The sequence below is a fragment of the Equus quagga genome, chromosome 2, assembly GCF_021613505.1.
Source record: "Equus quagga isolate Etosha38 chromosome 2, UCLA_HA_Equagga_1.0, whole genome shotgun sequence".
NCBI classification, from domain to species: domain Eukaryota; kingdom Metazoa; phylum Chordata; class Mammalia; order Perissodactyla; family Equidae; genus Equus; species Equus quagga.
Window position 1 is genome coordinate 133,101,229 of NC_060268.1, and position 144,179 is coordinate 133,245,407.

The 144,179-nt window shown below is 42.4% G+C and overlaps 2 protein-coding genes and 1 long non-coding RNA gene across 4 annotated transcripts; 1 reads left to right on the forward strand and 2 right to left on the reverse strand.

The window, feature by feature from the left end:
- Positions 1–58,401: 58,401 nt before the first annotated feature.
- On the reverse strand, positions 58,402–82,402 carry LOC124236327 (uncharacterized). Its single transcript, XR_006887692.1, has 3 exons — positions 82,045–82,402; positions 60,660–60,721; positions 58,402–58,689 (listed from the first exon to the last, which is right to left on the reverse strand). It is a non-coding gene; the product is annotated as an uncharacterized LOC124236327 (long non-coding RNA).
- A 278-nt stretch (positions 82,403–82,680) lies between these two features.
- On the forward strand, positions 82,681–89,230 carry EGR2 (early growth response 2). 2 transcript variants are annotated; one of them, XM_046652974.1, is made up of 3 exons: positions 82,681–82,806; positions 85,304–85,412; positions 86,791–89,230. In XM_046652974.1, exons 1-3 carry the CDS (start codon positions 82,708–82,710, stop codon positions 88,041–88,043), a joined length of 1,461 nt encoding a protein of 486 aa, XP_046508930.1. In that variant the 5' UTR covers positions 82,681–82,707; the 3' UTR covers positions 88,044–89,230. The 2 variants fall into 2 exon arrangements, with proteins under 2 accessions (XP_046508930.1, XP_046508931.1); XM_046652975.1 differs by lacking the exon at positions 82,681–82,806 and adding an exon at positions 84,884–85,203.
- Positions 89,231–91,783: 2,553 nt separating this feature from the next.
- Positions 91,784–96,009, reverse strand: ADO (2-aminoethanethiol dioxygenase). The gene has a single exon (XM_046652977.1). The coding sequence runs from the start codon at positions 95,870–95,872 to the stop codon at positions 95,060–95,062; it is 813 nt and encodes a 270-aa protein (XP_046508933.1). The 5' UTR covers positions 95,873–96,009; the 3' UTR covers positions 91,784–95,059.
- Between the last annotated feature and the right edge of the window lie 48,170 nt (positions 96,010–144,179).

Consider the following 144,179-nt stretch of genomic DNA (forward strand, 5'->3'; position numbering starts at 1 on the left):
AACGATAGTCCTGATGGATCAGTTGTCTTCTTTTAAGCAGGCCTGGCCCATGCATTAGAGAAGTTCCTGACCTTTTTTATTCCCTATCACTTATCAGGACAGTCAAAACCTATTGCGGTCTGTCCTCAAAGTACCTTCCATCTCCATCCGTCTCCAATAGTCCCTTCTCTCCTCCCGCAAACACACAGTGTTCCAGCCCCATTGTACTCTGATTATAGTCCTGGGCCACTCAGTTTTACATTTCTGTGGCTTTGCAGAATTGAGCTGCGAGACACTTGGCCTCTCAGTTGGCAAAACTCAGACTAGAAGTGAGGGTGTGGGAAGGATGAAGTGTGAGAGGAGGCTGGGAGCTGTGTCGAGGGAGAGATTAGGCCGTTGATATGTTGGGCTGGTGAGCATGGGGGCTGTGAGTGAAGGGGTTGGGAGGATGGCTGTCGTGATGCCTGTTACTGTGGTTATGGCCTTTGTTTGACACTTTAGCTGGTGCAGTGGAAAGAGTACTGGATTAGGAGACTGGTGCCTGGGCTCCAGTCTTGCCTAGATCTTGGGGAAGTCACAATATGTTTCGAACCTCATTTTTCTCTTTGGTCACATAAGCAGATAAGATTACAAGTTCTCTGAGGGCTTCAGAGTAGAACTGCACCTGTAGTTCTTCAACTTGATTTCACGCATATCAAATATATATGTATGTGTGTGTGCATCTGTGTGTGGAGGGACACAGGGTAGTAGGAGAGGGAAGAGTGATTTTTTTTTTTGAGGAAGATTAGCCCTGAGCTAACTGCTGCCAGTCTTCTTCTTTTTGCTGAGGAAGACTGGCCCTGAGCTAACATCCGTGCCTATCTTCCTCTACTTTGTATGTGGGACACCTACCACAGCATGGCATGCCAAGTGGTGCCATGTCTGCACCCGGGATCTGAACCGGCGAACCCTGGGCTGCCAAAAAGCAGAACGTGCGAACTTAACCACTGTGCCACCAGGCCAACCCTGGAAGAATGATTTTTAAAATTGGACCAGCCCTTGGGAACTACTGGTTTCTTCCAACTATGCATAAACAAGTCATAAAGTAGAGTTCTATGTTCATATTTCTGTTTCTATATAAGTTATATTATACCCAACCCAAAACACAATGTATTCTCCCATTGCAAATAGTTCTGGATCAAGCAATTCTATACCCTTTCCAAACCTTGAAGGCTTTTCTCTGCTGCTTCCTTTCTGGGACCCCAATTTTACCAGAGGGGCAGTGCCACAATGTGCCAAACCCCCCAAGAGGCCTAAGTAGCTGCCCTCTGGGGAATGCCCAAGGCCCTTGTCATCCCGGACCTGGTTACAGAGCCCCATGAGCTTCCCCAAGGTGAGCCAGCACCGGCTTCCAGGTCACTTCATTAAATCTTGATTTTACTCATTGCTCATTTCTGGAGAGGGAGTTGATTTCCTGGGCTTTCACAGCTTTCAGGCACACACAGATTGAGTCTTCAGTTTTGTTCCTAAGATGCGAGACTATTTCACAACACCAGTGACCCAGCGCAGGCTGATTTCTACACCAAAGAGATGTGCTGCATGCTTGCCAGCGCCAGGTCCTTACAGCCAGTTGGGTAAGAATACCTTTTAGTGAGTCCTACGAACAATCACTCGGGGGTTTCAATGGGCGTTTTACAGAAACTCTCGCAGCCAATGTTTACATGTTTTCAGGTATTTAAAATCTACTCTTTCCAAATGGAGCAGATCTTTCCAGTTATTCTTTCCAATTGTGCCATTTATTTCTTTTAACCATTTTTAAAGCTATGTCTTAGGTAGTAGATCTGAACCAGGCAGAAAAGATCTGTCAAAAATAACTTGTCTTTTCATACTATTCAGAATTATGAAGGCAACTACCAGCAGGAACTAAAACCACACATGTTTTTAAATGGTTGTTTCCAGAGAAAAGAACTGGGGATGTGTTTGGGAAAGAGTGAAAGAGAAGAGTGAAATACTGCTTTTTGCTGTAATACTCTGTCTTTTGAAATTCCTTTCTTCCATCTGAAAGTATTATTTTGATAATGATTAGAAAACAAATCAAACTAAAAAAAACAAACCAAAGAAAACTTACTGTCCAGTAAACGGTGAGACAGGGTTTAAGCTACTGAGGTTTCCAACTGTGGAGTCCCAGAAACCAAGTCATCCTTCTTTGGGCTCTGCCAGGGTCATTTCCGGAGCCAGAAAGGAATGACTCAGAAATGGTGCTGGTTTCGGCAGGACATCTTACCTTCAGGCCCAGAAATCTAAATCCCATCTAAGAATGTTGTTCACTTAGCTTTGTTTTTGCAGGCGGGGAGAGGAGAGTTGAGGGAATTGCACGTCTGATCCATGAAGAGGGCTTTGCCTTCTACATTTGTGCCAGTTTCCCTCTGTCGGTTGCCTTATATAGAGGTGACAGCTCAGAAGCCGTGCTCCATGGGACCCTTGGTGCCTCACCTTTAAACACAGATTTCTGATCCTTGTGAACAAGTCTGGAATGAAATTTGCTTCAGAAGAAGAGCAAAATTGTTGGTCGATACAAAGTTTTGGGTTATATGTGGATGGCAATTTATTCATATCACCTCCAACCCTTTATTATCATATGGAGTTTTGAGGTCTGGGTGCCTTTTCTTACTGCCCAATAAGGAGTGCGAAGAAGAAGCCTCCTTGACTGGCAGCAGCTAACAGAAAGCGTTTTGGTCTTGGGTTCTTAATTGTTAGGGACTAGTATGCCAAGGTCGACTTTTTATTAGCATGTCCCTTTTCCTTTAGGACAAAGTTTTAAGACAGTCTAGCCAAAAGTCTTCCCATTGCTGGTTCAAAAGATGACTTGTGTTTGAGTTTGGCCAATGAACATGACAATGTCAACGATAAGAGCCATTTCCAAGGGAAAGAGCTGTTCTTTGAGAGGCAGTGTCTGAGGGTGTCAAGGCTGAGAGGCAGCTTCTTCTCCGGGACTATTTGGATTTTTTGTTCCTGAGCCAAAAAAACATTCTTTAGCATTAGCTGACAAAATGGGTTTCAGAACAGGAGTTTCTAAAGCTGCAGTGAAAACTTTAATTATGCAGGTCCTGTCAAAACCCATCTGCTTAATTCGACTGTTTCTGGGTAGGTACTTTCTATTTTTCCAGCAGTATTACTTGATGACTCTCTGATAGGAATATGAAATTAGCTTTCTTCATAGGCAAGCTTTATTCTTTATTCTTCTCAGCATTAGAAATATTTGTGTTAGGTTGAGGTGTCTTCCTAGAGTTTATTTGCTTTATAGCTGATTTGATGGAGAGACCCAAGTGACTTTTAGAGCTGAGAGGTAGAAGGTGTCATTTAAGGAAATGCTGCTGGAGGTTTCAATGTGATAATGACTTCGTGAACGACTAGTGCCCGTGACTTACAAGGAAAGCTTTTCTATAATTTTTAAGGGGAGAGGGATCAAAAGTTGTTTTGGTTTGTACAAGATCCAGATACCTGACATGTTTGTGAGCACATCCGTCATTTTAACTATTTCAATGTGCCTCACCTGAACAGCTGGGAACTCTTATATTAGGCAATATTTACATTTATGATGAGCATTCATGGACTCGTTTTTGGGGAGGGTTTGGGGGAAGGGTTTGGTGGTTGCTAAATACATAAATATTGACTGTGCCAGCATCTAGGATTTTTCAGCTTAAATATCAGACAGTGAGCCTTATGCAAGCAACTGACTTAGTGAAACTGTTTGTTATTTTAGGGTGCTTGCCTGGATAATAAGCTATAGGACAAAGACAGAATTTTCAAAATCAGTGATGTCCCGTGTATTTTAAACAGAGATTAAAAAAAACTTATGCTGATGATTCTCAGTGTTGGCAAAACCTCAGTGAAAATATATATAAGAAAGTGGACTTGTTAGATGTAAAGTGATAACCTTACATCCACACGGGGTCTGCAGCCAAAAGGGTTTCGAAAACAAGCTCCTCTTTACCATTTCAAATAAAGAACTCCACTAATTTCACTAAGTCGTGGAACCAATAAAGTTTCACGGCAAGTTTGAGAAGACAGTTCTCTGGGACCTTGAAATTGGAGAGGAAAATAGAAATACTTTGTAGGACTACTTCTGGATAATGAAACTCCTATGACAGAGTCATCACTCCAAGTGAAAAGCTGACTTTCTTGAGTTTGGCATAGCATGGTTTCTAGTTAATTAAGAGCACCCTTTGCTTTTCCATTTTTCCAGTTTTTCAAACCCTGACTCGTGTCACTCTGAGGGGTAAATCTGTGCAGGGAGAGCTTGTTGACAAGCCTCGCCCTACACTTGTCCCTTGTCCCTGCAGTGTGGAGGCTGCACCTGTTGTTGTACTTGCCTGGTTTGGAGCCTTGCAGTATGCATGGCTGCCTCTTGTTACAAAGCGCGGGTTCCTTCCTCATCAGACAGGGTTTGGGGCTTCTCCGGCCCCACTAGACATGTCTCGGAGGCTATGCTAGTTCTCCACCCACCTCCTCACTTAAATTTTCAGGTTCTCAAAGAGAACAGGAAATAACCTGATCATTTTCTTTTAGGAACAATTCTGATTTTACTATGAGATATAGGCAACTGAGTTATCCTTTCTGTGCCTGAATTCTGCTTACCTGTTGTTCTGATCTCAAGGGCACACAGACTTTTTTGAGTTGTTTCTGGATCTTGAGTGTGCGTGTTAATTTATGGTGCTTTACTAAAAATTCATACTCTTGGGTTTCATTCACAGATTCTATGATAGGGTCCAAGTATCTTTATGTTAAACAGGTGATTTTGATGCTTACGGTATGAGGACCAAGTCTGAGAAATGTTAATACTTTAGAACTTTAGTGTGGCAAGAACTGATGAGTCTAAACTTTCTTATTTTACAGATGAAGAAATTGAGCTTAAACAAGATGATAAGCTCACAGCTAATCAGTGGCAGATCTGGAACTAGAAACCGGGTCTCCTAACTTTCAGTTTATGAGGCTCTAAGTCATAAGGTGAGATATAACAACACAGAAGTAAAACAGCTCCAGGTCTGTGGGATTGAGCACTGTGACTGCCTCCAGCCTGTGAATTTGAGGATGTTACTGAAACGCAGCAGTATGAGGTATACAGATGCCTTCTTGAATTATCTGGAAGGGTCTTTCTAGAGGTTGTCAAGTCTAAACTTGCATTTGGTTCTTAAAATTTCCAATATCGTATCTCTGCCAAGTGGACATTCATCTGGTTGAAGACTTCTTTAATTGAAGCCTTCTCGTGATGGAGATACTCTCAAGAATGCTGAGCCTCCCTTCCCCATCCATTTTCTAACAGCTCTGATCTCATTGCAATTAGTTCTATATTGAACTGGAAATTTCTCTCCCTACCTGTAGCTTCTACCACTGATGCTGGCCCTGCTTTAAAGAGAGATTCAGAACAAGTCTAATTTGCCTTCCACACGACAGCGATCATGGCTTTACCTAAGCCTTCTTTTGCCTGGGTTAAACAACCCAAGATCTTTTGGCCATTCTTTGTAGAACTTGGCTTTCAAGACTTTTCTCATTCTGATTTTGTTCCCCTAAATGCAGTCTGTTTGGTCATCTTTTGTATTAAAATATAGCACCTGGAATAGTCACAGTACTCAGTGTGGTTTGACCAGTTCAGAATTCATTACTTCTAGACACTTTGCTCCTAAGCATGAAAACTAAAAACACATGATTTTTCTGGGTGGCCCAATCACATTCAACCCATAGTCAATTAAAAATCCTGAATTTTTTCACATGTGCTGCTAAAATCATGCATCTCTCACCTAGTTTGTATTGGTGATTTTTTTTTTACACTCATGTATTTTACTTTACATTTATCCCAGTTGAAATTAATCTTGTTGGACTCACCCCACTGTCCCAGATTACTGGTACCTTTTTTGGATGCTGATTTTGTCACTAATCCAAGATTATTTGGTTTTATTCAATCATTCATTTCACAAATATTTGTTTAAAACCTATGATATGCCAGTTATGATACTGGATGTTATGACCAAGATAGACATATCCTTTCCTTCTGGAGTTTATAGTCTAATGAGGAATATAAACTAGTCACCAAAAATGTGTGCCTTAAATGTCATGATAATTGCAGTATGGTGTGTTGTGGGCACACATGGCAGGGAACAGGGTAGTCCAGGGGTAAACATCTAGTCCGATCTCGGTGAGCAATGGTCAGAAAAAGCCTCCTTTGGAAGTGACCTCTAAGCTGAGAGATTCCAAAGATGTGGCTTTAGAGAAAGAAGCGTATTCCAGGCTGGGGAATCACATGAGCCAAGGACCAGAGACAGAAGAAAGCCTGGCCTGGGGAGGGGCCCTGGGTGTGTGTGGATGGGACTGGCAGGGACAGGTACCAGGAGAAGGACAGTGGGAACACCTGCAGGATTTTAGGCTGTCTGGGTTGTTGACAAAAATGTTGATCAGCGATGTCTGAAACTGACACCAATCCATTAATCAGCAGTCTTTGGGGAGGACAGTTTGCTACCACTCCAATCACCACATTTCTCTATCTTGCCCACTGGAATATCCTGAGAGATTTGACCAAATACCTGGTTGAAAATCAGATACACCATGTCCCCTGATTGAGCAGACTAATAACTTTATTATAAAGAAATTGTGATTGGTCTTCATCTAGCCTGACCTGGTCTTTGTAAACCTGTGTTGGCCACCCATGACTGATGTCTGATTTCTTGCCCACATGACTTCCCCTGACATGGTCCCTGCTCTCCACCCTGGGGAGGGAGCCAGTGAAAAGCCTCTGGAAGATCAGCATCCTAAAATGTAATGGTGGGTAATTATGAAATGTGAGATGGAAAAGATTTTCTCTTGCTTCTAAGATGTCAGCTGGGTTAGAAGGAGCCCTCATGAGGCACTGTCTGGCTGTTATAGAAGAGTGGGTATGAGCCAGGTCTGGGAGTCAGATTACCTGGGCGCAAACCCTACCTTTCTTAGTTACCATCTATGTGACTTTGGACAAAGACTTGACTTTCCTCAACTGTAGAAGGGAGACAAAATGCCCACCTCACAGGGCAATATGTACAGCTGTCCCTCCATACCAGCAGGGAAAGGTTCCAGGAACTCTCCGCCCATCCCTCCCCCTATACCAAAATCCCCAGATGCTCAAGTCCCTTATAAAAAATGGTGTAGTATTTGCATATAACCTACACACATCCTTTTGTATACCTTAAATCATCTCTAGATTACTTAGAATACCTAATACAATGTAAATGCTATGAAAATAGTTGTACTGTATTGTTTATGGAATAATGACAAGAAAAAAGGTCTTGTAAATGTTCAGTACAGACACAACCATTGTAGGCCTTTCAATCCGTGGTTGGTTGAATCCACAGATGCCAAACTCTCAGATAATGGAGGGCCCACTGTATTTAAAGTAAATGAACTCACGCATGCCTGGCGTCTGTTACATAGAAAGCACTTGGTAAGTTTTACTGATTATTTTTCTAGAACAAATTCTTGTTTTTGGAGGCTTAGAGCCAGCTAGCCAGGCCTATATAAAGAAATGCTTGTCATGTGCGCATTGGCTGTGGAGGGTATAGGGCTCCATGTCTGCACAATCACCCCCAACCCCCACCCTCAAGTCTGCAGTGAAGGCCGTGGGTGGACCTCTGACAGGAGGTATTCTTTCTCAATGTCCTACGTGACATCCCGGTCAAAAGGACAGAGTGAGTCTTTGTGATTTTGCAACATTTCATTGTTACTTAGCACTTTGGATTAGCAACTGTCCAGAGCTGATGCGGCAGCTGTTTAGAAAGGGAGGTTATTTTGTTGGCTTGTGTAAGACACCAATGGACTAACATTTGCACTTCATTTGTAAATTACAAAAGTGGAATGAGCCTTTGAACCCTCCAAATTTGGAAATTTTCCCTACCATTCCAGCCATTCACACCATATAAAGTCTAAAATTCCGACTGGTAATCCAGGGTAACTGAAGATACTCATCGGGTTTTCCTCCATGTTTGGATCAACGCAGGTGTAACCAGATCAAGGCTGAGGCCAAGATTTGCCCTTTCAGCCATTTTAGGGGCTTTCTGAAGGTTTCAAGAGACCAGCCATGGATTCATGTTCATTTGTAGCTTTCCTCTGTTTGCAAGCAAGTGTACTCCCAGAAGATGGAGTGGTCAAGATATTGCCCGCCTCTCTCCCCATCCTCCTGTCTGAAACCAGGTGAGCCTGTTTCAGGAAGAGATGCAGAGATGGTGCATTGTTAATGAGAATGGCATGCCCTCTGCAGCCTCCTCAGGCGTGGAGTTGGGCCATGACTTGGGAACACCTGCTCTTACGTGCAGTATGTTTCAACCCATTGAAAGATCTTAGTGCAAAATCAAGCATGGAATGATGTTCTGTGGTTTTCAAAGAGGTTCCTAGAGGGTTTGAGTTAGATAGGCCAAGAATAAACCCATTCACCTGTGACGGATATAACCAGACTCCAATGTCTGGTCATGGAAAACTGGACATGTTTTACAGAACTCAGAAGGGCTGGGCTCCTCATTTAGAACATTTATAACATTATAGCTTGGCCCCAAATCCAACCGAGCTCACAACTGTGAAGAGGGTAAGTGTGTTTTGGTCTGTGTGTTTATGCAATCGAGTGAAATCAAGTTAGTTCTCTAGAAAAACTGCAGTTTAATTTGTTTCATCTGTAGATAATTTCCCCTGTAAATGCCAACTTGTAACTTCATAAAAAAAGCTCCATCAATTATCTCCAAACCTAACTTTTCTCGGTTCCTTTGGATAAATAAACTTTCCCTATGAATCAATTAAAGGAATCTCCATTTTTTTAAATATCAAAGAATTGGATTAAAATGGATTGTGCAGGAAATGCTGTCATTAAAAGGGCCAAGAAAAGAAGACATGCTTAATTATTGAGTGGAATATTCATAATTTTTCATATCTATCAGCTCAGTGTGTCCCTAACATGTTTTTAAGATGTACAAAAGGAACACATATTATAGCTCTTTTTTTCTTAAGCAAAACAAAACTAAGGCCAACATAACCCTTGTTTTTGAATACTTCATTTCTCTTCAGTTGAACAAAATAATGCCATTTCTTTTTCAATCTTCTCTTTCAGGTCTACCTTCCACCCAGCCGTTGTTTAAAGAGCTTCATTTAAAGGTAAACCCTGCAAGGCCTTGGGAAGGGTTTTGCTACCAAGCTATTGTATTTAATCACAAATGATTACTAGTTCTTGCCTTCTCTGCAGTTAATCCTGGATTTCTGGTTTTTCAATCAGGATAAAGAAAGTTGAAATGTCTCTAGGAGCTCTCAGAGAACTGCAGGCTTACCATATTTTCCTTGGAAGACTCTCTCTTAGGATCTTTCTGAGTGTTGCTTTTAGGTACACCCCTTGTTGACCTAAGTGAAAACTAGACGTAGGGATGTTGGAGTAGGAAGTTAATAGACGTTGTCAAAACCTATTACTCCTAATAAACATTTATCACACCCCTATTCTGAGTTAGAATATCTGGTGCCTTGAATTTGGCCAGTAGTAGAAAAGGGACTTGTCACAGGGGTTTGGGACATTCTGGTTTTTCTAAGAATATGGAGGCGAGAATGAGAGCTGGACCCTCTCTTTGAAATACCCATGCCCTTCGCTACCACCATCTCTCCCTTCCACCTTCCCTTCCCTCTTCTCTCTCTAGCAGTTTCTCCTCTCCCTCCGCCCTCTTTTTCTCTGTCACTGTCTCTCACTTTCTCCTCCTCAATATCATCTTGACTATTTTCTCCCAGATCAAAGGTAGAATTGGGCCATTTGATTAATTGCCGTGCAGCAGAACCCTTTGCCTCCTTGACACACAAGCCAAGGAGACAAAGGGCGCTCTTTAGAAGGCTTGAGCTGTGTGGGTGCAGGGTGGGGAATTCACAAGCCTGAGAGCATGGAGCCCTCCCAGCAGGGATGTGAAGGTTCCTAGACCCTACAGAAGAATAAAGTTGCTACTGCTGCACATTATGTTGGGCCATATTTGCATTTGAGGGGAGAGCACACAACTCCAGCATTAAGCCACATGGACTATGTGAAAGCTTGGTTTAACGTTTTAAAAATCTTTAAATTTCTGTGTGCGGAAATCAGTACCATTTGGAAATGAAAGTTAAGCAACAATGACTGACAGTTTAACCTTCTCTCTCCTGTACTGTGAAAACTCTCCAGAACCGCACTGTCCAATACGGCACCACTAGCTCTATGTGGCTATTTTTATTTAAATTAATTCAAATGAAATAATATTAGTATTCAATTCCTCAGTCACACTAGCCACATTTCAGGTGTTCAATAGCTGTGTGAAACTAGCAGTTACTCCATCGGACAGCGCGGATAGAAAACATTTCCGTCATTGCAGACATTTCTCCTGGACAGCACAGCTCCTGACCCTTTATTCTCTTAAGCCAGGTAACTCAGAGGAGGCCATGGAGTGCTTGACAAGAGAAAGCAGAGACATTCCAGAACTGTCTGAAAAGAAAGAAAACTTTTAACAGAATGCCAAGTTAAAGTAAACAGATTTGGAATTCAGTTGATCCAACTGAGATACTGTTTGGGAAGGTGTTTGAGAAGTTGAAAAGAACTGTACAATAATAAGTGGAATTATGACAGTTATTGTGATAATTTCAAAGAGAAGAAGAATGCTCAACTGAGGGTGAAAACCTAGCCGATGGCCTTGCCCATTCTCTCCTCATCAGCATTGCAATTCAGGGACCAGGCAGCCTCCAAACCCTTATCTCCAGTTAGAACTTTTCAGGTGCAGAGCGCTGCCTTCTTTGTAAGGGTAACGGTTGCTTTGAGTGGGTAGGAAGTGCTTAAACTCCCAGAGGGAGAAGATCATCTTCCCTAAATCCTAATAGGGGTCCAGGGTCACTTGATACCTTCAGATAGTGACATTGATAATTTAAAGCATAAATCTTCTTTAGACTAATTAATAATCTTCCTCTGTAATTGAGCATAGATCCCACCAGTTCTCATTCTCAAATTAACTCACAGTTCAAGCCTGATATGGACGTTTGCCACTGTTCAAGGAACGATCATACAGAAAAGACCCTTGGGCTGCTCTGCCCCAGTGGCATGATTGCAAAGACACAGACTAAGATAATTGATTCAAATCCCCTGGCTTGCACAAGGCAGGCTTTTCCCAGGCCAGGTGGTGTGCCATCGAGATCCAGTGTCCCTCAAAGTAAGAACACTGGGTTCTTCAGAGAAGGTAACTCTGGCTGCTGTACTGTGACATCCTAAATTCACTTTCAATCCTGCCCTTCCTCTCCTCCCCCAGTCACTGTCATTTACTTATTAACCCCTTTGGCTCTGACTTCTTGAGGTTACGAAACCAAATGGGTAAGAGGATTGGGGAATAATCCACCAAGCCCTCATCAAGTCCTAAGCTCAGGGTTTCCCAAGCACCAGTGACCTTAGGTATTTGTGTCAGTGTGCTGGGTCTCTCTCACCTAGTCCTCAGTGAAACGTGTGGGAGGGCGGTCAGGGCATCAGATGTTCTGGTAAAATGTTAGTTTCTGAGGTAAATGTTGAGGAGGTCTCACTGCCTGGTCTGACGTTGAATGGTGTATGCGATTAACCTGGGAGAAGCAAAGTGAGGCTTAATCAGCACATGCATGAGCCTGATTCTTCATTGGTAGCTATTAAAACTTGGCATTCACACTTTTATTACTAATCAACAAATATTTGTTGGGTGCCTCCGCTTCATCAGATGCTGAGGTATCATGAAGGAACTTATAATCTATTTGTCATGATTTGGACAGATCGATAATATGTTATGATTCACAAACTTTGGAAGTCTCAAGTATTTTGTGTTGAATATTTTAAAGGTTTGTTTCTATTATGAAATGTGAAAAGTTGAGTTTGAAGAAGGATTGTGGAATGGGAAAGATCTCTCCTTGTCTGGGCCTGGGAGGAACTTTGGTAAATATAGGTCGTTTGAAGGATGAGTCTATGATGAGCAAAGTCTGAAAATGAAAAGGTGGCTTTTAATTACCTGGCTGTTTCTGCATTGATTAGTTGTCCGCTGAAATAGGAAGGTCATGCCAGAGCTTTCTCTCACATTCCTGGGATCTGAATTTACATGTCTGGTGTCTGCTTTCAGAGTACCGTCGAAACTTGCTTGTCATTTGTTTTATCTCTTCATCGCCAACAACCTGTATGGTTTAGGGAAGAAGAGAGACGCAGAACCTCTTTAGAGAGGCAGAGGACCTCCGAAGTCACCTATCTTCAATTCTTTATCTTACAAGTGAGAAGTCTGAGCTCCAGAGAGGTGAAGCACCTCCCACAAGATGCACAGCTTCTTGGGTCAGAGGCTAGACCACTAGGATCCTGCTTTCCTGCCTCTGTTAAGTGGGCTCTCCACCACCTTGATTTGTCCTGTGTTTTAAAACCATCCCACTGCTGATCTGTTGAGAAGTGACTGGTAAGGAAATTTTAAGGCAAACCTTTGGATACTTTTTCAGGCAAAATCAAAGAATAATTTCCAGAATCTGGGACAAAAACAATTCTAAATAGAGACTTCAAACTCCTGAGGAGTCTCCAAGATTCATAAAATGAGATTTTCTAGCTTAACCTCCTCAAAGAAAGGCCACTCTATCAGGTGCACTTCTGGATAACATACGATCTAAAGGCAGTGTAGCACAGCAGTTAAAACACAGATTCTGGCACCAAACTCCTTAGGTTCATAATCCTGGCTTTGCCACATACAAGTTATGCGACCTTTGGACAAACCACTTCTTTGCTCCGTGCCTCAGTTTACCCATCTGTAAATTGGGGATAATGATAATAGTATCTTCCTCAGCTGAATCAATAGATTGTAAAGCACTTAGAGTGTGCTAGTCACACTATTTAAGCATTAGCAATTTTTATTGTCTACTTGGCTCAATGCAATGAACTCTCTCCCCTATTTATTTCCTACATAAGAATGTCTTACAAGAAACAAAGCAGGAAAAGCATAAGACCTCAAGGAAGCGAAGCGATTTGAAAATGCTGATTTCTTCCTCCCCATGATAGCCTTGAATACATCACCAGACTAGTACTCTGCCATGGCCAAACCTTTGAGTATTGAAGTTGCAAGAGACTTGAGGGATCACCTGACTCATCCTTCTGGTTTAGGAAAGTACCTGAGACCCAGAGAAGGGCCTACAATCTTGACTGTCAGGGCCAAGTGCCTGCTGTCCACCAGCAGCCCGGCCATACCATTCTCATCACTCAACACCTTAAAACAAGACATCACCTGGACAAGGGGGAGATGGCTGGGACATTGAGTGGATCCTGAAAGGAGTATGAATGACTTATTTCAGTTGTTGGAAAGCCTTTCAGCTGAAGAGTGTTCAGATGCAAAGGGAAAAATGGCCCGTGTCTTTTCTGAGTCATGTTGTGCTTCCCCTGAGCCCCATTTCTGAGCCTGCCTACTGGTTCACAGGAGTTCACTTGTGTCTGTGCTAGTGGTAGTGGCAGAGACAGAACTTCTGACTCAGGTCCTCACAAAACGTAAACAAAGTTTCTCCTTAGTTGAATGGGGTTCCCTCATTTCTCTTCAAGTTTGCCAGCCACAATTTGCAAAGAGAATTTGATGCCCGTAGCTTCATCAAGCATCCAGCTGACATCCCAACAGAGCCAAATTCTCATCCAAGTTCCCAGTGGGTCATGACCTCAGTTTTCAACATGGATGAGCTGGGAAGATGATGAGATGACACATTTTAGTGATTAACTTCATTTAGGTTTGTATTATCTTTTTTTATTGTGAAATAAATAATACATTCAAAAGATTATATGCCATATATGTGTAATTAAAAAACAAATAATAGGGGCCAGCTCCATCGCCAAGTGGTTAAGTTCATGTGGTCTGCTTTGTTGGCCCAACATTTCACTGGTTAGGGTCCCGGGCGCGGACCTAGCACTGCTCATCAAGCCATGCTGAGGTGGCGTCCCACATAGCACAACTAGAAGGACCTACAACTAGAATATACAACTGTGTACTGGGGGGCTTTGGAAAGAAGAAGAAGAAGAAGAAAAAAAAACGATTGGCAATACATGTTAGTTCAGGGCCAATCTTTAAAAAACAAAAGAATATCCATGTACCTACCATCCAACTTTTAAATTAAAATGTATAAATATGTCCTTACATGGGCCAGACCAAAATCTCCTTGAGATTGCGTGTATTTAGTATATAATATATATGTGTGTGTATGTGTATATATAATTTTTTTAGTGCTTGGCAAATATCCTATAGTTATGTGTTGCTTAACGATGGGGATATGTCCTGGGAAATGTGTTGTTACGTGATTTTGTTGTTGTGCAAACATCATAGAGTGTACTTACACAAACCTAGATGCTATAGTATACTACACACCTAGGCTACCCACCTAGTACCACTGATCTTATGGGACTATGGTTGTACATATGGTTCATCATTGACTGAAACATTTTTATGCGGTACATGACTATATGTATATATATGTAAATATACACACACACGTATGTATTTATTTATTTATATAAAGCAAATTGCTTAAAGAGATTAAGCAATTTGATCAGGGTTGCACATTATGAGGCAGATTTGGATTTGAAACCAGGCCTGTCTTAAAGCCTGAGTGCTTCATCACTCTGCCCTGTTGCCTAATCTTTTATGCCCCTTTGCTCTCCTCTGCGACCTTCAGTAGAGTGTTGAGTGCATGACTGGCGTCCAGTAAGAATCAAAGGTAGGGTTGGCTCATTGAGAATTAGGACACCGGTGAAATGAGGGCGACAGGCTGTGGTGTGCCACAGCCAGCTTCTACTGGAGAACAAAGTGTGCCCATGTTTCCCCAATTCCATGTTCAGTGACATCACATTGGGTGTTTGAAATTGGCTGTAGTGGGAGTATTTTCACCATGAAAATGCTACAGATCATGACTCCCCCTTCCCTTCCCCGAGAGTGAATTTGCTGGGATACCAGGCTGGCACTCCTGATCTGAAAAGAGACAGGCAGCTTGGGGCTCTGGGCCAGAGAGCAGGCTGCGAGGTGAGGTGAAAGCAGAATGTTCAGGTGGGGGGACTTGAGAGAGCACAAGCAGTGCAGTATTTCTCAAAGTGAGGCCCTGGCGAGCTCATTAAAAACACTGAGTCCCAGTCTCCATGCCCTTTTAGTTGATCTGTGGTGGGACCCAGATATCTGCATTTGTAAGTAACCCAGGTGATTTTTTTTTTTTTTTTTTGAGGAAGGTTAGCCCTGAGCTAACTACTGCCAATCCTCCTCTTTTTGCTGAGGAAGACTGGCCCTGAGCTAACATCCATGCCCATCTTCCTCTACTTTATACGTGGGACGCCTATCACAGCATGGCTTTTGCCAAGCCGTGCCGTGTCTGCACCCGGGATCCGAACCAGCGAACCCCGGGCCTCCCAGGAGCGGAATGTGCCAACTTAACCGCTGCGCCACTGGGCCAGCCCCCCAGGTGATTTTGATGCACACTAAAATTTGAGAACTAGTCCAGTGCTTCTCAAACGTTAATGAGCATACAAATCACCTCAGGGAATCTTGTTAAAATGCAGATTCTGTTTCGGTAGCTACCGTCTGGGGCCTGAGATTTTGCATTCCTGACAGGCTTCCTGGTGATGCCAAGGCCGCTGGTCCATGAGCCACACTTCTGGTGGGAAGGACAGAGTCCAACCCTCTCATTTTACACATCAGGAACCTAAGGCCCGGGATGGTTAAGTGACTGACACAGTTAATCATTTGACAACCATTTCCTGAATACGGTGAAGGAGCTATAAAAGAGTTAAAAACCATTCCTCTTCAATGTATTAATGAAAATAGGACTATTTGTTCAATATCTTTATGTAAGAGATACTGAATTACAAATATTAATAACGCATGGAGTATGCCTTCAAATTTCTTATAATCTGGTGGAGGAAGTAAGGTATTTTTGTACCTGAAGTAAATGGAGGACAGGAGGAAGTAAGTGTGGTGATAAAAGGACATGGTGACAACGCCGTGTCTCCTGGCATTGATCTCCCTCTGTTGTGATATCTTGGACAAATGATTTAAACTTTCCGGAACTCCAGCTTTTCCTGCATAAAGCTAAGAGGTTCAAAGTCAGAGATCCCAAAGAGCTCGTCTAGAGCTAGGGTTCTAGGAAATATAAGACGGTTTTCGTTCTTTCTTAATCCAAAGCTAAAGACAGGTTGCCGTGGACCAGATTTTGCCGATAAACTTTCTTTTTAGTTTTTAAGAAAAAAAGTTATATTTTACTGGCTTAATTATTTTCAAATAAATTTTTTATTTTGGGGATGACTTTAGTTTTACAGAAAAGTTGCAAAGCTGGAACAGAGAGTTCTTATATAGGCCTCATCCCCTTTCCCTCATCTTACATTATCACCACAGTACATTTGTCTAAAGTAAGCTACAAGAGGCTTGAGGGCACCTGACCTGTCCTGCTGTGTCTCTAAAAATCTCAAACCAACTTTGAAAAATTGGGATATTTTACATAAAAATGAGGATTTCTGCTTTCTCTTGAAAGCTAGAAGACCTGGCAATCCTGGGTTTGCAATGACACCCAGAACAAACTGGCTAGAGCTGAGTGAGTTACCTACTTTTACTGGGGCCTGAATTTTCCAGTCCACCCCAGCTCCCATCTCTCATGCAATGCGTATGCACCTGAGCTCATGCAACTCCCCCATATTCCATTGCCCATCTGGCTCCTGCTCCAGGCAGTGGGGTTTGTCTTTGCAGTATATGCTAACCTAAACGTGCAGTAACACTGGGGAGGGGAGCTGGAGGGGCTGGAGCTCGGGGGGAAGCCTTCCTGGAGAGATGCTACTTGCCTTGTGCTGTGAAGCAGCTGTTCCCAAAGTGTGGGACCACCAGCATCAGCATCACCTGGGAACTTGTTAGAAATGCAAATTCTTGGCACCATCCCAGACCTACTGAATCAGAAGCTCTGGAGGCGGGGCCTGCAATCTGTGATTCAACCAACCTTGAAGGTGATTCCAGTGCGTGGTGAGACTGGAGAACCACTGCCCAGGCAGGCGGGATTGAGATGGGGAGAGCCTGGCAGGCCAGGCAGGGCTGCTTGCACTCTGGTGGTGCAGAGCTGGGGGAGGCACGGACTTCATGGGTTCACAAATCAGTGGGCTCTGGGGTCAGAGCTAGCGGTCAGTGTGAGTTTTCAGGCCTATGGGCCTTTGGCTATGTGAACACAGGCTTTGCTTCCAACTGTTTTCTGCTGCTCTCTATCAGATTCTGAGTAAAGACAGCCTGGCTGAGTCGAGGCTCAGGATGCCATTTTTGTCCTCTCCCCTGCCTCCTTCATCAGCCACGCCCGATCTTTGATTTCTGCATCATCAAAATCTCCCCAGCATAAGAAAAGAACCATTGTGGCCACTTTTGATTGGCAGGTGATTAATCGTTGGATTCGCTCCTTTGTCTGTGTGGCAAAGTTCCCTGGGTCTGACTTAGAGTGAGAAGGTTATGTAAAGTTGAGAAAACGTCAACGGATTTAAAGTGAATATCATATACACTGTCCATCTTCTTTTACTCTGTCTATTTTTAAGGACCTAACTCAAGTTTTGCCTCCTCCCAAGTCCTTCCGGTCAGGAAGCTCTCTCCTCTGTCTGTGGAGTCATTCTTCAACGTTCGCACAGGGCCTGTGCTCCTGCCACCCTGGTCCCGGGGATTCTTTCTGTAACCTCTCCCTCCTCTGGCTCCCGTCCACTCACTGTCTGACTCTTACTCATCGTTCAGGTCTTATTGTGCTTCACCATTTCTAGAGCCCTTGCTCACTCCCAGGGAATGGGATAGTTTGTTACCATCACTGGAATTGCCCAACTACTCTGGACAGGTCTTGTGTCTTATTCATCTCTGCCCAGTACCCGGCACAGTTCCTCGTCCACAGGAGGTGCTCAACGCTTGCTGAAAGAACAAGCTGCCTGCAAACATACAGTGCACAGCATGGCCTCGTGCTTAAGCAGCCTGGCTCTGCAGTCAGTCAGCCCGGGTTTGAATCCTGGCTCCACCAAATTGGCTGTGTGCCCTTGGACAAACCGCTTAACATCTCCGGGCTTCTTGTGAAGGGTACACTGTCAGCTCTGATCTCAAGGTATTTTGTGATGACTATATGAGCTAACATACTTAAAACAGTGCATGGCTCCTGCTAGTACTCAATGTGGGTTAGCAGTAAATAGGCCCCTGATGATGATTTGTCGAACTGGATTGATGACAATTTCCAACTTAAATTTTACCTGAAGAAATTCCCTCCTTAAGGGGAGAGATTTGTGAGACCGACCAAATAAAGGGTTGGAGGTGTGCCTACCTGCTCAACAAGACGGCCTTTGCTATCTTTTTTCTTCTTTTTCCAGGGTAGGAACAAGTTGGGACTGATCAGTCTCATCAGACGGATTTGGGGTAGATGCATTCTGAGAGACAAACCCAGAGTTCAGAAGCATTTCTGCTGTTTAGACTGACTCCCTGAGCATTTCTTCCTAGTAGCTTACAGAGGGCATTCAATCCACTCACTTGCTATAGCCAGATGTACGTGACTGCCAGCCTATTCGTAACTGGGGAAAAGATTCTGAATGTGATCCAATTCCTGTGCATTTTACCTATTTTATCTTGAGTTGGCTGCCTTCTGTGACAGGGTTGTAATTAATATTGTTGTAGACCAGGAGGCTCATTAAATCGGTCTCATTATGACTGTTCAGGTTCTGGGGCTCGGCTCAAAAGAATTTCCCTATTATCAGCGCCTGACATATATTCCTGATCAAGCAGGTCAATTCTCTTCTGTCAACGACTATCTCCCAAATGGAGATGGTATTTATTCCGAGTGGTACTATTAGTGTGAAAAATGTTGCCCCTGCCAACAGTCGTATAGGCTTCTGTCACAGGTGGGGCTTCCTCTGCACAGACATGCAGAGGATAGGAATTTATAAGGTGATATGCTTTCAGTGGCCGGAATGACCACTGGGTTCTTTCTTAAGTCTTCGGCTCAGTGCGAAATGTTGAAAAGGAAAAGAAACATCATAATTATAAACTTGAGGAATCTTCATTTCAGAAGAGGCTTTAGTAGCTCATTTAAATTTCTATTCAACATGAGTTCCCACTTGGCGCTCACGATTCCTGATTCTCTCTCTGCTTGGTTGCTTCCTCTGACAGAGTACTCACCATCTCAAGTGTGGCCAATTTCATTTTCAAACAGATCTAGGAAAATCCTTTGTAATATTTGTTTGAAATGTCTCTCTCTTACTTCTCCATTGACCTTAGTTCTGCCACCAAGAGCTGCAGAGAAACAAGTTTGGTCACTGTTCCTGGAGGAAGCTTTCTGAGTGTTTGAGGTCGCTCTCCCCTTCCCTTCTAATCTTCTCTTCTTGAAATTGAATCTCATCACTTTCTTTTATAGTTAGCCAGGTCCTTCGTCCTTCTGTTCACTGATTCAAGGTGAGCTACCTTTTAAACTCTCCAAAGATGTGGCATCCAGAAGGGAACGAACCTTCCAGGTGTGGTTAGTCCACCCAAGGGCCAGGGAGGCAACTGCCCCAACAGAGACAGAGTTTCTGGAATTTTCCTTGGAGGACTGTGTCACATGGGACCCTCTCAGAAATGAAAGTGTGTGTTCTCTTCCTCAGGACCTTTTGCTGCAGGTACCTGCACCTTACTTCAACCACCCCTGCTCCGGCATTATCTTTGGGAGAGATTACTGCACCAGGCTTAAGCTCAGGGACTTTGAAGTCAGGCTGCCTGGATGCAAAGCCCAGCTCTGCTGCTTGTTAGCCTGTGTGATGCTGGGCAACCTGCTCAACCTCTCTGAGCCTTGGTAGGGATAGTAATAGGGCCTACCTCATAGCCTGTTGTGAGAATATGATGATTCTCATATTGGGAATATGAGAATAATGAGATTATGATGCAAGGGTAGCTGAGCTCCTGAGAATGCTCAATAGAGTAGCAATGATATTAACAAGAACCAAACACCGATCATTGACGCCTCCCTGCTTCCTTTAACCTGGGCTTTCAGTCTCTTACTTTAGGCTTTTTAGCGGTAATCCTAATGCTGAAAAGCTGATGGCGTAGGCAATTTGGAGTAATTCCAAGTGAATTTATCCTTTGGTTGAGTTCTTTTCATGTGTCTAGTCCACTACAAACACTCATTGAGAGCCTTTTCCACCTAGAATACTTTTCATTTAAGATCTTATTTCATGAGAAAGAGAGTGAGAGTCCGTGAACTCCATGTTCTCTCAAATGTTTTAGCAGAATGACCTCTCTCTCCCTCTCTTTCCTCAAGCTGGTCTTCTTCCTTCAAATGAAATCTTACTCAGAACCCCAGGATGTAAGACAGATAATAGATGAGTGGGTCCCTCTGGCAGTTTTAATCTTCTGTCCTTGGCAGAAGCAGCCTCATTGTTTGGAAACTCCTGGAGGCTATCTGTAGAATCCTGGAATTCTGAGCTCCACGTTTGAAAATGTCTGCATGAACCAGTTCCACATCCAATTTCTGAAATCTGGCCTAGTCCTTCCACCTGCCTGCCTCTCTTCCTGTAGGCTGATCTCCCGCCTGACTTAGGTTAGAGTCCTCCCATCCCACCAACATCCTCACCAGCCCCTCAGCTCCTGTGAGGATCTTCCCAGCTCAGTCCTCCCAAACGATTTTTTATTTTATCCTTTTCTGACCTCAGACATCTCTGAGGGTTGACAGTCACTCCCTACCTCCATTCTAAGGAAGGACCCAGGGTTTAGGGATGGAGTTATGGAGGGGAAGTGGGGGTCAGAGGGGTGGCAAGAGGAGAGTGAAAGTTCCTCTAAGGGAGGGAGCAGGGGAGAATGGAGAAGGCGGCAGATGTGCCTCAGAGCTAAAGAGTTAGTCATTCAAGCAACAGACTTTTTGTAGTATTTATTCTCTTTGACCATTCTGCAATATTCATTTATTCATTCAACAAGTGTTCACTGAGTGCCTGTGACAGAACATCACACACTCTTCTGTGCCCTGGGGCTCCAGGAAGGAAGACATCACAGCCCCAGCCCCCAAGGAGCTCACAACCCAGTGAAGGAAACTGATAAGTAAACTTGCTGATCCCCAGATGCCTCTGGAGTCCCTGAGCACTTGTTAATTTGCCTCAAGGGTTACACCAAAGCATCCTTCATCTTCCTAACCTGATTTCCTCTCAGAGCTTGGTTTGTGTGATACTGTGTTCTTTAATTTCCCCGGGCCTGAGAAGTATGAGGAAAAAAAACCTCACAAACACTCATAACGCAAATTTTTATGTTGTACACCTGTAGCCAGATGAATATTCACCAAACTCCACCTTCATCACAGCACTTCCTTCCCAAAAGACTTCCAAGGAAATCCTAACTGCTTAGCTCCTTCTCACGGCCCCCTAACACCCAGCGGGCCCTTCTCTTCTAAACTTGCAGACATTAGTGCAGATGCGGATCGTTGGACCATAAATCCATTCCGCCTTGCAACGTTGCTTATATTGTTGTCACGGTTATCGATGAACGCATTACTCAGCTTCTCATGTATTTAGGCTGTGCCTTCCCAATTACTTAAAAAAAATGAGAGCAATTATAGAAAAAGCAAAAGCCCCCTTTGATCTAGGCCCTTCCCTGTTTCTTCCCTTCTCCCAGAGAGAAAGTGCGTACTTTCTGTACCATCTAAAAAGCAGGCTTCTACATGCGGATATATTATGTATTCATAGAATATGTAGAGTAGTGTTTTCATTATGCGTGTGTTTGCATAAATGATATTGTACGATACGCATCATTCTACAATCTGACTTTTTCACTCAATATATTTTTGAGATCTATTAATGGTGACACATATAATCCCTAGTTAGTTCCATTAAATTACTCTACTGTATTCTAGGAAGCCAGCGTGCTACATCTTATTTGGCCCTTCTCCTCATGATGGATATTTAGGTTGTTTCTAATTTTTTCTTGTTATAAACAATGCTTCAGCGAATATCCCATACATATGCCAAACTACTTTTAAACCCTGTGGGAGGCAGGAATGGTGAATTCTATTTTATGAATCCTCTGTTCCCCTTTGCACAAGGCCCTGCCTATGGTAGATAATCAATATATTTATTAATACATACTTTGTGTGGCACAGGTACGTGTAAACTAATACCTGAAGTCATGTTTTGAAGCGATGCTCTGTAATGGAAGCACAAATTCAGAGCTGACAGCTGTCTGGGTACCAGGGTTCAATCCACTTGATGCCCCAAGATTGTCTGCTCTCTCTTTTGAGACTGAAGCAATAAGGTCTTTCCCCTGGATACAGAGGTGATGTCCACAGAGAACTTAGGGAGAAATAAACAGATCTGATCTTGAGAGGGACCACTTGCCAGTGGGCGTATTTGCTCACTTCCCTGTCCTTCCCCCTTCTCCCTCACCACCTGTTTTGTTTTTTCTCAGGAGGTCTCTGGACGTGGCGTTTTGGAGCACTGAATGCCTTAACAAACCATTGCAGCCCAAATCCCTCAAGCTAACCATGGCAGAGGTCTCGGAGCAGGGTGGGTGTGATCTCGGAGCAGGCGGTGGTCCAAAGGCCTTGCTTACGCTGTGTGCTGATCAACAGCTCATCAGGCAGAGAGCAAGCCAGGAAGCCTGGGAGCTGTTCAAGGTTTTCTTTCCTTGCCTTTCCTGATCCTTCAATTCAGCAGGTGTTTGCGGAGCAGAGGTGAATCAGCGATCAGTCTCTCCCCTCGAGGAGCTTGTGTCTACTAGGAAAGGTCAGGCAGGAGAATGAGAACTCCCAAAAAGGAGGTACCAAGAAGAGCACATAAGGTTGCAGAGAGGAGACCAGGATTCCTGAATTGAGAAAGCCTCATTTGAAAGCTAATCTTCTTTTTGAGCCTCGCAGAAGGAATCCACCAAGTGGCATTGGGAGTAGGAAGAGGTGGTGATGAGAGGAGGCCCACATGAGTTTTCTGAGGAACCTGGGGTGGTAAAGGGATGTATGTGGGCCACCAGCTAATAGTCTTGTGTTCGTCCAGAAGGATAGGAGACAAGTCTGGAAGGCAAGCTGAGGGAGAAGTGGGTAGCAGGGGTTGTTTGTCCCATCCCTGAATCCCTGCCACATTGTGGACACAAAAAAATGGTTGCTACATAAAGGCAGATGTATTCTACTCTATTTTTTTACTCTCTTATTGAGGCCTAACATATATAAATTGCATAAATCTTAAGTATAAGGCTCCATGAATTTTTATATATGTAATGAACACACAGATCAAAATATAGAGCATTTCCAACATTTCAGAAGGCTCCCTCATGCTCCCTCATTGACAATACTGAACACCCTCTCCAAACACACAAGTACCCACTATTTTTGACTTCTGCATCTAGATTACTCTTGTCTGTTCTCAAACCTTGTGTAAATGGACTCACACAGAGTGTTCTTTAGGGCATTTCTTCAGCAGCGCTGTATAGAAAGGTTTAAGTGAGGAAAAGGTAGATTATTGCAAGAGCCTGGATGAGACATGAAATGAGGGCTTTGAGCCAGGGTGGTGGCCATGAGAATGGGAAGGAGGCAACAGATGCTAGACATTGTCGGGACAACTAGTTCCTCAGGAACAAGTGGAATGAAGCTGGCTGTTTGTGGGTGTGTACCACCTTCCAGAGCTCCAGCTTGCCCCAGGGCAGTGTCCGACGATTAGGATGACAGCCGGGGGGGGGGGGGGGGGGGGGGGGGGGGGGGGGGGCCAGGGGCTCCCAGACAGCAGCTTCTCACTGTGTTCCTCAGGAACACGCCCCGGGAACCAACCTTCATTCATCAGTCATTCCAACAATGCTGAGGATGAGGATGCCCCAACCCTTCTGTGGCTGTTGAGGTGGCCAGCCAGAGGTTTCTGGCACAAAGCTGCTGCCGTAGGCTCCAGGTGATGGAGGAGTCAGATGGGGGTAAAAGTACAGTCCAGATTGAATCAGGAGCACTGGAGTCTGCCAAGTGCATACTACCAAAGTGGACATGGGAGGTCTGGCAGTTTGCCTCCCCCACAGGGGAAAGTTCCAGAAGACAGTTGGTAGAGAAATTCCTAGGGAGTGGGGACAAATACTTCCCAATTCCAGGTTTTTCATTTGGGTGAGCTCAGGGTCAGGTAGAAACTGGGGGAAAAGGGAGATGGTCTTGAAGGAAAAGAGAAGAAAACAGGCCAAGTGCTGTCTGAGGAGGAGGTGGGGCAGTGGGTGAGAAATGTACAAGGAAGGGAAAGCTGATGTTAGAGGCAGCTGTCTAGCCCCTCACCCTGTATTACTCATTGGGTTCTGATTATATAGATGAACACCTCCAAGACTTTGGGGGTACTAGTGACTCCCTCTACCCCTATCCCTTTAGGAATAGCCACCTGGAGACCCAGGTGCAATCATCAAGTTACTCCCCGCCCTGGTATTCTCCCATCTTGGAAACAATTCTACTAGTTCCTTGCTACTTCATGCCTCATTGTGACTTTGCCAAGTCTTGAATCTTTAATTTGCTGCATAAACCAGCGTCCTATGATGGAACAGGTGTGAGAAGAGAGATTCCAAAACCAAATAAACAATGAAGAAAACATCCTTCCCTCATTTATAGGCTGCCAACATGTGCGGGAGGTGGGGCGGCGGTTGGGATGGGAACCTGGTGATGGAGGCAGCCTGTGAATGAGAGTCCAACAGCCTCACCCCTTCTGGAACACACCTCCAAGCTGGGGAAAGAGATGTAAACAAATGATTATCAAACAGGGTGACAGGATAAGGACAGTGATGCAGGTGCTGTGGAAGCCCAGGAGAGGGAGGGATTAATTTTGCCTATGCAGTTGCAGAAGGAGGAGACATCGGGTTGGGTCTTGTAGGATGAGTAAAAGTCCACCAAAAAAGGCATTCTAGGCAAAAGAAGCCATGTGAGCAAAAAGGGCAGGAGAGTGTGAGGAATGATAAGTTTAGAGTGGCGGGTGGGGGAAGAGGAGTGGGGCATGTAGGAGATGAGACTTAAAGAGAGCTGGAACCTTGCTCTGGGGGGACCATTTTAAAGTTGTCTGTAGGGGGTGACATGAGCCACTGTGTGCTTAGAAGAGGCAGCGCTCCAGGCAGTGCGGGTGGGAGATTGTGGGAGGTTAATTGGGCTTGTTCTGGGCAAAAGTGTGAAACGGTTTGGGTTCCTTCCATCACTCTCTGGACTCCTTCACCCTTCCTGTGTTCCCTTCTCCAGGTGTCTTTATGCCTTTCCTCCTCCCCCTCATAGCAACCCCCAAATCACTGTGCCTGTTTATACCTAGGTGATGGTAAGTGCCAGATTTAAGGATGGCAAGTTGTCAAGACTTGCCAGCCACGTACCAGGCATCGCGCTAAACTGGTTGTTTTCTCACCACATTTAAGCCTCGCAAGACCTCTATGATTTTAGGAACTCTAACACACACTTGACAGATAGAAACCGTGGCTCAGAAAGGTTAAGCAACTTGCTCCAATTTACACAGTTAGGCAGGGGGAGCTGTGACTCAGAACCAAATTGTTTGGATTCTGGAGTCCATAGTCTTTACCCCGATACTGAGCCACTAATCTCTGAATGTCTTGCCCTGCCGCATCACATATTTGCAGTGACAAAGTCCTCAATACCACAAGCAGGCACTCAGAGGGAGGCCGCAGGGAGGGGAAGGAGGGTGGATATTCTTGGCGAGGAGACCCTCACTTCCTGGGACCGGGTTGGCTCAGGGCTTCTCCTCCAGGAGGCTCAGAAGGGGCAGAGCTGAGGGCCTACATGTGTGTGTTTAGGAGCCCACAAAAATGTTTTGATTTTTTTTTTTTAAATCAGAAGGAAAAAAGTACTTTCAGGACCAAAAAAATAAAAGTTTTTAATTCATAATGACATATTCATCTTTATACCAGTGCAATCGTAAAATATAATTTTAGTTTGTGTGTGTGTGTATAGAGGAAGGGGCCCACAAAAGTCCCAGTGTGGCCCTGGCCTGGCATTTTCCACCTTTCCTTTGGCCCTGTGCCATGTTCTTTTAGCCACTGAGTTCTCTCTGCCTCGTGTGTGTACCATCTTCCGTTTCCATCTGCAATATCTGAAATCAGGTCACTCTGGGACCATCGCAGCAGCCTCCCATCCAGTGGCCCTGCCTTCAATTTCTCTCTCTTTTCCCAACCCCCTCCCCACTTGCAGAGCTCTTTGATTTGTTTTTATTTATTTCATATTTTTACAATATTGCATTTATTCTCGTGGTGGTATGTGTGTCATGTGTTTAGCCAGAGGATTTGGAATCACCTGTGTCCCTTAGAGGTAAGGCAAACCCACTTTTTAAAAATGAAAATAGTAAAATTGGTAAAATATTCATAACATGAGGCTTATCATTTTAACCATTTTTAAGTGTACAATTCAGTGGCATTAAGTACATTCACAGTGTTGTGGAACCATCACCACTATCTATTTCCAAAATGTTTCGTCACTGGAAACAGAAACTCTGATCATTAAGAAATAATTCCGCATTATCTCCACCCCCTGCCCCTGGTAACTTCTTTTTGTCCCCCCAGCTTTACTGAGATATAATTGACATATAAGTAAGTTTAAGGTGTAGAGTGTAATGATTTGATATATGCATATATTGCAAAATAATAAGTTTAGTTAACATCTATCACCCTACATACTTATCATTTTTTGGTGTGGTGAGAACTTTTAAGTTCTACTGTCTTAGAAATTCTCAAATATACAATACAGTAAACTATGGTCACCATGCTGTACATTATATCTCTAGGACTTATTTGTCTTATAACTGGAGGTTTGTACATGTTGACCACCTTTATTCATTTCCTCCACTTCCCCTCTTCCCCCGCTTGCCGCCTCTGACAACCACCAATCTGCTCTTTGTTTCTATGAATTCCATTTTTTAAGATTCCACATATAATTGGGATCATCCAGTGTTTGCCTTTCTCTGGTATCTTCTATTCTATTTTCCATCTCTATGAATTTGCCTGTTCTAGATACCTCATATAAATGGAATCAAATAACATTCGGTTTTTGTATCTGGATTATTTCACTTGGCATAATGTTTTCAAGTTTTCTCCATGTTGCAGCGTGTGTCAGAACTTCACTCCTTTTTATGGTTGAAAAATATTCCATTGTATGGATATACCACATTCTGTTTAACCATTCATCCATTCGTGGACATTTGAGGTATTTCCACCTTTTGGCTATTGTGACGAGTACTGTTGTGAACACTGGTGTACCAGTATCTGTTTGAGTCCCTGTTTTCAATTTTTTGGGTCTACGCTTAGAAGTGGAATTGCTAGGTTATATGGTAATTTTATGTTTGATTTTTTGAGAAATTGCCAAACAGCAAACCTCTTTTTCCATGTATGATGGAAGAAGCTGCCCTCAAGTCTACTTTCCAAAGCCTGACTCTGGGGATTAAATGACTATAAACATTTGTCAAAACTCACCGACTTGTGCATTTTAAAATGGTGAATTTACTTTAAGTAAATTATAACTCAATTACCTAGACTTTAAAAACATAACCTCCTTGTCTAGGGGGCTGGATCCCTGAGTGGAAGCTTGAGATGGATACAGCAAAGGAGAAATTGTGGAAAGGAAGAGAGTTTCTGAAGGGAGGGGAGAAGATATTAATGACCAACATTGCAGTCTCACTGAGGTAAACCTAGGTATGTATTATAAATGTTAGTATTGACGAGCAAAGTTTATGCAACTGCAACCATCATTCTGCTTTTTGTTTGTTTTTTTGTTTTTGATTCAGCAACATGCATTTATTATGCATCTGCTGTGGGACATTTTACAGCTTCTTCTCAAGTTATAGGCAGAAAATGAAAGTGTTAATTAGAAAAGAGTCACTTAAAAATACATAAAAGCTTGATACACTAATAAATGGAAAGATATCCCATGTTCATATATCGGAAGACTAAATATTGTTAAGATGTCAATACTACCCAAAGCTATTTATAGATTCAATCCAATCCCTATCAAAATCTCAATGATGGTTTTTGAAGAAATAGAAAAATCTTTCCTAAAATTCCTATAGAATTTCAAGGAATTTTGAATAGCCAAAACAATCTTGAAAAAGAAGGACAAAGTTGGAGGTCTCACACCTCCTGGTTTCAAAACTTACTACAAAGCTATAATAATTAAAATAGTGTGGTACTGGCAGAGAGACAGACAGTGAATAGAATAGAGAGCCCAGAAATAAGCTCTCACATACACATTCAAATGATTTTCGGTAAGGATGCTGAGACCATTCAATAGGGAAAGGAGAGTCTTTTCAACAAATGGTGTTGGGAAGACTAGATATGTAAAATGAAGTTGGACCCTTATCTTACACCTTATAAAACATTAACTCAAAATGGATCAAAGACCTAAACTTAAGAGAGAAAACTCTTAGAAGAAAACATGTAAGAAAAGCTTTGTGACATTGGATTTGTCAATGACTTCTTAGATATGATCCAAAACCAAAGACAACGAAAGAAAAATTAGATAGGTTGAATTTCATCAAAATTTAGTACTTTTGTGCATCAATGCACAATATCAACAGAGTGAAAGGCAACCCACAAAATGGGAGAAAATATTTACAAATCATATATCAGATAGGGCATTAACATCCAGAATATATAAATAACTCTTGTACATCAACAACATTAAAACAGACAGCCCAATTCAAAAATAAGCAAAGCACTCAAGCTGACATTTCTCCAAAGAATATATATGAATGGCCAATAAGCACATGAAATGATGCTCAGTATCACTAATCATTAGGGAAATGCAAATCAAATTGATAAGATACTACTTCACACCTGTTAGGATGACTATTACTAGAAAAAAAAAACAGAACAGAAAATAGCAAGTGTAGGTAATGATGCAGAGACATTGGAACTCTTGTGCACTGCTGGTGGGAATGTAAAGTGGTATAACCTCTGTGGAAAAACAGTATGAAGATTCCTCAAAAAATTAAACAGAATTACCATATGATCCAGCAAATGCACTTCCAGATATGTACCCAACAGAGTTGAAATCAGGGAGATATTTGTACACCCATGTTCATCGCATTATTCACAATAGCCAAGAGGTGTAAGCAACCCAAGTGTCCATTGACTCTTGGGTTATAAATGGATAAACAAAATGTGGTATATTTACAATGGAATATTATTCAGCCTTAGAAAGGAAGGAAATTCTGACACATGCTACAAAATGAATAAACCTTGAAAACTTTATGCTAAGTGAAATAAGCTAGTCACAAAAGGGCAAATACTGTATGATTCCACTTATATGAGGTAGTTGGAGTGATGAAAATCATAGAGACAGTAAGTAGAATGGTTGTTGTCAGGGGCTGGGGAGAGGGTGGAATGGAGATTTAGTGTTTAGTGAGTACAGAGTTTTAGCTGGGGAAGATGAGAAAGTTCTGGAGATGGCTGGTGGTGATGGTTGTACAACAGTGTGCATGTTCTTAATGCCACTGAACTGCATGCTGAAAAATGGTTAAAATGGTAAATTTCAGGTTATATGTATTTTGCCACACACACACACACGCAGCCTAGTAATAATACTCTTTCACTTCTGTTTGCTTCAGAGATTTTGTAAGCTTTCAGTTCAAACTCTGAAATCTGGCTTCCACCTTTCCTCCCGGGACTGTGTTAACTCCTACTGCCCTCTCCCACCCAAAGCTCTGGCCACGTTATTTAATTACTGCTCTGTTCTCCTTTACTCTTTGGTATTTTCTAAAGTTGTTCCCTCTACCTGGTAGGATCTTCCTTCCTCCCCGTCTCCACCTTTAAAATCCCATCCATTCTTCAAGAGTCAATGTTACCTCCTTCAGGGTTGTGACCTCAGTTCCTCCAATTCTGTACTTTTCACCATTGTTTTGTTGGGATTCTGCCACTTTTTTGTCTCCCTTGATAAATTTTAAACACTTTGAATGATAGATAATTTTAAAACCATCCACAGAGTTTAGCCTGTAGCAGATAATGAGTAAAAATTTATTGAATGAATAAAGCTTTCTTCACAATAGAGGTCCTCAATAAGAAAATGGAGAAATCTTCGGTCTATTTTGATCTTTAATCAAAAACCTCAAAAGAAATTGAAAGCCTTAGATAAAATTTTTCAAATTTATTCTGTCAATATTTTATATGTTGTGGCCATCGTGGGTGAGCAAAATGACATTCAGAATAAATGGAATTTGTCTGCAGGTGCATTTCTTAATTTTTTTTTGTTCTGTTTTTTCTTGAACTAAGATGGAAGTGTCATGTGATGCAATGTGTCATGAGCAGTTCCTCTGAAAACTGTATTTTGTTTATTCACAGCTACTTTAGACGTATTAGGTAAACACCCCTGAAAACCAATGCCAAGTGTGAGCAGATGGGAAGCATGTCATTTCCTTACTGCTTAGTTTTTAAAGCGATGCCCTTGCTCACATAAATGATCAGTTTAATAAATTCAACTAAAGGCAATAAAGGTGCGATCTGGGGGAGGAGGGCCATTATGTAAGATATAAACTGCATATTCAGAGAACCTGCCTCACAGTGAAACAGACCTTAAATCATCTCATGTGAAATAGGAAGACCTCTTTAGTAAGAACATTTTCTAGAAATAATACTAGACAAAAAAATGCTTTTCAGAGGGAGTTATGAAGTGGCTGTTAACTCCTAGAAAGTGGTGACTTAGTGGGAGAGGTAGGGAGGCAGACCTGATCAGGAACGATGCCTAGGATGTGGGGTCCAGGTTACCACCCTGATATTACTTCACCTGGGGTCCCTTATTAAGTCAGTCTTCCAGGGAGTGTCGTTTTAGGATGAACTTGAGTGGAAACAGCACTGTGGAAGAAAGGACGTTAGAATTAGTGGGAGCCAAAATATGATCTTTAAAAAAATCATTGAAAGGCAACATACACACAGAAAAGTGCACAAATCACGTGTTATAAAATGAACACACCTGTGTGACCAGCACTCAGCTCAAGAAAGACAACCTTGCCACCACCCCGGAAGCCCCCTCCCAATCTCTACCTCTCCCTCCTCACCAGGGGTAACCTCTCTCCTCACTTCTAACAGGATACATTCGTTTGCCTGTTTTTGAACTTTATATAAATGGAATCATACAGTATGTAAAAAAAAAGATGTTCAAATATAAAATTATCAAGTTCAATTTGAATAAGAAGAAACATTTAAAAACATGTCCATCCCCTAGTCTGTTTTAAGGGAGGGTAAAGAGGAGAAGCACAGAGAGATGACTGCTTACATCTCCATGGGTTTGCCAGTGATGCTATTGTTGGGATCTGTTAGTAAGTGCTGGTAATTATGCCACACAAGCCACCAAACCTATTAATTTTTTGAGTTGGTGGATGAATCATTCACTCCATCCTTTCAGTCTGACAAGGCAGGATGCAGAAGCCCCATTTGGTCTTAGCATGTGGATGGTAAAACCTGGCAGATTTCTAAGCTCCAAAATAGTTTCACTAACAAAATGGGCTGTAAGAAGCTAATTCGATTTGATGGGTCCAATTAGAGCCTTCTTCCAAGGTCGACGTGGGTACGGAAGTAAAAGGCCCCCCAAGAAGGATGCAGGGCCAATACCTGACAAAATAGGGGTCTGTTAGCAAAAGTGGGGAAGGATGGCAACTGGGGAGAAGGCAACGTGTCTGCCATGATGTCATTGTCATGATTGCCATTGCATAATCACAGTGACAACAGACAGCCTAGCTCTCGGGGGCTGAAGTGTTAAAAACCCACAAAAGGATGTTCTCTGTTTATTTTCATGGGTGGAGAAGAACATCTCCCCCCAATTTCAGGGCTGGATATATTAGTTTCTTAGGGCTGCTGTAACAAAGTACCACAAACTGGGCGGGTTCAAACCACAGAATTTGGTCTTACAGTTTTCTGGAGGCTAGAAGTTTGAAATTAAGGTGTCATCAGGGCCATGCTCCCTCTGAAATCCGTCGAGGGGGAATCCTTCCTCTCCTTCTAGCTTCTGGTGGTGACTGTCAATCCTTGACATTCCTTGGCTCCTTGGCTTGCAGCTGTAGCACTTCAGTGCCTCACGTGGCATTCTCCACTCACGTGTCTGCTCAGTGTCTCTTCTCCTCTTCTTCTAAAGACGGCAGTCATAATGAATTAGGGATCTGCCTTACTCCAGTATGACCTTAACTTGACCAGTTACATCTGCAATGAGGTCACATTCTGAGATACTGGGGGTTAGGACTTGAACGGGGGTCATAGGAGGTGTTTTCTCTTCATGGGCTTTCGGGGCTGCAGAGCCAGACCTGGAAACTGGCCTTGGATAAATATTTGCTATTAATCTCTAGGCTATGAAACACTGCTTCAAAGTTTACAAGAGGCATAATTAGGAGCAACGAGGGAGCAGTAAAATTCTGGAGCTTTGGGGCCATCTCAGAGCTGAGTGTGGGTTGAGTTTTGCCATTACTAGTGATGGAGCTTTCAGTTTCCACTCTGTAAAATCAGAAGAATAATGATTGCAAATGAGTATTAAAGAGGCACTTTCTGTAAAGCGCTGAGCTCCATGCTTGGCCCGCAATAGGCTCTCAACACTGAGAGCAGACTGACACCTCAGTTTTCTCAAAGGGCTAAAAGGCAGGAGGCATCTCTTCATGCAAGATGATGCTGGTGTTTTCAAATAGATGGGACTTTGTTTCTTATCAGGTTTTTTTCCCCAAAGTCTCTCTTCAGCCCATGATTTTTTGGGGTGCTTAATTTCTTCCCTCCTACAAAGGGAATACTCTTACATTCTCTTTTGCCATGTTTTTCCAACTTCAAACTTATCTCCAACACATGAATTAGAGACTCTATTAGCTTGATACTACTGTGGTTTTTGCAAGTCCTGTGGAACTGAAGTCAGTCTGATAGGTAGTAAGTCAGGTCCCCAAGATGGAGTTAAGCAAAAACAAAGATTACCACAGAAAATTTTAGCACATGTTTGGAAAAAAGGCCAGAGCAGAACCTTCAATCTTAAGTGGGCATTGAATCCCTGTTATAATTTAGAAATCTAATTATAATAGCTGCCATTATTGAGCAGTTACTATGTACCAAATGTAATTCTAAAGATTGTGCATATTTTAGTTCATTTATTTTTCACAACAACTCCATGAGTTAAGTACCATTATTAGCCTCATTTTACTTATGGGGAAACTGAAGCACAGAGAGGTTATAGAACATGTCCATGGTCACACAGCTAGTAGAACTGTAATTCTAACCAAGGCAGTCTGACTTCAGGGCCCATGTGAGTGACCACTATGCTATTCTAGCATCTAAACAGGAAAGCTCGTGGTGAGTCTGTTAGGATCTGGGTACGGGAAAACCACCCACTGGGACTGTGCTATGCTCACCTGTCTGCAGCATGATTCTCCAAGGTTAGTTAGCCTCCTCCAGACTGAAGCTCACATGCCATCCATGTTCAACCTCATGGTGTCCGGCTCACGTTCCTTCTCTCTCCCAGAGCATCCTAGCCATGTGGTTGCAGCTTATGTGCTAAATTGTCCCTGTGAGAAAGTGTGCTGACTTTACACGGGCTGGGAGGTAAATGAGCAGGGCCAATAACGAGCATGAGTAAAGTCAGCCTTGGTAATTACAAATGAACTAGAGCTCAGCATAGCTGATGGAATCGTCTGATTGTCCACGATTAATGCCAATGAATGAGTGTACAAATACATTACAGACAGACATCTGTAAGTGTTTACTTAGTGCCAGCTATCGTGCTGGGTAGGGGGCAACGAGACATAGTCCCTGAAATCTGGGAGCTAGCAGTTCAGTGCGGGGGATGGCTAGAGAAGTAAGTAAGCAAAGAAGCACAAGATAATGACAGCCTTAGAGGAAGTTTGGGTAAAATATAATGGAAGTGCAGAGACTGGAGATCATCTTTGCCCGAGGAAGGCAGGAACACGGGGTCAACCGTTCAGCTGTGTCTGGCTGAGTGGAGAAGTGTCTACCAGGCAGGAGAACAGGCCTAGCAGGTGGAGGAGAGAGTGATGTGTTTCTCAGATGGTATTCCTAAACCTCGTCTCAGAATCATGCAGGACGCTTATTGAAGAAGCAGATTCCTAGAGCAGGCTCCAGACTTTCAAATCTGCATCCTTGGGGTTGTGGTCCGAGAATCACTATTTTAAAGGAGGCTAGAATTTGTGAACTGCGGCGTCATGCTGCATGAAATCAAGGGTTCTGAAGGTGCCTGTCCTGTGCAGGTTTGGGATGGGGGAAGTAGAATGTTTGGAGCAGAAAGTGCAGAGAGAAAATGGCAAGAAATGACACTGTAAGGGTAGATTGAGGGCAGATTTTGAAAATCTCTAAATAAAGATGTTGGACGTTATGTTACAAGCAGTAGCAACCCAGTGAAGATCCTGAAGCAAGGGTGTGACATGATCAAATCCTTGATTTGGAATGAGTGAGAGAGGAAAAGCCAGGAAGAGAGTCAGCATACTCTCAGGGTCGCCTGCTGATAGGATGGCCAACCGAAGGAGGCACAGTGGAATGTTTCCTTACAAAGATAACATAACCATATTGAAGAAAACAGAAAAGAGACAAAATTTCCCCATGGTTTACCAGCATATTAGGTGTCTTGCACTTAGTCAATGATTGATAAATATTTGCAGGATGAATAGCTATTTAGTCACTGCCTCCATGTGCCAGCCCTGTGCTGAATGTTTTACACAAATTATCTTACTTAATCCTCACGACAACATGGTGAAATAGCTGTTACATTTTACAAATGAGAAAACCTAAGTCTTACAGAAGTTAAGCAACTCACCCAAGGTCACGAAGCTAATAAGCAGCAGAGTTGGGCTGTGTAAAGGCAGGCAATCTCTGATGCCAGAGTTCACGTACTTACCCATTATGCTCACTGCCCTGCCAGGGACAAGGGCATTTCCCAGCAGTCTCTTCTTACAGCACATATTTTTACATATTTATCATCATTATTTATAAAATTTTATATCCTATTATACCCAAAGCATTCTGCTGTGTTATAAAATGTTTTCATAAATCTAATTTCAATGGATCTTTCACTGAATGGTTATAGATTACCAATTTACTCACCATCTTCATTGTTGGTATTTTGGTCCTTTCTCACTTTTCACTTGTGTATATAATATAGTAACAAATATTTGTATGCATAGAATATTTTCCATGTGGAGAGTTATTTCCACAGACTAGGTTTCTAGAACCAGAATTACTATTGGATCGATTATGTCTTGGAGCCCACACACCAGTTCACATGGTCGCTATGCATCATACAGCCACATGCAAAATGTGGAAGTATCAATTTCAGCCCACTCTCACTTGCATTAAGCATTACTTTTTTCTTTAAATCCCTCCTATTCCACAACTAGAAGGACCCACAACTAAGAATATACAACTATGTACCGGGGGGGCTTTGGGGAGAAAAATGAAAAATAAAATCTTAAAAAAAAATCCCTCTTATTGAAAGGTTTAAAATGATATATTAGGTGTAATTTTAATCTGCATTCATTTAAATGCCAGTAGGGTTGCCTATTTTCCCATATCCTTGTTGATTAATTACATTTCCTCTTTTGTAAATTCTCTGCTTGTACACTTCACCTATTTATCTTCTGGAGATTTCTTAAGAGTCATTTCCTAAGTAGACTGTCCAGGTTTGGGGAAGACCTTGGAGAGAGGGGATGAGTGAGAGGAAAGTCAGGATTTGAGAAAATCTTCATCACTGATTGTTCAAATGGCCTAATACCTTCTCCAGATCAGAATCAACCTAACTGTAAAATCTGGGAAGATGATAAAATAACCTGTATTTCCTCAGATACAAATTGTGCTCCACAAATTAAACAATTGATACGTGGAAAAATTTAAACACAGTGTGTTAACTTTCTTCTAAAGGACAGCATTGGTGGGTGTGTGCAGGGTTCCTACTGAAAGACCTAAAGGATAGAACTGGTACGCTCAATTATTCCACAATTTAAGGGAATGAAGCCTAGTCATTTCTTCCCCAAACTGAGCTGCCTTCCACAGGTGTGCTGATTTAGGTGGTTCCTGCATGAAGACTGTTTAATAGTTCTCTGCCTATTTTCATATGGGTTAGAAAAATATAACCTGCTCATCAATCTGTGTGATATCACAGATATGATCGCGAAGAATGACACAAAGTTAAAAAAAAACACAGAAACACATGGATCAATTGAAAGGATCAAATAATTGTACAGGTGGTGGTACTTGGCTAGAACCAAAAGCACAAAGTTGGCAGGCTAGTAGTCCAAGTTTCAGAAACACAGCTTTACGTTACCATCATCGAGACACATATCTTGAGTGCCCACTATGTGCCAGACGCTGTGCTCAGTACCAAGGCTGCAGAGATAAAGGGATGTGCTTCCTCCTCTCAGAGTTCACAGTCAAGGCAAGAGAAGACATGTAAACTGGTAAATGTGAGAAGCCTGTATGATGGCGAGGCAGGGTATGCACTGAACAGTGAGAAATAGTAAGAGACGATAGTAATGAGTTAGAATGAAACCCAACAGCAGAGGCTACACATTGGCATATTACAGATATCTTTCTGCTTATTTCCTTTCACAATGTTCTTGCCTGGTAAGATGAAACTAAATCCTTCCTCCCTCTCTCCCTTCCTTCCTTTCTTCTTTCTCTTCTTCCATTTTCTTCTTCTTACCCTTATTCTTTCACACCACTCTTCTAATTCCAGATTTATTTTATATGCCACCAAATTGCCTGCCCCAAAACCAGGCACCCAGGATATCCAGGTGTGTGCCATAGGACATCAGGGAGATAAATTACGTGTATGCACCTGGTACAACAGCCACAACTGGTAAATCAAGTCTCTGTTCTCACTCTGATGATTTCCTTTTTAAAATTCATCTTGGAGGAAGTTGTGTAACATTTATTTTCCACCCTGGGCTTCTAACTCTCTCAGCTTTGAATAACAACTGGCCACCTTGAGGACTGTGAGTCCTGCTGACTGTGAGGGATAGGGAAAGGGCAAATATTTCTGGGCGATGGTTCACCAATTATAATCGATAACATGACCTTGGAAGGATTATGGTGAACCTTAGAGGACCCATGAAATGTATTGTTATCAAAATCCCCAAATAGGTGTGGGCACCTGCTATGAGCAAGCTGTCATTTAAAATGCTGTGGGAATGAAATAGAGGCACAAAAGTCTCTACCCTCAAGGACTACACAAAGAGACTGGCTAGAGAAATAATAATGATATATACAACAATAATAACCCTAATCAAGGGAAAGTGTGATAAATGCACAGGAGATATACAGAAGAAAGGTTATTTGTGACATAGTAGATCTGGGAAAAAGAGAGGTTTGAGCTTTCCCAATCTTTGCTCTGACTGACAGACTGACTGACTGACTGAATCAACAAATGGGGCCCTGAGGGATTTGGATAAGATTTCAACAGACACAGAGAGGAAATGAGGGCATATGGTTAGAAAGGGGTAGAAGAGTGGAAAGCACACATTTTGTTTGGGAGACAAGCATGCTCGGGTACGTGAGTAGACAAGGCTATGGTGGGGAGTTTATTTAGGGAGCTGGTGGGTGGAAAGCCTGGATGGTAGATTAAAGGACCCATCTCAAGGGTAATGGGGAGCCATTGGCATTTTGTAAGAATAGTGAGAGTGACATTACATTTGTTCTTTTGGAATATTATTGGGGCAGCTGTTAAGAGCCTGGGTTGGACGAGGAAGAAACTAGAGATAGGAAACCAGTTGGGCAGCTATTGCCATAGCCAGTTAAGAGCTAATGAGGGCCAGATAATGAGGGCCAGATTAGGGCTGTGGTGATGAGAATGAGAGAGAGACAAGGAAGCAAGTGGTATTTTGGAAATAAAGTTGCCATAGCCTGCCAACTAGCTGGATATAGAGAGTCGGGGAAAGAATTGGAAGATGGCCTTAATGTGGAGGCTGGAGGAGAGTACAAGTACAATTAACTGAGGCAGAATTGCTGGTTTATGCGGGATGTTTGGGAGTCTCCATCCATGCATGGGTTTAAGCAAAACAGAGCCCGTTTTTGATGGAACTATTTGTCATTGGCTGTGGCTGGAGGAACAGGAGTGCTAATGGCTAACAGCAGACATGGTTGCAATTTTTCAGTGATGAGAAGAAACTCATAGACGGTAGAAAGGATGACTTGGAAAACTGCTGAAAATACCACTAAATATCATTCTTGTGACTTCAGAAATGAGTATCTTCAAACACTCATGCCTGTGATTGCCAACTCTGTGCCCAGAGCCCTCTGATTTCAGTTTCTCCTCCTGGAGCTGTTCACCAAGGCCGAAGTCAAAACTTACAGTCCTAATGCTCCTTGTCTCAGGGCCCTGGTCTCTGTTAGGTGGCAACTGGCTAGGTAATTCGTTCATTCAGGCAACAATTAGTCATTGAATGTCTACCATGGCCAAGCTCTTTTCTAGACATTTTACTGCTAAGATTATGGCAGCAAACAAAAGAGACAAAATCCTTGCCCTCATAGACCAGCATTCTAGAGAGGGAGCAGATCAAGAGTGAAATAAACAAGAAAAGATATGTTAGACAGTGGTAAGCACTATGGAGAAAAATAAAGCAAGGAAGGAGGCTAGGACTTGTGGGGAAACCGCTGTTTTCAATAATGTGGTTTGGATGGCCTCAGTGACAAAATGATGTTTGAGTTAATACTTGTAGGAGAGAAGAGGGTGAGCCATGTGTATAACTAGGGAAGAGCATTCCAGTTGGAGGGAACAGCAAATGCAAAAACCCTGAGTTGGATGCTTGCCTGGAGTGTTTGAACAGTAGAAAGGAGACCAGTGAGGATGGAGCAGAATGAAGGAGAGGGAGGGTGTGCAACAGGGGTATGTGGAAAGTGATGGATGGCCATGTTTGAGTGGATGGCCCATCCTGGGTGACTACATCTTAGCTAGGATCTAATGGAGATGATGCCTGAGTTCTATACAGTGGCCCTAAAAATGAGAATTTTAGTCATTGGGAAGGAGATGTGCTGGGCTGTCTCAGATATGGGTGGGGTTTGCTCTGCAAAGAATCAAGTGAACATCTGGGAACAGGAAGGAAGAAAGAGGTTTTTGGTCAGAAAATGCCAAAGCTCTTGTTCCATTTGGTAGAGGCAACACCAGTGATGGAGTCCCCCCACCCCCACCCCTACCTCGCCCTTGTACTATTGTGGCTGGCAGGAGCCCTGAGTCTTCCTAGCAGTCTTTGCAAAGCTGATACAGATGAGTATTACTCAAAATAGATAGATTATAAATAAATAAATAAACCTTACTCTAAAAAGGTCTCTATGCTTTTTGCTTTGGAAGTTGCAGTTAGTTTACAGTTCGCTTTTTTTAAATATACCAAACGGTGAGGTGGGGCCAGGAAGAAGAAACCACACAGGCTGAAGTCCCTCAAATTCTATACTTAAATTCCATCTCCATGGCAGCATGACAGACTCTGACCATGTGGAACTGTCACAAGTTTTAAAGAATAGCTTTAGAGATATAATTCTTCACTTATCTAAAAGCTGCATTTGCTTAATGAAGAGGTTTATTATATCTCCCCCACAGCTACTGACCATCAAATTGGGGAGGGGGTGTTTTCCTTTATTTCTCTGAATCGGGCAACTCACTGCTTTCCTTCTGGCTGGAAGCCTAAACCCTTGCAAGGGCAGAGACAAACACAGGAAGGGGGAGGGGGTAGACTGGGACAGAAGGCCTTGCCCATGGTGGAGTCATATGAACTTGTAGATCAAAAGAGCAGTCCTGGCTTTAAAAGACTGTGGCACTATTCATGAACCCGGTGACTGCCCAAGAAGGAACACAACTGCTTGTTGTCACCGAAGATAAAAAGCTGCAGCTGGCTGCCCAACCCCCACCCTCAATCCAACTTAGATCCCCCTATACGGAAGGTGGTGGCTTTGACTCCACTTCGTCTGATTAATTGCTGGTAAGTGACAGACCCATAAAAAAGGAGCAACAAAAGGAAATTGGCAAAGAGGGACACTATAGTTTCCTTTTAGAGAATGCTGTCAGACCTGTCATTCTCTTAATTTTACACCACTTGCTTGGTGATGAGGTCCTTGCCCTTTACCTTAATGCAAATGAATTTAAACAGATAATGTTAATCCTTGAACAGACTCTAGAGTCTACTGCAGCAATTCCCAAAGTGTGTTTGTTCACTGGAATCCTAATAATAATATAATGTCAACAGATACTATATGTGGGGGAAAAAAGGAGAAGCTCCTTAATCAAGAGAATGTTGGGAAATGCCTCATTTAAACAATATTGAGCAGGTTTTCTTTACTGCAAGACTCCCCAGAACTTTTAACATTCCTAAATGGCACATAGGAGATATCGCACCCACTTCCCATACTTAGATCACCCAATTAATTTTCATGGGAAGCTGGGGAGTTTGCAAGACTCACCCCTTGTCAGAACTAGAACCAGAAGCCAAATGACTTGGCCTCCCAAGCTCTTTTCATTTGCCTGGAGAAACACAGAGCATAAAGACTAAAACAGAGGTATTCATGAATCATTATGGCAAAAGAAAAAGTAAATGTCAGATCCAAAATGTTGGGAGGTCAGTCTTGAATCGGTCTGTAAGTGAAAGATGCCAAAGGCAGGGTGTGAGGAACAGACCAGAAGCCAAGGATCAGGGGCCAGTAAGGCTGCAGAAGACAGGGGTTGTTCGTTCATTTATTCCACAAATCGTTCCAGAATGTCTATAATGTGCTAGGTGCTATTCCAGGCATTGGGAATACAGAGGTGAACAAAGGCATATCTAATAAAGGCTGCTCCTGGGGTATGCTCACATGGCGCTCTACCTTAAAGGTGCTGCTGATGCATCTCCTGCCCCCTTAGGTAGCCCTTCCCTTCACACTGGATAAGGTGTAGTTTCTGCAGGGTGCAAGTGAATGCTTGCTCGCAGGTCCAACTTTTGAACTTCAACCTGTCCCAATTACCAGGTGCAAGAGACAAGTAAGTCGATGATTTGAATCTGCTTTTTGATGCTTTGATTACTACTGTGGAGGCAGAACAGGAAAGGGTTGGTTGGTCCTCCTGGGCTTGGCTAAAGTGGATCCAGCTGGGCATGGAGCATGTATTTCCATGTTACCCAGAGCAAGCAGCAGAGAGCCCTAGGATGAGGAGGGCAGGCATGGAGAAGAATCTTTGCTACTTTCTCCTACATTTCATTAAATCTGGGAGGCAAGGAAATGACATGACCCCCTACTCCAGTAGCTTATAGGGACCTTCAGTGATGAAAACTCTCTCAAAGTACAAATCAGAATTTATAAGGTCAGGGAGTTAAGAGCTTGAGGAATCCTTGGGACAAAGAATCCCCTAAGGAGGATAAGGTACTCCAAGTCTAAGCATAGTGGGTCCATCTTGATGAAGTTCAGGTTCAAGAGACCTCCTGACAACACTTTCAGACCATAAATTTGGCTTGGTGGTCAGGAGCTCCTTTCCCAAAAAAGGGCATTTCAGTGAAATAGCTGGAATTTTTTTATAAGAGGTATAATGAGGAAGAAAAATGTGGCCTTGGGGTTTTCTTGGCACAAATAGGCATGAGTGGCCATATTGGAATATTTCTGTCTTCCATCAATGGATGGTGAGAGATGGGGCTTGGTGTAGGGTTATATTGTAGACTCTCCCAGGCTTCTGTGGTCACTGGGAACACAAATATAGCCCGCCACTCCAAGGGTTGCAAACTCATCTGTCTACAGAGGCCAGAGAGATAATGTAAATACAATAAGTGACCTAAGTGTAATACAATAGAGAGAGGTGGGGACTCTGTCAAGCTAGGGAGCAAATGCCCTGTCCAAAGTGGGCAGCTGCCACTCATATCCAGCTGATTGTTAGCAATGTGAGTGCAAGTTTGCTTCTGATTTTTCAAGAAAAGCTGGAAATCAAGATTTTGCGTGTGTGAAATTTTCTAGTTTTTCATTGTTGGCAACCAAATTCAAATGTAAAGCAGCAGTGAGACAGCATTGTACCACCAAACTGAGCATATGTGAGGGCTGGAGGCACCTCATGGGTCAGCACTTTGTAACCCTGCTGCTAACTCCACTGTGAATTCCTCGAGCGAAGGAAATGTGTCTTCTCCATCTCTGCTGGATAAAAGCCAAGTGGCAGGGATCAGGCTGGAACGCAGACTGTAAAGGCAATAGGCAGAGAGGCCCACGACAGAGCTGAGCGTGGTCCCTGGAGCAAAGTGAGAGAGGCACCAGAGTCTCCACCGTGGAACAGGAGCTGGTGAGGCTGACTTGCTGTGGGGGGCCAAGGCTGGCAGTCCAAGGTTCCTAGGCCAGGTTGTCTGGTATCAGAGGTGTATTTAAGGGGCCAGGCATACACCTAACTGCCAAGACTTAAAGATGCATGACACTGGCGCTCAAGGCTGAAGTCGAAGCAGTTTCTGTCTTCAGATTCTGGAGTCTCTTTTCCCAAAACTGCTCAGGCTCTTTCCTGCACTCCCTATCTGGAGTGTCCTCCTATTCTAAATCAAAACTCGGAACCAGGGACTTTTTCCCTAGAATTTATTTACAGGAAAAGTATTACAAAGTATAAACAATACATTACATTGCACTATACATACCTATGAATCTTTATTCTTTATATAAAAGAGCAAAATTAAATAAAGAGAAATACAAAATTTGGTAAAAATATCTATGATAAAATCCATAGAACTGTACAACACAAGGAGTGAAACCAAAAGTATAAATGTTAGTTAAAACAATGCATTAATATTGACTCATCAATTATAAGAAACTTACCGCCATAATGCAAAGTGTTAATAACAGGGACAACTATGAACAGGGGAGAAAGGGGATTTATGGAGACTCTCTCTATACTATCTGTTCGATTATCTGTAAACCTAAGCTGTTCTGAAAAATAAAGTCTATCCAGGCTGGCCTGGTGGCCGAGTGGTTAAGTTCTTGCGCTCCGTTTTGGCAGCCCAGGGTTTCACCAGTTTGGATCCTGGATGAGGACATGGCACCGCTCTTCAGGCCATGCCGAGGTGGCATCCCACATAGCACAACCAGAAGGACATACAACTAGAATGTACAACAATGTACTGGGGGGCTTTGGGGAGAAGAAAAAAAAAAAGAAGAAGATTGGCAAAAAAATGTTAGCTCAGGTGCCAATCTTAAAAAAAAATAAAGTCTATTCATTTTACAAAAATAAAAGAAACTTGACTGCTGTGTTGAAAGAAAAGCACAGAGAACATCTTTTTCAATGAATCACAATTCGGGAAGTTAAAACATATATATATTTGAATTTAATAAAAATTTTCTTTCTTAGTTTTATCATTTATCTAGTAATGATGCTGATAGCAAATTATTTTTCTTGCATCTTTTGAAGGACTCAGCTTGTTCAATAATTGCGTATTTTACCTAATTTTCTCAAATACGTTTAACGAAGTCTCTGAGTACTTAATTTGAATTACTAAGAGAGAGTTTGTAGGTTCAGTGCTCACTGAAGATGTTTCATGACCTCCAAAATTGTTGTTTGCTGAAATTTGCTGCTTCATCATGGTGTAGACAGGAGAGAGGATGAATTTGCGCTTTAAAATAAGGCTGGAATACTAATACACTTGGGGCACAAATATCTTTCAGCATATTCAGTTGTTTCTCATTTGTAGATACTTTCTTCTTGCCCAGTAGGCTAGTCAGTCCTCATTAAACTATAGTTTAAGGACACGATGTTCATTAAAAAGATCATTGTATGATAAGGAAGGAACAGCACTTTGAAAGAGATCTATGGCTCCTCTGGTTGATTTTAGTCTAATTTCCCACCAGCTGAATCCAGTGCTAATGATAGACCCCGTTCAGACTTAGCTCTCCCAAAGTCCCGTGATTTAAACAGTTTATGTATCACTCATCTGTTAGCGGCAGATCAGATCTAAACCAGAGTGAAAACCACTGCTAGTGATATTCTTTCATGATTCTCTTAGTTTGAAGTGAAAGTGAAAACTTAGAATTACTTATGACTTTTGAATACTGCTAGAAAAGCACACAGTTTTCAGTGATATTTTGCGCCTCCTTTTAGAAAGAGCTTCATGTAAAATAAACAGTTTACTTAGAACCAATGTTTTGAATTAGAATTTTTAATTTTTTAATTTTTCTTAGACTCATGAACTATTTGTAACATTTTTAGCCATGATTTAAGAAAAGGCATACATCTCAGATATCTTGGATTTAATATATTTCTGTTTGCACTGCACTTTGACTAAATGATTAAATTATTGTGTGACTATTCATATCATATGAATAGAAAAATATTTTTACAAGAACAACTTTCCTTAAAAACTGGAAAATCATCAGATGTGTTATTCATAGTGTCGAGATGAGTGTACTATTACAATCAATCCTCATCAATGTTTTGATGAAGTTAGTCATCAGTCTTTAGAAAAAAGTCTTTGAACTGGTAGAGTTTTCCATCTCTGAAGTTAGTATTAATGTTAACAGCTGACATGATAATCATTTTATCAACCAGTGTACTGCACTCGGAGCAGAGAAAGTATAATCATTTAATTGGTCACTTGTCGCACCTGGCAGGACATCAAGTTCAAGAACTTTTACATTATCTCCAGGAATTTCACTAAAATAACCTACTAATATAGGAACAACTTTTTGATTTTTGTGGTTAGCTGAAGCTGTCATGTTGCTGAGACACAAAGGTTTTACCCAGTTCTTGTTGTTAACCCTCTTGAGGTACCGGAGCAATTTTTGGGTTTTTTACCTTATACCTTCAATTTGTGCTGATGGAAATTTAAGTTCATATACCATGGAAATTAGCTCAGATGCACATGCAGTCTAAAGATCTGAAGCCATAATTGTGTTCTGTGTCATTGTATGGAATTACCACTTCTTTTCTGAGCATCTTTTCTGAGCTATTTCATCATTGAATCATGGAAGCTCCAGATCTGACAGATAGTGGCCATTTCCTTAGAGAGATAGTGCAGAAAGATAGCAGATGTGGCCTCAACATTTATCCCACTACCACATAAGAAGCAAAATTCTACATGTGGATTGACACTTTATTTTATACAAGAGTATTCCTTTTGCAAATCTCATTCGATGTTTTGTTTCCTTCCTGGCCCCTACTTCTGCAATCATTTTGATACTAAAATAAAGCAGTTTAAATTAACTTAAGGATACCTCAAATATCCGAACTACAAGCAACAGCAGAAATAACCTCTTAATTATCATTCTATATCATAGGAATCTGTTTGCCTGGTAAGCACTCCAGTGAATAGCTACGTAGCTTCAGATTTACATAACATGGACCAACACCCATTTCAATGTTCACAAGAGCCGGTTCCTCCCTCTCTGTTTTTCTTTCCCTTAGAGGTGTCTAACCCCTTGCTTCCCTGGCCCCATCCTTCACCGCCAGGTGCCCATGGACCCAACAACAAATCCTTATGAGATATTTCACACAAACATTTACAAGTTACAAGTTATTGTAATAAAGTCTTCAGTATAGGGTGCTTCATCTTTTGCAGTTCTTGGTCTTATATTTCTTAATCCTTTAAAATGAACATCACTGATTTAATTCTTTCAGTCACTATCTTCTGAGATCTGGGAAGTTTTGGAAAATTTTTATATTTATGCAAAAAAATGGAACAAAGTATTTGAAATAAACATTTCATGTCAAAAGTCAGCCTCCTCCCAAGATGTGTATCCTGGCTCAAGTGGTCCCCACCCCCCTCCTCCTTACCCCTATCATTCTATCTCATTATCCTGTGTTGGGTTCTTCATTGCACTTATCATTATATACATGTATCTTACGTATCTCTGTATTTTGTGTGAGTTTTTGATCATGAATCTTCCTCCTTTTGAAGCAAGGCTTATTTTTGCTCACAGCTGTTCCCTGGTGCCTAGAACAGTGCCAGCACATGCTCAGTATATGTTTGTTGAAAGAGAAATAAACCTGAAAAGCTGTGATGGTCAGTCCACATCTCTGAAACTAGGCACCCATGAAGGACCTTTGGTTGGGAGATGTCAAGATTTCTTAGGATCCCTCTTAGAGTTCTACTATCTCTGGGTGCTAACACTTTTTGGAAAAGGTTGTCTCCTGACTGCCATATCAAAACAGAATGCTTTGACAGGTAAATTATATCTCTTTACAAGTGGTTAACAGAAGCCCCACAGAGGTCAGATAAGGTAACTGGTGTCATTTAGGGACTAAGGGCCAAGCAGAGGCCTCACCGCACAAGAGAACTGAATAATTTTTCAGGACGCACATTAGTGTGCTGCATAAACAGGGATGCATAAGGTAACATTTTTTAAAACTAAGAAATAATGAATAGTAATAACTTGTTTTCCCCAGAAATTTATTAAGCATAAGAAATTTATTAACATGAATTGAATTCTGTTACAAAGGCATGGATTTCTAGTTCCACACATTGTTTCAAGAAGTATTTTATAGCAGCTGCTATATCCTGGTCTATTAAGAATATCTGCCTCTAGAAATCTAAAATAGCAATATGTGGTTATTGTTTTATCTAGAATCATGGCATCACTGAGTGTTATTCAGAGAGGTTGCACAGAGACTCTCTAATAATCAACCCACTCATTTTTACTAATAAAGATTCTGAGGATCAGAGAGTAAGGAGACTTGTCTAAAGGGACTGAACTCAAATCTTGTGCTGGATAATCTTTATTCACCTCTCAAGAGTTATAGTCTCTCTTTTCCCACCCTGCTCTGTGAACTACATGGATCAAGCCCTCTTGCCTTCTGGCTTCCCCTTGTGTTCATTGGGTGGGAGACAAGGGTGAGAGATTAGAGGATGAGAGGAGGGCAAGGCTGGGTATTTATTTCCTCAACAGCCTTCCTACTAGGCTACATTGACCGAGGTTGCATTCTTTCACCCAAAGCCACACCTCCAGTTGGCTGCCTTCTCTCCAATTCTAGTAACCATTTCTTTCCCTTGCCCCTTCAGGCCTAGGGATAATAAAGCTTCCAGTTGTTGCCTGCCTCAGGGTGCTTCATCAAACTTTGCTTGAACTTCCCTTAAACCTGCCCATGCCTTTGCCACATAGTCCCTTTTTCCTTAATAGTCTATGAGTATTATGTCATGGGTTTCTTACCTGGACTCTGGCTGTACACATTTCCAGGTCTTCTGACTCCTGTCTAGTGCCCTTTCTACTCCCAAATTCATAAGCTGATTTGGAAATACATATGACTCTACATGCTCAGATTATATGGAAATATTTTTATACTTTGATGAAGAAGTACTAGAAACAGAATCTAAAAGTATGAGTAATGAGGACCACAGAAAGGGGAAAGGCTGACTCTACAGAGGTTCTGCAGGAAATCTTGCAAAGGTGAAATTTGACTGAGGCAAAAAGTGGAATTACCTAGATAAGTAGGAGGGCGATGCAGTTCCTGTGTGGTTAGGAGAACTGGGGTTGCAGCTTTCGGAACTGCAACAGCTGAAGTTAACCGACTCGGGCGTAATTTATGAGATATGTATTTTTCATTCAGCACGCCTCCTAGACCTAAGCTAAATACTTTATCTGTGCTCAGCTAAAGCAGCAGCACGTCTTTCCAATACTACATGGAAAAACTGGCTGTGTTGGACTTATTGAGAGGGAGTCAACTGGCCTCTGGTGGGGTGTCTAATTGAGATATTTTCAAGGGTAAAGTCAACCAAGGCAGAGTTTTCCCCTTCTATACTGACTCCTCTGAAATACTATCTTTACATGTTGGTATTTCATCTTCATTCACTCCCATTTGCTCCTTTTTCCCGTGAAAATGAAGTAGGAGTAAAGCTATGAGAATGTAGAAGGAAGTTTCCTGAATAGAGATGTTCCTTAGAAATAAAAATAACTTTGTTCTAGTTTTGACTCTGTTACTAACTTTGCGCGACCTCCTTCAAGTCTCTGGGACTCAGGTTCCTTAGAGTAAAATGAAAACACTAGTTAGAGTGATTTTGGAGGCCACTTCCGCGTCTCAGATTCCATGATCCTGTTAAGAACTGGACTAAACTACAGCATCTTCCATCTTGAGTCCTCTGCCTATTTGACAAAGTCATTCATGCACTCAAGTCCCCTTCACTCTGGATCTTGGAATCTGTTTCACAGAGAAAGACATACCTCCAGCCCTCCTGGATCTCTACAACTGACGTCAGATCCAGAGACCACACCTTCCTGGAGCTCATCCTCTTTCTGCCACTGTCTCTCTGAGGATGTGTCATATAGGAAATGGAAGGCAGGGGGTGGAACGTTCCACTATTTAATTGTACTGTGGGGTGGGCCAAAAGAATCATTCTGAGTTTGGCTTGGTTATCCAGATCATGTTTCCATTGTACTTGACTCCAGCTGTCAACATGTATGCAAAAAATCTGTCCAGCCCTTTTCCTTTTTGGTCTGCCTGAGGTCAAATCATCATTTTGGCTAACTTCTCCTCATTAACCAGTTGTTTTCATGCCATATGGACTGAATCTAAGGAAAACTCAATTTCAATTGTCGCTTTCTGTAAAGGCCACTTAAGTCAAATGCCTTTAATTTCTTTTCTGCCTGGCAAACTCTGCCTCTAACTTTAAAGCATAGCTCAAATAGCACCTCCCCTGGGAAGCATTTGTTGATGACACTCCTTCCTCAGGTAGAATCAATTCATGTTCTCTTCCTCCTCTATGCTTCTCAGGTGCTGCACACCCCTCTCTTTCCTGGCCTTTATTGCCTTGTAATGGAGTCATTTGTCTTTGCTAGAGGAGAAGTTCCTGGAGGTCAAAAACCCAGTTCTCGCATGTCTCTGCCTAGAATAGTAACTGCTTAGTGAGGACTCTTTAAGAAAGGAGGAAAGGAGGAGGGGACAGAAGAAAGGAAGGAGAGAGGGAAGAATTTTCTGCTTGCCAAATGCTTGCAATGCTCTCTCTTTACACATACTCTAACAGAGAATGACCTACTGCATAGAAAATGTTTGACCTTCTTTGACAATGAAGTCAGAAGAAACCAACTACGGCACAGTACTGCTGAATGGTTTGTTTTCTCTTGCTCCCCCGTACCTGACTCCTCTATGGCTTGTCTTTGGGTGTCTAAAGTTGTTCATCAGGAGAGGCAGAGATTCTGAGGGAAATGCTTAAGCAGATACCTATGAGAGGTGGTTTTCTGTTCCAAGAGAACCAGTTTCTACACTTTGCCAGAGAAGAAGGGCGTAAAAGAATCGCTGTATTCAGAATTGCTTCTTCTCTGGGATGGAGGAGTTGTCTGAAATCTAAGCCTAGGCACAATCAATAACCCTTGCCTTTGGGAAAACAATTTGGTCTGAGTATTAGATGCTGTGGGATTAACCAGGGAGTAGGGTAGCCAGGGAAGTTAGGAGATTATCTCTGCTGGAAATCTGTGCCCAACTAACCTGGTGGTTAACAAGTGTCTCAGCTTAAGTATTGAAAAGTTATTGGCCCATGTAATCTTCAAGATCCTCAAAAACTTCCAAAAGTTCTGCTTCTCATCTTCTTGGTGGATGAGAGAGTTTCCACAGACCCTCTCCCGTAAGAAGGTGAAAAACGTTGTCAACTCCATGACTTTATGATACTAAACAACTTATTTACTGAACTTTTTCACTAGTTGACTGAACTGGTGTGTGGTTTTGGCATTGATAGACATTGGGGTCACTGCCAATAATGTGAGTGCATTTGCGCTGTCAATCCACTAGGGGACGTTTACCATGAGGTGTTTTGATAGAACCTTAACATCTTAGCAAGGAATCTAGACCTAGAAGTCTGTTATCTCATCTAGATTTCTATACAGCATAAGAATAAAGCCATGAGAAATGTTACCGCGCTTTTGATCACTGATGGGAAAACTTGAATTTAGTCATTTTAACCTAGGTTTGGAAAATATAAACATCCAGTTTATGCAAAACAAAATCTGTTCAATCAAAAATATATTCAGGGGCCGGCCCGGTGGCGCAGCGGTTAAGTGCGCACGTTCCGCTTCTCAGCTGCCTGGGGTGCGCCGGTTCGGATCCCGGGTGCGGACATGGCACCGCTTGGCATGCCATGCTGTGGTAGGCGTCCCACATATAAAGTAGAGGAAGATGGACACGGATGTTAGCTCAGGGCCAGGCTTCCTCAGTAAAACGAGGGGGACTGGCAGTAGTTAGCTCAGGGCTAATCTTCCTTGAAAAAAAAAAAAAAAAATATATATATATATATATATATATATTTATTAAGCATCTACTATGTGCCAGGCACTGTTTTAGGTACTTGAGGTACATCAGTGAAACAAAGATCTCTGCCTTCATGGAGCATCATCCTATGTGGGAAGACGACAGGCAGTAAACAACAAACATGGTAAATAAGCAAATAATCCAATATGTTAGAAGATGACAACTGCTGTGGACAAAAGGAGAAGTAAATCATAGGGAAGGAGAATTGGGTATTGAAGGGGCAAGGAGTAGGAAGGTTGCAGTAGGTGCTCAGAATGGATCTCACCGAGATAGTGATATCTAAGCAAAGACTGCAAAGAAATGAGTTTAGTCAAGCTGGCATCTGGTAGAAGAGCATTCCAGGAAGAGGGAACAGCTAGTGCAAAGATCCTAAGGTGGGAATGTGCCAGTGTCGTTTGAAGAATAACAAGGAAGCCTGTGTGTTTGGAGCAGAGTGAGCTGGGGGAAAGAAGTAGGAAGTAAGAGGAAGAAGATCATGGTGAGGGGCAAAAAAGGTGCTGGAAGGCTTTCCTCTGATGACCTGGGGAGCCATTGCAGGGTTTTGCACAACAATGTGACATAATTTTGTGTATATTTTGAAAGGATGTATTTGATCTCAGTGTTGAGAATAGACAATGTTGTAGACAAACCTAGGCTGCATGGTAAATTTGATCAGGTGAAACCTGATAGTAGGACACTTCTCCAAGAAGATTCACAAGATACCACATTCAAAAACAGCATTTGGATTCTACCTCTAGAATGTCACTGTGGGTGTGCTGCCGTGAGCTTGATTGAAACGGCCATTGGCCATTGTATCCACATTTGTAACAGACAAGACCCTTCCCCAGACTCTCTTAGAGTTGTTATTCTCCTTCATCCACTACATTAAAAGAAAAAAGTTACCTTCTTATGCAAAATCCTAAGCTAGTCGCAGAGTATGAGAGTCAAGGATACAGAGGTGGACGAGATGTGGTCTCTGTCCTCTCCTTTAGTTCCCAAAGAGAAAATTTAGATCCTTGATCTCTAGATGCCATATCTCTTATATATGTCAGGTGTTGGCTTCTTTTCTTGAGATAATCAATGATTTTTTGTTGGGGATACTTTCTTGGAGTAGAGTTCAATTTGTCCTGGTCACTGTGTGATGAGTAAATGAGCTCTAAATTGTCATTTCTATAAAGTGCTGGATTCTCAGCCTATCATCCTCCAAGAAGGATGTGTAGATTTGGGGAAGAGGATAGAAAATGGTGGTATCTGAATAGAAAATTTAAGGTTCTTAAGCTATTATCTCTAGACCTAAAGAGCAAAGTCAAATCTAAGAGTGATGAGTAGTACTCAGCATTCAATAGACATAGCTGGGGACCTGGAGAGGTAAGAATTTTTTGGGGATTGGTATAACTCACTTTAACAAGAAAGCAGACGGTGTATTAGTTTGCTAGGGCTGCCATAACAAAATACCACAGACTGGATTATTTAAACAATAGAAATATATTTTCTCACAGTTCTGGAGGCTAGAAGTGCAAGATCAAGATTGATTGGCAGATTTGATTTCTATGGTCACCTTCTCTCTGTGTCCTCACATGGTCTTTCTCTATGCATGTGAATCCTGATGTCTCTCTGTGTGTCCAAATTTCCTCTTCTCATAAGGACATGAGACAGACTGGATTAGGGCCTACTCTAATGGCTGCTTTTTAACTGAATCACCTCTGTCTCCAAATACAGTCACATTCTGAGGGACTGAGGTTGAAGACTTCAACATATGAATTTCAGGGGAGGTAGAATTCAGCCCATAACAGGTGGGATAGTCTGATTGTTCTAGTCTAAAGACTGCTATCTTGGGAGTATTTAGGTATTTCCATAAGGGAAACTTACATGCTTTGGAGCTCAATATCTGTGCAAAACTATGAGACCTGCTGTAGGCAGGACTCAGGTCTGAGTTAGGTTTCCAAGAGAAGGAATGGCATTGTGTGCCCTTTCATTCAAGCCCCTTGGGTACAGACTATGGCTATAGGACTCACTTACCTGAGGGATTGAGCCAACCTCGGCTTTAGTCTGGTTCTCTAATTAACTGATTCAACAGACCAAGCCAAGTAGGAAAACTGTGATTGAAGGACAAATGGTTCTTTGGCCAATATATGGTATATTCTGAAAGGGCATCAATGGGTAAGCATTTAGTTTTTATTTTCTCATCATGACTCTGAAGTGATTTCAGAAACCAGGCAAGAAAAGAAGACATTCATGATTAGATGCTCTGTAGTTGCTAGCGTGTAGAAATTTTGATTTAGAGTTTGATAATGGTCTGACAGACAAGGGTTGCAGGAGGAGGGTGGGTTTGTTTCTAGACTTCCTTTTTTCTATTAAGCTGGCTGGATATCTCATGAATACTGGGAAAACACTCTGTTCTCTGACCCCAACGTACCCTGTAAGTGGCAAATATGTCTTAAGTCATGGAATCCTCAGTTTGGAGTTACTTTAGGAGTCATCACAGAAACTTGAAAGGAACAAAGGTGCATGTTATTATATTAAACAGAGATGACAAGTAAGTTATCTGGAGAATTCTGGTGGTCCAGATAGTTCTCTATTGACAGACTTTATCTTGATAGATCTGCCAGAGTCCAAGGTTTGGTCTTCAGACCTTAAGGTATCGAGATAGCTAATTCATCATCATACTGAAAGAAAGATAATTTGTTTTAGAGGAAGTATTATCAAGAACTAAATTAATAAGATGTATAAATCTAGTGAAAAATATAACTATCAAGAGGACTGGACACTCCTGTCTTTTGAAAAACCCATTTGGTTTCTATAATCTCCATGGGAAACTATGTTATAATCGGAAGGTTGCTTGGTGAGTCAGAGATCTAAACAAAAGGAGCTACTTGTATGATTCAAATGTTTAAATGCAGAGATGAAAGATAGATTTCATTTCACGAGTAACTCTTATTGATTGTTAAGGGTTGTGTGAAGTGTTGAGAAGTATGAGTCTACATTTAGACTTGGTGGGAAAGCAACAGTTGATTAGCAATGTCTGCCATGGGCATAGGATCAGGAGGAAGTGACATGTGTGCTAGATTTGAGCCATTCCCTAGTGTAAAACCATCAGACAAAGATGGTCTCGTGAATTCATAGACACACACACACACACATACATACGTCATTAGGACTAGAGTCTCAGGCACCCTGGGCAGCACTTGGCTAGCAACCACCAACATCCTTTTTCTGTGCTGTGCTATGTGATGGATCTTTCTTCTGACCAGCCCATCCTTTCTGTGGCTATGTTCAGTCAGGTCAGAGTTAAGTGCTGCAGGTCTGAGAGTGAGATGGTGACTTTGAGATTACCGCATAATTCTGCTCTCAGCCATTTTAGGCTGACTTATCTTTTCACTCCCAGAGGACAATCTCATTTACCAGATTTGGACAACTCTCTATAGCCTCTGTATAAGGAAAACAATAGTCTACTTTAGTGATTTTCACACTTTAGGAGAACTCTTTTTTCAAACTAAATCTTACCTGGAACCCCAATAGATTAAACAAACAAAAGCAAGAGGCAGGTTTCTCTGGAAGTCTCCACCTTCATTGTTTGGCAGACACCATTCTTCTGTGTGTAGAAACCCAGAAATACATTTGAAGTGAGCACTGGGGATGCTTGGAATATTATTTGAAAACCTCTTATCTAGTTCAATTCCTTCAGTCCAGATGTGAGAAAATCCAGGCATTGGAAAGTAAAATGTCCACAGGGGACAAGCTGAGGACTCCATAGAGAAATATGTCTGCTTTGTCTCTCCTCCATTTCATAAGTGAAACCTGACAGCATAGATTAGAAAAATAATAAAAGGCCATCTCATCTGTGTTCCTTACATATTACACATTATCCAGGTATCTGGTTGCAAAACCTGACTCCTACTCCTCTCTCATTGTTACAAGGTCTGAAGCAGAACACACTGAGCTGCTTCCTCAGATGCCATCGGCATTTCAGCGAGTGTTCTCTTTCCAGGTGACTTCCACCCTCCCTCTTAATTACTCCTCTCCTCACTCCCCAAAAAGATTCAACAGGGGAAACACTTTAATTAGCAGCAAAGCATCCCTCCTTCACTTGATATGACTGCTTCAATCTCCAATTAAGGAAAAAATAAGGGAAAATAAAATTGCATTCCTTTAAAAAGAAATAGACAGACTATCCAGATTGCAGTGTCAGAGAATGGAGCCTGGAGGAATGTGACCCAGTTAACCAAGTAGGGGGAACACCTCAGTCCTTCTCCTCTGGTCCTGCTCCATGCCCTCCTCCCCAACCTGTGGAGGACACCAAACCTGTGTGAGAAAGCAGATCTTCTTCCTCCTTTATCAGAGAGAGAGAGAGAGAAGGAATGTATGGAAGGAAAGAGAAGAGATGAGGAGAAAAGAAGAGATGAGAACAGAAGAGGAACTGAGGTGGAGAGAACAGAAAGAGAGATGGAGATGAGAGACAGAGAAAAGGTGAGGAAGAGCCAGAAAGAGGGACAAGGAGAGAAGGAGACAGAGGGAAGGAGGAGGAGGAGGAGGAGGAGAGCGGGGCTTTGCTTTTAAAGTGTATGAAGTAAAAACCAAATCAAGCAGTCCTAGGCTGAGCTGCCACATGGAGGCACATGGGGTGGAAAGACTGGATGCCATGTGGGGAAATCTGGTCCCAGTCTGACCTCCACCACCAACTCTGTGTCACTTTGAGCCAGTCTCTTTTACTTTCTGGGCCTCGGTTTCCTCAACGTGCTGTGAAAAGGGAATGTAAGAGGTCCTGAGTGTCTTCCCACCCACCCTCGCCAACCCCAACTCTTGCCCTGGGGCAGTCTTGAATCTATGCTGAGGAGACATCAGGAGGAGAACAGAGCCTTTTGTGGCCCACTGGGGACCGACAACTTGAAAGGCGATGGGGGCAGAAGAATTGAAGCATTTTTTTGTGGAGGAAAGCGTGGGCTGCAGGCAGGGAGCCAGAAACTACTGACATCACCATAATACTTGGAACGGGCCTCAGAGAGGTGGATGGGAGTCTCAGGGAGTGGGCAGAGTTACCTGGTGAAGAGATGGAGGGCCTGAGTCTGGCTCAGGAGCAACAGGGACACTTAAAAGAGGCTGATGGGCCCTTGAAGGATCAGGGGATAGGCAGCCACGAATCTAAAGACAGGAGGAAAGTGTGTAGAATTTGGGAAATCATTTGTCTCCTCAGTTCCTTGATTTGGGTCTTGGAACAGAAGATGGGAGGGGAAGATGAGCATGGTCATCTCTGGGCAAAAATCCATTTGCCGTTATTGCTGGACCTTGGGTTGGAAACACTTGATGCAGCAGATGTTGACATTCACCTTCTCCTTTTGGCCCCCAGAGCCTGTCCAACAGGGACTGGAACTAGAGGCCACCTCTGTGATAGAGTTATAGGGGTACCAGGAGTTACTCCTTTGCCCTCAGATGTGCCCTCCACTAAAATGCCACAGTGCTGGTAATCTCCACTATTATTAGGCCCCTTTTTTGGATTGAGCATTAACCTCTTCCCACAGACCTTTCATACAAAAAAAAAAAAAAATCTCATTCCTTCCCAGGGATGTGCAAGTACTGACACTTTAGTGCAAGGTTATCAACGCCATGGCATGTGCTCCACCACTCCCTACCATCGTTAGAATGTTAGGAGAGAATTGTTCAGGGTACTACAGATTGAGGTGCTGGAATAAATGGAAAGCAGACCAAGAGCTCATTCCTTTGCCCTGAGGAAGCTGGTTTCTGTCCATGCTGATGGGACACCCAGAGATGCCTTACTCTTCAGGATAGCCTTTGCGAGATCCTTAAAAGTCCACACCCTTCTTCTGCTACCTCTTTAGTGATGGGAACCTCATTACCTCATGAGACAGCTCATTTCATTGTTGAATGACCTAAGTGGTTAGAAAGTGGTCAGCTCACACTGGGTTGAAATCTGTCTGCTTGACAAGTCCACCCATTAGTGCTGGTTCACAGAGCATGTCTGCTTCCTCTTCCCCCGTGGCAGCCTTTCAAGTTGTTTAAGATGGCTATCAGGGGCCTCCTAAGTGTCTACTACTTTAGGCTAAATATCTCAGTTTTTCGACTCTGCCTCATGTGACATGGCATTAGAGCTTTTATTGTCCTTAGACAACCACAGGTTGTCTGTGACTGTCTTACGACCAGTGCCCCGAATTGAAAAATATGTAGTCTGACTTCTACAAGTCTATGGGACAGACGTTTGTTGAATTGAATTGGTTATTTATTCCTGTGATTTGGAAATTATCCTTCTATTTATGTAACTGAAGAGCTGTCTTTTTCTTAACATGCTGCTTCATCTTGCCTTGTGTTAAGCTTGTAGTCAGCTAAGACTTTCAGATTGCTTTTGCATAGGCTACTACCCACCCTGTATTCAGCTGATAGGAATTTGTAAAACTGGTTACCACTGTTGCTAAACAGGAATGTCTGTTGACTGTCTATTTGTGTGTGGCCCTGTGCTGGGCACTGGAGCAGAGAGATAAGGCCTTTAGAGAATTATAATTTGAAACTTATTCATTCAACACATACTTATTGTCAGTACTGGCTTTGTAGTAGACAATTCGTCAGTATCAAAACTTTATATGTTCTGAATGTTTGTCCAACATTCTACCTGTATTTTATAGATCAGATCACTCATATAATGAACATAAAGATATATGCACAAGGATGTTAATTGCAGCATTAATTTTAATTATGAGAAAATAAGCGAACTAAGTTTCCAAGGGGAATGGTTGAATATAGTGTAGTACCTCCATAAACAGAATATTATGAAGCCATTAAAACTGAGTTAGATCTATATGTAATAACTGAGGGAAGAGCTTCAAGATATCTTGTAAACTGAGAAACTCAAGCCTAGCACGGTAAGAATACTATCATTTGTTTTGTATTTTAACAAACTGAATTATATTCAAAAAGTATTTGTATGTATATATATTTAAATATAAATATGATTTGAAAGATACACAGTCAACTATTAATGGAAGTTTCCTGTTAGAAGAGTTAGAAAAGAAGACGATGGGAGCAGAGAATGGGTCTTGATTTTTCCTCTACATATTTTGGTGGTGTTTGGACTTTTACAAGCATGTATTTACTTATTACTTGTGTGATTTTTAAAAGTTTTTTAGAAGACAGAGGAAATAAACCCCAAGCAAATATTAGGAAAGACAAAGAATTCAAAGATGGAGGAGGTACTGTCTCCTTCCTTCAAAACCAAACCAGACCAAACAGGAGGGATGATGCAACATACAGACAATGATGGTATGACGCCATGTAAGGTGTCAGGGAATCCAAATGGAGGAGAAATTCCCTCTGACTGGAGAGAGGAGAGAAGGTCAAGAGGTGGACGCCAGTGGATGGCAGAGTTTTGACAGGGGATGGCATGAGGGAGTTTTTATAGGAGGGTGGGAAAGGCTGCACCTTCTCTGGGCAGGACATTCAGTCTAATTTGTTCTAAGTGTAGGGTTTGTGTGAAGCACAGTCAGCTAAAAGTCCAGAAGGGTAAGTTGAGCTAAAGCTCAAGTAGACTTTGATGCGCTTCCTTTGGCAGCCTGTGGGCAACACCTCTAGGCAGAACCTTAGGTAGATTAATTCAACTGTCATGGGACCAGAAGGTTGAGGGACAATGAGATTGGAGGCAGAGAGACCATTTAGGAAGCTCTTGCTCTATATTAGCATTTTTCTAGATCTTATCCAAAGTTAATAGTGCTTCCCCCACCTACCTCCATAAATATATTCAGCAGCTAAATAATCCTGGAAAACTTGCACGTTAAATCTCTTTTTGGAGATTTGCAATACTCGTAGAGTAATACAGGCTCTGAGAAGTCCTGCAATAGAAATTTGATTAATTTTTATTAACCCGGCCTTTCTCAAATTTATTTGAACCTGGAACATTTAGTCTGCAGCCTGTATTTTTCACAGTGGCCTTCTGAACAAAGCAAGCTCTTTGGAAATCTTCAACAGCAGAATGATAAAAATCTGAATGGGGGTTACAGCAGAACAGTGGAAAGGAAGAATGATGCAGCCACAATGGAGAAGGAAGGATGGATACAACCATACTGGAGGAGGAAGAATTGGGAGGACTTGGCATGTTGTTTGGATGTGGAGTCAAGAGAGAGATGTGTCAAAGACTGTCTGAGTTTTCCTTACTTCTGCTATATTCCTTCATACCCAAAATCATAAGCATCAGATCTAGCCCTCTGAATGGCTGGTCACACACACTGAGGCCATCCCTGTTTCAGTGGGCCCAGCATGAATTGTTGGCCTTGAAAAAATATCTCAGTTCCTTTTGTTACCGAGGTGACCTACAAGTGGGTCCTTTTGCCCGGAGCCACCTGCTCCAGTAGAAGGAGATCAGCTTCGGAAAAGCAAAGCAGAAACGTCATTTATTGATCAATGAATGGAGGAGGCAGAGTTCACGCTCTAAATCACCTTATCGTGAAGGGGAAAGGGAGGTGAGCAGGGTTCCTATGGGATGTGAAGGGGGAAGGATCTCCATGTCATCGCTTGGTGGGGAGGGGTCTGGGCGGGGGCAGTTGGGGCATGCGCAGATCTTCCCTTCTTGCACACAGCACCCTCTGTGCAGGGCACCCCATTGCCATGTTGGACCTTTCTGGTTCTGTGGTTTGGCAATCTGGCAATGCTCTGTCTTCCTTCCTGTAAGGAAGCACAACTTGAAAAAAACCAATTAAACATGGAAAATGTTTTAGGGACTTCTCTGGGTGACATCTTCAGGCCCCCAGTGCTCATAAAATATCTAATTTAAAATGGGATGTGAAAAGACAGAGTGAAAAGACAACCCATAGAACGGGAGAAAATATTTGCAAATAATACAGCTCATAAGGGGTTAATATCCAGAATATATAAAGAACTCCTACAATTCAACACAAAAAACCAAACAAATGGGTAAATAACTTGAATAGACATTTCTCCAAAGAAGATATACAAATGATCAATAAGTACATGAAAAGATGCTCAACATCACTGACCATCATGGAAATGCAAATCAAAACCACAAGGAGATACCACCTCACAGTCATTATGATGGCTATTATCAAAAAATCAAAAATAAAAAGTGTTGGCGAGTATGTGGAAAGGCTGCAACCCTTGTGCACTGTTGATGGGAATGGCAAATGGTACAGCCACCATGGAAAATGGTATGGCAGTTCCTCAAAAGATTAAACAGAGAAATATCACATGATCCAGCAATTCTCCTTATGGATATAGACCAAAAGAACTGAAAGCAGGGACTTTAAGAGATATTTGCACATCAATATTCATAGCAGTATTATTCACAATAGCCAAGAGCTGGAAGCTCTCTTATAAATGGGTAAACAAAATGTAGTATATATATATATATATATATATATATATATATATATATGCAACAGAATATTATTCAGCCTTAAAAAGGAAGGAAGTTCTGACACAGTTTACAACATGGATAAATCTTGAAGGCATTATGATACGTGAAATAAGCCAGTCATAAAGGATGAATACTCTATGAGGTACAACTTATATGAGGTACCTAGAATAGTCTAATTTATAAAGATAGAAAGTAGAATGGTGGTTGCCAGAGCTGGGGGGAGGGGAATGGGGAGTTATTGTTTAATGGGTACAGAGCTTCAGTTTTGCAAGAAGAAAAGAGTCTGGAGACGGCTGGTGGTAATGGTTGTACAACAACGTGAATATATGTAATGCCACTAAACTGTACACTTAAGAGTGATTAAGATGGTAAATTTTATATTACGTGTGTTTTACTGCAATTAAAAAACCCAGCAGGATATAGCATTTTGGTTCCTGTAGTCAGAAAGATACTAAATCTCTTTAGCTGGTAATTTTATCTTTTCTACAAGTTACTGTCATTGTACAAATGGTCTGGAGTTTAGAAACCTACATATACAAAACATTATCGACAATAGAAAATTTGGAAAATACAAAAGAACAAAAAGAAAATAGCATCACCCAACTTCTTCTATCTGGAGATAACTAATAAAGTTATCTGGAGGTAGCATTTTGGTGGATTGCCTCGAAGTCTTTTTTTCTGGGGTATTCCTACATGACTCCTCGGCTTCCTCTTCCTCTCTTTCTCTCTTGCTCTCACTCGGCATGACAATCAATGCACAAGATAGCTACTTTTGGTAGGTCCTAGTCCAGTCTGTGGCCAAGGTAGCTGGTTATGTCAACCATTGAACAGGGAACAACTAGAGATTGCTTCTCTCATGAGGTGGATGTCTGGAGTGCTCAGTGATCCTCTAAACTGTGCCCTGCCAGTCTAGTATATCAACACCAGGACATTGAGAAGGGATTTGTCATACCAGGAATTAATTAGACTACTGGTTCTCAGGCCACCTTGAACTTCCCTTGTCTTAGTGCTCGTTAAACCTTATTATAATGAGTGGTTTGATGTCTATTTTCCACTAGAATGTAATGTAGGAACATTTTCTGCCTGTTCACTGTTGTAGCCCACAGCTAAAAGTATCCTGATCACATGAGGTGCTCAATAAGTATTGGTGGAATGAATGAATTAATGGATGTTCATAATTGCCTTCATTTTACAGGAGAATAGAGGAGAAGTTGCATAGAGTATTATTTAAGAGGATTACTTCTGGACTCAGACTACTCACATTTGAATCCAAGGTTGGATAATGTTGAGCAAATTATTTAACTTCTGAAAGTTTTTTCTCATCTGTAAAACAGGGATGAAAATAGTATCTATTTTGTAAAGTTAGTGTGATAATTAATTGAGATAATCCATATAAATCATTTAGAATGAGCCTGGAACATAGTAATCACTCAATAAACGTCACTTATCATCATATTTAGCTTTTTGTTTGCTGGTTTCATGAACATTTCCTATGTCATTAAATTTTTCTGAAAAAACATGTTTTTAGTGGGTATATACTATTCCATGTTGGAAATCTACCATAACTGACGGACATTTACCTTTAGATTCCCTCCATTTTAAATAATTCTTGGATGAGCATTCTTGTAATAGAGTAGTTAGGAGCCCAGGCTCTGGTACCAGACTGCCTGGGCTCATATGCTGGACACCCTCTTACAAGCTGTGTGACGTTGAACACTTAATATGTATCTCTCTGTCTCAGTTTCCTATAGCAATTCATAGGTTGATTGGGAGAATCACGTACCCCTTGAGCCCACACCCCGTTCCCTCTCTGGAAACGGGGCCCTGGGCCTGCCTTACCAACGACCAAAGGCGGTCTGCCAAGGACCCTCCACCCCAGGAGCACGCCACCCCCCACCCAGCCCTGCCCTGGCTGGGCTTCCGGCCCCTGTCCACTCTCTCCTCTCTGAGCTGTGACCCACCTGGGCCCCTCCCACCCTCTCTCACCCACATCACCGTCCTCAGGGCTCTCAGAACCCTGCAGCCTCAGGCTCCAGCTGCCCGTGTCCCCTGGAGAGAGAGGGGCTGACGGCTGCCCGGGCCACGGTGGTGGATGTCCACAGCCCTCTTGCTCACCTGTGTGGGGGCCCACAGCCCCAGTCTTGGGGGCTTCCTCCCCTCCGGTTCCCTGTCCTTCAGGGCACTGGGAGAAGGGACAGGAGTGGGGAGAGGCCAGCAGCGCATCCCCCCATGCAGACTGGGGGAGGGGGCTGTGGATCCCGCAGGGGCCCTCTGTGGCCTGGAGACTGCCCTCCTCCTGGGCTCAACCCTGAGGGCGGAGACGCTTCCTCTCTCTCTTCCTCCCCAAGTCAGGCGGGAGGCGAGGCTGCCACGGAAATGGTACTGTATAGCAGGCTCTTCCCCAGCCCTGAGCAAGCAGTCTGCCGCCCAGAACCCCCAGACCCCGGAGGGAGGGGCGTCTCACGGGCTGGCCCCAGCACAGGTCCAGTAGCTTCCTCCCCCTCCATCCTCAGAACGGAGAGCCAGCCAAGGGGAGGGGGGTCAGTGCCCACCCCCGTATGTTTCTCTCTGTAAATAATCTGCACTGATTAAATTGTGCGGCCGGCGGAAAGAAAAAAAAAAAAAACGGGGCTGGCTGGTGGCCGAGTGGTTAGGTTTGCGTGCTCTGCTGCGGGTGGCCCCGTGTTTCGTTGGTTGAATCCTGGGCACAAACATGGCACTGCTCATCAAGCCACGCTGAGGCGGCGTCCCACATGCCACAATTGGAAGGACCCACAACGGAGAATATACAACTGTGTACTGGGGGGCTTTGGGGAGAAAAAGGGGGAAAAAATAGAATGTAGAATGCTTATAACGAACGATGTCTAGCAAAATTTAAGCGCATAATAAATGTTTGCTATTATATTATTGCTCTTCTTTATTTGCTAATTCTTTAGGCAACTGAAGGCTTTGTTGAATTTGTGATGGAAAACAAGTGTCTTTTTACTTTTGTTCACTAGGATGAACATTTATTATGGTCTGGATAGGAACCCCTCACCTATATATGGTTTGGTGTTGGAAAAACTGGGCATCATCAGTTATTAGAACTCGTACTAATTGTGACCCTTCAGTAGTTAACTACATTCAATTTAAATATCTTAAAAATGCTTTTATATCTTTCATTGTTCGTAATTTAAAAAGAGTAGCTAAATGTTAACTTCTAAATATGATCTTTCATTACTATTTATGGTCTTATTTCTTATACAACAATTACCTTGTGTTCCTAAACAAAGATTATTTGACATACAAATTCATGTTTAATTTAAAAAGAACATCATCCTAAATCTATATTTGTAACTTGAATATTAGTAATGATGCTAGTATATTTATATGATTTATAAATAAATAACATATTTATTTGGTGGTATGAACTGACAAATATTTAAGTAATAAAAGTGCTTAATTAAAAAAAGATTGAAGAGCACTGCTCTATAGGTTAAAGCTCACAGTCTTCCGGATGGAGTGAGAGACCTGGCCAGTCTTGCCTCAGGTCACCTTTGACTTGCATCTCCAAGCCCTCCACCCTTCACTCTCAGCCCGCCAGCCACACCAAACAACCTGTAATTTCTTCCAGGTTGAAAGATGCTGGGATGTCCTCCACTATAGACCTCACACATGACTTTCCAGTGTTCTGAATTGTACTTCCTTGTCTCCTTTACCTGCTGAACTTCAAGTTACAATTTGTGTATCATTGCTTCTGGAAGTCTCCTTGGGCTTCCCCTGGGGAAAGCTGTACCTATTCCACTTTATTCCACATTCACAGCAGTTACCAGATTCTGTTGCACGTTTTGTCTGTCTGTTTTCCCCATCAGCTTGGGATCTTTACTCCCATCTTTTCTTTGTTATACCTTCTTTGTTCTTTTTCTCACCAGAGTCTGGTAAGGTACCTGCTCATTCTGGGATCTCAGTAAATGTTTGCTATATATTTTTTCTCTCACGTTAAAGTTGGTAAGATTATCACTCCTAGGAGGTTTGAGATGTGAATAAGTCAGCTTGAACTCTGCCCAAATGTTTTTCACAAATTCACTCTTCCCCCCAGCATTGAGAGAAGGGTCAAAAATGCAAAGGGCAAAGTGACCAGGAAGGTAACACAAATGAATGAAGCAGACTAGGTATACAATAGGACATGGTGAGCTCTGTGGCAAAATGGAAAACACTTAAACATGTCTTATTGAAGAAGGCAGCTGCCTCTCAACTCGTCCACTGTTGCTGTGTCAGACTGTGACCTTTTCTTGTGGATCTGTTGACAGTTTAGGACAAGCTGGACATCTGAATTTCTATATTAATGTTTTGAATGTTAACAAAAATATTAACAATTGCAAGATTTCAATACCGTATTTCAATACTGTGCAAGATAAGTCATCCATATCTGGAGATTGCATAGGACGCTCGGCTACCATAGCCAGCCCTTAGTAAACAAGGCTTCCCGTGGAAATATCAGGTTGAATTTTAGGTTTTTGCAGACTGAGCCTTTCCCAATTTCTGTTCCATGTAATACTGGTTCAGAGAGACAGTATTAGATGAGCCTTGAAAAAAGGGTCCAACAGTTGAAAAAATTTGGACCATGTTACATTCAGTAGAGTTAAGCAAGCTTTTCTCCTCCTGCTTCTTCTACAGTCATTCAACCTAACATTCACTTGGAATTAGGTGGGATCCAGGTGGGCAGCAGACTCAGGGATCAGCATTTCTTTTCGGACTGTTTAAGCAGATGCCCCTTCAGTCCAAGGTGAATGGATACCTTTCCCTCTCCTCCTCCATCTACATGTATGCTCTAACATCATAAGTGTGGCAGAGACAGACCTGGATTCATGTCTGGACTCAGCCATTTACTACCTGTGTGACGATCCATAAACCAATAACTTATCTGAGCTTTGCTTGTCTCATCTGCAAAATGGGAATGATAAGTCTCATCTCATGGAGCTGTTGTAAGAATTGAGAGCACAAAGGGCAACAAGTGAGAATTCAATAGATGTTAGTTCTTCCTTTTCCCTCAGGGTTAAACATGACAGGATAATCACAGCAATAATACTAACAGGTAGCACCTACATAATGCTAAGGGCCAAGATCTGTGAGAAGTTACCTCATGTTGCATGAGTTACCATTTTAATCTTTACTACATACAACCCGAAGAAGTAGACACCATTGTTAACTGCATTTTACAGATGAGGAAACAGAGGCATGGAGAACAATTTTCTAAGTGGCAGAGGGAGGACTCTGGCTCCATTTTTGAGGGCTGGCTGTGGGTTACGGGGCTAGGTGCTGGCAACAACACAACATACGTGACGCAGGCCCTCGTCCTTAAGGAGCTTATGGTCTAGTGGGAAAAAAAAGGAAAGTAGACAAGGATGGTTGACACAGTGCCCCTGCCATAAGAGCACACAGGAAGGCTCCTCATTCTTCTGGAGGTGGTGGTTAAGGAAGGTGGCCACACTTGTCTGGAATGGCATCGTGTGTTTCAGAAGTAAGCAAAAAAGAAGGCTTATCAACAACAGATAGCTTTATCTGTTTCTTATAAACAGAAGAACAATGTTGTCATTTATTTAATAGCACCTTGATGGTCTTCATCATAGGACTAATACTTCTTGTGTTAGGAAGGCACTTTTAACTTTCTAGCCTTCCATTACTGTCATGAGAGTCTCATATCAGCTTCACAAGGTAGAAAAGGAAGAAATTATTCTTATTCTACGAAGTATGCAATAAGATGCAAAATGGCATGCTTAGGGTAACTCACTTGTTCTTTGAGCCTTTAAGCCATATTATGTCCTTGACTGAGGGTCTTGGGTTAGAGCAGGGGGATGACCACTAACTGTAAAGAACCTTCCAACTCTGAGCTTACAATGAAACATAATAAAAAGACTGAGCTGATTAGCAGTTGCCATGGATTGACAGCTGTGTGCTCCAGGCACATCACAAAAGCCATTTCTTCTCATTCTTATAATAGCTGGAAAGATTGACCTAATCCTCATTTTACAGATGTAAACAGTGTAGTATGTGCTGGGGTCAGGATTCAGGTTCCCATGGCTCAAGGGTCCCTTAGTGTGGGACGCTCCCACAGTGCTACGCAACATGACTAGTTGGGAACATTCCTCCATGGAGTGAGAAAAGTATTTCCTTTAAAACTATCTTTCCATCCATTTGGTTGCATCAAAGAAACGGTCTTTGTGCCTGTTGCCTTTGCCAGTCTTTCTTTATAACAAAGAGCAGGCTTCAAGCTCAAAGCCTTCAATAGGCAGCAGATCTAGTTTCAATGTGAGAATTTGTTTTGTTTCCAATTAATAAATATATTTTCCTTTTCTCAATCATACATAAGAATATAGAGAATAATATAATACCCATGTACCCATCACATAGCTTTATCAAATGCTAACATTACTGCACTTGAATTAAACTTTAATACAGATTCTGTTTTTAGGTGGACTCTTATAAGCAGTATTTAGCTAGATTTTGTATTTTTTCCCATCTTATCATCTCTAACAACCAATAAGTAATTTAATCTATTTGCAGATATTGCAGACATTGCAGATATTGACTCATATGGACTTATTCCTATCATCGTACTTTGGGTGTGCTGTTAATCATACTTTTTATTCTCTTTTTGTCTCAATTATTGACTTCTATTGGATTCATTACTTTTTTCTGTAATACGTTTTTCCCCTTTGCCAAGCTGAAAGCTATGAATCATGTGAATTTTAAGCATAACATACATAAAGTGAACAAATCTTAAGTTTACAGCTCGGTTAATTTTTACCAAGTGAACACACCCATGTAGCCACTACCAAGATCAAGGACATTATCAACACCTCAGGACTGTCTCTCACACCCCCTTCTAGTCATTGCCCCAACACCAAAAATCGCCACTACTCTGATCTCAAACTCACCATATATGAGTTTGGGCTGTTTGGGGAAATTTATATAAATGCAATCATGTATGCACTTGTACGTGTCTGTCTTTTCTCACTCAACATTAGGTCTGTGAGATCTAGCTATATTATTGCAAATGGTTTTTGATTGCCGGGTAGTTGTCTATTGTTTGCGTCTACTATAATTTATTTACCTAGTCGTCTTTTGATGGACATTTGGATTGTTTCCAGTTTTTTGGCTCTTATGAAAAATGCTGCTATGTACATTCTAGTACTGGTCTTTTGGTGTATATATGTACTTATCTCTATCAGTTTAATACCTAGGAGTTTAACTGCCTAGTCTTATGGTAGGTAAATCTTCAGCTTTAGAAGATACTGCCAGTTTTCCAAAGTGCTTGTAACCAAACTCCCACCAGGAGTAAATCAGAGTTCTAGCTGCTGCGCATCTTCGCCGATACTTGCTGTTTTCAGTTTAAAAAGTTGTAGATATTTTGGTGGATGTGTAGTGGTGTCTAGTGGTTTCACTTAGCATTTCCCTAATGAATATTGATATTGGAATTTTTTTATGTTTATTGACCGTAAACTTCATTCTTTTGTGAAGTATCTGCTCAAGAATTTGACCATTTTTAAATCAGGTTGCCTGTACTTAAATATTGATTTGTAGGAGGTTTTTAAAAATGTATTTTGGATCCCAAGTCTTTTGTTGGATATATGTGTGACAAATATCTTCTCACACTTTGTGGCTTGCCTTTTCATTCTATGAAAGTATCTTTGGGAAACACAAGTTTTTCATTTTAATGAAGTCTAAATAGTCAGTGTTTTCCTTTGTGGTTTGTGTTTTTATGGGCTATATAAGAATTCTGTGCCCAACCCAAGATCATAAAAAAATTGTTTTAGTTCTACGATCCATTTTGAGTTGATTTTTGTATATGGTGTGAAGTAAGGTCTAGTTTCCTTGTTGACATGTGGATAGCTAATTGATCTAGCACCACTGATTGAAGACCATCATTTTCCCATCATTTGCAGTGACATCTTTGTCATAATTCAGGCGACCATATACATATGAGTCTATTTTTAATCCTTTTCTGTTCCATTGGTCTGTTTGCATATCCTTCCACCAATACCACTGTTTTATCTTTTTTGTTTCTTTTTAACATAGCGCAGTTTTATAATGTCTTGATCTTCAAGTGTAGGTCCTCCCACTAAATTTTCTACAAAATTGTCTTTCTTGAAATGCATCTTTTAATTAAGATATGTAAATAGTAAATATTATGTTGAAAGTGGCTTAATTTTGTCCTTTCTCTGTTGATGGTTTACCTGGGTATAAAGTTCTAAGTTGACTGTTATTTTGTTTTCCATCGGCACTTTTAAGATTTATTTCCATAGCTGTGTGGCTTCTATTACTGCTGATTAAAATAAGTTTATCTGCAACTCAGTTACTGTTGTAGGTGATCTTTTTACTATGGCTGCTTTTAGAATGGCCTCATTATCCTTGATGTTCTACAGTTTTATCCCAGTGAATCTTTATTTATCCTTGCACTTGGTCACTTGCACTTTTTTAAGAGAATAAACTTTTAAATTTAAAACAGTTTTATATTTATAGAATTATTGAGAAGATAGTACAGAGAGTTCCCATATACCCCATACTCAGTTTCCCCTCTTATCTGTATCTTATATTATTATGGTGCATTTGTCTCTGATTAATGAACCAGTATTGATACATTATTATTAACTAAAGTCCATACTTTATTCAGATTTTCTCAAATTTCTCCTCATGGCCTTTTTCTCTGTTCTATGATACCACATTGCATTTAGTCATATGTCTCCTTAGGTTCTTTGTGGTTTGGACGGTTTCTCAGGCTCCTCTCACTTTTGATGACCTTGACAGTTTTGAAGATTTTATTGTTGTTAATGCCATCCAGTCAATTCCAATTCCTAGTGACCCTGTGTACAGCATATTTGAATACTGGTGGCATAGCTTTCAGCATCTGCAACATGCAGCCACCACAGTATGACAACTGGCAGATGGGTAGTGTGGTTCCCTGACCAGGAAACAAACCTGGGCTGTGATGGTGAGAGTGCCAAATCTTAACCACTAGACCACCAGGGCTGGTGCCTTGAAGATTACTGGTCAGGTATTTTGTAGAATGTATCTCAAAAGGGATTTGTCTGATGTTTTATTCATAATTAGCCTGAACTAATGTGTTTTTTGGAAGAAGATCACACAGGTACAGTGCCATTCTGATCACGTCATATCAAGGATACATACTATCAATGTGACATCACTGTTGACATTAACCCTGATCACCTGACTTGAGGTAGTGTTTCTCAGGTTTCTCCACTGTAAAGTTACTGGTTTTCCCCCTCCTTTTCTGTACTGTTCTCTTTGGAAGGAAGTTACTGTGTGCAGCCCACGTATAAGTAATGAGAATTTATGCTCCACCTCCTCAAGGGCAATATATCTACATAAATTATTTGGAATTTTTCTGCATGGGCGATTTGTCTATTCTCCCCCATCTGTTTTTGTATTCAATAATTTATTTATATCAATATGGACTTATGGGTATTTTTATACTTTGGATTATAAACCAATACTTTATTTTGCTGTTGAAGCTGTTTCAGCTTTGGTCCTTGGGAGCTCTTTCAGTTGACTTCTGTGTCCCTTTGACATACTACCATCAATGTATCTTTTTTTGTTTTTTGATTATTTTCTTACTTTCTGGAACTACAAGATACTCCAGGATCATCTCCTATATTTCCTGCTCCAGTCCTAAAATCAATCATTCCTCTAAGGAGTCCTGGTTCCTTTTATTGGAGAATGGTATTAGAAATCAAGCTCTGGGTGCTAGGCGTGCTCGGCAATACACCCTTGATCTTGGGTTGTCTTGCTAAAATTTGCAACTATTCTCTCTTCATAAAATGCTTTTCCATCATGCCCTCCATTCTTTTCTACTGGAACTTCTGAAAAGTTTATTGAAGAGTCTCAATCTACCTTTCACGTCTCTTAAGTGAGCTTTTTGTTTGCTTTTGTTTTATTTCCTCCTTTTCTACCTCATCTTCATCTCTTTTGTCTGTGCTGTGTTCTGACAGATTCCCCAGTAATATGTTCCCATTTAATAATATTTTCTCTTACTGTCTCCAGCCTTGATTTTAATTTTATTAAGTCGTTTTATTACTTCCACTAGCATATTTTTCATTACCAAGATTTGTAATCATTTGTTTTTTTTCTCTCTTCCTATTGTTATTTCATTCACAAATCAGATCCACTAGTGAGCCAGTGGCTTGGTTAAAGTCCCAGTCCCGAGGCTGTGTCTATCTTGATACATTTCTTTAAGCCATAACCTTAGACAGTTGGTCAGCAATGGTTTTTTTAATATGCATGATATAAAATGGTAGTGAAGAGCTTGTTTCATTCAGCCCTTGGTCTTAGGCAGTGAGCCGGTTCCCATTCTCCATATTTAAGTCTTTTTAACCCCAGGAACTGAACTTCAGCAGCCACTTCATTCTGTTGGCTGGAAACCCCTATCCATTTATTCTTATGGTTTCTTTTTTTTATGCCAAACTATACATTTCCATTTTGCAGGAGCAATATTGTTTTCTTTTAAAAATATATTTATTTAAATAAATAATTTAAAGAAAAATACAGAGTAAATAATAGTGCAGAATAAAGTTAAAATGACTGAAGTTTGAGGGACCTAGCACTGAGCCACACTGAGATTCCATGATTCAAATGTTATTGGCAGGACAGAGATAAGAAGCTCGATCTCCTAATGGTCCAGGCCCTTATACTGGGCATTTTCTGCAACGTAACCTGTAGAGACTTTCCTGTGCAGCTAACAAATGTCTGTCACTGTTTGGCAATAGGACAAAGGTTTGGGACATCTTGTGTCAAATGATGGTGAGACAGTAAATATGGAAGCTACTGGTTTGAGGGACATGAAAATTAGAGACCTTCTCAGAGGCCTGCTTGCAAGGACCAGGGCAGTTCACAATCACTAGCCAAGGACAGACATCCCACATGGTAAGGGGGTCACAGTACTGATGCTTGGTGTTAGGATGGGGAATCCTGGATCCCCTTCCTGGCACAATGTCTGAGTCTGAGGTTTGGGGATAAATGACTTGACTACTCCAGAGGTGACTCATTATAATTTGGAAATTCTCAGCTGCAGCCTGCACTTTAAGAAAAATTATTATTATCATCTGTGACTAATAACTAGCCAACTCAAAGTGAAAAATAACTCAGTGGAGATGAAGAGAAAGTTCTTCTTCTTTTTTCAATCTTCATATTGAGCTGCAAAGTACAATAAGGCAAAAGCAGAGAAATGTAGATAACAAATCTTAAAATATTAACTGGGTAATTATGTCAATTAACATTTAATTTTATCTATGCCCATCACATTTTCTCTATAATAGAATCATAGGTAACAGTTATTGCTGTAGACTTCTGAAAGTTAATTAAAATCACTGAGACAGAACCAAAAAAAGTCCACTCTTTTTTTTTTTTAATTCATTGGAGCTTAAATAATCAATTTTCCATTCTGAAAATTTACTCCAAATGGAAACTTTGACAGCCAGGCCAGAGACTGGTTTCTTTCTTTCCTGTCAACTGCCTTATCATGAGACTGTCTTTGCTAAACTTGCCTGGCTCTCATTGAAGCAGAGTCTACATAAAAGGCAGTGTTAGGGTGGGGCTGAGTCCCTGTGTTCCTGATTTCTGGTTCCTCAGCCTAATGCAAAGGGTCACCTGCCATGAAATGGGCTTCTCCCTGGCTCTCCAAAATCAGCGGCTGCAGCTCAAGTGAGTTCTCAGTTCCCATTCCATCCAAGAGCCCTGTGGAGGCGCATGCTGAGGCGGCAAACTAAAATGCGTGGGTTGATTGTTCCTCATAGTTCCTTTCTAGCAGGGGCTGTGCATCCCAGGGGAGGGGTCTGCATGGTGTGTGCAGACCAAAGCTAATCAGCTGGTTGGGGAAACAACTGTAGAGGGTCCAGGGACCAGAGCTTGGGGTGGGTGGGGAAACTCTATTAGAGCCCTGCGCACAAGGCTGAATCTTTATTTCTATCCATCTATCATACAAAACCAAGCCTTCACAATTCACGGCCCACCTTCTCCACTCACAGAGCCACATAACCTACTTTTGGTGAGGTATCTGTGAAGTGATTCTCAGAGCATCCTGATGGAGAAAGAAAGTTCAGCCGCTGTTAAACGCAGCCTCCTTCATCTTTGAGTAGGCTGTACAAATGCCTATTTCTTCTTTCTTGATTGGGTTCAATAATCTTTGCCCAGAAAACTGAAGATGATAAGTATATACAGAACTTATGTTTTTATACAGAACTTGGCAACTACAGTAGCCAAACTTCTTATCTTCAAGTCTTCAAGTCCCCAAGATCCATTCATTCTACCAATTGGCTGCTACAGCACATGTTTCCTTTGTCTTTGAGTATCAATCTATCAATGTTTATTGGTCATTTCCCACAGCCATGCCACTGTAGTAGGTGTACCGTAGAGAGGTGTACTGAGTTATGAAGGACATGGCTCCACCTAAATCTGAAAACTGAGCGACCTTCATGTGCTCTGCCTTATCTGGTCCCCACTACCACACCTGTGACTGTTCTCCCCCTTCTTGGGACCACATAGCAACATTTCTGAATGTGTCTGACAACACCTACCATGTCCTTCATGCATTCTATTTATGCACTTGCCTTATCTCTTTTCTGGACTACTGGTTCTAAGAGACAAGGATTCTAATTCATCTTCCATTCCCTGTAAACTCTGGCCTAGCATGACTAGGCCTCAAAAATACTTAACGGATTGTTTTCCCAGCATTGGCCTCCCAATTCTAACAGATGACATGTATATAACTGTCAGTTATAATTTACACCTGACATTCCGATACTTTTGGAAGATGACAATAAAAAAATTGACTTCTTTCTTTGTACATCCATTTTCTCTTTACATCACTTATTGATTTGTGTGTGCTTTTTAAAAATAACCAGGCCCCAATTAAGTCAACCTATTCTTGACCAACTTACTCTTGATTTTCTAAAAATTATATAAACTGTGGTTTCATTTCTATAGCCCAAATTAAAATACATCATTGAAATTAAAGTAAGCCTACAGGAGTGCCATTAGCATATTCAAAGCCAAATGTTGATAATCATGGTATTTACTTACTGAAATTTAGCTGTATTCACTTAAAAACAACATGCAGCCTTAACTGCCTTAGACCAAAGAATACAAGTTACTTTAAGTTTCTGTACTCTAATTACGTAGAAAAATGATTTCTTATCCTCTTATTAACCATCTCCTTTCCATTATATTCTATATCATTTTCAGCATCCATTTGAAAGAATGAATGGAATCCTGGAGTCTTACCTAAAGATTGAAAAAGGATAAATCACCTTTATTTATAAATGTAAGAAGAGTTCCCAGCAGTTGCAGACTCAGTTAAGTCTACTTTCTAAGCACAACTCATCTATATGGCTGCAAATTGATTTGCTCTGTCTGTTTGCAAATGCCTTGATAGGCACAAGGTAACAGGATTCAATCAAAAAGATGTCACGGAGGACAATTCCTATCAGAACACCTGACCCCTTCCTAGGAAAAAGCGTAGCCGATTTTTTCTTTGTAGAAGGAGGGAGGCCTCTTCTATGGGCCTAAGCTTTTTTGCTTTATCAAGACTTGAGATGCTGCCTTACCTAGAAAATCACAGTCCAGTTTGGGGTGATGTTGAGGCTGCAGCCCTTGGGCTCCCCACAGGTCCTCAGGGCCAGTTAATAATAGACTGCCAAAGCTGTAAGGAGCCTTAGATGCCACACAGGCTAATATCCCTATTTTACAAATGACGCAGCTGAAACCTAGGGATGAAAAAGGATCGTACTAAGGTAGTGGATCTCAAACCTGGCTGATCATTGCTCATTCTTTCCATTCATTTGGCAAATACTTACTGTACATGTCTTTATGCTAGCACTGTTCTTGGTGCTAGGCATACAGTTATGGTCAAGACAGCTATGGTCCTTACCCTCCTGTATGCCCAGCACCAAGAGCAGTGTGCAGTAATGGACAGGGTGACTGAGGAAGAGTGGGGAGTCTGGGAAGGGAAGGTTTGTGCTGAGATCTGAATGAGAAAATGTCTGCTCAGCCTGCTGTAACAGAATACCGTAACTACAGAAATGTGTTTCTCACAGTTCTGGAGGCTGGGAAGTCCATAATCCAAGTGCCAGCAGACTCAGGGTCTGGTGAGAACCCACTTTCTGGTTCACAGATAGCTGTCTTGTCACTTTGTCTTCACAGGGCAGAAGAGGCAAGGGAACTTTCTAGGATCTCTTTAAGGGGCACTCATCTCATTCATGAGGGATCTACTCTCATGACCTAAGCACCTCCCAAATGCCCCACCTTCAAATACCATCACATTGGGCATCAGGATTCAACATATAAGTTTTGGGGGGGGGGGGCACAAACATTTTGTCTTCAGCAGAAGGACAAGACATGGGATGATCAAAGGGTCAGGGCAGGAAGCATTCTAGACAAAGGGAATAAGTGAGCACGCAGGATCTAAGAGGGGAAGGAGCTTGAGATGTTTATGAGGTGGCAGAGCATGGTGAGCATAGTGAGCATGGGGAAAGAGGAAGGAGCTGTGGTTGGGGAGTTGGACAAGGCAGGTCATGTAAAGACTTACAGGTTGTAGTAAGGAGCATGGATTTTTAGAGAGTTGTAATAGGCAGTCAGCTCATCATCAAATTTGGCTTTTTAAAAGGGCATTTTCTTTGTTGTTGTTATTGTTTTAAAATAGATCATTGGGCCTAGAATTCTGATGAGTCAGATCTGAAGATGGACCAGCACAGTTACAGGCCAGTTCTTGGGCCTGCCAGTCAGGTCTTCCCATTGTATTCATGACCCTCCTGCAACCCTTTGGGCAAGAATAAAAGTCAGGGCAGTGTTACCCATTAGATAAACAAGCTAAAATTGGTCAAATTTTAGCCACACACACAAAAGATTTCACTTAAAAATACTATTGTCATCAGCTGTGAGCAGACCGTGGCATAGGTTAGCTAAGTTTGGGGAAAATAAAAACCCATCAAGGCCTTCTGTTGATGAAGCTTATGAATTCGTCTCCTCCTCCTGGTCAGGCTGGTCACCCCAGTAGGGTAGACCCAATCACACTCAAGCCACCTCACACAGATAAGCATCTCTTCTGATTGCACCACAGGCTGATAACCCAGAGAGTGGTAATCAGTGAGTCACCCTCACAGAAATGGGACAAATGAAGACTACAGGAGATGGACCTAGGGCTGGGGGCTCAAAATTAGCTTTGATAACCTAGACGGCTAGGATCCAGCTGGTTGGTTGTTTTTGAACTTTATGCTATCAGTCTTTACCCACTGGGGTAAAAGGACATGGTGATAACAGAACAGGGTCAGCACACACCTGGGGAAGAAAACACACGACCTAAATGTGAACTGGCCACTAGCCATCAGTGTATCGTAGGGATTTCACAAGCATTCACATGCCTGGGCCCTCCCAACCAGTAGTTGAGGTTTGCCTTAGACAGACAGAGCTCTCAATATCAGCACCGGGAGAGCTGGCTGGTCAGCCTCCTTCCAGCTCTGTGAACTTAGGTAAATCACTCGGCCTCTCTGGGTCTCACTTAGCTTCTGTGGACAGTGGGAAGGTGAATGTGGCCATGCCAACATCACAGGGTTATATTTCAAGTCCCAAAGGAAATAATGCATGTGAAAGGGATTTGGAAAGAGTAGAGTGCCATGTAAAATGTCTTATTAGGCTCTACAAGCACTGGGAAGCGTGGGGAATGAAGAAGTTCATCAAAGAGTTGACATGGATGGTGAGGATCAAAAGGCAAAAATTCTGAGGACAGACTATAGGAACTGAGGTTTTTCCACGTTAAACAGAAAAGGTTGAGGGCTACATTCCAGCCTGTGACTGGCTCTTACTCAGAATATCATGACTAACTTCTTTCATGTCTCCTGAGGAGAAAACAAAATAAAATGCATAATAAAAAGAGGGTATTTTCTATCTCTGAAGAATGTCTTGCAAGAGTATTAAACACCAGAATGTGTTACTAAAGCAAGTTTGGTATTCTTTCTCTAATGGCCGTAGGAGAGATTTATATCTGAGTGTGGGTGGCTTAAATGTGATTCTGGCTGAAGACAAGGGAAGATACTACAGACTGCGTTTTCCCTTTTTTGGTTCTTAGAATTAAATTCTCAAGAATTTCCAGGCTGTAAGCTACATGAAGACAGGGAGTTTGGTTCACTGATGCATCCCAAGCACCTAGCACAGTACCTGGTGTATAGTAGGTACTTAATAAATAGTCGCTGAATGGATTGACAGAACACCATGAGCTTGTGCCGACATCTGGAAGAGAGATAGGCCAATCTCTATATATTTGCTTGCTCACTGGTTCACCTACCTAAGCAGCCCCGGACCCAGCAGGTTGTGGGCTGGCTCCGCAAGTCTCAGTGGTGGCTTTCAGACCCTAGGGAATTTATATGGAGTGGAGGGAGTCAAGTCCACTCCGGTTCAACTGAAACCACCCAATATATATATATGTATACCTATTAGGCTTCCAGATATCATTTTCCACTTTTGGGGTAACATTCCACTCAGGCTGCCATTATATGAGAGAACTTTGTGATGAAAAGCCTGAAACACAGGGAAAGCAAGGAAAAGTCTCCTGTTAAGACACCGTCCATCCCTAGGATTTCTGAGTAACAGACGAAGGGACTACAATGGTCATTTTGGTCATGTCTCTGGTGTCTCTTGTTTCATAAAATCCAGAGAGAAGAAAGGATCTCAATTGTTCTAGTTTTCCTCTTTTTGAAGTTTCCAAGGGCTGATGCCTAAATTATCATATTTTTAAAAAGCAAACTTTCTAATTCTAAAAGGCTAGAAGTTGCCAGGTCGCTGGGGAGGCTCTGATTGTGTGCTTTCAAGGCCATTGATTGACATTGTTCTGTTACCTAGAGGTGATTGCATTGTAACCACAAGATTCTCTCAGGCACAACAGCCCTTGAGCAGAAACACACATTCTAGTTAATTATTAGGATCCAAGAAGGAGTGTGACCATGAGTCTAGGCTTGTTATCAGCAGCAGGAGAAGCAGACCTGCCAAGAACTCATTCCAAAGACCCCCAAGCCTCTGGGGGACACCTTCCCCAACCCCAGATCCAGAGGGAAAGGACTACACAGATTTGGACCACCCTCCAATGTGAGAGGAGGGGGGAAAGAGACCATTTTGAAGGGGCTTAGGATTGGTCATGAAGCCAACAGCTTAGAAGTACAGTTCAGTTGTTGATGCCTTGTCCCTGTCCTGGCATCATAAATGCCACCTCCTGTCCTATCCTGATCTACATTCACCTTTGTCACTGAAGGTCCAGCAACCCGAGCAATGGCTCTGGGAGACAAGAGATTTGCAGTGCGTGTCCTGCTTTTCAGAACGTGTTCTTAATCCTCTGCCTTTGAGTCACCGCAATACTCTGGCAAAGGGCAGTTGAGACAGGCGTGCCCAGCCCCATTGTAACGATGAAGAAACTGAGGCTCCGAGAGGTTAAGTGGCTTGTCTAGTTACACAGGCTAGGATAGGTACTGGGAGCACAAGCGATGGAGTCAGACCGCTTGGGTTTTGGCACTTCCACTTAATTAGCTCTGTGGCTTGGACTTTGGTGACTCAGTTTTTCTCATCTGTAAAGTGCAAAGAGTAATGATAGCTACTTCAGGGGGTGGTTGGTAGAATAAGAGATAAGGCAACATAGTCACAGAGTGCTTAGTATTCTTAAATGCTCAATAAATATTAGCCATTAGTATTCTTAAAGACAGTATAATTATAGGGAGACACCATTGAGCCTGATTCCTAACCTAGTGCTTTTTCCCAGGACCCAGGACCATGCTCTGGCATTCTCCCTCTATCCAATCCTTTCCCTCTGCCCCCGGCCCCCGCCCCTGCCATCTTTCTCACTCCAAATAGTGAAAACTTAAACTCTGTTTCTAAACATTGTGGCCTTTGGGGCTGCTATTTAAAATTCTGCGCAGGCATGAGGGGACGTGAAGTTTCTCCATCTTTGTGGCGTACAGTTAAGAAGCATCATCAGATAGGGGGAAAGAACAGCCTGTCTCTCAAGGCTGCCACCAAAGGCTTGAGTGATGTGAGTATATGAAGCACAGCTGGGTCCTCCCAGCATCAACCACCAACCCAAGATAATACCATCAGTCAGTGGCAGAGGTGGAATTGGCAAGGGGGTCTTGGGGCTCCTTGCCCTGAGTCCTTTCCACTTCCCAGCTGCTCATACCAGCCTGTATCCGTGACCAGTAGTATCTGGCAGGGAAGAGTCAGGGTGGTCTGAACAGGACTTTTGGGTAGACGTCTCCATATTGGTCCTCATTGCTGGCTGCCACCACATCAGTGGTACTTGTCATGCTGAGAGTAGAGAGTGGCTGCCCTGAACTTCATGACTTAAACCTCCAAAAAAGGGCATACCTGAGGACAAATCCTTCAGAGAATGTTTTCTGGGGTCTTTGCCCTTGCTCTGAAATCCAACATCTCCAGGAGAAATCATTAGAAATAACAAGCTGTGGGCTGGATAGAATTAGTTAATTAGGATTTCTCTGACAAGATAATATGAAAATCTCAGATGGGCCAGGCCTCATTCCCTCTCACTGCCAGGAAGACATATATTGGGTTCCTATCCAGAACTCTGTTTGCTGGAATACAGACAGGGAGCACACTTTGAGGTCCCTGCCTTCAGGGAATTTATGATGGAGTTGAAAAAGTAACAGCATAGAGAATACGTCAGACAACAGCACAAGGCAAGCCGCCTACAAGGGTTACACGAAGGCTAAGAATGTGTCTGATGGAGCATGGTCTCCAGATTTTACAGGTCACTCACTAACTCACTCTTCCTAAATTTTAAATTTCTATTCCACATTTCCAAGCCTCTTTGGAAAAACAACAGTATTATCATTAGGCATCTTGATGTTTCCAGAAAAAAAGGTGTTATGTCAATTAGATTATTATTAATGTGGAACTTGGCTTTCGAAGTTTAGATGACATTTTCCATAAGGGTATAGCGTGTTATAAATTACATGCATATTACCACTGCTTTCTGGGTTACCTTTTCTCTTTACAACCTAAACCTGAACTTCCTCAGTAATACCATCATCATTATTCTTGGAAGCTGAAACTCAGAATTCAGGAATAAATATCATGAATACTTCATATATCAATTTTTGAAGTATAGCTACTCTTGTATCTCCTGTATGCTGCTCTGCATCACATGATGCACTTGAAAGACACGAGCTTTGGCAAATGAGAGAACAGAGGTCATATTCTGGCTCTGCAATTTCCTAACTGGGTGAATTTGGATAAGCTCTGTATCTTCTCTGAGCCTTAGTTCCCTCCTCTGTAAAATAGGAACACAGGAATCAACAGCCCTATTTTTCAAGGTGGTTGTAGGGAACAAAGCCATAAACATAGAAAAAGTGTCTGTCTGCAAAGTAGGTGTTCAATAATAGTAATAATTTAATGGCCAACAATTAGTGAATACTTACTATGTATCAAACAGTATATTATATATGTTACATATATCACTATATTCAATCCTCAATACATCCTATGAGATTTGTATAATCATTTTGCCCATTTTATAGACGAGGAAACCAAGGCACAGAGAAGTTATATAACTTAATAACACACAGCCAGGTAGTGTCAAGAGTTAGGATTTGAACCCAGGACCTAATATTTGAATTCAGGCCATACGGGTCTCCAGAGCTCATAACCTTAACCACAAGAAATGGTGATCATTCTTATCAAGATCATTCAGTTGAAATATGAAATGTTTGACTTTTTTTTCTTTTTTGGTTTAAATGCTGCAAAACAACTGCTCTGACAACTGGATGCACTTACGTGCTCCATCCTTTTCTCAATATAAAAACAAAGCTGCTTTATTCTTGAGGAAGTCTAACGTTATGTGGGAAAAGGAAAATTGCTTCCCATAACCTGGTAATGTAAGCAGACTAGTGATATGTGTATTAAATAAAAATCCAGAAATTCCCTAATTATAGCGAACTTCATTTTTCATACAATTAAATGTATAAGCTGAAAGATTTAAAATTTAGAGGCATAAAAAAGTGTGATTTGGAATGAAGATTTTGCTTGGAGCCTTTATGACCAGACTGACATACTATCGGTTATTAACCTGGACTCCAGGTTGATAGGTACCTTGCCTTAAACAATCATGAGAAATGATGCATTGATTTACCTTTTATTTTTTTACCAGCAATGGAGGAGTGATCTGTAGGTTTGACATGATGTGTTTCTACTAGAAAGGCTGCACTTCTCCACTCTATTCATTTTAAATGGGACAAAATTTACATTGTCTGTCGTTTCCTTCCTCATTGAGAAACAGACACCTAAGGAATGTCATTTCATTAAGACCATCACAGAAACACAATGCTGATGTCCATAAGCATTTTTGTATATGTTCTCTCTTCTTGCTGAAATCTTGTTGGCATGTTCTCATTCGTTTGCAGAAGCTTAGTGGTAAAAAAGAAAATCTCAAATGTAAAAATTATAATGCCATTGTCATTAGACCGAAAAGATAATGGCAGAGAAAAAGTAGAGTTGAAGAGGTTAAAATCTCTTGGGAGGTGTTGGGTGGAGAGGGGCCTTCCAAGGAAGCTGTCTGTGTTGGCTACCCTCAGCCCCAGGGCACTAAGCATGGAAAGCAGCCTGGAGGTTTCCATCCACACCAGACTTTTTCTATTCCACAAATGCACTTTGCTTCCTCCCTCCTCGGGGTCTTTCCACACCTGCTCTTTCTCCCTGGAATGCTCTCTCCACTGACCTTCCCCCAAGCCTTGCACATCCTTCAGATCTCCACTTACAGAGTTTCTCTTAGGAGCTTCCTCAACCTCCCAGACTCCACTGAGTCCTCTGTCCATTTCCTTCATTGGGCTTAAACATTGTCATTTTTTGCAACTGTACATTTGTGTGATTGACTGGAAGCTCCATGGGGGCAAGAACCAGGCCTGGTTTTAGATACCATCATATGTCCAAGGTTTGGTATAGTGATTGACACACAGGAGATACTCAAGAAATATCTGTTGACTTAATGATAGTTCACCTTAAAGGGAACCTGAGCAACCTCTGCTTAGGCCAGTGCTGCTGCTGCTACAAAATATCACAGGGGTCTTATCTCCTCCTGCCCAGATTATTTGTGGCAATGAAATATGACTTTGGGTACACATTGGACTGGTGTGAAGTAATGCTTCTCTCAGACTTCACAACAATTTAACCGGCATAGATTAAATCGGGGCTTGGTTCACAGCCTCTGAGATTACCAGATACATAGTGAGATGCTGAATGCAGGGAACCATTTATCAGTTTTCTCAGCACAGAGGGGCACTGTTAAGAAAGGCTCGGCTGGATGGCAGAGTTGGCAATTAGCCTGATTTTCACTGAGATGCACATGTCCTATGCCATTCGAGTTCAGGATCCACACCCTGGTGTGTGTGGCCACAGTTAAGGGCAACTCTGACTCTCCTTTGTTTCTCACTCCTGTAGCACTATTAGAAGGGAAGTGAGCGAAAATGACATTACAATACGAATACCCTATAATGATGTTCAAACATGTTTCTTAATAAATCAAAATGCAAATGTTAACAAATTATTTGTGACATGCCTCATGGCTGATTTCGATTCTCAGTCTACATTGTGGGAAAGAAAAGCTGAAAACCACTCAGAGAGGGGACTCTGAGGGCCAGCCAGCACCCTCGGGCTACCTCCCCTGCTCCTGGCGCCCATCCAAGCCCCCACCGGCAGGGGCAAGCCTACTAAAGGGCTCCTCTGCTTCCTTCCTCTTTTACTTTCTGGGTCTGGAATCAGGACAAAGCAAATCAGAATCTGGCATCAATTTGCTACTCTTTTAATAACCCTGATACATCTTTGAGCACCCCATTTACTTGGGCATTTTGACAACTCTATTTTAAAGAAAGGCATTTATTTGTTCAGTTTTTGATCAGAATAAGTTCAAGTGCCTAAAAGTAGAAACCGTGGTACATCTCTGTATTCAACTGCCACATTTCCCCTTCCTCCCCCACTCCCCTCCCCAGCAGGGCATCTTATTCTGTAAACACCTTTGGAGTTTTTTGTCTCTACCTTTTTCTTGTCTCACTTATTCTTCCTTCCAGGAAGGACACTGCGGGGTTGGCTTTTCTTATTACATGGTTTATTCGAATGCTGGCTTTGTGCAAATAGGGTCACTCCATCCATAATACTGGTCTAGAAAGCCCAAGAACTCAAATTCTCCCTTCCCTCTGGGGTGGGGGTGAGTCCATGACAGGCCCTTTTCCCTCGCCCCATGAAAGCCCTGACCTCAGCTTTCCTCTCCCCAGAAATGCCAAAGAAAAGAGATGAAGTTGATGAAGATGACCTGTTTCTTCCCTAGTGGGCTGAGCCAGGCTCCCAAACCTCAAAGAGCTCTTCCCTTTCCGGAACTGGGTTTTCCTCAGCGAATGGTGTAGCGACCAGAGCACTGTACTTGGAGACAGAAGACCCAGTTGCAAGTTTGGACACCATCACTTATCAGCTGCGTGACTTTAGGCAAGTCATTTTAGCTTTCTGAACTTATCTATCCACAAAGTGGCTGGCTTGAAATGAGTGTGCCTAGACTCTGTTCCATTATCACTCTTAAACGTAAAAAAAGAAGAGGGTTACAGGAAGTTTCTACTGACCTGTTTCCAGCGGAGGTTCAGGGAAGGCCTCTCAGGACTGGCCCCAGGCATCCTCTTGGGAGCCCGCACAGCCTCCCTGCCGCTGTTGGTTGCCCCTGCCCCTAACCCGCCCCCGACGCAGGGCGGGCTCGGCGTGGCGCAGCTCTTAACGGAGGTGTGAGTTGTTGGAAAGATCCGAATAATTTTGGAGGGTCAGTCATTCCCATTTACTCTAACGTGCCTTTCAGACGGGCCGGGCAAGCCCGCCTCTCCTCGCTAGGACCCCTCCCCATCTGAGCCCCACTCAGCCTCCTCCTTCAGGAAGGGTAGCAGCCGAAGACCGCGCGGCTCCCCCTCGCCCGGGCCGCCCCAGCCTGTGTCCTGCCCTCTGCGCCCTGCTCGCGGGGCACTCGGGCATCCAGGAGCTCCCCCTCGGGGCGGCGCGCGGTGGCCGCCCGCTGGGTTGGCAGCAGCGCCCGCCGCGGGGCGGCCCTGGCGGCTTGTCGGTCCGCCCGCCCGCCCACGTGCGTGGAGAGGAGCGAAGCGCTAGCAGTGGCCGCGCCCGCACTCGCCGCCGGTGGGTGCCTCACCTCGGAGGCTGGAGGGGGCCGTAACCCGAGCCCCGCGGCCACGACCCACATTTGCATAATTCGGCCCCCCCTTCTTTCGGACTCAGGGCTGGAGATGCGAGTCGGGCTCCCCTTCGAGGCGTCGTCTTGCCGGTGGTCAGCGCGGGGGCCGCGGGACCGGCCGGAGCGCAGGCGGAACGGGCTGGCGCACGTGGTAAGAACTCAGCTTTCTTTTCTTTCTTTTTTTAGAAACGGGACTTTGCACGTTTTTCCCTAGTGTGGGGTACCTACAAGGGTGCTAACCTTGCTGGGATTTCCTTCCTTTTCCCTCTTATCTCCAATGGGAAAAGAGGGCGCAGTGCAAGCGAGAAACTTTCCCAAATTTTTTCTGGGCGTTTGAAGTCAGGAAGATGGCCGGCCGGCGGAGAGCTGATTTTGCGGCGGGCAGGGGGAAAACCGGCGCTCGGTTGGAGGAGCAGAGGCCGCTCCCTGCCGCCCCGGGGCCCTGACCGCCGCGCGCGGGGCCGGGCGGGAGCGGGCTCGCGGCGGCGGCAGGTGAGCGGCGGGAGAGCCTCCTGCAGCGCCGCGCTGCTTCCACGGAGTGGCGCCGTGGCTCTCGCCCGCCCGGGCCCCCACGAAGCTGGGGACGTCCCGGGCCGGGGGTGGGGAAGCGCCGGGCCGGGCCCTAGAGGCTGCCTCCACGCTCTGTCCTAGGCCTTAGCGGCTTTGAGGAGGGAAAGGGCCAGGCAGGCGGCGGCGCGCCAGGCTTGGGCACCCGGGACTGGCGTCCCGCGAGGCCCCGGCCAGGCCCGGGAGCGCGCCTGGTGCCGGCCGGGGGCGTGGGAGGGATGAGTGGTGCCTGCAGCGAGCCCGAACCCGCCGCTCTCTGGACCTCTGAAAGTTTTGAAAAATTGCTTTAGGAACTCAACAGAAAGGTCTCCCTGGGGGTCAGTTTTTCAGTCGCCAAAGGAAACGCATGTGGGTGATGGCAGCTCAAAACTGGCGTTGGCGACATTGTTTGCTATCACTCGGGACCTCGCTTGGCTCACCAAGGTGTCTCTTGGCCAGGGAAAGGAAGACTATTCCTCCTAATATGTGGTGTTCTAGAGTAGGGCTCGAGGGCGGGCAGGGCGCAGTCCCGGAGGGTGGGCTCGCGGGGGCGGCTGGTAGGGACATGAAGGTGAGGATGGGTGGCTTTGCAGAGTACCCTGTCCAAGAAGCCGGCCGGGCACCCTCGTGGTGAGGCGGGCGCACAGGCGGGCTGTCAACAGGAGTGTATAGCGTAAGGTGTGCGAGTGGGCGTGTGAAGAAGGCAGCGGGGGCGGGAGTGTGTGGAGCGGAAGTGGAGCGTGTGTGAGTGTAAGAGTGTGTATGTGTGTGGCGGGCCAGGGTGAGTGTCCAAGCCTCCATCTGGACGCCCCCACACAGCCGACCGCCCAGACGCGCCGGGAAGGGCGCCCGCTCCGCGCGGCAGCTGAAGGGGGGCGGGGAGCGCGCGGGCAGAGGAAGGGGGGTGTCTCCGCCGGAGGATTTCTCTCGAAGCTCCCTGCAGTTATTCTGCTCCTCCTAGGGTCTCCCCGCCCCCCCACCCCAAGATGCCCAAAATACTTAAACAAACAAACAACCCCAAACCTGTTCCGTTTTCGCTCCTGTATAAATAGAACAGACTTTCCAAAAAAGCAATACCGCATTCACTCTTATCACCAGCCACTTCTTTCCACCAAGTAATTCAGAAAAAAGCAGTCAGCTTCCGTGAATGCATGCAGCTTTTTTTTTTTTCTTCGCTGCCTCCTTTTGCTTGCGGTTTTGAGCTGCCAAGAAAGTGAGTAGGGGTTTGACTGTAGTGTCTCGGCTCCGCTCGGTTTCTTTCCGAAGTTTAATTTTCCGGAATGGCTCCCAAACAAGGGCTGGGGAGGCGGAGCCGCCGGCACCGGATCTTCGCCTTTTTTGGAAAGTCCCAGAGAACCGGAATTCCTCCCCGCCCCGGGAGGCCGCGCCGCAGCCCCAACCCGCTCGCTCTACCCAGTGGCCTGAGCTGGACCCGCGGCGCGCCCCTTCCCCGCTGGGCTCGGCGCCCCGGACCCAGGCTGAGGCTCGGGTCGCACGCCCCAGACCCCTGCGGATTGTCGCGGGCTGCGTGTCGGGAGTCGCGAGCCCGGCGCAGCCCGCGCCGCGGAGCCCGCGCCGCCGAGCCCGTATGCAAATAGGCCATGTGACGGCAAAAGCCGCCTGGCCCAGCCCTGTTCCTCAGTCCATATATGGGCAGCGACGTCACGGGCATTGAGGACCTGCCCATAAATACTTAGAGCAACACTTTCCGTCTAACCCAGAGAGCAGCAATTGATTAATAGCTCGGCGAGGGGACACACTGACTGTTATAATAACACTACACCAGCAACTCCTGGCTTCCCAGCCGGAACACAGGAGAGAGTCAGTGGCAAATAACCATTTTTCTTCTTTCTTAAAAAACCAGCAACTTGTTTGCTAGTTTTATTTCTCTTGGATTTTTTTTCTTTTTTTTGGTGGTTGCTTTCAAGTGTGGAGGGCAAAAGGAGATACCAACCTAGGCTCAGTCAAATCCTTCTTCAAAACGGCTTCTCTGATACTCCAGGTAGCGAGGGAGTTGGGTCTCCAGGTTGTGCGAGGAGCAAATGATGACCGCCAAGGCCGTAGACAAAATCCCAGTAACTCTCAGTGGTTTTGTGCACCAGCTGTCTGACAACATCTACCCGGTGGAGGACCTTGCCGCCACATCGGTGACCATCTTCCCCAATGCCGAACTGGGAGGCCCCTTTGACCAGATGAACGGAGTGGCCGGAGGTAAGCCGCGTGTCCCCTTCGCGGATCGGGACCTACGCAACTCGGAGGTGGTGGGTGGGGTGCCGTGCGTATGCAGGACTTGGAGGAGAAGCTTGGGGCTCGAGGTGGACGGTGTTGACCGAATTGGCTTTGAAGACTGGAAAGGGTGCAGGAGGAGCCCGCGGGAGCAGGGATCCGGGCGCTGGAGTTGGGAGCGCGGGCAGATGCACCAGGTCGCCAGCGAACAGGCATGCGTGCGCCGCGGCGCGCCCAGCCCCCGGCGGGCGCTGGGATGAGAGTGGAAGAGGTGCCCCACCAGGCTTCGGGGCTTGTGCGGGCCCTTCGGCCGGCGGCATCCCGGCCTCCCCTCTCCCGGGGTAGGGACAAAGTGACGGGAAAGTTCGGGGCCCTGGAGGAGAGCTGCGCGTCTGGAGAGCCGAGTGGCAGTGAAGCGCCAGAGGAAAGCGTCCGCCGCTCCTTCTCGGGCGGAGCAGAACAGGGGAAATCTCGGAGCGCGCTCCCCGTGCGGCCTGAAGGAGCGCCCCACCTGCGCGCCGCCCGCGAAGTTGAGGGGGTTGGCGAGGGTGGAGGCGGAGGAGGGCGGGCAACGGCGGGAAGCAGCTCCCTGGCTGCCTAGGGAGGCCCGCGGGAGCGTCGGCGCAGCCGGTTTCCTTGGCAATGCGGTGGAAAGTGGTCTCCCGCGGTCCCCGCGCCTTCCTCGAAGCCTTGCCACTGGCCTTCGGCTGGGACGGGGACGCGCGGGTATCGGGCAAGACTGAGAAGGTTGGGAGGGCGAGGAAACCTAGAGACTCCTTCCACCACAGCGCCCGACTCCCTCCAGCAGCCGTCAGCTGAAGAGCAGCGGGAGAGAGGAGGAGGGAAGGTCCCTGGGATGGGGAGCAGCCAGGAAATCACTGACTCCCTTCTCGGGCTCCCTTCTCGGGCTCCCCTCTCGGGCTGGCAGCTTCGTGGCACTGGCTGGGATCAGTCTTCTTGGTATTTCTGTCCTGGATCCCCGGCCGTGGGACCTTCAGGCAAAGGAGAGGGAGACAAGTTCCAGGCAAATGGGAAATTTTTAATATTGTTGTTGCTATTATTGGGTGTTTTTACTGGGGACTAGAGCCACAGATGGCTGCATGTGGGGGTTGGGAGTAGCTCATCCTGCTTTCCTGGAGGTAGTTTGAGTCCCAGACTGTTACTGGCTACCACAGTGGCATCTTGGGCTAGCCTTCTCTTACTGTCTCTGGGTGGCAATTTCCCCACCTGTTGGACTCTGCCCCAGCTCTACAGTGCTAGGATCCTGGGCTTTGGGAATGGACCCATGTGAGAGAGGGTGAAAAAAGGCATTCTTGGCTGCATTCTCATTGCTCCACCTCCATTCTTCCTTTTCCCTCCCTAGATGGCATGATCAACGTTGACATGACCGGAGAGAAGAGGTCCTTGGATCTCCCATATCCCAGCAGCTTTGCTCCTGTCTCTGCAACCCGAAACCAGACCTTCACTTACATGGGCAAGTTCTCCATTGACCCCCAGTACCCTGGTGCCAGCTGCTACCCAGAAGGCATAATCAATATTGTGAGTGCCGGCATCTTGCAAGGGGTCACCTCCCCAGCTTCGACCACAGCCTCATCCAGCGTCACTTCTGCCTCCCCCAACCCATTGGCCACAGGACCCCTGGGTGTGTGCACCATGTCCCAGACCCAGCCTGACCTGGACCACCTCTACTCTCCGCCACCACCACCTCCTCCTTATTCTGGCTGTGTGGGAGACCTCTACCAGGACCCCTCGGCGTTCCTGTCACCAGCCACCACCTCCACTTCCTCCTCTCTGGCCTACCCACCACCTCCTTCCTACCCGTCCCCCAAGCCAGCCACGGACCCAGGTCTCTTCCCCATGATCCCGGACTATCCTGGATTTTTCCCATCACAGTGCCAGAGAGACCTACACGGTACAGCTGGCCCAGACCGCAAGCCCTTTCCCTGCCCTCTGGACTCCCTGCGAGTCCCCCCTCCACTCACTCCACTCTCCACCATACGCAACTTTACCCTGGGGGGCCCCAGTGCTGGGGCCACAGGGCCAGGGGCCAGTGGAGGCAGTGAGGGACCCCGGCTGCCTGGCAGCAGCTCAGCAGCAGCCGCTGCTGCAGCCTATAACCCACACCACCTGCCGCTGCGGCCCATCCTGAGGCCTCGCAAGTACCCCAACAGGCCTAGCAAGACCCCAGTGCATGAGAGGCCCTACCCATGCCCAGCAGAGGGCTGTGACCGGCGCTTCTCCCGCTCCGACGAGCTCACACGGCACATCCGAATCCACACAGGGCACAAGCCCTTTCAGTGTCGGATTTGCATGCGCAACTTCAGCCGCAGTGACCACCTCACTACCCACATCCGCACCCACACTGGCGAGAAGCCCTTTGCTTGTGACTTCTGCGGCCGCAAGTTTGCCCGGAGTGATGAAAGGAAGCGCCACACCAAGATCCATCTGAGACAGAAGGAGCGCAAAGGCAGTGCCCCCTCCTCATCGGTGCCAGCCGCCTCCACAGCCTCCTGCACGGGAGGCACCCAGCCTGGGGGTCCCCTGTGCAGCAGCAACAGCGGCACTCTTGGTGGAGGGTCCCTCGCCCCTTGCTCCTCTCGGACCCGGACACCTTGAGATGAGACTCAGGCTGACACACCAGCTCCTTGAGGCCCTGGAGGCCCTTCGTCTGCTCAAGCTGCACGACAAACACTACCACCCTTTCCTGCCCCCCTTTCCACTTAGAAGCAGGTCCTTCCTAAAACTTCTTAGCCCACTTTAGTCTCTCTTAGGTGAGTTGACTATCACCCCAAGTAATGGGGAGGCTTGGAAGGGGGTTGGGTGGGGGCCCCTGGCCTAGAGGGCTGAGGCCTGACCCTGCTTTAGAGGGTTGTTTGACTAAGTTTTGCTCCCCCCCCCCCCCCCCCCCCCCCCATTTTGACTGGTTACAGGTTCTTGACTCTAGATGTCAGAATTGACCTGAGACTTTTTCTACAGTAGGTTGGGAGATGCTGATCCCTTCAGGTGGGGACGGCAAAAAGACAGAAGCAAAACTGATGTGCACTTTATGGCTTGGGCCTGATTTGGGGGACGCTGTACAGTGAGTGAAGCATGGCCTTTATGCTGCATTCTGTGGCCCTAGAACAGTGAATCAAAGCTTATCTAGTCGTCTCAACCCTTTAAGCAATATGTATTATAATCTCAGAGAATGTAAGTGCAATGTGATGGGAGGGCCATAGCAATATCTGCTCCTTTTTGAGTTGTCTGAGAAACGTAAAGACTATTTTTTCAGTGTATATCTACTCAGATTTTGTGTATTTTTGATGTGCACTGTTAAACAAGTTCTGAACCTTTGGGAAAAAAAGCATTTATGATCTCTTGAAATAAGTCAGAGGTTAACTTATTTAAAGGGGGATGTACATATAGTCTGAAACTAGGATGCATGCAATTGTGTTGGAAATGTCCTTGGTGCCTTGTGTGATGTAGACAATGTTACAGGGTCTGCATGTAAATGGGTTGCCTTACTATGGAAAAAAAAATCACTCCCTGGGTTTATTATGGCTGTATATTTCTGCCTATTAATATTTGGAATTTTTTTTAGAAAGTATATTTTTGTATGCTCTGTTTTGTGACTTAAAAGTGTTACCTTTGTAGTCGACTTGCAGATAAGAATGTAAATAATGTTACTGGAGCTGACTTGTTTGGTTATTAGCTCTTAATAGTTGTGGAAATATAAATGATTTATTCTAATGCGAAACCACTAACTGAAGTTCAGATAATGGATCGTTTATGACTATAGTGTAAATAAATACTTTTCAACAATACTTTTGCTGCAAAAATCATTTATGAAAGGTTTACTGGGTGGGAAATCAGCAGTCTTCCAGGGGGTTTCAGTGCTTTGACCAAGCCAGCATCTCCAGATTTTCTTTGCTAGCCTCTCAACAGCCCTCTCACCCCAAAGCAATCTCCATTCATAATCAAATGCTAGTGTTCTGGGGATTTCCCCATGCATTAGTGTAAAAGTGGGGAGGCGTTGTTTTGACTCATTGTTCCGTCCTCTCTAACAGCCTATAGCTTCTCTCTGCTCCTGAGTGGGCTCCGGAAAATAAATACTTACAAACAAGTGCCCACTCGGAGACTACACATTTGCGGCGGCTGCTTTCAGAACCCTGACCAGGGCCAGGATCTCAGACGAGATGTGGCTTTGTGGAAAGTGTGGTGGCGTGGTCAAGCTGGAGATGACTTTCAGGTTCCAGGATTAGTCTCATGACCACAGAAAACTTTTTGAAAAGTGCTATCATCTCTTTAGATCAAAAATTCACTCAGACACTGCTGATGACAGCATTAATGGGTTGCCAAAGGAATTACCCCGGGACTCATTTCTCTCCAGCCTTCTCTGCCCATTACCCGTATTCGGAAGGATCATTAATCTGCCATAGGTTTGGTGGGTCTAGAGACTGTCAAAATACCCACCTCATTAGGTAAGATCTATGTACGAAAGTCTCAAAGACAATCCAAATTAAATAGGCAAATATGGACCCCCAAGGTACTGGATGATGGTTTGCAAAAATACACCGTAGGGTTCATTTTACTGCAAGCCTTTTGTAGTGATTTTAAAATCTAAATTGACCAAAAAATAGCAATCTACCTATCACACAAAGCAAATGGATTGTGTCTTTGTGAAGTTATCTTTACTCTGAAATTTGGGGCCTAAATATCATTTAAGTTCACCCACTCCTTCTGGATCCTTACACAAGTGTAACATGTTGGAGCACCCACCGTTTAGCTACAGCATCTGAAAACCCTGTCGTCTGTTTGTGCTTTGCCACTGTTAGACTCCCTCAGACGTGGCTGATAACTGATGGCCTGTATTTTAGAACAGCAGAGAGCGACAGCTACTCCTGGAAACTACTTTTTGCCCTTAGCAGCATTAGAATTTGAGGTCTAATTTGTGGAGGTAACTAACCTTTTTTTCTTCCCTGTCCATATTTCAAAGATGCAGAATACCTCTTAACTATGAAATAGAAGTTTCTAAACTTCAGTGTCAGGTTGTTCTGGTGACAAGTGTTATTCCATTAGATTAACATTTCCTAGCTTGTCAGCATATTATCATCTTTGTTGGCCAATTTTGTTAAACAATATGTATAAAACAATATGTATAAATATGTATAAAACAATGCCACATTTTGATAATTGTTTTTAATATTTCCCTCTTACCAAAATTTCACCATATTAAAATACAGTACATCTGTTTAAGATATGTAATTGTCTTGCCAAATTTTCATTTCAGAGCACCTTCAATCAAGATAATGTAAACAATTGTTTACGAAGCAAGAGACTAAAAGTCTTTTTTTAAAATCATTTTTAAAAGAATAAGATTAAATATATTTTGATGATAGTCAAATTGGTTGATCACTTTTGCCTTGATGTGGAGTTGGTGAAGTGGCGTAACATACGTAAGGAACACACCTCGGAGCCAACTTGTGGCTTTTACTCCTTGATTTCAAAACGTTAAGTCAATCTTTAATGAGATTTTACTCTCGGCTTGAAACATTCAGGGTACTTCTCACAGGTCTCATTTTTTTTTTACTTTGCTTAAGAAATAAAGCATATAAAGGTAAGTCTACATCTTATATTCAATATGCTTCACTGAATATGATTGATGTATTTCAGTTGTTACTGGGAATTCTTATTAAAAATAAACTTCTAGAAAGTATTTTCTTAAAGATCATAATGCATTTGCAATGGTTCAGTGCACATTAAAAATAGGTCTCTTAAACCTAAATAAGGTTTTCAATTACTCATAAACCAGGCTATTTAATTTCAATATCCTAACTGCTAATGAAATTAAGGCAAGTTGTTTGGCATATATTAAAAATGGCTGCAGTAATGTTTTAACAGTGTGATTTTGTGTGTGTATGTGTGAGTTGGGGGGAAGAATGGTCAGCATCATCCCAAGTGCCTAAAATGTTGCCAGTCCAAACTAATTAAACAAGCTTTACAGAAAAAGGAAAGACAATATTTAAGTCCAAAGATTCTTTCCTTCATGGATGAAAGTTTTGTTTTCTTGCACTAGCTTCTTTTTCTTAGGGTAAATATAACAGCTTTCTTCTGTTGTAGCAGAATAGTATGATTAGACAAAGTTTCAGATGTGTTTTCAATCAGACTGTTTCAAAGCTCACTCTCAAGGAAATAAATTATTAATTTTAAGTTTATATTATTACTTGGACTTTAGAATCCGCAGGCAGCCACCAGGTTTTAGTACAACATAATCTTACAGTATAGACCATGAACCTTTAACAGTAATCAAAATGTAGACATGACAGCAAGTAATATTTTCCTTCTCCATTCTGCAATAACCAAATAAGATTTACATCTAAACAATTTCAAACATGCCTTTATTTTTCATAAGTACACTGATTTTTAGATCAGAAATATAAATATTCCTGGATCTGAGGATTCAGTATCTATATAGGGCTTAACAAAAGATTTCCTTCACAATAGATGCCTCATTGCATCGAAGTGATCAGTGGGCAGCTTCTGTTTGCAACCTCAAATTCTGAATTCAGACCAGGAGAGTTATGGGATTGGCAGTGCCCTCAGATTAGTGAACAGTAACGGGCAGAGCCCTGAATTAAAGATATATTGCTTCTTCGTTGAGCAGTAGAGCTAGAGCACAAGATTCAGTCATTTGGAATAGATGAGTGATGACAGAGTCCTCATGAGATGCCAAGACTGAGGCACCTGTAAGAGGACAATGCAAAAGGAGAAATGAAAGGTGTGGATTTTGGGAGAAGGGCTATTAGTGTTAAAAGGTCAGAGAACCTGCTCCTGTTGACAAACACATAATACTTTAAAAATAAGCCCACCATTTTCATTAATAAACAGCAGTTGGTGTAAACTCAATCCACGCAAATCAGGCTTAGTAAAAAACCAATTCTCAAAAAGATGTAAGTAGATAGGTACACAATACTCTCCACAGATCTAACTATAACTCCATAGATATAACCAGAGAATTAAAAAGCTTTGGAAGTGTTTAGACAGACAACTTCGCACCCATGAGAGGCAATTATTGCATTTGTTATTCAACAGAAAAGTTAAGTGATTACTATCATTGTGCTCATTAGTCTTTGTAGAAGACAACTTTTTCTCACAGTTGTTAATAAAATATGGTCTATATTGCAGGAGTATACGGAAACACAACAGCAGCATATGAAGTCAATCATGACTAATGGTTTATGCAGAGGTGCAAGGGTTTTCTGCACCACATTTTGTCTTTGTAGTAAGAATGTGGCTCATTAAAACAAGTTACATTTTTGTTTTCACCATTAATTTACTCAGAATTTATTAGTGAACCAAAAGTTTCACTGTTTTTATTGAACTAGAGAGAGATCATATTGCTATTTTGGCCTCCAACTATTTCAGTTAATCTTCCGAGAAGCACCTTAGTTTTTTTCATTCAACCTGCTTGTTCTTGAGAACTTTAAAACTTTTCTTAATGAAGTTTGGAAAAACAATTCCTCCTTTATTACTGTCCGCTTGCCAGAATGAGTTTTTGTAGGTTAGTTTAACATACTCCAAGTTATATTCTAACATAAACATCATTATGAACAATCTTTATAAGTAAATCAACTTTTTGCTACAATATAATTCAAAACAGGTGGGTATGTGATGGATAACCATAGACGTTCACTGCTGTGCTATGGAAAAAATCCATTTCGAGACATTTTCTAAGAAAATCATCATGTGTATCTCTAGAATTTATTTTCAAAGCAAACGACCTGAAGAACTCCTTCAAACGGCCCCAAAGTATACTAAACACCACCAGAACGTGAAGCCACCATAAAACAATTTTAGTAACCCTGGAGGAAATAGTTGGCATTATGCCTGCTTTAGGTTTTACAACATAGTGGCATGTCACATTGAATAAGCATCTTTTTGGTAAAAAAAAAAAACCAATGCATCAAGAATTTGCCTATTCATTCTGTTTTAAGAACTGGGAACAAATATTCCTTCGCTCTGGGCCTCTGTAACTCAGTTTGCAGAAAGAGGGAAAGGCACATACTGTGTCCCTACAGGGTCAACACTTTCCACCAATAGCAAATGTCCCTTTATTACAGATATTAGAACTCGATTGCCACATGGGCAAGTCAATCAAGAGGGCTTAGACAACAGCTGGGCAAATTTTACTGTGTTTATTTCTACAGTTTGTTTTTATTAAAAGTATGTGAAAAAGAGTCCTATAAAGAGTAAAAAGGGGGGCAACAATAGTGCTCCATGGCCTGATGCAAAGGGTGTCAATACATTTGTAAACAAGGTAAACTTGCTCAGCCTATTAAAAGGACAAAAACAAAACTAGCCACAGACAGCACAACTGTTTATTTCAAGAGGGGCAGAGTGGGAAGTGTTTTGCCTCGAGTTTTGGTGCCCTAAAATGGCCAGCTGTATAGCTAATTCTCAATTCTCCAGCCTTGATCATCTGTGCCTCCTCTCTCTTCCTGTAGAAAACCTCCCTGTATGAAGCAAGCACTGGCTATCTCCTGTGTGACGGAGAGGGTTCTGAGAACACTGCCACCAACACAGCTGGAACCATCAGCCCTCTGGAACATTACAGCTCCTGAGAAAATCTGAAACAGTCATCAACATTTTTCTCTACTTTAGCAGGAAAATACTGGAAGTAAATAGGGGCATGGAATTCAACAGCTGGCTAGGAGTGTTTTACATTCAGTTGTTTGGAAGTGTATGGATTCAGCTCCTCTGAATCTTCTGGTTAGAAAACAGAGAATTGCCCTATCATCTCTTAAAGTGCACTAAAACATAAAAGTCACTTGAGGATAATACATAGTTTTTGCATTAAAGATGAATCTGCAACAAGAAACCTGCTCAACTCACAAATCTGGAGACTCATAGGGAAGATAAGCTCTAAGTGACCATCTGTCACTGTAATATGCAGGTACTGAATTTCTTAGTAGATGCTGCCCCAGTAAACCAGATGTGGCTACTGGGCAAGGAGAGGAAAGAAAATAAATCTTGTCCTCTACATGCATAGTTATCTTTTGGGGGTAATCCCCCAATTCTGGAAAAATGATTTAATTTCCACAACAAATTAATTAAGCAAGACAGCTCACTCTAAATAGTAACTCATCTTTTTAAACCTAGCTTTTACCAACGACTTGAACTAAAAGCAATTCAAACCACCGGGTCATGCACTCAATAAGTTAAAACTATAACAATAAGGAGGAAAAGGTCATAAAGACCTAAGTGGAAAACAAACGCTATTTACCCAATGTGGGGACCATTTAGTGTGTTTCTTATAAGATGGAGAACAGAGGAAAGAACATTTTCATTATGGCTTTAGGATGGAAGCGCTTCAGATAGTCCCCTGCCCCCCTCCCCCCCAAATCAAAATCCTGGTGGCAGTGATAGAGCCAGGAAACAACCTAGCCTCCCCCGCCCCCATGACCATGCCGGGTGGCTGCAGTCCAGTCGCCCGCGCTTCCCAAGGCTCCCGAGGAAGTGGCTACAGCCCTGGCAGTAGATCCAACGCCCAGGCCTGGGGGTAGAGAGAGAGCCCTTGCGGTGGGTCGCAGGCAGCCAAGATCAGATCTGAGTAGGGCACGCATTTGGCCCACGACGCCCGGGCGCCGACGACTTCAAGGGAAGACCTTGGGACCTGGATAGGGCTCCCCCTCGCACCAGAAGTCATCGGCCTGCGGGGTCTCCAGGAGCCACACCTCTCGGGGCAGATCACAGGCCGTGCCGGAGGCCTCCTTGGCCCGGACGGGCTCCAGCACCCGGTAATAGTGGCAGTCCCGGCCATCGTCGGGGTCGTAGGGCGGGGCCAGGATGTCCAGGAAGGCAGCAGGCCCGTCCACGGCGTCGATCTGGTGCAGGTTGTCCAGGTGCGGCGTGAGGACGCAGGGGCCGCTGGCCTCGGTGTACTCGGCCCGCGAGCGCAGCACGCCCGGCCGCACGGCGTCTCGTTCCCGGGCCTGCAGCGGCGGCTCGAACTGCTGTTCCGGCGGCGGCGCCCGCGGCCGCTGCCCGCCGGCTGCCTCCAGCTTGTCCATGCAGCTGATGCGCACGGTGCCGTAGAGCACCTTGAGCATGCCGTGCATGCCCGGGTGATCGTGCAGCGGGATCGACGTGCCGCTCTTGAGCAGGAACACGCCGAGACTGAAGCCGGCCGTCTCGTAGATGTGCATGTAGGTGACCGGCGGCAGGTTGGGCGGGAGCGGCTGCAGCGTGGCCTTGCGCGGGGCGATGTTCAGGTCCTCGGCGCGGACCTGGGTAAGCAGGCTCTTCAGTTTGGTCAGGTTCTCCAGGAAGCCCTGCGGCATCGGCGCCTCGGGGCCTGGCGCCGCGCCGCGGTCGGAAGCGCCGCGCCCGCCTCCGCTGCCCCGGAAGGTGAGGCACGCCTGGCGGGCGATCCGTTGTATCAGGGAGGCCATGTTGTCTCGGGGCATGTTCGGCTGTTCCAACGAGTGCCGAGACCGGGCCCCTCCGCCTCCTGCTTTCCTCCGCCCCTTACGGTCCCCGGCGGCCGCCACGGCTACTGGCAGCCCCGAGCGAGGCGGGAGGCCCCGCAACTACCGGCTCCTCCGGCGCGCAGCACCGCTGCCGCCCACCTCAGCAGCCACGCGCCCGCCTCGCGCCCCCTCTGAGCGCGCACGCGCACGGCCCACACCCGCACACACGCTCCGGGAGCAGGTACCGGCCGCGCGGACGGTGGCGGGCTTTGCCTTACGCCCGACGCTCCATTCATGCGGCCAGCACCTACGACGGTGGCCCGGCGCTCCGGGCGCCTTGCAGAGCATGCTGGGATTTGTAGTTCAGTATGCCGCATGAGCTCTGAGAGCGTTCCCTTCCGCTGGAAAACGGAAGGATTAGATTTGTTGGTCATAAAGCCACCTTCTTTACGGTTCTAGGATGTTTGCTTCTTTGAGAAAAAAGGTGAATTGGAGCACAAGAAAAGTCGATGGTTAACTACAACTCCCGCCACCCCCAGCAGGCCGGGTGACGCACTTCCGGCAGCTGGCCTGTTGGGTGGTGGAGGCTCTTGGCCGTCGCCAGGCATGGGTCAGAGGGTTGTTAACCTTCCGGCGCCGCTCGGGCCTGGTCAGCCATCCAGGGTCACTTTCCTCTGGCCTTACCCCGGGGAAGGAAGCTGTTAACCTAACTTTAGGTTCTCGTAGCCGCCAAGGCAGCACTGTCTGCCACCGGGATCACGGGAGGGCGCTTTCGTAATTTTCTAAGCTGATTAGGAGATGAGAAGGTCCAGGCAGTCCCTGGTGATCACTACGGTTACTCTGCACAGCCGTCCCCAGCTGTTGTTTGCATCAGGGTCTGATGACGCTGCTCTTCTGGTTACAGAGCACGATAGTTTTTCGCTGAGACTCGAGAGGCCATTTGCTGTGGTCACGAATTCTGTATACTAACGGTTATCAAACCTTGGTTTGCCTAAGAAGCACCTGGTTACATGGAAAGGGAGCTTTTAAAAAATATATATTCCTGGTCGTCATCCAGAAATTGATTCACTAGATGATTCTGAAGCAGTCTATGAGAAACAATGGTGTGGGAGAATCTGGCAAGCTCTTGACCTTGACCTAACCCTGTGGTTAAAGTCCTTTTGGACTTCCGAAGCTAAACATGGGTTTCTTGTTCATTTTGTAATTGGAGTGGTTCAGTAAATCCAGTTAAAGAAGACGTGGTTTTTTTAGTGAGCTATTTAACCTTTCTAATGAGCACTCGGTCGGTATATGCCAGGCACTGCGTTCAGTGCATTACCTAATGAGTATTATACTATTTAATTCTCATAGCAACTCTTAACAGGTAGGCACTATTGTTATTCCCAGTTTGTAGATGAGGGAATAAGTTGCACGAGGATAGTAAATAATAGAGCAGAAATTAGTACACTTTTACCAAAAACAGCAGCTTGAGTTGGCGTTTAAAGCAGTAAATGTGGAGTCAGGATATTGTTTTTCCAGCCTCTTATGCTACTTACAAGTTGGATGTCCGTAGGCAGACCCAACCCTTTTAGGTCCTCAGTTCACTGGCACAATGCTGGGCTAGGGTGATAGTCCTTCTGAATGCTACTCACTCATCAGAAGCCCCTGGGGAGCTTTATAAAAATAAAGATTTGGGGCGCCGGCCTGGTAGCATGGTGGTCAAGTTCCCGCCCTGGGCTTCAGTGGCCGGGGTTCACAAGTTCGGATCCTGGACACCAACCTATGACCTGCTTGTCAAGCCATGCTCTGGCGCGTCCCACATACAAAATGGAGGGAGGTTGCTACAGATGTTAGCTCAGGGCCAATCTTCTTCACCAATAAAAGAAAATAAAAATAAAGATTTGGGGGTCATACCCCACAGATTCTGATTCAAAAGAACTGTTGTAAAACCCACACTTTTTATTTTTAAGATGTTCTCAAAGTGATTCTTAATTATCAGATCGGTTTGAGAACCACTGTTAAATCCGTAAATAATAAACCAATTCTTAATATTTGGTGATTTTGATTGAGAGGGTGATTATTTGTTTTAGAAAAGGACTCTTAAGATTTATTCGTTTTCAGAGGTTGCCATGCCATTGTTAAGGTATTTAAATGTACTGTCAAAGTTCACCATGTAGTGAAAACCCATGCAATCTTTTTCTAAAGTGAGGAATATTTAAAGAGAAAAATCACCTTCCTTCATTTACAAATCTGGCTTTTTATTTATTGGTTTTACTTCTATTAAGCTATAATTAGTGGGAGATATAGGCTCCATAGAACACAGACTTTAGTAAGACACAGATGTGTTTTATTTCCAAATCTGTCACTTCTTAATAGTTGTCTGTACTTAACTGAAGCTCATTAATAAAATGGGATAATAAGATACATGTGTAAAACACTGATGATAGCATATAGAACATAATAGCTGTCTCATAGTAGTAGCTGTTATCATAGTTTTAAAATAGTTAAAAGCTGGAGCCGCCCGGTGGCGCAGTGGTTAAGTTCGCACGTTCTGCTTCAGTGGCCCGGGGTTTGCTGATCCGGATCCCGGGTGCGGACATGGCACCGCTTGGCACACCATGCTGTGGTAGGCGTCCCACATATAAAGTGGAGGAAGATGGGCACGGATGTTAGCTCAGGGCCAGTCTTCCTCAGCAAAAAGAGGAGGATTGGCAGCAGATGTTAGCTTAGGGCTAATCTTCCTCAAAAAAAAAAAGTTAAAAGCTGTAAAGACCAGTGAATTTAAATAATAATTGGCAAATATTGAAATGGAATTCGACTTGTGTTGAGAATCATCTCCAAGGTAGAAATAAAGAAAATATTATTTTTATTGGTTAAACCATCTACCTGGTAATACCACCCCTTAGGTCCTTGCTATTCGTTGTTGGCCAAAGAGTTCAAGTTTCCAAAGACTGCCTGTATCAGAATCACCTGGGCGTGTTTATTCAAAGTGCAGATCAAATTGAAACCTGCTGCATCTGAATTCTTTTGCACATAGAAGTTTATAGGAACTGCTAATGTCCACAGAGCACGTAGTACTCTTTTAGGCCACAGTCTACCTCCATAATTGCTTTTGATGCTGCCCTTCAGAGCTGCTCTAATGGATGAGATCAATCCTGAGGGCTTTCGCCCTTAAGAGGCGCCTTTCTTGGCCTTCTGCTCGATTGCCAGTAGCTTAGGCTGAGTGGGTTTCTGTTACCATTAACCTTTTTCGTTTTATGCTCCTTGTACTGTTTTCCTCTGTGTTGCAGTAAGCAGCATGAAGACCAAAAAATTCAGAAAAGGAAACACACAAAAGAGAAGTAGTAGTGAGCAAGTGCTGGAAACACAAGGCAGAAAAAAAAGATTTGGGAAAGTTTGGGATACATAGAATCTATCATTCCGTAAATAGTGAGTATCCAGTGGGTACCAGGTATTGTTCTAGGCTTTGGGGATTCGGCAAGTAATGTCCACGTTCCCAAGGACTTTATTTGCAAGTATGTGTGTGTATTTTTGGAGTGGAGGTTGTTACACAGTACAAATAAATGAGCAACATAATTTCAGACAGATAAGTTTATGAAGACAATACAGGATGATAGCATGGTGTGATATTTGTGTGTGTGTGTGTGATGTGTTGCTTTAAATTGAGTTGGCATGGGTAACCAGAAGATGACATATGAGCTGCTCCTGAATATTAAGGAATCAGCCATGGAAAAATCTGGGACCAGAGCATTCCAAGACCAGGAAATAGCCCTAAGGCTGATAAACAGGGTATTGGATACCATGACATTGACCAGGCGGGAAGAAGCTTGGTATTATTAGGGACAAGAACGAAGACCTGTGGGGTTAGACTATATAGTGACCTTCAGAGGGCGTGGAGGGAGATGAAGTTGGGGAGGGAGGCTAGGGCCATATTATATAGGCCGTATAGGCCATGATTAGGGGGTCGTAGGGAGTCATGCGCCATGGTGGGGAGTTGGATTTTGTTATAAGTGCAGTGAGAAGCTTTTGGAGAGCTTTGGGCAGGAGCAGGACTTCATCTGTTTTACATTTTTCAGAGATTGGTGGTTGGGGGAGTGTAATAGCAGAGAAACCCTGATTGGAGGCGGGGATCCAGAGGAAAGGCAAGAGTGTAAAGATTAGGAAACTCTTTTGTAGGTGGAGCTGACAGGGTTAGCTGATGAGCTCTTGCTTTGGCAATCTATTTCTTAAGGTATCTTCTCTCCACATTTTCTTTTTCACGAGTTGACAGCTTTGTGGTGATAGGTAAGACTGATAAAGCTGAAATCTCACCTCCTGCCCATGTCTAACTATTAAATTTAGGGATGAGGGAAGCACACAGAAGCGTGAGTAAAGCTGAGATTTTTTTTTAACAGTTTCTTAATTAACCAGGAACTAAGAAGAACTAGAAAAGCCCCCAGCCTATCTATCTATCTGTCTGTCTGTCTGTCTGTCTATCTATCTGTCTATCTGACTATCTGTCTGTCTTTCTATCTATCTACCTACCTACCTATCTTCACTCCAGCTGCTCCTTGGCATGACCTCTTCTTTCTTTGGGAACTAGGCTTGTGTTTTATCTTTCTTCCTTCTTCCCCTGGCCCTCCTCTTTATGAAGACTTACTTTCCTTAATTCACAAAATAGATTACCTCCTGGCTTTTCTCAAATCTGTCTTCAGAATTCATTTTGCCAATCTCCTCTGATCACCCTGGCACCCAGTCAAAAGGGCACAAAAGTCCTGACATCTTCAAATGCTCAGAGTTCCTAGCCTGCAGTTGTCTGGGTTTTTTCTTAAACAAGCAAGAAGGTTTCTTTTTTCTCGTAGCTCTTGCCACCTTACTCCTATATCTGCCTTCGTGTTAATATAGGACATGGTAAATAAATTGATAAAAAGATTTTCCTACTTTTAGACTAACTTACTTATACTTGATTGTATTTGAAATATTTGGGGTTTATATTGTGGCTTTCCTTTCAGTTTTTAAAAAATGTTAGCATATATTTCTTATCCATTATCATGAATGAATGTCAAGTTGTAAGAGAAAAATAAATAGATGCAAAGGCAGAAGAGCTGGTTGTAGGCACGGCTGTGCCACTAACTAGCTGTATGTTACTGAGCAAATCACTTGATTTCACTAGATCCAGTTTCTTCATGTTTCAGGGAGATGATCTCTCAGATTTCTTCCAGCGTCTCATTAGCCCAACATGGATGATGGAGATAATTATAAGGACAGTTTGGATAAAACCGAACATATGTATTTTCTTTCATCTCGTTTATCTAAGATTATTATACCATAACTCTCTTAGCTCTGACTATCTCCACTAAGATCTTATACACTAACTGCCCCACTCTACTCTGGTTTAACTCTGGGTGATTATCTGAAATCAGATCACTTTGATGTAGGGCTGTTGAGTTAAAGGAATTTTCAGCTAAGCTCAGGAATTTTCAGCGTTCAGGTTGGATTCTAGGTGTACACATTGCACCAATAAATTGCAGAGGCTGTGTTGTGTGATATAAGTTGTAGACATTGTTTTCTAACTGCGTGATTCTGTAGACCGGTGCATGTAGGGTTGAGATGGAGAAGGGCTTAAATTGATTCTTTTTTTCTCTTCCTTGCCAGTATCTTATTTCAGGCAATGGGAGGCAAGGGAGAAAGAAATGAAAAATTAGGAGCATGCAGAGGGAGGTTGAGGGGAGAAAAAAAGGTGTGGGTCTCACAGGTCAGTAATGAAAAGAAGCTTTTGCTGTGCTCAGTCTGAAGCACTGCCAAAGGCCAGGTATTAGCATTTTTAGAGGTGATTTCAGATTATAACACCCCCTATCAATTTGATATTAGAGAGGTTTTCCTCTTCTCCTTTAAGAAGTGCAATTATTATGAGACCTAAAATAGTTCTGAACTGTAAATTAAATCCAAACACCCTTTATCTTTCTTAATTAACTTTTTCCCCCTATTTCATGCTTCTTGTTTTTCTTTCCCTTTTTTTTTTCCCCTCTAAGGAGACATCAGCTATCTCCACCTCCTCCGCTTTCCCATCTGTCTTTTTCCTCTTGGCTGAGAGATTTTTACTTTATATTTATTTTAATTAATGGATTTGAATCACAAGTGTTGAAACAGTTGATGTTCATCTTCAAGAGGCAGTGAAAGGGAAAATCATCTTCTTTTACTTGGCAGAAAAGAACTGTATGTTCATTGCTGGTGCCTGCCTGAAAAATGACTGCGAAAGGGGCAGGAGAAGGTTCCAGAGTTCTGTGTCTTTGCAGGGAACGACACCATATCCCAGTATCAAGGGAAGTAAAGATGGGAAAAACTCTTCAGAATGAAATTGTAACTTTCTTGGGAAATGCCTTTCTGAAGGGTTGCTTAGTAAATATTGTTTGATGGTTTGTGGTCCACTGATTTAGGATAAGATTCCCAGGAACAAAACAGTAGGATGTAATTTAATTGCTTGAACACTCTGATTAATAAAATCTACCGTAAGTTTTTCATCTTTTCCCTTTTAGTTAGACAAGGCAAATGATATCTTGTTTTTTATCCTGCTTCCTTGAGTGTTCACCATGGAACACGTCCTGGGGCATTTGACTGACTTGAAATAAATAGGGACAATAACACATGTGTTTCCTTGGACAAGTGAAATGCTACTGATCAAAGCTTTCTTTTGAAAACAAACAAACCAAAGGCTTGTCCAACTAGATGCTCTCTTATGGCACTTTAGAGAAAGCTTGAGAAATGATGGTACAATTTGAAAGTGGAACAACAGGAAATCAAGGAAGAAAGAACTATCCACTGAGGGGATACTAGTTTTACTCCTGGTTCTAGCAACCCGCAGTATGACTTTGGGTAAGTCATTTTACTTCTTCGAACCTCAGTTCCCTTATTTATAAAGTGAATAATTTAGTGGGTGAAATAGGTGAAGGGGATTAAGAGGTACAAATTTCCAGTTATAAATAAGTCACGAGGATGCCGTGTAAAGCATAGGTAATATAGTCAATAATATTGTAATAACTCTCTATGGTAACAGAGGTTAACTAGACTTGCTGTGGTGGGCATTTTGTAATGTATAGAAATATTGAATCACCATGTTGTACACCTGAAACGAACATAATACTATATGTCAATTCTACTTCAATAAACAAACAAACAAAAAGTGAAAAGTTTAGGGGCTGGCCCGGTGGCATAGTGGTTAAGTTCATGCACTCCACTGTAGCTTCCTGGGGTTCACGGGTTTGATCTTGAATTTGGACCCGCACATCACTCATCAAGCCATGCTTTGGTGGCATCCCACGTACAAAACTGGAGGAAGATTGGCACTGATGTTAGTTCAGGGGCAGTCTTCCTCAAGCAAAAAGAAGAAGATTGGCAACAGATGATAGCTTAGGGCCAGTCTTCTTCACCAAAAAAAAGTGAAGAATTTAGTTTAGATGATTTACCACTTTCCTTCCAGCTTTTTTAAAGTAACTATGAATTTTAGAAATTGTAATTATAAGAAAAAAAGTAATATAATTCCATACAGTGAAACACTGCAGAGCATCACAAAAGATACTTTTAAAATGTATTTTTAACAACATGTGAAGAGAACACTCAGTAACACGCATACAATGATATTTGACTTCTCTTTTGTGTTTGTGTTGTCTCTACTTAAAGCAGATTATGTTGACATTTCTTGAATATAAATCATTGAGTACACTGAGTAAAATGAGCAAAAGCTCTTGTTTAAAATAAAGTGTACCATTATTATTAAGTTTCCACAGTACTTTTTAAGGAAAAACTTTTTTTTTCATTCTAAGCATAAATTGCCATGCAACAAGAGTGCCATGTATTGCTATTGAGAAAGGCAAAACATGCCTTGAGTTAACTATACATTTCACCAGGACCTGCTGAGGTAATTGACAACCAACATCACAGCTCCAGAAATTCCTTAAAGCAGCAGAGCTTTAGTTTAATTAGATAATTAGCCCTGGTCAGCCTATAATGAATGCACAAGCAATTAGCAATGAATTTGGGCTGCTAAAACCTATTTTTCCTCTGTTCTGTTCCTTTGCTTTCATTAACAACTCCAACTACTAACAATCAACTTTATTATCATCAAACTCTTTGCAATCAATAAAGCAGTGAGACCTGACGTTGGTTGTACAACATTAAGTGATTATGTTAAGTAATGCCATTCATTTGCCTAGCCATCCCGCTGCTATATTATGTCAAACAAATAGGGTTTTTAAAAGCAGTGCACACTGTTTGATTTTGATGACTGCCCTATTTGTCAAACCTAAGCAACTAGCAAGAGATGTACCTCAATTTGGAGTTCTTTCTCAGTGGCTTTAGCAGACTTGAATAAAAGGAAATAGTTCCATAAATCCACCAAAAGCAAGACCCTCAAAAAAGAGCCTTTTTTGTGGCTTAAAGAGTCTTATGTTTGGAAGGGCTTGAGATAAATTTCAGTAAGTGACAGCCTTCACTTGTCCGTCTTTCCCTGTTTGGGGACAGTTTTCGGTCTCATGGATGACAGAAGGAATCATTATGGTTTTTCCTCATATCCCTTCATCGCAGTCTTTCCCATCCATCTGCCATTTCTTGGGGGAAATGGCAGAAAAGAAAAGGAAGAAGAGAGGAAGTGATAAAGGGGGGAGAGCGAGCTTTCAGATGTGGAAGAGCACAAGGTACCAAAGATGTGGAGGTCATGTTCCTAAGACTTACTGTTACTAGGTATTCATGTCAAGAAGACATTTGTGTTGCTCTGGTTCTGGGCGTGTAAACTGAAATAGTTCATTATATTTCAATCAGAAATGGGTTTTAAAAAATGGATATTTTTAAGTTTCTATAGGCAGGTTATACATCTACAAAGAGATATCATTTGCCATATCAGCAACCAGTCTGAATCCATTAGAATTTATGGAGTCCTTGATATATAGTGTTCTTATAAAAATGTTGTTCTATTTATTAATAATCCAATAAGATTTGAGGAATTAAACCCAATGTTAGAAAATTAGCCGGTTAATAGCAGTGTTGGAATTAACTGAAGAAATGTATTGCTTGCCACTCAAGCAGAATTAAAATGTATAAACAGAATTTTTCTTCTGATTGGAATATGAACATTGACTTATAATTTCTTATCTTGAGACTTCCCATCTGGCTGGTCTTGGAAATATTGTTTTTCCTTTTTTCCCCAGCAATAACTAGCAATTAGAGTTTCAGAAATGCCAATTTTAATCAAAACTCTCATTTCCAAAATAGAAAAACTTGCATGAACTATATAAAGCCTCTTCGTTTTATTCAATTGACTGTTTTGAAAAAGTAACTTAAATAATTCAGAGCCAGAATTAAGATATTCCAGAAATGTTAAGAAAATGGTGCAAATCCTTCCAAATTATGGTCATTTTTACTTTTACTATGGGCACAGTAATTTCACTGGCATTAATGTTTATATTATCTAAATATCAACTTTATAGCAGTTAGCTCACATAAAGCAGGGTTTCTCAACTTTGGCATTACTGACATTTTGGATTGGCTAATTCCTTTTGTGGGGGCTGTCCTGTGCATTTCAGCATGTTTAGCAACATCCCTCGCCTCTACTCACAAGATGATAGTAACACCAACTGCCCTTCCCACCCCACATTGTGATAACCATCATTATTTTCAGATGTTGACAGAAGTTCCCAGGCTGAGGACAAAAGCACCCCCGGTTGATAATAATATAGAATAAGACCGTGACAATTTCTTTCTTTAAAAGCATTTCAATTAAAAAAAATGAAACGTGTTGAATTTGGATGTCTAGACCATCTTTACTAAGTGAAGTCTTAACAGAGAGAAAATAAATGAATCAGAGCCTTGCTGACCTCCAGTTTAGAGTGTTTTTTGGGGACAATGGAAGAATATGCCTGCTCCCGAATTCCACTTGACTTTCCCAAATGCCCTGGTATAGTGCTGGAAGTTTGTACTCTTAGAAATTTGTTCCTTTGGGTAAAATGCAAATATTCCTCAGAAGAGCATCCCTTTACACTAAAACTGAAACTTTAGTTTTCAGCTAAAACTAGCATGGTATTAACATATACCTGCCTTTTTACTTATGACAAGGTCCTTCAGGAAGAAGACCCAGAAGAAAATTACCTTGGGAACTGAGAGTTGGTGGGTGAATGGGAAGCAAGCACTATATGTGGGAAAAGGAATGATGAAAGGATCTAAAAAGATCCTTTAGACCACATTTTTAATGGGTCAGCTTGAGTTGCTCTTGGCATGTTTCAGTGTTTGGTTTTTTCTACTGCTCCCTGTATCTTTAAATCCTATCCTTTTTTTTTAAAGCAGTAAAGTCTCTGGTAGATTGTGTAGTAGTTGTTTTTTAATGTACTTTCTTTGCCACTCTGTGATGGGTATCCCAAATTAATTTTGAAAAGTTACAGGTAAATGAAATGGAAAAGTCTAGAGAAGTGTTGACTAGATTACTTGACATGTAAACCTATCGTCCATGCTCATGGGGGAGGTCTGAGCAGTGTCAAGCCTGCTGTTCCTCCATTGTTGTCTACTATGTTGCTGACTGGCAGTTTCAGGCCTACAAGATGCCTGCCTGGGCTTTCCAGCACCACTCAGTGGGTACCATAAGGGATGGCCCTGCTTGTGAAATTCACAACCTCTCTTAAGTAGATGTTCAGGGTGATAATCACTTAAAAAAAAACAAACCTTCTAATGATTAAAATAATGCTCCATTAAAAGGAACTTTCTAGACCTGGGAGAGACATGGAGATCTGATAGCTAGCATGCTGAAGCTGGTTCCAGGATATTTTCATAAATGCCTTAGTAGCTCCCTATACTGAGCTTCCATGTAGCTATAGGATTTCAGTTATTCATGCTGGACTTTTGTCTGGTTGGCTTTTCATATGGAATTACTGTATCACGGCACTTGGACTGCGACCCAACCTCTATGCATAGGGTCTGTTTATTTTCCTTTTTCCCATCTAATGTCACTTGCCTCTTCATTTCCTGATTTCTTCCTAAAGTGAGGGAGCCAAAATGCGTCACACATCACAGCTGGATTTAGACAACAGGCATCTTCTTTGCAGGGACCTGCACACAGCCTGATTTATTTATGTGAACATTTCACCACTTACTGGGTAAAGTTATGGATTCCTTGACTAGTTACTGATTTTATACCTTCTAGTGGTTAATCCAGCCTGTTTTCAAAAGTCCAACTGTATATCAAAGTAAAATAAAATATTCTTGTTTGTTTAACCAGTTCTTACTTTCAGGCTGTATAGTTTAACAGTCCGCATTGACCTCACATTTTTTTCTTTTTAGGTTCCTTGCCTCAAACTGGACTTAAGTGGTTCCTCTTTTTTAGATCTGACTTACACCTGTTATATAAGCTGGTGTCTTAATATTATGCCTGACTGACAGATTTCATACTTGTCCCTTTCAACATAATTTTTCCAATCTAGCATTATGTTTTTACCTTTCTTCTCTCAGCTCCGATTTTTCCACAAGCTTTCACATAAAGATAATCTTTTATTGTTGATAACAGTAACAATAGTACACTGATACTGATGGTCATATGAGTGTTTTTTCATAATTTGCTTTAGCCTTTTTTCTCCATAAAATACAGAGATCTATGAACATGATCCCAGTCCTGTTTTCAAATATTGTTTCCTTGTTTCCCTTAAGATTTTTTTGTTTTTTACAATACCGGATGTATACTATAGCTTTTCCAATTCTAATAGATATGCATGATTTCACAGAATGGTAATTATAGACAAGGTAAAACACTGCATAGAAGTTTAAATTGTTCCACAGGAATAGTAACTAGGAAAAACCTTAATGATTCTAAATTCACGTTATCTTTACTTAAATTACCTTTTATTCTTTGTTGGTAGCTACCCTGGCCCCTATTTATTCAGACAGACATTTGTAAACTACTGCCAACAAAAAAAGGTGAATAGAAGGCCAGGGACTGAATATGAAAACTGCTGACCCAAACTGGGTAAAGCCATCTGACTGTGTCCAGGACAGTCAGAATCATGCCATACGGTTCTTCTTAGATTAGACTTCCCTAAACATATGCAGTGTATGTTACAGAAATTACCTGGTATTGTCAACAGAACAATCATGAGATACCATAGACTGAAACGAGTGGTCTCCTACTGTCTTGAAACTCCAGAGATTTTGCAGCATTTCCTAAATTATATTACTGATAGAAAGTACTTAGTAAATTGTTGACCAAGGAAACTTCCTACAAACATTTACAGGACAACACTAGATGGAAATATATTTGTTTTAAAAGTTTGCAAAAGTGAGCCTGCACAGTGTAATTCTTTGAAAAACTCCTGTTTCAGGCTACTTCTCTTACTGGGGTTGATGAATATGGTCACCAAACCTGTAAGAGGCAAAGGAGCAGAAGCCCGGGAGGTCAGGCAGAGCGGGGGAAGCCCAGATGGTGCCTCCAGGTCATTTCTTCGCCACTGGGGGCCAGGATTGGAGGGGGAATTCATGTATTGGGTTATACATCTTTTGAAGACCAAGACCACATCTAATTAATGTATTTTTACCAGAACCTAGGATGATACCATGAATATCTTAACACGTTAGTGACTGTGGGGCTTGTTTCTTTTGCACTCCTCCAAGCAAGGCACATTATGGAATACACTCCTAGAAGAGATGGTAATTGGGGAGTGTTCAGGGGAAGTGAGGACAGCACTGCAGAGGAGGAAAGAAAATCTGGTGCAGAGATGCTGCTTTAATGTGTAATTTGCCCAAGTGATGGAAGAATGGATTCTGAATTGCTTTCCTCTTTTCTCATTCTGTTAAAAAAAGGAGATAGGGAGATAAACAGTCTTATTTTAGATTTCTGAGCATCAGGTATGAAGCATTAAAATGAAGTGTCAAAGAAATAAGCCAATCTGAGAATTTGTGATTAGTGATGGCACCGTCACTTCCCCTCCTCTCCATTCCCTGGTAAGGAATGCACCTTCAGGAAGGACCTCTGACCCTGGCTGCAGATACTAAGAGGAGAGCATTCTTGCCCCGTGTGTGTTAGTGCTTAGGGGATCAGCTTTACCTGAAGCCCGGAAAGGGTCCTAGGAGGAGACTGCCTCTGCCTCGCATATTGTACTGGTTCTTTGGGTCCCACAGGGAAGCCAGGCGCTCTCCTGGGCCCCTCTACTGATTAGGTCAGGTGACCTGGGAAGACTCCTCTGGAAGGGCCAGGAGTGGACACTGGGAGGATTGAGCACAGCCATGACAACTTTGATTTCCAGAGAGACTTTGCAACGAGGGGAATTATCTAATTAGTCCTTATTCTACCTTTAAAAGAGAGATGAAGTGCCAAAAAGTATCACCATGGAAATGAGCACATTAATCACCGTGGAGACCTTGAAACTCTCAGGTTTCAGATGTCACACTTCATCAGAGCCGGGTGTGGTTTGGGAAGATGTCACCCCGGGACTGCATTTGGAACAAGAAAGCAGTTTAGGGGAAGCTTTGCCTAACCATTCTCTTTTGGTGTCTAGCAAGTGAACTTGATTGTGCTGTAACTGGTCTGTTTCCTCCATTCCACCTTTTCTCTACCTCAGTGTCCTCCTTATACACACACACACCCACACACCCAGAAATGCTCCCTTTATGTCACTCTTGGCTCAACATTTGGCACATTTCTAGAAACCCTCTCCTTGTTTTGGTTTTGGCACCATCAGTCTCCTGATCTTGAGTCTTTGCTCCTCCTGGATCCCTCAGTGCTTCCTCTCCTCTGCTCAGCTCTGAAATGCCATTCGGTCCGGAGCTTCTTCCTTGCCCTCTCCTGGGTAATGTCACTTGTTCTTTATGTCTTCCTCCTTTATCTAATGTGTGTAATCCTTTTTCTTCTCCCGATCATATTTCAGTGTTCCCCAAACTCCAGTTCTTACACAAGGACCCCCTAGTTTTCAGGAATGAATCCACTGAGAATATAACTTGCTAAGTCATTCCTCCAACTTTTCTTAAATAACCATTTTGTGAAAGTATTGTACTCAACCCTGTGGGGAAACAGTAGGGGACATACATCCCTCTGGTGGAGAGATTATAATCCATCTCGAGACAAGACATGCAGGGGCTAGAATGAGAACAGAGGCAGGTAGTGGGAATTTGTATAGCACCTGTTACATATTAATAAAGAAAATTAGGGGCTCACAAAATACGTTGAAGTCAACCCTAGGCAAGATGTGCTAAGAAAGCTTTTCTAAAGCTTGACGCAAGTCTTCATGAAAGAATTGGGAGCAATATGATGGAAAGGAGAGAGCAGAGGACTCCAGGTGGAAAGATTCAGTGCAAAGGCTCAGCCCTGTTCTCCCACTGGTGCATTTATGGAAGAGTCACGTGTTTTTCTGTTTGGCCAAGTGTGCACTGTGTAGCCCATAGAGGCATAGAGTCTGGCTTACTTAGTGGAATTCTCTTCAACCTTCTGGTAATCCTACCCAAACTTTCCCACAAGAGCCTCTCCTCTTTTATGGCCTCTCCCCTCGATACAGTCAGCCGTGTGTGTGTTCTCTCCCACGCAGACATTTGTTCTCCTGCTGGGGGAAGCCCACAGCTATGCTCTGTAGCTGGAAGCCTGGGACAGGCAGCAAACCTCTATTTGACACGTTTCATTTTTAAATGTACAAAATGGACTTTAGGTAATGGTGCAGTTTTCTTGCTCTAAAGCTAAACCAAAGAGAATTTTTTGCCTAAACGAACGGGATTAGTGAAAATGAATTTTCTATTTAGTCATAATCCCACTGTATGACTTAGTCTATCATAAAGAATGTAGGAAGCCTGGTGGATGCAACTATTTTTGTCTTGGCCCTTTGGCATCCAGCTTCTAATTATTTAATTCACAAAGTACGCTTCGTACTGCAATGTTTATTTTGTCTGCGAAGAAAAGTCTTTTTGGTATTTCTTACTGGTTGTGGAATTTTCACATTTTAGCAGGTGACCATTTTAGCATGTTAAAATCGAGTTGGTATAGCCAGAACTACTGTTGTTGGGGATAATAGATTTATATAGCACCAGTCTTCTGGTGCTTCTGGATAGAGAATTTGGGACTCTGCTTAGATTTCTTGCGGGGGAGGCGGGGCGGGGGTGGCGGTGGCAGGGGGGCCAAGGGATAAAAGAGAAATCATTTACACAATGAAGGTGAGAAAGTTGCTCAGAGTACAAAGTGAAGTGCCTGATAGACTTTTAAAAGTTACTGATTTTACTCTTACCAAGTTGCTTTTGAAATACCGAGGCAGTCTTTGTGTACAGCAGCTCCTTGGGGTCAGAAGAAAGATGAAGTAATGATATATTGGTCAGAAACAGTGAGTAAGAGAGAATTTTACTTCATGATTGTGATTCCTAGTCTGGCAGTTCATATTCTCTAATAATAGCTTGTACTTAGAAATTTTGTTCTTTGAATTGCTTAGATAATCTCAATGACAGCAGGCTTCTTGTTCACTGTATGCTTCATTTGCCTGGTATTATTGGGGAATGAAATTCTCCTCACAAGAAAATTTGTTAGAAAATCCATTAAAAACAAGAAAATCTATTAGTTCTGAGTTACCAGCAACTCAGAACTTTCCACCATTGATTTGCTCATTCATTCAACAAATGTCTGTTGAACACCCACTCCATGTGTTAGGTACTCTTCTGTGGGTGAACGATATAATAGTGACAAGATGGCCAAGATTCCTTCTTGCATGGAACTTACATTGTAGAATGGAAGGATAGGCAATAGAAAGAAAACAAAGGAACAAGATAATTTCAAAATGCCCCGAGTACTAGGATAAAGATGGCATAGTGAATGTAACTGGACGACTGCTTTAGTCTGAAAACGGAGAGAAATCCTCTTCGTGAATGTAGTACTTGAGCCGGACCTAAAGGACAAGGAGCCAGCCACGTTAAGATCTGGGTAAAACATTCCCGGCAGAGGTTCTGAGGCAGGAATAAGCTTAGTAACTTGAATAAACTAGTTTTGTGGTATATTTTTTTAGTGTATCTAAAGATAGTTTTTTATTAATAATTCATACCTCCTATCCTTTAGACCCTCTGTGTTTTCCACGTGTTATTCTTTTTTCTGTTGACCGTCTCAGTGGATCACCGTCAGAGAACTCTCCATCCCTTCTCGTTGGTATAGCCTAGGAAGAACCAAAGGAGTCCCAGATAGAAAAATTTGTTATCAGTAGACTCAGTTTACACACACGTTGCAAATAGGGATGGAGCAGCAAAAAGGAAGCTGTGGACTCTTAGAGTGTTAACCTGTGTGGACCCCACTCTTTTCTCCGTGACTGGATTGTAAAGTGCAGCATCTAGATGTGGATCCAGATGCTAAGAGTTATCATCTTCCACCTCCTGTCTCCTCCATGTCCTTGTGCCAATTCCCTTAACCAAGAACTCTCCTTGTTTGTTTTTAGACAAAGTGACTTACTTCTGGTTCTTCATCCCAGCTGGTTAATAGTTAAGATGAGTAGACCCATGCAAGCTGTTTGTGTTTCATTACACCATGCACTTGGACTATAAGTAGACATTGCCTCGACTAGACACAGATTCTCTCCCTGAGTTTGCTTCTCTTCTGGTCTGTTAAAGGGGGCTATTACTATCAAAATTTTTTAAAAGAACCTGGATGACATGATTCGTGTCACATTTTAAAATCGATATAAAGTGAGCGAATTTATTGCAAAATACACTGACATTTTGCAGTGAAATGTTAATGGATGACTGTTATTCAAAACTTTCAACAAATCAATGAAGAAGGTATGTATGTGTGAGGCAATGAAGATAAATGATCTTTTATTGTGAAAATAGTATTTGGTCACTATTTCACAAATGAAAATCCCCCTCTCTTCCACACCCACTAGTCAAGCTTCTCTTCTATTTAATATTTAAAATAAAATAGTTGAGCTCTCCGGGGGCCTTGGGACTTCCCCAGTGCCACAGGTTGTGATGTGTCTTTTCACACCTCTGAGCTGGGGAAACCCCGCACTCGGCAAAAGGCCAATTTTAGACCCAGCGGCTCATTAAGGAGCTTCAGAATCTAAGGAGCCACAGAGAGACAATTACAGGAACGAGACAAATTTAGAGAAACAGTACCTGAAGCTGGCACTCTGACCAAGTTAATAGTTATCTGAGTATCTTAGAAAGAGGCATGGGGATTAGTGAATGAGGCAGTCTGGAAATTGGGAAAAGATGTTAGTTTGCATATGCGGAAGGGAATTTCATGACTAACAATCTTTGGGAGAAGATAAGGCCATTTACTTTAAATGACCCAAAGAGATGGCATATGAGCTGTGAGAGAAAATCAGTCTCAAAACCTTATGGTCACACCACTTGGGAACAGAAACCAACTCTCACAATGGAAGGGGTTCTTGGAAATCGTCTGGTTTATCTTCCGACTACAGCTGCAGGAATGTCTCTCAGGGGCTCTGTGACCGATGGTCACCGACTTCCTTCTAGCCCTTGTGGTGTTTGAGTGCGCATTGTTGGCCATATGTGGATGAGGGAGCCATCCCTTGGCTGGATAGTACAGTTGGTAGTTGGTAAGAAACTTCTTCATGTTGAGATGAAACTGCCTTCCTCTAATCTGCACCCAGAGTTCTTCTTTTGACATACAATGTATCTTCTCTCCTTTTCTCATTACTCATTCCAAATATTTGAAGACAGTTAACCATCCTGTAAATTCTAAGTTTTCTCTTCTGCATGTTAAGCATGTCAGATACTTCAGCTTTCCTCATGTTTCCAGTTTCTTTCACTGTTCTAGTCACTCTTTTCTAGACTAACTTAGTTTTGGAGGTTCTTCATAAAACCCAGGGCTGGGAATGGAACATAATCCTCTGGATAGGGTCACCCCAGATTAAGACTATTTGCCTTTTTATGGCACAGAATGTGGTCTCTTTTGGTGAATGTTCCATGTGAGCTTAAGAAGAATATGTATTCTGCTGTTGTTTGATGAAGGAGTCTACAGATGTCTGTTATACCCAATTGCTTGGTGGTGGTGTTGAGTTCGACTACGTTCTTACTGATTTTCTGCCAGCTGCATCTGTTCATTTCAGATAGAGGGATGTTGAAGTCTCTCACTATCATAGTGGGTTCATCTCTTTCTGCTTGCATTTCCATCAATTTTTGCCTCATCTAGTTTAATGCTCTGTTGTTAGGTGCACACATGTTAAAGATTGTTATGTCTTCTTAGAGAATTGATCCCTTTATCATGTGTAATGGCCTTCTTTATCCCTGCTTACTTTCCTTGCTTTTAAGTCTGCTCTGTCTGAAATTAATATGCTACTCCTTTCTTTTGATTGGTGTTATCATGGTGTATTTTTCTCCATCCACTTACTTTAAATCCATATGTGTTTTTATGTTTAAGGTGGGTTTCTTGTAGACAACGTATAGTTGGGTGTTGTTTTTGAACCATTCTGACGATATCTGTCTTTTAATGAGTACCTTTAAACCATTGACATTGAAAGTGATTATTGATATAGTTGGATTATTATCTACCATATTTATTACTGTTTTCTATTTGTTGCCCTTGTTCTTTGTTTCTGTTTTTGTCCTGCACTCTTTTTCTGCCTTTTGTGGTTTTAACTGAGCGTTTTATGACACCATTTTATCTCCTTTCTTAGCATATCAGTTATACTTCTTTTTTTAGTAATTGCTCTAGAGTTTGCGATATACGTTTACAGCTAATCCAAGTCCACTTTCAAATAACACTATACTACTTCACAGGTAGTGTGGATACCTTATAATAAGAAAATAATCCTAATTCCTCCCTCCCATTCCTCGTATCATTGCTGTCATTTATTTCATTTATATATAAGTGTACATAATAGAATACATTGTTGCTATTATTATTTTGAACAACTTGTTGTCTGTTAGATCAATTAAGAATAAGAAAAATGAGGGGCCGGCCCAGTGGTGCAGTGGTTAAGTTCGCACTTTCCGCTCCTCGGAGGCCCGGGGTTCGCTGGTTCGGATCCTGGGTGCGGACGTGGAACCGCTTGGCAAAAGCCATGCTCTGGTAGGCGTCCCACATATAAAGTAGAGGAAGATGGGCATGGATGTTAGCTCAGGGCCAGTCTTCCTCAGCAAAAAGAGGAGGATTGGCAGTAGTTAGCTCAGGGCTAATCTTCCTCAAAAAAAAAAAAAAAGAATAAGAAAAATGAAAGATTTTATATCACCTTCACTTATTTCTTCTTTGACGCTCTTCCTTTCTTCAGACATTTAACATTTCTTGCAAGGCAGGTCTACTGGCGACAAATTCCCTCAATTTTTGTTTGTTTGAGAAAGTCTTTTTTTCACCTTCACTTTTGAGGGATAATCTCCCTCAGGGGTCTAGGTTTGTTGAATTGTTCTCTCAACACTTTTAAAAATTTCTCTCCATTCTCTTCTTGCTTGCAGGATTTCTGAGGAGAAGGTGGTGTAATTCTTGTCTTTGTCCCTCTATAGATAAGATGTTTTTTCCCTCTGGCTTCTTTCAAGACTTTTTCTTTATCTTTGATATTCTGTAGTTTGAAAACGATATGCTTTTGTGTAGGTTGTTTTGTTTTTTGCCGTTTATCCTGCTTGGTGTTCTCGGAGCTTCCTGGATCTGTGGTTTGGTGTCTGACAACATTAATTTGGGGAATTCTGTCATTATTGTTTGAAACCTTCTGTTCTTTTCTCTCTTTCTTCTTCTGGTATTCTCATCACACCTATGCTACACCTTTTTAGTTGTCTCACAGTCCTTGGATATTCTGTTCTGTATTTTTTCCAGTTTATGTTCTTTTTGCTTTTCAGTTTTGGAAGTTTCTATTAAGATGTGCTGAAGCTCAGAGATTCTTTCCTCAGCCATATCTAGACTACTAATAAGGCCATCAAGACATTCTTCATTTCTGTTACAGTGTTTTGCTCTCCAGCATTTCTTTTCGGTTCTTTCTTAGGATTTCCATCTCTCTGCTTGCATTGCCCATCTGTTCTTGCGTGCTGTCTACTTTATCCTTTAGGGCCCTTAGCCTATTAATCATAGTTGTTTTAAATTCTTTCTCTGATAGTTCCAATATCCCTTCATGTCTGGTTCTGATCCTTACTCTATTTTTTCAAACTGTTTTTTGCCTTTTAGTATGCCTTGGAATTTTTTCTTGATAGTGCACGTGATTTACTGGGTAAAACGAAGTGCTGTAAATAGGTCTCAGTAATGTAGAAGGGAGATGGGGCACTGGTCTGTAGTCAATGATTAGGGCTCAGTCCTTTAGTGAGCCTATTTCTCTGGACTGCGAACTTCACAAGTGATTCTCAGTTTTTTCTCCCCACTTGAGTGGGATGGGAGGGCTACAGTGGGCTGGAATTGGGTATTCCCCCAGATCAGTTAGGCTCTGATAATAACCCAGCAGGTTAGGCCCTGGTTAACTTGTTTCTCCTGAGGGCTGGCCTTATTAAGAAGCAAAGAGTGCTCTGGTGTATTTCAAAATGGTTCCTTTCCTCCTCCCTCTCTCTCCAGTCTTGGGGGCAGTGGTTTGCCGTGTGTCCTTCCCTGTCTTATGGATCCAAGAAGAGTTGTTGATTTTTCAGTTTGTTCATCTTTGTGCTTATTGTTAGGATGGAGTGGCAACAGTAGTTCCTTATATGTGGAGCTAGAAACCAGAAGTTTATTTGCCTTTTTAGATACCAATACTGCCCTGGTGGCTTATATTAAACTTGTGGTCAAATAAGACTTATTTGCTATTGTTGCTTGTTTTTTTAAAATTTGTTTTAATATGAGCTATTATAAGCCAGCTTCCTCTTATCCTATATCTGCAATTAAAAGTTATATATGTATGTGTGTGTGTATATATATATGTAATTTGTTGTTGTTGAATTCTGGGTCAATTTTTCAATTTTCCTTTTAGCATTATAAAGTGTAGATTTGATATGCATGTTTTTGCTACCTCTACTCCAAGTCATTAATATACATGTGTCAATGGGAGCCTTTCAGCACACAACAAGTGCTATCCAGTCATTAATTTGCTGTGACTATTAAACCACCCAATTCTTCTATATCCTCCTGGCTGTTACCAGCACCCAGAGGCATTTTTCCATCTTGTCTACAAGGATATCACCAGACATTTCATAAAATGCTTTGCTGGGATGAAGATGCACTGACTCTATGCTGTTTTCCAGTCTAATTGTTTATTAAGGATGAATTTGTTGTGACTTTGTGGATTCTATTGGTCCCTTTTTGAACCCAATTTCCTCCTTGTGACCATCAGTTTATTTTTTTAAGTGCTCTAAGAAACACCAGGATGTAACCCAAGTTATTGTCTTGATTTCCCCATTACTCTCAGTTTTGTGACCTTAGGCCAATCAATTTATTTCTTTTACCCTCTGTTTTTTAAAAATCTGTAAAACTAAGAGCTTGGTTTTTTTCCCTAGCATTTTACAATTTGCAGCTGTCTGTTTAACACCCTATTCTAGAAACAACATGGTTTCTGAACTCCACTTTTTCCTCTCTCTCCCTGTGTCTTCCCTTTGAGATCAGAGACTTTGATCTCTCCTCTGTCTTTCTCCTTGATTTCTTAAATGTCACTGGACTATGATTCTCTGATTACATTTGAAATGTTTTTTACTTTTCTTTACTTTTTCTTTTTTTTGTAGGAAGATTGGCCCTGAGCTAACATCTGTGTCCATCTTCCTCTGCTTGATGTGTGGGACCCCTGCCATAGCATGGCTTAATGAGTAGTGTGTAGGTCTGCGCCCAGGATCTGAACCAGAGAATCCTGGGCTGCTGAAGCGGGGCACACCAACTTAACCGCTATGCCCCCTGGCTGGCCACTACTTTATTTTTTAAAACTTTTGTGCGTGTGTATGTGGGGGGAGACAAATTTAAATTTAAATTAATAATTATTGTCTAATATCTGCCTTAAACTTAAAAATGCCCTCAATGATAACTGCTTTGTCTTTTCCCATTTAAAATTGTGAATAAGGTGAATGCAAAACACCATAAACCTAATTTAGTAACCAACCTTATTCACTGGATTATCCTTCAAAAGGTTTTTGGCTGCTTGGATCTCCCCATCATTTCCCTTAGACTCTTCCCACTCACCCCCAAACAAAAGAAGCCTTTAAATGATAAAGATTCATGACTACTGAGGCTATTCTCAAGAGCTTGCTGAAGGCTGTGAAGGAAATGACGGAAGAGTTGGCCATCTGTGTTAAGCAATGGCAGCATCCTCAGGATGAATGTATATTTGCCCAAAGTACCTACCTAGAAACCTTCTAGGTTGAAAAGTTGTGTTATATCTGTTTAAAAACCATCTGTGCTGCTTTCCATTGACCTCCTAGAACATCTTGAACTGTAGTCACTGACCGTTCTTTTATTTGGTCTAAAAAATAGCACTCAGTTGTTATAACATTGATATCTAGGGTAGGTCTAGTTTCCACTTTGGTTTTGATTGAATCAGTTCTAACCTCAGCCATTTGGATCTCAAGGTGGCACTGAACAGATTGGGCCTAATTAACTCTCTTGGTAACTTGTCCCTTCCTGGCCTGCATGATTCTGGGTACCTTTGGCAGTCTCATTTGGTCTCAAAAGCTTTTGGTCTAAGAATCGGCTTTGAAATGTAAATATACAAAACCACAAGTTTTAGAAGTACTCAGAAAACTATGTTATAAATAACGTGGTTTGCCACATCTAGCTGGGAGCCTACTCCTAAGTCCTTCTGATGCTAAGTCCTGCTAAGGCCCTGTAGGCACAATAAGCTTGGGACAAAAATTTCCAGTGTACTTTCCCTCTGCCAGGGTAGAATGTATTTACAGTCATGAGCTGCGTGGCAATGTTTCAATGAATGACAGACCGCGTATACAACAGTGGCCCCATAAGATTAGTACCATATAGCCTAGGTGTGTGGTAGGCTACACCATCTAGGTTTGTGTAGGTACACTGATGATGTTCACACAATGACGAACATATCCTTGACATTAAGCACACATGACTGTATTTAGAGCCCGTTTACAGTACTGTCCTCATGCAGGAAGCAGGAAGTGAGGGGACATTTTTAAAGCAACCCTGAAGTGGAGTTCAAGGAAGGCATGCTTGCTGACCATTGGGAGAGATGCTTTAGCTCTGGGAGTCCTGGGTATTAAGAATGATACATGATTTTCTTTTGCAAGATTTTCTTATATAACAAGCATGCAGCTGTGCATGACAACTTTTTTCTTGGAAAATAAATGTGTGTGTGTATGTGTCAGTTGACATTTTTGACATTTAACCACATTTTAAATCTTTTCTATAAAAAGATAATTTATGATAAACCATTTAATATTACGAAATACTATTTTTCCAATTTATCGTACATCTGTATCTGGATATATTTTTGTATGTTCACAGCTTTTTCATCTCTCCATGTAATTTGTGCATAAGATATATTATATCTTAGTTTATAAGAATAAAAGCCCAAAATTATAGCCAGTTTTTTATAAATCAGTCTCTTTTTTTCTATCAAACTATTTCATGATTTTCATAGCTCTTCTCCTTTAAACTTCTGATGCCCTTTGCCTGTGACTTCAGGAACAGTCTATGGGGCCTCTCTTACAATTATTGAGGCAACTCACCGTAGGCGGGTTGTGGGTGGCTGAGGGGAAATAGAAAATCTTTAAGTGGTGAACTGGAGAGCCTCAGAGCCTTCGTTCACCACAACTGAGGTTGGATTTTCTGACCACGTGGACTTCGGAATATCTGGTTCTGCTAAAGCCGATGTGGCAGCATGGAGTATGACGATAAAGCGGCTTGAGCTTATCGAAGAGCTGCCCAGCGTTTTACAGAAAACTGGAAATTGATAAGAGCTTGATGCTGCTGCTGGTGAAATAAGCTTGTTAATGAAAATTTAGAACCTGAGACATATGCTAATAGGGATAGTATCACGTCAGTGAGGATGCTTTGGGCTCACAGGAAACAAACTGTAAGTCTCTTAAATAAGGAAGGATTTATTATCTCACATAATAAAAGCCTAGAGGTAAGGCAGTTTCAGGGTTGGATAATTCAGTGGTTCAACTATGGTATCAAGACCCCAGGCATCATATCCTCACTTGTTTCCTCTGAGATGAAGAAAAAGACAGTTTCTCAATTTGTCTCTTGTTAAAGAGGAAAACTTTTCCTGGAAAGTCCTTATCAGACTTCCCCTCACAAATCAGTGGCCAGAATTATGTTGCATGCTCATTCCTAAGCCAATTACTGATTTGGGAAATAAAATTACTATGATTGGATTAGATTAAGACTCACCCCCTAGACATTTAAAGGAGCATCTTCAATAAACATAAGGTCATACGGAGGGTGATAAAGATCAGAGTTCAATTAACAAAAAGAATGGGGGCAAATGGTTGCAGGGTAGGCAACCGACACTGTCTGTTACAAGTACTTTGTATTTGACCAGCACACCTCCTATCTCATTTAATAAAATGATTCTATGGCACTGGAAGAGAAAAGGTGATTAGTTTTATACCATACATCACTGGAAACAAGCTACAATTACTGTGCGTAAATAGCAGGTGTGTTTCTGCTTCTCTGTAACAGCAAAAAGAAAACCTTAAGTTTTTCATCAAGATAGAAAATAAAAACAAGGGAACACTGAAGACACTATTTATTGACTCTCAGCTGCCGTTTTCACCTTCTTTGCTCTTTCTCCCTTGCTAATGAAACTTGATTTCTTCTGGCAGCATTGTATTGACTGTGGGGCTGAATCATAATTATCTAAGCTTATCATAGCAGTTTCATTACCAGCTACACACATTTCCAGCTTTCCTTGCTGTTAGTGGTAGTCATATGATACAGTTCCGGCCATTAAGTAGATATCCTCTGGGAATGAGGCTTCTGGGAAAGCTTTTGTTTTCTGGATAAAAGGGACAAATGTTAGAAAAGAACTTACTGGGACTTCCCCTTCCTTCTTCTTCCTGCCGTGAATGTAAATGTAATGTCAGGCGCTATAGCAGCCCTCTTGACAACATGGGATAGCAATCACAGGGAAATGACATTTACATTGGCAAATGGTAGAAGAGAAAGATAAAAAGATTCTGAATCACAAGACCAAGGCTGAAACTACCTACTTTCAAATTTCTGGTTATATGAGATAACTTAATGGGCCTCATGTTTAAATGACTGGAGTTGGATATTCCTTTACTTGCAACTTAATACGTACTAACTGGTACAAAAGCAATGAACAATATCTCATGTAGATTACCAAACTATCCTGTCACCTCTCTTTCCCCAGGTTTTTAGTTATACTTTGACTGACTCTGGGTTCAGAGAATCTGAATAACTTTCCCACAGCTATACAGCCCTTCAACTCCATCTTGCTCAGATTACTCTGTTCTTATACACCTTCAACACTTTGGGATCTATTCTAGTTTCCACTTCTTTTCTATCCCTATTCATGTTTTCTTTCCCAACTAGATTTGAAACTCCTTCAGGACAGAGGCTAGTGTTAATTCCTGTACTTAATGTGGAGAGAGTTCTCAATGACCCGATGACCGGAAAGTGAATGAATACTGTGTCTTGTCTTCTTTATCTCAGCCAGCAGGGAGGGAAGTAAGCAAATGACCTATCTTAAGAAGGTACAAACTTACCACCCTCTTGTTCTCTAAGTTGGTAAACAGAAGCTATGGAATATCCTACGAAGATTTCTTCATGCTACATCACTAATCAGAAGTGGACATTATTTGAATTTTGGTTACATGTCACTGTTTCCATTCTTTATGAACAACTTAGATGCAGGATTGGGTGGTGTCCTGTGATAGCTTGAAACAAAGCATTTTAGGGAAGCACTCTCATGTATTTGAGTTATAGCTGGCAAGTGGAATAAAGGAACTTTGTAGCTTAAGGAAGATCTCCAATGGACATTGTGCTTTTGGGGGCGGTTGGATTGCTACAACTAAAAAATTCCCTTGCATGAGTTTGTCAGTATCAGGGGATTTTAGTTGTGATTCAGTGAAGTGGAACTTTGGTTGAAATGAGTATTTCATGGCCTTTGCGCATCTTTGCTCATAGCTGGGATGGCACCTTGGGTGTGTTAATGTCCATCACTGACTTTGCACATGTCCCCCGCTTATACCGCATGCTCTTGCTCTGTCACCTCCTCATCCAAAGCCTCTGCTGCTATTTCTTCCTCTCCAAGCACAAGTGCCTTTTGTGGCCACAAGATGTAACTCCAATACAGTGCTTTATACTGACGACTGTGGGTTTTCCTTAAGGTAACTGTGGGTGGCCCCTCCATTTATTTTCTTGCTTCCTTTTTGTTTCTGTAAATTCTGCCCTCCACTTTCCCCTGAAGCACATGCTGTTCATGTAATCTGAATGGCCATTTAGGGGAAAGATCAGAAGTTTGTTGTTTCATTACCAACATAAATCAAAACTTTGTGTTCGCGCTGCAATCCGAGTGAGTCCAGGAATAGCTTTGGGATTGCTAAGTGTCTGGAGAGCACTGACTACACAGACATGTTTTGAAGCCGGCTATAATAGTTTCTACAGCTGTTAACAGTTCGTAGAAGAATGGCAGCATTATATATCAGCGTTTAAAATGTGCATGACTTGCATTGCACAGAAGTCAGATTGGGATAGAATCAGATTTTTTTTTCTGAAACTTGGCCAGGAAAGTCTTCAATAGCTAGAGAAATTCTTTTCACTGCTGAAATCAACATGAAGGACATTGTGTTATTATAATTGCTTATAGCTCACCATGAAAGTTGTCTTTGTATGAGTGGATGTACGGGCTGTACTGTTTTGTTTTTATTTATTCTGCATTCTTTATTCTAATGTCCTTTCCTTTTTCCTGACCAGAAAGCTTGTTATTGAGCCTTCACAAAGCTGAAATAATGCAGTGTGTTAAAAAAAATGTTAACAATTCAAAGAAGTTATAAAAATTTATAAGTTAGCTGAATGCTTGGGAAATTTCTGCATATTTTAATATAAATAGGTAATGCAAATATTTGTTCTTTGCATTGAGAGATGAGTCTCTGTTTTCCAAAAGGCCCTGCTATTTAAATTTGATTCAATTGATTGTGTTGAAATAAGGACAGTTTCCATTTTGAATGATGGCAAAGATTAAATACCATGGTTGTTATCAAATACAAAAAAGTTAATAAGTTAGACATGTTACTGCATCATGGGGTTAAAAAAATTCCAGAAATCAGTAGGAATTGCTTCATGATTAGATTTCCATGACAGTAACTTGCTTAATAATTTTTTTGAGCTTTCCAAGTTGAGAATGAGGTTTTGCATAGGAGAAGAACTATCTGGAGCACCTCTGCACTTTCCTGTCTCTTTAAAGAATCAATTGACAGACTCAATTCAGGGTAGGAGTGGAGAGATATCTTGGGGGAATATATGTAAATAAAGGAAAAGAAATTGAATAAAATCAAATTTTATTCCTTGATTGAAATTGAAAAAAATCAAATTGTGAGAGGAGCTCCTTCTGTTGAGCTATAACATCAAGATATACACATTTCGAATGGCCACAGGTCTAAGGTCTGTGCAGAAAGATTAAAATCTAAGGTCTTAGATCTTTCTGAAGTAGTATGCCAAGGCTCAGCCAATGGGAAGCTGGAGCTACCCAGGTGGCACTACACAGGGGAAAACCCGCCTCATGGAGTTGTTTTCCAGAGGTGAAGCTGAGATACTCCAAGAATCAAATCCCAGGGTTGGGATCCCCGGCATTCTGGAGACCGTGGCAGTGGGCTGCTCCTTCACAAGCCATGTAGGTTATTGGGTCAGCTTGATGATCTGAGAAAACCTCAGCATAGAACTTGAGGTTCCCTTTGTGCTGATGAATTCTCAGACCTCACCTTTGTCAGCTCCTCGTTTACCAGCTAATGCTTCAGCAATTAGCCATCAGGGTGAGAGGGAGAGAGGGAGACAGCAGGAAAGGATGAAGGAAGACTCCCAGGGTGAAGGGGCGTGTCCCCCACAAACTTTACACACCACCTCACAATTTTACTCAGTCAGCTGTTGGCCACCATCTGCTTACTTCTTCGCACTCGTGGCATAGGATCACAAGCTTCGTCTCTGACACCTGTCTGCACCTTGCTGTTGGTCTACGCCTCTTTTAGCCTTGTGAAAACCAAGGACACATCTGCAGGAATTTACCTTTCCTTGGGAAAATTGACTTGCCTAGGAATTAAATTGATAATATTTTCTAGGGAGAACAGCCATGAAAACATGAATTTTCACTTTCCTAAACTAAGAGGACCTACTTGATTGAGAAATAAGATCAACAGCTGACATTTTTGTTAAGTGCTTATGATGGGCTAAGCACTATATTGTCTTGGTTAAAAGCAAAGATGCCAGTGGGTAGCATGACCAGTAGAGAGAAATGTAAAAGTGGTTTGATGGAAGGTGGTACATAAGTCAGGGGTGAACGAGAAAAGAAATGGAAAAACCAGACTTAAATTCGAGTTTCTCCAGACACTTAGGATCCTTGGTAAATACTTTCACCTCATTAAAGCCTAGTTTTGTTATAAAATGAGATTAAATACCAGCCTGGAATATACAATTTAGATTTCTCAGTCAGGAAAATGGCCCTGGTGCAGGGGTTTTGTTTTGGTTTCTGTCTTCTCAGGGTCATGGAACTCTTAGAAACTGAGAAGTGCGAAGGGCTCTCTCTCAAGAAAAACACACGTATATGAATGCAAAATGTTGCACATGGTTTCTGGGGTTGCCATTTCCCTTGGAGCTAGTCTTCTTAGGTGGGTGGAATGTGGCATCAACAAAGTCTGGTAACAGGCAATACTTTTAGGTCCAGGCGGAGAGGATGGCTGGGAGGAAGTTCAGAGAGAGCCTAGCAGGGGTTTCCCAGCTCTCCAAAGGAGGCAAGCAACGAATCACGTTTCATAGAGGTGGCAGCTGGTGCTAGGAATGACTAGCTATAGGTGTCAGAGGCTAGGCATGAGGACTGAGATTTAGGAGAATAATGCCAATCTGGAGACTCTTAGACTAGTGGGAAAGGAACCAAGAGGAGGCATCCGGAATCATATAAGAAGACAGTGACTGAAACAGGGCTAGAAATTATAGGCAGACTGGGTCACAAAGAAAGCCCAGTAACTAAAACTAGGGTTAGTATTGACTTGGATGGGCTCAGGATTGCTCAGCAAGATTTTCCTGTCTGTGAGATAGTTGACTTCAGACCCTGGCAGGGGCTAAACCCTTAGGTAGGGCAATGTGGGCCTGTCTCTGGGAATCTGATGGGAAGAGGGGAGCCAGGTAAAGAATCTGCCTAGATATTACAATTCTGGTGCTATCCCTCTTCAAAGCTTTAGTAACTTGGTTAAGGATGTGCATGAATTACCATTTTCAAATCTTAACACATTAATTTTGAGACTAGAGAATGTTCTTTTTGTACTTTTCTCATCTTGTGTATTTGTCCATTTATTTACAGTTACCTTTAACCTGCCACTTCTGTACCATCAGCCAGTTCTGTTCCAGTCTCTCACTGGGAGACCCACTGAATCTTCGTGCCTTGGCCTTCCTCAGCAAAAAAAAAAAAAGATTGGCAGCATTTGTTAGTCTATCAAATATTTTTGGAATTTTACTAGTCTGTAAAATCTAAATACCGGAAACTATTGGATTATAGCATCCTTGATTGCGTAGAGTAGGTACTCAAGAAATATTTACAGTTATATTGACTGAATGATTCATAAAACTAAGGGCTGAAAAGTCCACGACTTGCTTACCTCACTTTGATATCTCTTGAAAGATTAATGCTGACACAATCCAAGGTCCACATATGCATGGTAAGTTAGTAGACTAGGCCACTCTTGACTATTCAACAGAGCAGAGTAGACAGTCTGTCTCCTTAAGTGGTAGCACTTTCTTTGATGGCATTTAGTATATTAAAATAGTGCTATTGTCTTTGGTAAAGTGGTGATTGTTGTCAGCTATTAGTCAGTTGCTGGAATTTTGAAAGAGAACACACATAAAGGAAGAGACCACTTAGCTGATGGGGTAAATAGGGACAGGAGAGACTTCCAGTTCTTCCCACTCTGGTGGGTGCTGTTTCATAGAGTGACTCTGTGGCCTAAATCGTGGATGTTTAACAGCAATTAATTAAACTGCTTTAGGAGCTTAAGTAAGTACAAGCTGAAATTTAAGATATGAAATTTGAAAAGTCATGAATACAATGAAGATCAGAAGAAATAAGTAAGTGGATATGAAGGAGAGTCATAATTCTGGCATGAAGATCAGGCCAAATAGTGCGAGAGAGCTTTTGTGCTTGAATTGATGAGAGTTTTCTTCCTCAGATTAGATTAAAATTATAAGGGAAGGCTTTTCTCCCCTTAGATAACTGTATTTAGCAGGAAATTAATTGCTCAAATTTACCCTTTGGTCCAGTAGGAAGAAATACAAAGTAACTTGAAGTCGAAATTAATGTAATTTAAAATATAATTATGTGTGTAAGGGAGCGTCTGTGGCGAGTTAGATAAATGCGGTTCTGGAGAAGGAATAGGAATCCAAAGACTGAAGAGATTCTTGTCAAATAGGAAAGAATCAATAAGTAGACAAATTTCCTCATTAAACGATGGATCTCCATATTTCTGAGATAAACAATAATTTTAAAGTGACTGAAAAAAATATAGCACTCCTCATAGAGATTCATAATGCTTTTAAGTGGCTAAGTTGTGTGTGTGCCTGTGTTGCAGAGCACAGAGTAGTAAGAGAAGAAGAAATCGGGAGAGACAGAGGATGGAGATCATTCGGCCAGGAGCAATCATACCTGACTCATCTCTGCTTCCCATTAGCACCTTGACTCCTCACCATCTCTTGACACCAACACTTTCTGCCGAGGTGAGAACCCACTTACTTCCAAAATGGGTGAAACACTTTAATCTTGCTTTCTTCCTAGCAACAGTTAAGGGTGGAGATCGGGACAGAGGGAGAGAATGAGGTGGAGTTTCCACGTGGGCCTTGGGAAACGGCAAATGTGAGGTGGAATGTAGTATAAATGAAGGCAAGGTAGATAGAAAGATGCCTAGAATTTCTGAAGAAGGGCTTACGTTCACAGGCAATCAGGAAACTCTTCGGAGAGGAGGTGACATTGAAACTTGGCATGGAAGGATGGGTAGGATTTGGCTAGGCATAGGAGGAAGAACATTCCAGGGAGAGGAAAATAGCCCAAACAAAGGTGTGATGGCAAAAAATACAAGCCTATTCCAGGAATGGCATGTGATTTAGTGTAACTGGAGATAAAATGGTACAGTGGGTAGAGGCAAGGTTATAAGAGGCCATGAATACCAGGTTAAGATTTTATTTAGTATGCAAGTAAACTCCTCACACAACTCACCAAATATGAGTGTCCGTATCCTAAAACTTCTGCTTGATGAGGATTGATTCTTCACCAGCAAATACTTTCTGAAATTAGGGGCACAGCCGTACTTTGCTGAACCATCTCTTATTGTCTTAAATGTACTTTTTTTTTTCCCCAGAGGAAGACCAGCCCTGAGCTAACATCCACCGCCAATCCTCCTATTTTCTCTGAGGAAGACTGGCCCTGAGCTAACATCTGTGCCCATCTTCCTCTATTTTATATGTGGGACGCCTGCCACAGCATGGCTTGATAAGCAGTTCGTAGGTCCACACCCAGGATCCAAACCGGCAAACCCCAGCCCGCCAAAGTGGAACACGCAAACTTAACCACTGGGCCACCAGGCCGGCCCCTCTTATTGTCTTAAAGGCAGGGGTTTGGCCAGCTTAACCAAAGTCTAGACTGTATATGAGGTTCAGGAAATCACAGAGCACTTTGAGATTCATGATGTTGTGTGTAGTGGTTTTTTTTCTTTTAAAAAATTTATCTGTCTTTATCACATGGTCACTAAAGGGCAAATGTGGCAGATTGTCTTCTCCATAAATGACCAAATCAAGTTCTCCCATCCCCCACACAACGTTCTTACATGTGACCTTGACTTTCCTCTTGTCGAGAGGTGGGATCTATGTTCTCCTCCTTAGGCTGGCTTGTGATCATGATAAAAGTGACACCATGTGACTTCTCAGGCTCGGTCGTAAAAGGCCATGCAGCTTCCTCCTAGTTGTCTTGGGACGTTGGCCTTTGGAGCCCTAAGCCCCTCTGTAGGAAGTCAGGGATCTCTGTGCTGTGAGGAAGCCAGGCTACTTGTAGGCTTTCTGGGTGACAGCCAGCATCAACCACTAGAAATGTGAGTAAAAAATGCCTCTAGGTGATTCTTGGCCCTGAAAGTTGAGTCACCCCACGCCTTCTGGTCCTTCCTGCTGAGGTCCCAGATGTCGCGGAACAGTGCAAATTGTCCCCACTGTGTCCTTTCTGAATTCCTGGCACACAGAATCAGTGAGCATAATAAAATGGTTATTTTATGCAGCTAGGTTTGGGGTGATTTGTTATGCTGCAGTAGTAACTAGAACAGGAAGCAGTGATGGCCTTTTCTAGTTCATCTCTCTCTGTTCAGCAAGATCAGTGTTGCAGAAAGGAGACAGAGGGAATTATTGTTTAGAAGGCTCTACTAGGCGATTTACATATATTTTCTTATTTGATCTGCCTAAGAGCATTATGAGATTAGCATTATCAATTTATTGTACAGAGAACTCAGAGAGGCTCAGAGAGGTAAAATGACTTCCCGAAGTCACATAGCTAGAAAGCACACCCAATTTTTTTGGCTCTATAGTTCAAAGAATTTCCCCTACCATGTGAGGCCTCTCTAGGCTGTGTGAGAACCCCCGTAGTATCATATGAACAGTGAATTCCGCTGCCTCGCTCACCTCTCCATCAGATGGCACACTTGCTGAGCACTTGGGCCAGGAGCTGTGAGGGAGATGAAGAGAGACATGGCCCCTGCCTTTGCAGCAGTGATAAGCGTTTTGGTGGCTACGCAGCCGTAAGTCCCATAGAAAGATAAAAGAAACGCGAGGCAGTGTCTGTGGACGTGCACAGAGGGGAGGGGTCACTTTGAAGTCTTGGGCAAGGAGATGACCTCCTGGTGATCTCCTTTCCAACTGGTGAAAGAAGCGGGGACCACATCCCCCCGTTCTCCCAGACAGTCTTGGTTTATGAGTGTTGTCCTAGGGAGATTATTAATAGCACCTCCTTTTAGTCTCACAAGTGTCCCATTTTGCATGATAAATTACATGGTTGCTGTAGGGTGGTACTTTCAAAGTGAACTTTTTCAAAGGAATATGGTAAAGCACCATTGAGTAAGCATGTGAAGTGGTAGGAAGGCAGTAACTAATGGTACAAGACAAGTAGTAGAGTGTGTTAATTCAATGAAAGACTTGTCCATTCACTGTACAGAAAAAAAGTCAAATAGTGATTTTGTTCAATATAAATGAATGTTTATTGGGCATCAATTGTGTGCCACAATTAAAAATCTGAATTGACAAAAACAAACAATAAAACCTCCCCAACAGACCAAACAAACCACAATTGAATCGGTCATTTAAGTTGAGCTAAACTAATTGGTTTGTGTCTGGCGAAAATGGCAATAACAGTCTGTATCTCTCTGGAGGAAAATGAAGGTAAATGCATCTAGTACAAGGGTCAGGCTGCATTTCCTAGAGTTTGATCTACAAACCATGGGCTTCAGACTTGCTTGAGGGGCGAGATTAAGAATGCTGATTCTGAGTCTCCACCCCAGACCCCAAAATCATTCTCAGAGATGGGCCTAGGACTTGGCATATTTAGCAAGTTCTCCAGATAATTCTGCTGCCCCCTAAAGTTTGAGGACATTTGGGATTGGATGCTTAGAATCAAAGAAACGCTAAGGCTCTAGAGAAAGTTCATTATTTGGGGATCGTTCTTTGTTGCTTTGTTGATTTAAAATCACAAGTACATTTAGAATTTAGACCAGTAGACTGACCTCAGGAGCAGTGTTAATCTCAGTCAGCACTGTGGAAAGAAGAAGAAGTTAGTCTTAATTTCAAACTGCTTCCCTACATTATAAGCCCACCCATGACGAAGAGGAAAGAGTTGCATCATTTTAGTATAAGGAAAGGGGTTATGTTTAAACATTGGTCTTTTTCTCGTTGTTACCTCTGTCATTGGGATTAATCTCTTAATGAATTTGCTAAGCACTCTGTAATAATATTTAGAGACTGCAGAAAAAGAGAAGCTATGTTGATTAGAGTTTGGGCCATTCTGGCCAACTCTAACAAGTTGGGCAAAGGGGAGCGTGGTACTAATGGTATCCTGCAAATTCAAGGTGGTGTAGATTCGATATCATGCTTTCCCTGGATATTTGTGCCTGTGTAAACAGAACTTTGCATCAGAGTGAAAAAGCCCAGATATTAGAGCTGAAATAGATTTTTGAGTTCATCAAACTCAACCTTCTTACTGTAAAGATGGATAAACTGAGGTCCAGAGAAAGGAAATGGCTGAAATAAATACTGGCTCTGTTGCTTCCTATCTGTGTATTCTTGAACAAGACATTTGCCATCTCTGAAAAGTGGGATAATAACAATGCCTACTTTTTGTAGTTTTTGGGAAGAGTAAGTGAAATGAGAGCATGCACAGGAAGTGCTGATACAGCACTTGGCACCAGTGTTAGCGCTTCTTGCCAAGGTACTGTTTACTATTATCAGCTAAAGTCACAGAGCTAGTTAACGACAGAGCCAGGCCCAGAACCGAACCTCCTGATTCCCTGCATTTTCTGTGGTATCCTTGGAGTTCCAGACACCAGTCACATGAGATACCTGTATGTCTCCACATCATCAAATGCTATTTTAAGACCTTCTCTCAGAAGGGCCCCGGGACAATGAGCTCTGGCTGGCTGCCTCCAGCCGCACAGTCTGTTCTCAGCGGTGTGTGCCCTCTGTGCTCTGGCTGGCCATCTGTCTGGCCCCGTAGGGATCTGCACTGCTGGCCCCCTCACTGCTCCTAAACCACGTGGTGGTGTGAATGGGAGACTGAGGCTGAAGATGCCCGAGCCACTTTGTAAGGGAGTGTTCCTCAGTAGTGAGGTAACCAGGAGGCCTGGAAGTGTGGGGACGAACTGTGTGGGTTCTGAAGGCAAACTACGTGGTTCTACCAATTACTGGCTGTGGGACTTGGATAAGTTACTTGCCCCTAAAAACATCCTCAGTTTCCTCATTTGCAAAATCTGTAACAAGAATGCCTACTTCACAGGGTTGTTGTGAAGGTCAGAGAGGAAATTTACACAAAGCAAAGACCCTGGCCCACAGTCTACACATGGCAGCTTATTGTTAGCTTTTAATGATGCTTCATGAATTTAGAGGGGAATTAGGATGTGGAGAACTTCTCAATCAAACGGACAAAAGTCAGAACAGAGAATGGCAATTTGTAATGAGTAATGCAATAGTATTTTGAGTATCATAGAAAAGTAAGGCTGAAATTGAGAATGATTTGTATGGCCACTGATGGGGTAAGTCAAAGAAACTGGCAATAGCTTTGCAGGGGAAAGATTGGAAGTGCCTTTCACCCTTTCCTGCCTTATGAGATCCTCCCCCTCCCCCACATGCCCACATCTCCCTCAGAGTTTGTTATGGCTGCTTAAGAAATTGGTGTAAAAATAAATATACCAGAAGTTTCTATCCATGTTTATAAGTCTACGAGGTAGGAACTTTGAAAGAAGTTTTAATTAACAATAAATTACATCAATTGAATATATTAACATTTATACTATTCAATTAAATAATAGAAGCCTTCTGGCCACAGTATAGTAGGCAAGTGAAATGTGTTTTGCTAGGTTTCAAAATGAAGAAAAAAACTGCTAACTCTCTTTAAAGAATTGCTGCTATAGGTTAACTAATGTGGATGATGACGGACATAAACCTCTGGCTTTGTAATACTCTGCCATGGTGGATATTTACTACATTAGTCAGGATAGGCCAGGTAGTGCTGATGTAACAAACAACACCAAAACTCTCAGAGGCTAAACAACAAGGTTTATTTCTTCTTTATGAGAGATGCCCATATCATTTTGTCTGAGGCTCTGCTCCATGTTGGCCTCCCTTGGGACCTAGGCAGATGGAATAGCCATCACGGGGCAAGTTACCAGTTATCATGGCCTAGGGAAACAGAGTAGTGGATTAAGCCCAGGCTTTTAAAGCTTCCACCTGGAAGTGGCATATATCATTTCAGTTCAAATGTCACTGGCAGAAGCATGGACACACTCAACTGTAAAGCAGCAGAAAAATATAGTCCTACTATGTGTTTGACTAGAGAACAGAAATGTTGGGTGAACAGCACTAACACTACTTCATTTACATGCATCTTACCAGCCATAAACTTCTCAAAGGTAAAAACAGTGACTCATTCCTCTTTGTCTTTCTCTCAATACCAGCCTGCAGTAGAAGGGCAATAAATGTTAAGTGACTGGTTGACTGTAGAGCTTAGCATGTGACTGGAACAAAATGGGAAACAGGGACAGAAAACTTGATCTTCTTTTCCCCCTCCCATTTGGCACATCTCTCCTTCCCTTGTGTCAGGATTCTGACTCTGGAACTGATTATCTGGGTGATCCTGGACCATGCTTTAGCCACTCTAAACCTCAGTTCCTACAGCTGGAAAATGGGGATATTGTTATTCCCTTGTAAAGATTGAGTAAGATGGCATGTGTGGAAGCCACTTGTCATTAAAGGATTGTGGCTCTGGCCGTTGCCCAGTGCCCTCTCTGGGAGCCCTTGGTTGTCCTCACTGTCTGCTGAGCTGCCCTATTGAGGCCTTCTATCCTCAGGCAAGGGCCTACCATGCACTCCATCTCCTCTGATCTTTTTCCCACTTCCTTCCTTTGATTCCCATATCAAAACTTACCTGCCCTATATCCTGTTTCTTCAGAACTCAGCCTCTTACGAAATAGGATAAAGTCATCTCTATTAATTCATTAATAGATATTAATTAATTAAAAAATCCCCCCACCCCTAGAAATTGCTTGACCTAAGGGATAATTCACCCAAGGTAAGCTACCAGCAGTCACTGATTCACAGTATGTCCAAAATGAAAGGTGCCTTAGGGATCATCTTGTCTGATGGCTTTCAAACTCTTCTTTTTCAACTGAAAGATAATTCAGAAACATAAAGGAGTCTGCTCTGATTGCAAGGATGTGACCAGCACCTCCCTGCTCAGCTTTCCCCACCCCAAAAGCCCTAGAGCACATGTACAGGATTCCACTGATTCTAGACCAACCCTCTGGTCTTATGGAAGAGAAACTGAGGGCCAGAGAGAGGAGGGGACTGAGAATCCCACAGATAGGCAGGACTGGAGTTGGAGACCCTGTCACCTGAGTGCTGGTCCAGACCATGTACTCTGACATACTTACCTGGGAGAAGAAGGTAGCCAGAGAAGAAAGGTGTTATTTCTGATGACTCATGGAATTTGCTCATCTAAGGGCAAAGCAAGTGTTTTCTTCTTCTTCTTCTAAGGCCCTGGGTGATTCTAGCCTGAGATAATAAGATAAAAAAACTTTTACCTCGAAGCTGCCGGTTTGACTATAGTACAGGCTGTTAGCTACTCAAGGTCATTATTGTGTGATGGCTTATCAAAGGCCTATGTGAAACGTGTGGGATTTTTATGAGCTTATTTTTATTATAGTAGGATGTTTAGAAGGCCCCTTACGTACAAAGAGCTTTGAAAACTCTAATGGGGCCCCATAATCACCCGCATAATTATAAAGGTCAAATTGTGCTGAACAAACTTGAGAGCTATTTTTGACTAAATTAGTGGATGAACAGAACAGAATATTAAAAAAACACACACGCAACTTTTTTTGGTCACCTCTTTCAGCTCTTCTGGGTACAACAAAATCTCTCTCAGAGCTGGAGAAAATTACTGCTCTTGCGTTTTCCTGCTTTGTGTAAACCCCAGGCAGTTTTCTTTCCCCGGGTTTGAGACATGGAATGGACAGACTGTAGACTAGGTCTCAGAGTAAAGAGTTGGCTGTACTGAGTGTTTGGATATATTTGCTAAGGAAACTTGCTCCAGTTTGTTTTTGTTCCTGTCCCTCATTGCCCCACAGTCAACATATGTCCCCTCCAGAGCAGGCCAGCCTCGCCGGACGTCCTTCTATGGAGGTTCCTGGGCTTTCACTTGCCATCCTCAATTTTCCATCTTACACTAGGAAACTGCAAGGTTAGAAAAACAATGGACCATTTCCTTCCTCTTTCTTTAAACTAAGAGGCTGGAAGGAGGACTTTGTATTCATTACTCACAAGCCAGGCTTGAGGATAAAGGTCATTACAGTTCAAATGTAACAAAAGTTAAAATCCACAGGTCTCACTGGCTCCCCAGCCCAGCTGGGGTCAAAATGGCACTCATCCTGGCATTAGGGTCTTTTGTCTTACCCCAAGTCTTGTTTCAGGCTTTGTAAGTATTTCTGGCTCACATTTGGAATCTGAGCTTGCTAAAAAGAGCTCAAGATTATGGGCATGGGGAGGGGGAAGAATTGACACAAGATAGGCTCAAGTTAGGGAAAGTCTTTCCTCTAGGGCCTTGGCCCCTGGGTAACCTAGAAATGTCATTGTTATTATTGGTCGTAACAGGTACATTTTTTAGAACCCCAGATTTAAGAATGCTCCCCACTAAACAGTTAAGATGGTTTTTCCTGACATTTTTAATTTCCTCTCTGTAATATCCTCTTGCTGTGGACTGTTTTCTCGCGGCTAGACAGTTTGTGGCCAGAAAACCCTCATCTGATGGGTGATGTAGATGCCCGGTATAGCTGTGTTTCCTCATCACGCTGGAGGGGAGAAGGAAACCACCTTTCTAGCGCCTTGCACCAGGGCTCCCAGCATGTGCTGTTTATACTAAAGAGCAGCTGTCATGCTTTTTACAAGCCCGACCTCTCTGTCACACTTGACATCTACAGGAGAGAGACAGAAGTACAAAGCAGCAGCAGCGTGACCATGGGGCTACGAGGGAGGGTACAATGAGAAACTGCATCAGTAACACAGAAGAGTGACAGCAAACCCTGCACAGCCAACAGGCAGGGCCACAGTGGGAATTTCGGGGGGGGCCCAAGACGTTTTTGCCATTGCGGGCCCCTTCCTCCATAAAAATAGAACAAATAAATAAATAATTACGTTTCTTGACTGTGTTGGTACGAAGACAGAAGTATTAATGTTTTATATTACATTTCCTTTGACCTGGAAGTTCATGTTTTTCTTCTTATCTTAAAGGAAGTTAAAAGATTTTCCTGGGCCCCTACAAGTTTTGTGGGGTGTAGACACTATGCCCACTGTACCTAATGGATAAATTAGCTCTGCTAACAGGAGGCAAACTCTTCCTAGATGTAATTTGAAGAAAGTGAATATTTATGAATTAGGGCAATTTCATTACTTAAATGACAATGCAAATTATAAATCAGTTTGGTTCATAAAATGAGAGAGATTAATTAAATGTGTGTACAAATCCACACATCAAGCTCTCACAATTAGCAATAGGCTTGTATACAAGGCATTTGACATTCCAAAGTAAATTTTAAAACTCTGTTTTGGGGGTAAAAGCCAGAGGTGCTGTAAATATTGAGGTGGTATGGCCTTGTGTCAGATCCTGGTTCCACCACCCACCAACTTGGGCAAGCTATTTTACTCCTTGAGCAAGTTACTTTATTCTTCTGTGCCTTGGCTTCCAAATCCATAAATGGGAGATAATGATAGTTACCTCATTAGGTTCCTGGGAGGATGAAATGAAGTCATATTGGTAAAACACTTAGAATAGTGTCTGAGACTTTGTAAATTTCCATTAAGCGTTAGTTATTGTAATTACTAGTGTTATCATCATCATGAAGTGTTGTTATCCTGTTCATCAGATGGGAAAACTCAGGCTTCACCGATATTTTGCTGGACAATCATTTTGCTAAGCTTAGACAGGTAATAAGTTGTTAAAAAGAAGGATTTGGGGGCCAGCCCCGTGGCCGAGTAGCTAAGTTCGCGCGCTCTGCTTTGGTGGGCCAGTGTTTTGCCAGTTCAGATCCCAGGTATGGAGATGGCACCGCTCATCAGGCTACACTGAGGTGGCGTCCCACATAGCACAGCCAGAAGGATCTGCAACTAGAATATACAACTATGTACCGGGGAGGTTTTGGGGAGAAGAAGAAGAAAAAGAAATGAAGAAGATTGGCAATAGTTGTTAGCTCAGGTGCCAATCTTTGGAAAAAATTAAAAAAAGAATTTATTTGAGATTAGAATTAATCAACCAATAGCCTGTGAAGAAAAGAGTGGGAAGTGACATGGAAAGTTCAAAGATAATTAAAATACAGATCTCGCCTCAAGAAGAGTACTTCATAGTTAGGGAGACAAGAAACATGCAGAAAGGGTCGGAGATAGTCAATAGGGCAGTGGGCAAGCTCTGTGAATAGCTGAGAAGGGAAAGGCCGTAGAGGTGACAAGGAAGGTATCGCAGACAATTAGAACCCTGCTCAGTAGTGAGGATTCCTCCTGGACGTATTCAGGAGGAGAAATTGCTTCAGACTTTTTACTCAACAGCACCCACCACATTCTATCTAGAATTGCCAAATTTCAGTTCGGAAAAATGTCATATTTCAACAGAGTAGGGAGCAAAAGAGATTTGGTGCTGCCCCCACCACACTGGCAGAGTCAAACTAGGTGAGCATAGACATCTCATACATTTGACTGGAAATAGGACAGAGAAGCAGCAAAAACAAAAGCACAAAGGATATTTGGCTATTCGAACAGTACCAGCAATTATATTAATATTACTTTATAGAGTGCTTTTAACTTTTGGAGATTTTTACATTTTTATTTCTCATCATTAAAATTATATACTGTACAAGGACTGCAACTACTATTTTCATTTAAGGATGAAGAAACTGAACTTAATTGATTTGTCTAATATCGTACAGCTAAATTTGGGGCCTTCAGGAGTGGAACTTGAATCTACTAATGCTCTTTGTTGAATTATCATGTTGATCATAATGATGATAATGAGAGAATTTATTGAGCCCCAACTATTTCTTTGGCACATATGCTGTCTCTCACAGCTACCTGATAAGGTGAGGCTTCTCAATTCCATTTATAGTTGAGCAAACTCAGTCTCGTCTGGGTCAAGTAACTTATTCCAGGTCCTGTTTCTAATAAGTTGAGATCTTGTTCTAGGTTTGTCTGACTTCAAGGGTCAAGGTTTTTTCTCCGTGCTTCTTCCTCATTAGTTATTGGGATTTGAGTGGATATGATTTTACTTTAATCTTTAATGAATACTGGCCCATGTGATAAACAAGTAAAGATTATTCCAAAATAGTGTCCAGTTACTTCAGAAAGATGCCTTTGAAAATAATCCTTAGTGCTATTTCCACAAATGAACTGAAGTGTAGAATTTTTCAGAAATTAGGCTGAGGTGTAGGGAAAATAGTATTAATCCCACCCTTATACTTAATCACAGTAACATTATGTATGTATTCTGGAGGACACAGGTCTGAAGGTCTATTCTAGACAGTGTCAGCCTTTGTTTTCAACTTGCTGAGTGAGGTGAGATGAGCCTTCAGGTTGAGCCCAAGGAGGGGAGCCATCACTGCTCATAAGCTGCCTGCCCAGAATGTTTCCATGTTTCTCCATGGGGTCCTCTGAAACACAGAGCTCTCTGCCATACATGCTGTATGCCTATCAATATGGATAGTATCGAATATGACACTCTCCACCCTTCTGAGCAGGAGCAGATTGCAAATGGTGGGAGACCAGTGGTGAATTGGCTTTTTTATGCCTGAACCTCAACCTTGTCCCCATTTAAAGGATTCTTTATTCACAGTGGCTTGCCTATGTGTTAACATAGCCCCCACTTCCTGCCTCAGTGATTTTTTGTATTGCCTTTGTGGGCCTAAATTTCTTTGAAGATCATGGGTTTGATAAATAAACAATAATAATAATTTTGAGAAATAAAATTTTTTATGAACTCCCAAGTCAAGTTCAAAGTCTTAAAGGAACTCTACTCTGTAAGTATATGGAAGCGTTATGTTAAGAATGCAGCTGGCTATTTATTACTGTTTTGTATTAACTAATTGGAAAACACCTAAATCACAACTAGTCACCCCCGCAGTTCAGGGTTGATTAAACAGCCCATGACACTTTTTCCTTCATAGGCTGTCTTAATAGTAATTGTAACGTCTTGCCCATTGGATTGAATTAATTACTCCTCATTCTTTCTAGTGTTCCTCTCTGCAAATGTCCTAAAAATATCCTACTGTCTTGCACCATTGTTTTCTTATATTTCACAATGGACACATAGAATCACGAAAGTTTAAGCAATTGTTTTGTTTAGTTTGGTTCTTTCAAAGGAATAGATAAATCATCACGCTACAACATGAGAGAGAGGAAATGACAGTTTTTATCTTTTATTCAGGTAGCCTATATTTACATGAGACCACAAAGAGTTCCTGACAGGATGTCATTGGCTGCATTTACCCAGTTGGGGTTTGAGATGAGTCTTCTGCCACGTCACAGGGCAAGCTCTTCTTTTATTCTGGTCTGAGAATAAATCCCAGATCTTGGACTCTCCCATGAAATTGTGAACTTTTAGAATAGAGATTTCAGGCCCCTTCGCAGATTTCCCATTAATTTTTTTTCTAATTCTGTTCCCTCTCTCTGTGCCAGTCAGTCACAATATCCTACCTTGTTGGATGTCTTGAACAATAGCTCGAAGGAACTAGGTGAAGATCAAACATTCATTGTAGTAACTAAGGTTTACTGAGTACCAGACCCTCTTTAATGAGTCCTGTGAATTTTTTTTAAGATTTTATTTTTCCTTTTTCTCCCCAAAGCCCCCTGGTACATAGTTGTATATTTTTAGTTGTGAGTCCCTCTAGTTGTGGCATGTGGGACACCGCCTCAGCATGGCTTGATGAGTGGTGCCATGTCCACGCCCAGGATCCGAACTCGCAAAGAAACCCTGGGCTGCCGAAATGGAGCGCGCGATCTTAACCACTCGGCCATGGAGCCGGCCCCTCCAGACCCTCTTATAAGTGGTTTATGTGTATCAGCTCATTTAATCCTCACAACAACTTCATGAAGAAGGGACTATTTTTATCCTCATTTTATCGATGAGGAAACTGAGACATACTGCTTGTGATTTACCTGAGGCAAAGGCCTTCCCTCTTCCTTCCTTCCCTCTTTAACTTCCCCTCTCTGCCCTCCCCACTCCTCCCTTCTCCTCTTCTTCTTTTCTCTCCCTACCTCTTTCTTTCCCTTCTCTTCTTTCCTTCCTCCCCTCCCCATTCTTCTCACCCCCTTTCCCTCCCTTCTCTACCTCCTTCCTTCCTTCCATCCATCTATCCATTCATCCAAGTTAAAAATGTTAATTGAGCACTTAGTGTGAGCTTAGCAGTATTGTGGGCACTGGAGGTGGCAGTGAACACAGCAGACAAAGTTCATGCCCTTGTGGAGCTTAACCACTATCCTGTACTGCCCCAAACTACACATCTCCCCCAAGGAGCTTTCTCTGATTAATTCCACCAAACTTTCAACCCACCTGGATAATCTCAACCCACCTTCCATTGCAATCCTCTTACATAAATAAAAAATTCAAAGGGTCATATTTTAGCTAATGTGACTGCTTCAAAACCATGGTGAGCCAATAGGCAATGTCTATCTTTATTATGTACCTTAGGCACCTTGGGGCTGAGTCATGCCTCCTGTGAGTCATCACAAAATTCAGTGTAACTGCTAGGCTGTCTACGTTGTAATGAGAGATACCTGGGACATGATTGGCCCCACTTCAAAAAGAGATTTGATTTTATTTTACCTGATGAAACCATTAAAAAAATTTAGTCTTGAACAAATGTGGTCATAAAGCTGATTTAGGATTTCCTGAATGATGTTTACAATTTGAGAGTGGAGCATTTAACCCCAAGAGCCATGGATAGTGTTAGCTTTGGACATCAGCTTGAGCTTTATTAAAACATTCCCCCCTTAGAGAAAGTTTCCAGATATTTTAATTGCAATCAGTTAAGCTCCCTCCCTCTCCAACTTTCCCACTTCTCCTCATATTACTCTTCTCCTCGTGGCAGGTGGTATAGGGGAAGACATCGTTTTTATATATTTTTAAAATCTGACTTAGAGAAAGTACAATTGGGGAAACTCTTAGTATGGATTTAGTGGGATGTATTTATATGGTTTCAGTCACTTCCATGTTATGGCTAGTTATTCCAATCTACACGTCTTCCAGGAAAATTTCTATTGCCTGTTGTGTCAACTTGTCTGACATCGTAACACAGAGATTCAGGGAAGAGGTTCTGTCTTGATATTAATGTGTCTGATGGTCCCCACCACTGAAAGCATGTGGATTGAAGAAGAGAAACAAGGTTTGAAATAGACAGCATTAAAAGCCAGTCTGGGGATAATTTTTCTAAATCTTGCAGCTCACATGTGGCAGAAACTTGATAGATATTTTCCAAAAGTTGACAATAATCCTAAATATGCACATGACGTGACCATCAATAATAAAAACAAATTTTGACCAACTATGTTAGAAGAAAGGCATTTATCTTTCTATTTATATTTAAAAAATGTAAAGGCATTGTCATAGAAAGGTGTGATAAAAGAGTGCAGCCAAAAAAATGTAAGAATAAATATTTTATAGATGTGTCAGGCAGTTAATTAATACAAAATATTATGTTATCTTTTTATGGGTTTTGTGACACTCATGATATTTGTCAGCTTTTAAAATTTTCAATTTGTTGTAATTTATTTTCTAATTCTCAATAAATATTTACTTTTACACCTAATTTTATTTGTGATTTATATTCTTTGAGAAGACCCCGCCAATTATATGTTTCTGTCCTTTCAAAGCCTGAATACACTCTATTCAAGAATAATTTGATGTAATATAAAGCAAAGTGTGTGTGTGTGAAACTCCCCAGTCCTAGACCTTTCCTGAACCAGTTAGTCATTAAGATTTTTCACTGTCAAATAAAGAGAACATGAAAAACCAAAGGCAATTTCCCACATCCTCTCTTTATTCAATATCACTGTATCCTAGTTATTAAAATATGACATTTTGTTTGCTCTTTGTATTAATTAGGATACATCACTCATGCTATTACAAGGAGCCCCAACACTTCAGTACCTTTCACATTAAAGGTTTATTTTTCATTCGTGTCAAAGCCATTGGTGCTCCATGTGGTCATTCAGGGACCCTCACTTCTTCCATCTAGTCTTCTCCACTGTCTTTTTTTGTATCAGGACAGCCAATGGGATAAATAAAAAAGAACATGACAGATTGTAAGAGTCATCAGAGAGACTAGGCCTGAAAGTGATATGTGCCATTTTTGCCCACAATCCATTTGCCATAACTCAGGCATATTGCTTCACCTAAAGAGGCTGAGAAATTTCTGTCTCCTCTTCTAAAAGAAGAGAAACATGCACATAGGTAAGTAGTAGTGTTCTCTGCCATAGGCTTCAATGGATACGTAAAAAAAGACAATTTTTTGGAGATGGAAATAGTCTCACAGGGGAATTGTCACTGCTCCCAAATCTATGTGCATTTAATTGGGGATGCCATTGTACTTTGGTGAAAAGAGTATGGAATTTGAAATCAGAATACCTGGATTTGTATTTGTCCTAGCTTATCGCTTGTTAGCTATGTGACCTTGCATGAGACAATCTTCCTGAGCATCAGTTTCATTAACTGTGAAACAGGGATGATAGCATCGGCCTTACCTACTGCATAGGTTGTTTTCAGGGTCAAATGAGATCAAAGGAAGAGTTTATTGTACTCTGTGAGTTGCTTTACAAATATAAGTGCCCGCCTCCTTCTCTCCTTCTTCTCCTCTGTGGTTCAGTTTCCACTCTTACTGCCCGGATGATATGTTGCATCTACCTGGTTATAAGGAAAACAAAGAGAGATGCTAATGCCTATGTTACTAGGAGACTAAACATTGTTTTCAGTCTTCCCTCAGAGACTCATATTTATTTTATATGTAAAATATATATATATATTAGTTCCTGGATTTGGAGGGGGAAAAACCAAGATGGAAGATATTCCTTTTAAATCAGTGTTAAAAAGAAGAAAGCAAATTGTCAGCATCCCTAGGTGTTGACTTATGCCATCAGCCCTTAAAATTCGGTGTGAAAAATCTTAACTGTCCTTAAAGTCACCTCCTTCCTTCTACAGAGGGAAGCCTTTTAGAACAGGTTGACAGATATGTGAGGAGTGGGGTTTCTTGAAATATTTTCTTTTGGAAAAAAGAAAAGTAGAGGATAGATGTAGTATCTTGAATTTTCCTTGAGTTGAGGTCATTGAACAAGTAGTATACTAAGTGGAGTAGAATTTTCTTAATGAAGATATTTTATATTTTAAATATATTCATCACATCTTATTTCCTAACTATTGATATGTACATCTTAATTATAGCAAGCCCAAAAGGATTGATAGGTTTTTGTCAGTATAAATTATTTTATGGGCCTCTAGGTCTCTGTCTTGGATAATGAAAGAACCTCTCCCAAAATATGTGCAAAGGATATGGTTTAGAGATAACGTGTTTTTTGTGTGCATTTTTGTTTTCTTTTTCACAATTTCCTTACTTCTTTGCAACCCTCCATCCATTGTATCAGTGGCATTTATTACTTTAGGAGAAGGCCAAAATAGCTGATGCCAAAAAGTCAGTTGAGTTTCTGAATGTATTTTTTCCGGTCCTCAGAGAGACAATATTCTTGAAAACTGAGATTTTTACTGCAAGACTGAGCTCTCAGAGCTTAAGAGTCTGGATGTCTCAATGCATAGAGTTTATGCCAAATCACAGAGTGGGGTGGAACAGCTCATGAGTGTTTTCCTGCCCAAGGGAGATCAGTTTTGAGCAGCAGGTACCCAGGAGGAGAAACAGAGGTCAGTAGCTGGTGAAGAGCTGGAGCAAGTGCTCAGTGCCCTGCTCCCCCTCCTACTGAGACTTTGGGGAACCTCAGGATAGAATAGTATGGATTTGAGGCCTTGCACTTTGCTTCCTGATAAAGCTTAAGAGAAAAAAAACAATTCTTGTAGGTAAGTCTCCCATTCCACCATGGCTCTGCAGCAACCGACAACAACCGACAATAGGAAGGTCCAGGCAGGGAAAGTCTAAAGAAGCACTCTAAAGTATCGGCAGCCCCAGAAGATGCCAGGGAGTCAAAAATGTTCCATCCCCTGAGATGAGTGTGTAAGAGTAGCCTTTTGTGTTTACCGTTTTTAGCACATAAAATTCATAACAGCTACAAATGTGAATCATTGCATTCTAATTTTCTTTTCTCATGTCTAGATGTCAAATGACCCAAAAGTCTCTCGAGTCATCTGCATGACCTTCGAGGACCCATCAAACTGAGAACAGTGCAGGAAGCAGGTGTTTCAGCCGTGGATACTATAGTGGTAAGTCCCAAGGATCAAAGAACAAGCTCCATTGGAAGCCAGCATGGATGCATGCTGACTGGCAGGGTTGACATCAGCTGGTACTCACCAGCAAAGCCCTGTCAGTTGTGTCAGTGGTGTCTGTTCTGATTCGTTGATGAATGTACCCTATTGCTTGTTAAATATTTTGAGTATCATACTTACTGATGACCTTGGCCTGATGCTGGGAAGTTTCAAAAGCCCCTTCCCCAAGCTTGAATCAACACCTAGGAATAAGGAAAAAAGAAAGGGGAGGGAGCATTCTGAAATGACTGATGACTCCCTCCCAGGGAGACTAGAATAAACAAGGGACTAAGTTTACCTTGATTGTCAAGCTTAATTTTTCCCTATCAGTTTGTGAACTAATTTAAGCTCATTTACACTGAATAAAAGAGAGCTCCATATTTTTTAACATGTGAAATTGATAAGTGCCACAAATGTGAATCACTGGAGTCTAGCTTTCGCTTCTCATCTCTAGGTGTCAGATGTGTCCCAAAACCTCTAAAGCAATCAGTCATTAGCTGGGGAGGTCTGAGGGAGATGTTTTCTTCTGCAATTTTAGGGAGAGGGAGGAAGGGCTCAAGGGTGCTATGTTACCAACTGGAGTTGGACTTAGACGCTAGCAGAGTGCAACTTTACCTTTCTACTTTGTAGGGTGACAAAATCTGTCAAGCAAACCCCACAACAGATAAGGGGCTGAATAATATGTTTCTTTCACATGGATTAAAATCAGGAGGTCTCAATTTCAAATGGGAAAAACAGCAAATGGAAGAAGAGTAAAAACTAAAACAAAAATACTAGAAAGGAAACAGACAGATGTTGGTAGCTTACCACAGAGTTCATCAAAGGGGCTTAAATATTCTTCTAGAAAGGGATGTATCAAAATGTCTGGGGATGAATTTTTAAAAGTTTTAAGAAAGAAATGTTTTGGATCTATGTATGAAAGCAGATAAATTCAGAAGGATTTAAGGTGTGGTCATGTGGAAAAGTTACTTGTCTCTTAAAAAATGTTTTATGTGCCTGGATAGACTAGGATGGGGTCATTGGTTAGGACCCCAGAGATCTGGACCATCAAT

Coding starts and splice junctions, on each gene's coding strand:
- ADO (XM_046652977.1), bottom strand. CDS start 95,872: ATGCCCCGAGACAACATGGCCTCCCTGATACAACGGATCGCCCGCCAG.
- EGR2 (XM_046652974.1), top strand. CDS start 82,708: ATGCGAGTCGGGCTCCCCTTCGAGGCGTCGTCTTGCCGGTGGTCAGCG. Junction 82,807..85,303: donor GGAACGGGCTGGCGCACGTG/GTAAGAACTCAG, acceptor TTTGTGCACCAG/CTGTCTGACAACATCTACCC. Junction 85,413..86,790: donor GATGAACGGAGTGGCCGGAG/GTAAGCCGCGTG, acceptor TTCCCTCCCTAG/ATGGCATGATCAACGTTGAC.